Raw genomic sequence first — 133,588 nt, 5'->3', positions numbered from 1 at the left:
CTATTTTGTTGGCGCCGCCCATTGACTGTCAATGCAATGTTCGTGTGAAATTGGGTTTGGGGGTCCGAATTCTGTCGGAAGCAAAAGTGCGCCGCAGTGCTGTCAGAGCCAGTGTGCGGCCGGCCTTACTGTAGACCTCCAGGCTGTTGGTGACCGTTAACTTCAGAACTCCAGAACACAACAGTCTTATCACTTCATCTGTGTACTTAATGTCCAATCTGCTTCCTGTCCCCATTTGTTTACTTGGCATGCCATCTGCATCATCTGCTGTGTCTACACCATTTCCTCATTTGACTCTCTCTCTCTTTCTCTGTCTGCCCCCCCCCCCCTCTCTCTCTTTGCTTTCTTTCTGCTTTCCATCCTTCCTTTTCTCCTTCTCTCTCTCTCTCTCTCTCTCTCTGTCTCTGTATTTGCTTTCTTTCTGTTTTCTATTCTTCCATCCCTCCCCCTCTCTGCAGCTCCATAAACAAGCCGACATGCAGGAAGAGAAGAATCGTATTGAGAGGGTATTGGGGGCCATCTCCGCACCTGACCTCATCCAGAGGGTCTTGACCTTTGCCCTTTCGGTATGCCCTCTCTCTCTCTCTACTTAAGTGTTCATAGTAATTACAGTGACACTGTTATGAGATCAATGAGATATTGACTCTTGTGCATAAAGGCGAGGACTCCAGCTCCGCAAGCAAATTCCACATTTGTGAAGTGAAAGTGCTTCCGTTGTCATTGACAGAGCACACAGGTGCACACACTGCACACAACAAAGTTGCATGTATACCTCACCCCCAATGGCATCCCAAGGGAGCAGTGCGGCGAGACGGTACCATGCTTAGGGTACCTCAGTCATGGAGTAGGATGGGGGAGAGCACTGGTTTATTAGTCGAACTGGCAACCTTTGGCCTACAAGTCTGATGCCTGAACCACTTACCTATGACTGCCCAAAGTCTTCTCCACATCTGATGTAGTTTGGGCCTGAGCAGCACAGCACATTACATTACATTGCACTAAACGTTTATTTTTCTCCTGATTAATCTATCAACAATTTTTTTTGAATAGTCGATTAGTCAAACGATTCATTTTTCAAGTACTTTAGCACTTTAATCTTCAAGGAAATTGGGGAAAAAATTAAGAAAACGTTAAAATTAGGTCCCTGAGCTCACGATGAGCTTTAAATCATGATAGTAGATTATTTACTCCGAGATACAACATCCAATTCATAGGTGCTGGGCAATTTTAGATTTCAATAAAGTAATAAAGCATTAGTAAAGTAAGTAAAAATGCATTGAATGAAATGAAACGATTAGTCGACTATGGAAATTCTTGTCCACTAATTTTTATAGTCGATTAGTCACGATTAGTCGATTAATCGTCTCAGCCCTACATTGCATCACATACAGGGTTCTTTCTAATATCCTAACTAGAGATGCACCGGATCCAAGATGCGGTTCCGGATCCGGCAGGATAATAGGGTTTTTCACAGGATCCGGTTCCAGGATCCAGGATCCGGTAGCCGAGGCTTTTCAGTCAAAATAGTTTGAGCCAACGTAATGAAAAGGGCCCACGTGTGTGAGTAGGCTATGTGTTTCAACCCTTTCGTAGGATCCGGTATCCGGTTCCGGATCCGGCAGGATCTTAAGCAGTGGATCCGGTATCTGGCAGGATCCTAAAAATCAGGATCCGGTGCATCTCTAATCCTAACTCCCATCCTCTGTCTTGCCTGCTTGTGGCCTCACGATTTGCGACTGGGGTGGTGAATGAAGAAACGTCCCCCAAAAGTTGTTGTGGCTCGGCTGACAGCGGGGGGGAATTTTGTTATTTTCTGCAATGGAGGCAGGGCGTCAGCGAAATGAGAGACCACAAGCATAGGTCTAGGACGGGAGTCTGCATATTAGAAAGAAGAACCCACGGAAACTTCCTCTCCAACGCACCTCCCTTCGCCCATCTGGCGATGCATCCATTTGGAGTCTGCATATGAAGTTACATTTCATGATATTTAGCTGACACTTCTATCCAAAGTGACTTGCAGTTACTCACAGGGTATTGGTTACAGTTCCTGAAACAATGTGGGGTCAGGTGCCTTGCTCAAGTGCACTGCAGCCATTGGGTTGAGGTGTAGGGAGAGAGATAAGGGTGGTATTTGAACTTGCAGCCCTCTGATCTTAGTAGTGCCCGTAGTGAGTGAAGTGTGTTGCCAAACATCCTTTATGTTAGTAGAGTAAGATATTAATCAAGCCCGTTCTTTTTTTGGGATCCATATGACACTAGGTGAACGCCCCTTTAGGAGACCATAGGTTGGGATATCTTTAAGTTGAGAATAAATGGAGTTCTCTCAGTGCTGTCAATGGCGGTAGCTCACAACTTATATAAGCTGCCACCAAACGCCACAGAAAGAGAAGAAAGAGGGGAAAACGCCCACTTTGGAGAACGAACTTCCACACTTCTTTGCATTGTGTTGGCGGGGTCTGGGGTATGTTACTCTACTTGAGTGTGCTTGCTGTGGCGGTATTGGTCCTGGGTCGGGTTCTGGAGTGCGTTTCTCGACAGTGTCGTTGCTAAATAAGTTAGCAACTTACTTAGTAAGTTGCCCATTGAAAAATGCTTTGCGACTAAGTTGCTAACTGGTTAGCAACGACACTGTCGAGAAACGGGGTCCTACGCTATGTATGATGTGGTGATGTCTCGCAGGAGGAGGTCCGTCCCCAGGACACGGTGTCGGTGATCGGCGGCGTGGCGGGCAGCAGCAAGCACGGGCGGAAAGCGGCGTGGAAATTCGTGAAGGACAACTGGGAGGAGCTGCACAACCGGTACCAGGGAGGATTCCTCATATCGCGGCTCATCAAGGTGAGCATTAATGCTTGTACACACCCAACAACACTAACATGTGAAGCGCTCAGAAATGGGTAAAACTTTCGTGTACACCTACTGTTGTTCATTCTTATTTATTCATTAATTTATTATTGATGCATTACTCCTCAATGCTAACCCATCTAGATTAATAATTGTAAACGCTTACGAAATCATGCACGCACACACACACACACACACACACACACACACACACACACACACACACACACACACACACACACACACGCCCACGCAAACCTTTTCACATTAGCAAAGACAGTTTGCATTAACACAAATTTTGTGTACCTACATGCGTCCACTTACCTACTGAGTAAGAAGTGGGGACCACCCCTGACCTCCCCACACACACGTGCACATTAACGAACACAACAGGTACCTTGTCCGTTAACACATCGAAGTGGCATGCATGTCACACACGTATGCCACGACATGCACATGCCTTCTTTCTCATGCAGACAACACGTGGATAGCCCAGACTTAGAAATGCACATTGTTGCTATTCGCAGACAACTGCAAATAAATACACACATGTACAGGCAAGCATTGACACAATTATTCACATTCTTGTATTGGCTTGCTTGGTGCTTATTTGCCAGGTCAGTTGATGTTTTCCATATATCCTTATATGGGATCTTTTGCAAAAGCTAGGTTTAGCAGCGTCATAACCTTCCAACACAACCAGCTAAATGGAACACGTGCATGTTCGTGTACACGCTATGCTGCACATTTCTGTGCTTTTGGATTACCATAATTGTATTACTGCATGAGTCAGAACTGAGCTGTTGTAATTGGCAGTCTGGGTCTGCGTCTGGCTCTGGCTGTGTCTGGTGCTCGGGCCCCATGGCTCTCATGGGAAACATAAATGTGTGCTGTTCTGGCTAGCGCTTACTAAGTGAACAGTGAGCAACACTGAATTCAAACTGTAGTTCAAATATCATTTGCTGCAGAATAACAAAGACCTTCTTCGTTAAAGAAAAGGTGGTCGTGTTGTTGTTGTGCTTTTAAAGCCTGTGGGGTTTTTTTCTGAACACACCGGAGACTGCATCTGTTTTTGTTTGGTTGTGTGTAAATGGGTTTTTTTATTATTTGTGTCTTGGTGCAACTGAAAAGTTTCTTTGTTTGTGGCAACATGCTGCTGGTCAAATGTGTTTCGTTGGTTGCTGGGCAGATAATACAGATACTGTGTGCCTAGTCTAGCCTAGTGCCTCTCTTCGTAACTAACCTTGGGTACAGTTTCGTACAAAATTCAGTTTTGATATCCGTAACAAGCAGTTTTTTTTCCTCTTGCAAATCATTTTCAGGAATGACAAACTTTGGGCATTATTGAGTGAGTGAGTAGAAGGCACAACTGATGGAAAAGAATCTGTGTAGCTGTGCATAATGAGGGAAAAACTTGATTTACAACTTACTCCTCTTGCCCTAGCTCATCATGGTATGGTTGCGTTGTGGGAATGTTTGATAAACTTTTTTATTACCGTCCTCCCTCTCCCCTGTGTCTCACTATGGCTGCGTTTTGTGAATTGTTGAAAAAACTTTATATAACGTTTTGCTCCTCCCCCTAGCTCCCAGTGGTATGGATGTGTTGTGCTGTACAAATGTTTCATACATTTGTCGTCTCCCCCCATTCCGTAGCTCACCATGGCGTGGTTGTGTTATGTGAAACTTTTGGTAAATGTTTCATTAATGTTTTTCGCCACCCTAGCACAACCTATGTCTATGGTGAAAGTTTTATTTACATGTTTTCCTTCCCTCTCCCTAAGCTCAGTATTGCAGGGTTGTGTTGTGCTGTATGAATGAATGAATGAACGGACAGATGAATGAACAGATGAATGAACGGACAAATGAACGAATGAATGAATGATTTATTTCTTCGCACACCATTGTTGTGACTTTCAATGTCATGAATATTAATTTTAACAGCATGGAGAAAAGTGTGAAGCTAAGTTGTAAGTGTAAGCTTGTTAGCCAGGGGTATGACGAAACGTTTCATTGACGTCTTTCTCCTTCCTCCCTCTCTTCCTCTTCCTCCCTCTCTCCTGTAGCTCACGGTTGATGGGTTTGCGGTGGACAAAATGGCGGCGGAGGTGAAGGTGAGTGCTTCCGTCTCGTCTCCTCTCCTCCTGCTCCTGCTGTGTGTTTTTAACAGTTTGGGGCTAATGGCTTAATGGACACAAAAAATAGATGTGTGTGTGCGTGTGCGTGCGTGCGCGTGTCATACTGACCTTGAGTAATTGTCCCAATTTTGGTGATGTTTGTAAAGAAAAGTGTGTTTTCTTTGTAATGGTTTTGAATCTGTTGCATTCATGAATATATGAGGAAGATTAGGAAATAAGAAGAAAAAGAAAAATCCACACATCGTGGCTTCCTAGTGTCTTTGTCAGGTGTGCACAACAGGTAGTGCATATAAAGAAATCTGTAAGGGAGGGGCCATCAAACACCAATCGTTACCTGTAAGTTGCTCATAAACAAAAAACATTGATTAAACACTTAGGGGTTTCTTTTGCCTTAAGATATGTAAAAGTTTTTATCTTTTACCTGACGTTTCGACGGTGTTACTTCCATCTTCATCAGCTGTTTTTAAAGCACGTCACTCATCAACATCACAGTGACCCTCTGATGAAGACGGAAGTAACACAGTCGAAACATGTCAGGTAAAAGATAAAAACTTTTACATGTCTTAAGGCAAAATAAACCCCTAAGTGTTTCATTTAAACAGTTAGACATAATGAACTTAATACATATGAAAAAGCATTTATTATTTGCGTTTACACCAGACTTCGGTTTCCCGACGACATCAGCTGATTTTGACCTACAACTGACTTCTTGACTTCTTATGAAGCAGCAGCTAAAAGTCTGTTGGAATTGTCAGTGTGTCGTTATTATACTCACGTGTTTACTACCACTCTGTGTGGCTGATATATGTAGTTGTTGATGGTTAATTAGAAGGGCCCCAGGAAGAATACTCTAGCTGCTGCTAAAAGCAAAAGCGAATCGGGATCTAATAAAAGCAAACAAACGAACATCCGTTATCAGACGTGCAAACATTGTTTGTGTGGGTGAATGGAGCATTCAACAGTATGAAGCATGTAATGAAATGTCTTAATTATTTTTTTTGCGTCTCTTCCAGTGTTTCTTTGAAAGCCACCTTATAGCTCACTCATTATGATTTCTTTAACGAAGCTCACAACATTTTGACCAAACAATGGTCTTTGTCAGGTGCATGCACAATAGGTAGTGGGCAGGTCCATACATAGAAAATGTATACACGGTCCACTCATCCAAAACTAAAGGGGCAGAGCCGGTGACCACAACATACAAGTTATATAGTTGTGTGTTGTAACCTAAAAGGTTCTCAAATAAAATGTATGTAATGCTCGTAAATAGATTAATAAAGATGAAGATGTTGAACTGAAAGTTTCCCATAAATAAAGATAAATACTTCATTATTTGCGTGTTTCCTCCAGAGTTTCTTCGAGAGCCACCACACGCCGTCGGCGGAGCGCACGGTACAGCAGTGCTGCGAGAACATCATGCTCAACGCCAACTGGCTCAAACGCGACGCCGACGACATCCACCAATACCTGCTGCAGCGCAAGGCCCCGCCCGTCTGACCTTTGAACCCCAGGCCTTTGACCCCTCCCCCTTGCCTCTAGTCCCTCCCGCCCTCCCTTATCAGACCCAACCCCAGCAGTTAAAATGGCCTCCTCCTCTAGGCCGGCCCATCACCACTAACACTGGAGGCGAAGCGAACTATATGGAATAATAAAAAAAAAACCATAAACTGGGCGCCATTTTTTTGTAAAACAAAACCAAGCAACCATACACAAGCGACAGACAAGACAAAGAAGACTAAGAAGACGTTAGAAGGAGATGAAATTGTCTTGATAATGATTATTGTGCAACCATTTTTTTTCCTTTTAGTGTGTTTCAAGATTCAAACTTCAACCAACCAAACAAACAAATTTATTCCAGGTTTTTTTTTCTGACAAGGAATGTAGTAAGCCCCATTCTGCCCTTCCGAGATTGAGAGCAAAATTTTTGGATTCTCAAACTGGTTAACAGTGACACACAACACACCCTGTTTGTTTTACACTCACATTATAGATGCTTTGTTTTTGTCATGTAAGTTCTATATTATTTGCACACGAGTTAAGTACAGAGAAAAAAAAATGTGAATTGCTTTCTTTCTTTTGCCTGATTGTTTCTTCTGCCCAAATATTTGAAAAGGCACAGCATTTCTTGAAGGTTGTTTTTGTATGTTTGTTCAGTGTTTGTTTTGTTTTCTGCACAGATGTTTCACACATTTTTGTCATCATCAACAGTCTTTTTTTAAAAGCATATCTTCACACTGAGTGAAGGAGAGATATCAAACAAAGTTGAAGAGCAAAGTGGGCAGAATGGGGCCTTGTTGGCGTGGAAACGGATGGTATCGTGGACTTTTTTTAATGGCAAACGGCACTGATCTTCATGGCTAATAACGGTTAGCTGCAACCGAGCAGAGCTAGCATGGTACTGTATGTTATTGTATGACGCAAAGTGTTGTCATCCCCACCCCCTGACTTGTTTCACCTGTTTTGAACGATGTTGACAAGAAAAAGTTCTAGGTTTATACATGGTTCCTTGTATACGTTAACTCCCTAAGAAAGAAAGAAAAAATATATTATACCACTTCTCCCACTACACGCTATCCTCCACAACCTGTCTAGGGTCCACGCAAGAACTATAGAACAGATGAGAGCAATGGGAAAGGGGGAAAAATAAGAAGCAAACGATGGAAACTACATATCTAAGCATCTATGTCTGACACATTAAACAAACCGAAAAGAAGATTTTTGAGAAAGACAAACCTTTTTATAAAGTATATATTCCGTGATTAATCTTGTGTAAATTGTATGGGAGTGGAAAAAAAAATAGGGAAAAAATGTTGGGCTTCTAGAATTAATTTACATGAGAATCTAGTTGATATTCAGGCCCGGTTTTATGAGCTGTTGGAGTGAAGTGGTGATTTACATTTGATTTACAAACTTGTACTTTTTAAGGCCTTAAAAATTGGTTTAAGGAAAAAAGCAAAGCTTGCAATAACTCTTGACAAGTGGTTAATTGTAGCCTATATTTCCACCAAGTGTTCTGAGCGCCCTGGGGATTCCATTTAGCCTTGTTAATGAATGGATATATCTTGTCTATAGGATTTATTATTTGATGTGGCTTTGAAACCTTAAAAATGATCATCCAAGTCAATCGACAAAGTCTTTCCCAGAAACATTTGTTGTGCTTTTTGTTTAAAAAAAAAGAAAAAAAAAGAATTGCAGTTGGTGTTCATTAAAAGAAAAGAAAAAAGAAAGAAAAAATGTATTAAAACAATGTTAAATTAGTATTGTTGATTTTTATGTGTGAGGTGTGAAAGTGCATGCCTGAAATCAAGTTTTTTCTTTTGATATATAAGTTAACAGTTGCTAATCTGGTTCAATTGTTTGTTTTTTTAAAAACTATCATTCACAATGAAAATGCACCGTTGGAGATTACAGAAGAATTCATTGTAGTAAAAAAATAAAATAAAAATGCTGTATCAAACGTTCATACAATACTTAACAAATATAATACATTTGTAGATATGAAAGAGGTATGATGTAGAATATCGGGAGCTAAATACTGTTTATCTGGTCCGAAGATTGGAGGCTTCAGGGGGTACTGTTGAATTAGCCCAAAGGGATATAACACTGTAAAGTTTAAAAAAAGGATTATTTTTTTGCTTTGGTTTATTTTTTTGTTTGTTTATTTCTTTCTTCTTTTTTTTTGTTTTCACATGTATGCTCTTATTCAAAAAAACTCTGCTGATGTTCTATGCTTTGTGGTAGCGACCCAGAGAGAGTTTGGGGATCTGTCTGATGATCTGATTTGAATATCAAAACTATTCAAACGTAATTTTTGTTTGTGTCATGGAGTCTCTGATTCAGCATGGATGAAACTGGCACTGACTGTTGTCCAAGCGGATATCATAAAAAAAGATGCTGATGCAAAAATGTGAGAAATCTTTCTTTCGGCCACTACTCTTCCAACCAAAGATAGGCCTACTGCAAGAACACCGTCTCATTTTGTCACCATATTCAACTAATCATACAATATACACGGTCAGTGGTTTCGACAACTCCCATTGCAGGGTTGCTCAGCTGTTCATTTTGCCCAAGGCAAGTGTAGTTCGGTGACTGAGTAAATTCTAGATCACTTTAAAAGGAGGTAGAAAAATTACGCCACGCAATTTTCTTTTTTCAGGATATTTCACAAAACCATAACCCAGTGACACAACGGATACACTTGACATGCAGCGTGTCTCAAGTGGCACACTTGTGCACTTAGGGCACCATGTTTCAGTGCTCACACTGAAAATTCAGTGCACTGAAAGTAACCGGATGCTGCCATAACAACTCAAAAATGCAATGTGTGAACGATGGATTCTGTGCACATTTAACGGCCATCATGTTAACGTAATGGAAGAATTGTGAAGTTCGGTTCAGTAGAAAAGTTTTATGAACAGTCTTATTTCTGCACGCAGTGTTGATGAGACCCCAAATTATTCATGTCAAGCCAAACCCATGTGATATAATTAACATTTTGGATAACTGACTGAAAAACGATATTTTGGCAAGCTAATGCTTTGCTTCTAGTCCATCACTTCCAGTAAGGGTACAATGTTATGGCTCATTCTTTTGAAACTCCGCTGTCAGTAGACCCGAGTTTGTTCTCCCGACAACCGTTGTAAATGCATTCTATTGCAACAGTTGGGGACAATACACAAATGAAAATACCAATGTTAAACGAACTCGAAGTACACCGAGCTGCTTCGAGTTTGTGTTTCAGAACCCCGATTTGAGTACCCATTCTATTGCACTTTCCCGAGGAGGTTGGGGTTTCTGACAACCGAGTTTCAAAAGAATCCACCATTAGTGATTCAAACTCTCCCACCACAATACCTACTGAAGACCTCAGTACACTGTGTGCACTATCTATGCACTAAGCGCCAGTGCACTGACACAAGTTTGTGATTTGAGACACTAAAATGGTGGTTGTTGGACCCCTTGGAAATGTAATGAGGTGGCTCAGAGACCCACATTGTCATTGTCACAGCATATGTAACAAAATTACATTTATGCCTCACTCGTGCGAGATGGTGGCCCAACTGGCACCCCAACGGAGCAATGTGACAGCATGGTGCCATGCTGCTCTGGGCACCTCAGTTATGGAAGAGGATAGGGAAGGAGGCACTAGTTATTCCCTCCCAACTGTGTTGAGAATTCAACCGTGGACCCTTTGGCCACAAGCCTGACACCCTAACCTTAATGTGATGATACACAGGGCAACTTTTTAAGCAATGTGTTTGGGCAATGGTCCTATTAGATGTTTTTTTAGACTTTTAGGGAACTTGGATTAGCAGCAGACAACTTTTTTTTTCAACCATTCCATCAGAATATGAATAGCATTGGCCAACCATGATGTTGCCTGGCAACATTGCTCAAAAGTTGCCCCTGTGTGTGTGTCATTACCTTTGGGATTCATATTGGGTACTCATTTGAGACATTTCATTGGTTTACCTACTTTGTGGCTTTATTTGTAAGTAATAATAATAATAATAATAATTGTATTTGTATAGCACTGTGTCATACAAGGCATGTAACTCAAAGTGCTTAATAAATGGGAAAAAACATTGTTAGAGATAGATTTAAAAGGAGAGGTATAGAGGAGAGGCAGAAAAAGCAGGAAGGCAGAGGAAGAAGAGATAGACAGAGAATGTAGAGTCATAAGGTCAACGTAGGTTAGGACCAGGATTCTTAGATGTGTAAGGTCCATAGTGGCTGTGCCTATCATAAGTCATAGATAGTCACACAGAGATTGGGCGCTCAGGTGCGGCCCCTGGTGGCATCAGGGGTGAGGAAAAACTCCCTTTCATAGTTTGTGAGGGGGAAAAAAAGCGCAGTGAGGTCTGAGAAAAAAGACCCCCTGTAGTCAGGAAGAAACCTCAGGCAGAGACCAGCGGCCACCTAGTATAATAAAGTAAATGGCATGCGTTCATCCTAAAGCTCAAAACCACTATTTTTATCATTCAGCTGTCAGGTTTCAATCTGAGTGAAAACTTTCAAGTAGTTAGATTGGAAACTGAGTTTGCTTAAATGCAGGTAAAATTGTTTTCCACACTGAAAAGTCTGTTTTACCGCTTCACATTTACTGAACTTGAGCCAAAGGTGGGGTACAGGTATGGCTTTCATAGCCACATGAAAACTAGGTTTCTACAGAGGTATTTGATAAACATAACAGGGTTTTTATTTTATTTTTTGGCATACCCTTTTTCAACCTGCTGAAGAAACGAAGAAGAAAATTGATACAATGGTCCTTATGAGTAGCCTAGCTTTCCCATTCGTAATGCTCCAGTCAATTCACACGTCTCCTAACCAGGCAACCTTTTTAGTCCCCAGGGTTTGAATTCTAGGTCCCCCAAAGAGGTTTGAATCCGACACCCCCACCCCTTTCCTATAGGCCCGGGATAACTGACCCATTTGCTCCTGCCCTGTCAGTGTTCAGTATTCTGTACAGTAGGCCTTTATGGAAACAGCATGTAGCTTTGCCACGTGTTCACCATGTGCTCACCGATGCTGCACTGTTGGGATTTGCCAGTTCAGATTGATAGGCTACCCAGTAGATTTATTCCTGTGCAGACATTGCCTTATAAGGATAAAGGGAACACTTTCAATGGGATTATTTCATTGGATTTGGGGGATGTTATGTGAAATGGCTCAGTTAATCCACAGACGCTAAGTAAATACAGTAGATAGTTTTGTTTTGTACTTAAATGACCCAAGCTTAGTCCATTAATTCTGTTGTGTGTCTGTCTATTGTGCGAACAACAGTGACAATGGATTGGATAAATACTTTTTTTTTTACCACGGCAATGACAAAAGAACTCTAGGTTCATTTATCGTTAGACACATTCAACACTCAAATAATTTCAAAATGAAATAAAATAGAATAAATAAATAAAAAACCTTGAAGGCTAGCCTAATAGGTCTATGCCACTTTTTTTTAATCAAGGTGTTAGTTCGACGGCAATATAAAGGAAAGGAAAAGGCCTAGTAAATCTTTAAGAACCCCGGTAATTCAGGCAAGTTCAAGATATCATAGCCATTTAAACATATTAATAATAATTTTAAAAATAATCTCATGCAGATCTCTCAACCATGAAGGCTCCTCTCACTACTGAGCAGGCCAGAGGTGTAGTCTACGTAGAACGCAGGTATACGTAGTATAGCCACTTCAACATTTCAGTATACCCACTTAAAATTGATTGATCCATTATTTAGAAAAGGACAAATATACAGTATACCCTTCAAAAAGGTAGACTACACCGCTGGAGCAGGCCCCTGTCTAACACACACTGACTGAAAGGAAACACAGCACAGTGCATAAAAAGAAATTGTCCTAGCAGGCTGCAATGTATCCGCCTGTTCTACTGGGGGTGCTGTTGTTCTTTGATAACGAAGTGGTAGCAGCATTGCACTGACAGCAGCAGAGGGAGCAGCAATACGAAGAGAACACGAAATGCATTTTTCTCCTAAGTAACGAATGATATTTTGCGCTCCTTCAGACAATATGTTCGGGTGAGCTGACATTTCAAAGCGGTATTTAATGTAAAGCTAACTTCATTAATGCTAAGTATTGGAGCGGTAGGTGCCTGTGTGTTTTAACAGTGAAGAAACTTCTCCGTGTTAGCCTAACGTGCTAACCCGCTTTGCCTTGTCAAGACCAGCCAACTTGGCCCATGTTGTTGTTGCTAAGCTAACACTGTCAGTTGGTGTTTGCACCTGTTTTTGTGACACACGCAATGGCAATAGTAAATAATGAGATAAAAACAAAATAACAGTCATAACGGTTAAGTGAATATATAACAGGGAAGTTTACTATTAAACATTTGCCTTAAAATAGTTGTCACAAGCCAGCCCAACAGGTCTGTCAAGCCACTCTTGTATGACGTTTGAATTAATGTTGTTTCATACGATGTAATATAGACTAGTATGAAATGTTAATTATGACTTCACATTCTAGTTTGAACGCGATTGTTTCTCTTAAAGTCGGGGACGCATACACAAATATCCACAGGAACTACATGCGTGTTCTTGGCATGTAACCAACCCTCTTTGACTTTCTGTGCGTATGCGTAATAACCACATGCATCCTCCTTGTGACGCTGAAGGCAGGCAGGGCAGGGGGCTCGTGCTGCGAGTGCTGAATGCTTGACTGTCCAAAGTGAAAAGCTGCTGAAGTATATTTAGCCAGTTTATGTCACCCGTCAGCACGCTGGCCGCCCAAAGGGTGTCCTTTTACTATGTGTAGAGATATCTAACTGTAGATAACGTGAGAGGTAGCCTAGATATATCTCACCTGATTTAAATTCCTGCCAGCCTGGCAGACAGATTCGGACAAACCGAATCTGTGTTGTGGGCCTACTGTCCAGTCATGGAATATCATTGCATTTAGCTAACAATTAAAACATACAGTGTATCCTCGTCTCTTATTGTTTTTGTTTCTTTGGTTTGATTAAACACTACGCTCTAAAGGTTGCAGAATGCTGAGAAGTTTCTCAGTTCGGACATACCTGTATAGGCTACCTGTATAGGCTACCTGTGCAGGCGATTCGACAGACCACAGAGCTGAAGGTGTGTGTGTGTGTGTGTGTGTGTGTGTGTGTGTGTGTGTGTGTGTGTGTGTGTGTGTGTAGGGTCATGGAAATTCTGTGTTAGGGTCAGGGAAAGTCGTGGGAAAATCATGGAATGTTTCATCTCTCGTGGGCAGGACCGTATTAAGCCAATGTGGTGCCCCTGAGCAAATACCTCACACAGGTGCCCCCTATACAATACATATTACTAAAGCTTGTCTCATATTGTACCTCTAAACTGGTGTAAAATGGTTAGTTCCCTTGGATACTAAGCAGCTGGCCTTTATGGATAATTGGGCTATGACCTCGGAGTGGAAACCTGAATAGCAGCCATGTAAAACATCTAACAGCCATGTCCTTCTTTGCCTACTACTATTCAAGGCTGCCGTCGGACGGTAGAGGTGCGGTCGTCTCTCCAAGGTTGTGATCGCTGACGTTACCGGGGCGCAGGCGGGCTGCCTGACGGAATGGCTCCGTCACCACCACGGCGCTGCTGGGGGGGCGTCCTTGTGCTGCCACTGGTGGCGCTGCTGCTCCTGCTCCTGCCCCAGCAGGCCCGAGGCTTCCTGCCCTTCGGCGACGACGACGCCTCCGCGGCCCTGGCGGTGCCAAAGGAGTGGGTGCTGCTGCACGTGGTCCAGGGCCACATCGGCGCGGGCAACTACAGCTACCTGCGGCTGAACCACGACGGCCGCATCATCCTGCACATGCGCAGCCTGAAGGGCGACGCCGACCTGTACGTGTCGGACAAGACGCTGCGGCCCAGCTTCGACACCTACAAGCTGCAGTCGGCCACGTGCGGCCCGGACGTGGTGGTGGTGCCCGGCGAGTTCACCCGGCCCGTGGGCATCGGCATCTACGGGCACCCGTCGCACCAGGAGAGCGAGTTTGAGATGAAGGTGTTCTACGACCAGGCGGCCTTGGCAGACGACCCCTTCCAGAGGGACGCCTACCCCTCGGAGGAAGGGGGACAGTACCCTCACAGAGGAGGGGGAGGTGCAGGAGGAGGAGGAGGAGGGGGAGGAGGAGGTGGCGATGGGGACTATGAGGAAGAGGAGGAGTCCATCTTTTGGACCATCCTCATTGGGATTTTGAAGATCATACTTGAAATTTTGTTCTGAAGCACACACAGGAATGGCAGAACAGCAGAGAGCCAGGCAGGGGTGCTTGTGATGATGTGAGCGAGATTTGTGTTTTGTTTTTTTTGTCACTGACTGACGGCAAACCCGGAGGACATTTTTTGGGGGAAAAAAATAAACTTGCTGATGCCTCAAAGTGAAGTGATTTCTAAAAGCGCTATTTTCAAGCAAGTATTTTTTTGATCAGACAATTGTTTTTGTATGGATCATCGCAAAGTGAACAAGGGGGGTGGGTGTGGGTGCAAAAAAACAAGTCAAAAATCGGGAAGTGAGTTTATCTTTCTGTGGCTTGGCTATACACCTCTAGCTCACAAGTGTAACTTAAAGAGTAGGAGTACTGGCACACTTGTCACCTCGTTCACCGCACGCACACACGCACACACACACACACACACACACTGTAGTGAAAATGCTGCATAGAACTGTCTTGAAATCATGAAACCAACATGCTACTTGGATCTTTATTTTCACTGGATTTACTTCACATCACCATGTGGTAGTACATAGTGTACGTGACATTGTTTACTTAAACCATACATCGTCCACACCATGCTACTTACAATTGTAATTTTTTTTTATTGTTGGCAAAGCCGTTTTACTGCCCATTTTGTTCCATGGTGTTGTTCAGTTTATTCATGTGCGGGGGAAAAAAAATGAGAACCACTACCCTTTTTATAGTTTTGGGGGCTTTTAATTGCCTTTATTTGACAGGATAGTGAAGGTAATGACAGGAAGTGAATGGGCAGAGAGAGATGGGGAAGGGTCGGCAAAAGACCCGGGCCGGGAGAACCACTACCTTAAAGTCCTGCTCTGTGGCGGAAAAGACGGAGGCTGCAAGTCAGGGGTGAGTTTCTCAAAAGGGAAGTTGTTAGCCTGTTAGCAACTTCGGTAGTTGCCAATGGGAAAATGCATTGAAAGCAACGAAGTAGTTAATGTAGTAAGCAACTTTGGTTTCGAGAAACTCACCCCAGTCTATATCCTGCTGTCCTCTCCTGTGGCCTCCACCCTCGTGATAAGAAGCGCGACCTCATAGGGTAGGTGATTGCATCTTGCGAAAACCTTATTCATATCTGCACCTTTTTCCCGGCCTTAGGTCATTCACGTGAATAGAAATAGAACCCCCGCAGTACACTGTCACCTTTTTTTCTTTAACGAGTTTGCAGGTCTGCTTATTGAGAACAACTCCTGTCATTTTTCATTTGCAATCGGGTTGTTGAAGGGGGAAAGCCCCTTGGGGGCCTCCGCACATCGGCTCGGACAAAGTGCAGAACACTGCTCTGCCAAAGTTCAATTCCATTGTTTTCAGGAAAACCCCGCACACCGGCACCGATTATCCATGCTGTGGTGAAGTTGTGTGTGTTGGGGGGGAGACGACATGGCTGTTAGATGTTACATGGACATGGCTGTTATTAGATGTTACATGGCTGCTATTCAGGTTCCCCTGATCAGCTGATCTTAATTAGTATTCAAGACAGGTAGACCAGCTACTTATTGGAGTGACGTGCGGGTATACTAAGGTGCCGTTTCCACGTAGCTGGATATTTTTATATGTGGATATTTTTTTCTCCTGGTTGCATTGGTTTTGCATTGGTTTTGGCCTTCCGTTTCCACGTAACGGATATTTAAAATCCAGGTATAAAAAGCAGGAGAAAAAAAATATCCTGTTAAGGGGGCTTAAACCCATTTGTTACAATGGAGTATTTATTTTTATCCACATGTTGCGTTTACACCTAACCAGGAGAAAAAAATACCTTGCTAAAAAATATCCAGCTACGTGGAAACAGCACCTAAGAAGCTGGTAGTAAACCAGGTAAAGTTAACCTTGTGGTAGAGGTATATCATCTAATAAAAAGCCTGGAGTACTCATTTTCTTAACTAAATGATGTCAGTTACTAAGGCTGCACAATATATCGAAAATGTATTGAAATCGCAATATCAAGAGTGGCCATATGCATATCGCGAAAATTAGTTCATTATCAATATCGGTAAAATGATCTCTAGCTGTATGTCAACAAATTCGTGAGAAGCCCGCCACGACCAAAGCCATGCCCCCCAAACAGACCGACAAATTAGTGACGAGAAAAACACTCGGCTATATTTCTAGATATCGTTTTCGAGGTATTGCATGCTGTTAATCGAGTATCCTTTTTTTTTTCTGATATCGTGCAGCCCTGTCAGGTATTAGCAAGTTAACCACTTCCTGTAGGTTAACTAAGCCTGGTTTATCACTTGACCATGTTCTTAGTTTGACACCAGAGAGAGTTAAGAGAGAGAGGTTCCATTGACCCATTGTTTCCGGGTTCTATTATTGGGGGGGAAATCCCCCTTTAGGCAGACCTAGGCAGACCTGAGGACTGTTCTATTCAATGCTAGGAGCATTATGACACGCCCCTTTAGGCAGACCGGAACCTGGTCACGTTAGGTGCCCATAGAAACCTATTATGTTGGCATATCTCTATACTTAAAGAATCTCTGATGACCCCCCCCCCCCTGCGTTGGAAGGGAGGGGAACTGTGGCAGGGTTTTACTCTCTGGACCTGGAATTGACTCCTCTGCCCGTAGGAAAGGATGACAGGTAGCCTACTAGAATGACTTGTAGACCGGGAGGAGAGAATCACGTGCCAGTCAGTCGGGAGAACTAAACTTTTGTGCCTTTTCATCGCCCAACCATCAACACAACCACCAATCCTCCTACTACAACCTCCAACTCCACTCTCCCCAACCACACCACCCCTACCACTGGCCAAACACCTGGCTCACTCAATCACACAGTGTGTTTGTAAATTGTTTGTAAATATTTCCCAAATAAAGAGAACCACCTATGTTTGCAGTACTGTATTTGTGTGACTGATTATGATGCATGACCTTAGATTCAGTGTTTTCAGTTTTGTGTATTGTAATTGGATAGAATCTATACCGGTATTAATTGCATCACAATTTCAAATCAAAATCTTGTGTGAAATTGATGCATACATGAAAGTGGAAAGCGCAAGGAGACGTTTTTGCGCGCGCGCACACACACACACCCCATATTTATGAAGTTCTGGGGTGGAGATTGGAAAGTGTTTAATGGGAGACATACCTGTAGGCACCTAACAAAAAGCAAATAGATTCCTTAATAGGGAATCGTTGGATGGAGTAAAACGTGGAAAGAGAACTTTTACACACCCCTTTTTTATACTCAAGATAACTTTGATGTTTTTCTATTGCAGTTCAGGAAGTGGAGGGTGGAGACCCGTGTTGAATTCCAGAGAGGCAAAGCAGAGTCTTCATGTCTAGGGCATCTCAGAGTTAGGGTAAGTCAGTGCTTGAGAGATGACGGTTATGACTGTAAAAAGAGAAAATGGTTCTTCAGTTTGTCACTGTGTGGAAACCTGTGGTGACAAATTAGTTCTTGGAAGAACCCCCTGGGTTCTTAACAGAATTGTAAGAGGGTACCCCATGTTCCATAATTCAGTTTCTCAAAAAAAAACATTTGAGTTATTTGGTTCTCAAACAAACCTTGATGTAAACCTAAGGGTTCTTCCAAAAATGAATTTGATATCTATTTTATGGTGTTCGTAGAGCTTCACAGGTTACTCCATAGTGGCAAAGTAGGTTTTCTTTTATAGTACACGTATAGTGAATTTGTGAGATTGAGGCAGAACAGTGAAATAGTAATGTTCCTCATAATAGAATCATGTCAATGAACGGTTGTGTGCTCCATTGAATTCATCAGACTGTAGACCAGAGGGTAGGCAATTAGCGGCTGGGGGGCCAAAACAGGCCTACTATTTATGACATCTGGCCTTCGAGATTACCCTTTTTTAGATATTATTTTTTAAATATATCTTTTAATGAAACTGAAGAAAAAGAATAGAACAGCTTTTCCCCCAGTACAAAAGCACTGCCATGGCCCGCAATGCCATTGTCAGAAAAAAAATATTGGCCTGGGTCCAAACGTAGCCTCTTGCAGATGGGGTCATCAGTGGGCCTATTCACTATTTGCTGAAAATACTTATCATAACAACATTGCTATGACATTACAGAGAGCTTTAAGTAACATATTAAGACATAGCCATTACATTTTTTTGTGACAGTAGGGTTATAGCATAGGCTCTGCGTCTGCACTAAGGGATTAATTGCTAAACCTTGCTGTATACACTTGCTTTCTTGTGAGATGTTCCTGATCGACAGTAGGTAAGTAACGGTAAGTACATTTTGAAAATGAGTCTGGAGGAGTATCCAAAATACCAAGCTCCAAGAATACCATAACCAAAAAAAAACCCAAATATGAACACCAGAGGGCGCAATAACTCTACTGCGAAGCTCAACTGACGTTATGAGGGCATCCACTCCTCAACAGTACAGTGTACAGTAAAAGAAATACGACAAAAAAGTGAGCCGCTCGCAGAAATAAACGTTTATTCACTTGCTTCTAGAACAACAAATAGCAAAATTACCATCAAAACAAATTAAAGTCTTGTCACACCCACAACACAAAATATTCACAGTATATAAAACAACCTTCTGTCAGCAGCTAACCACTCTTCACACGAATGACCACAAAAATATATTTTTGTAGACTTAAAATTATTTATTTTAAAAAAATGCATGGTCCAGTTCAAGTGGCTCTGAAGTAAAACACACTTCCCAGATGGTGATACAAATTCTAATTGTTTTAATAATTAATATTAATTAATGTTATTAATTGGGATCAATAAATCAAGTATATTAACCACAAGGGCAGTAAAAACTTGAAGCTTAAGGCACATCCTTCACATGATATGAACATAGATCATTGCTGGTGTCATAGTCTCTGATCCTTTGAACTTTGTCTTAAAATTTACCTTGCAGGCTTTGGACGTTAAGTCTAGAGCCACGTCTAGAAGTCTCCTGAGGTGCTGATTGCACGTATCCAGATATTTTAAAATGCAGATATATTTTTGTCCATTTACATTTAAACTTGACGTGGATAAAAATTTGTTTTAAAAAATTGTGTTTTAGCCCCCTAAATGGGATATTTTTAAATCCAGATTTTTTAAAAATGCACTTCCTAAAACTATGTGTAAATGCGAGGCCAAAAGTAAGGTTTTTTCAAAAAATATCCATATACGTGTAAACAGCGTCTACAAGTCTAGAGGATTATGCATCTGTTTGAGTCTTTACTGTGTGCAGATCTTTTATTTTTTCATCTTCAACCTGATTAATTATGTTATTGGGATAACGCATCAAGTTTAATGCTGCAAAAAATTTTAATTAATTTTTATTTATTTTTTTAAAGATGTCAGGGATTTAGGGTGTTGCCTGGACACCCGATTCAAGCACTAGACAGTAAAGTAAATCCGCCCACAGAACAGGACAAAATAGGAAATGTCAGTCTATACATACCTTGCAAAAGTACAAAGCAAATTTCAAATGAAATATTTGCATCAAGATGTATTCACAAGTATTTAACAAAAGTATAGAGCTACCTGAGGATACTTTTGTTGTGTCTCTCTTAACGGCCACAATGAGACACAATAAATAACATTTAAAGCCTGGCTCTTGTGCACTTATGCCTCTTTTCCACTGCCGTTTTGCTGGTAGGCCTACAGCGCGACTCGGCCGCCACTTTTTGCTTTTCCAATAGGCACAACACAGCTCAATCGTAAAGCAAAAAGTGTCGGCCGAGTCGCACTGTTTCGAGCTGTAGGCCTACCAGAAAAGCGGCAGTGGAAAAGAGGCATTGGGTGTTTTAGGCAATTGTAGACATTCAGCTGGGCACTTAGAATCTGTATCATATATTTTATATAAATATACGGACATAAACTTTAATTTCTTCATACAAATAACTATTTATGTTTTTTTCCTGATATGGAAGAAATCTCAAATCAGTGCAGTTGTGGCCCTTGGAAGAAAATACAACATGGCATTGTGCAAGGCCACAGAAATTCTTAAAAGACCCCTCTTGGTTTTCCATAGATGCTCACACAAATATTTTCTGTAAAACAGTGTTATTTTGTGTTAAGCTGCTGTGCAGTAGTTTCATCTTGTACCGTTAAGTTCACTTCCATGCGTCCAAACCCTGGGTGCTGTTCGTCACTGTGAAAAGCAAAATGTTTTCCATGAAACATTGATTTTTGTGAGAGCTACTGTGCAGTACCGTAGTTTCAGTTCGTACAGTAAAGGTCACTTCCTAGCCTCCCAACTCTGGATGCTGTTTGTCACGGACGGTGAAACGCCTTGCCTCATCCACTTCACATCATCTCACACAGATGTGGGCGGATGATGCCTCTTGATGTCTCTCTCCTCTCCCCGTCCCTCATTCTCTCCGCCATATCGTTTTCTAACAACCACCTGCCGATGCTATTGATCATCCTGTCCGACCTGTGGCATGCCCTCTTATTCTTCATCATCGTCTTCGTCGTAGTCATCTTTGACTTCTGCTTGTGTCTTGTCCCGTCCGTCTTGACATTCCCTCCGCTCCGAAGCCGAATGAATGAATGCGTGCATCGCAGACATCATCCATCCCCGTGTCATTGCTTGGCTATCCGAGATGTCACTCCGAGCCACCGGGGCCCATGTGGCCGATAAATAGACTTCCCTCCGCCAGCTGAGACAAGTATTTCTGTTGATATGAAAAAGTGAAAGGGAAAAAAAAACATTAGAAAACTGCCGAGATAAAACTGGCTTAATTTTTTTCTCTCATTTCTCTCGAAAACATTTTTTTTTTTTTTGTGATTCACTGTTTTTTATTTATGAACAAATTCCCAAGCTGGGAAAATTATTTTTCAACATCTTGTTTTTAAAGTGTATTCAAAGGTGTTGGCAAACTGATCATGTCAAATGTAAATATAGTTCAGAACTTGACGATTAAATGTGTGCCCCATCCTTCTCCCATTACTGGCTTTGGATCTAATGTAATTAATTAAGGACACAACCTATAAAACTGTGGAATTGTGCAGTGAAATTAAATCTGCAAGTGTAGTTCACCAGGCTGCTCTTGTGAGTCAGGAAGACACACAGACACAGCTCAGGCGTGTTTGGCTTAGTGCAGTGGCTCCCAAACTTTTTCTGTGGGGACCTAAAAATGTTTTGTGACACCCCCAACCCCCCACCACCACACCCCCATATTCTTAGGCATTTTCTATCCATTAATACTGTTAGATTTTCCTATTAATAGTTTGTCTGCTATTGCTAGAAATTCACAGGGAAAGCAAACCTCTATTAACCATACGAGTACATACTGTTACTAATCAATTTATGGCATTGTGTTAGCTCTTAACCTATGGATTCCTCGTCTACGACCCCCCCAGCAGTATTTCTGTGAACCCCCCCCCATGGGTCCCGAGTCCCGACCCCCAATTTGGGAACCACTTGCTTAGTGGTACTAGGGGTGTGCAATATATAAAGATTTAAGATATATCGAGAAGGAGAAACATCTCGAAGTAGATTTTGGCATATCAAATGTATTGAGATAAGTGATAAGATTTTAAAATTCTGAGATTGCCAGAAGCAAATGTTCTTCCTCCGCACTGATCTTGCACCAGAGCGTGCTTATGCCTTCCGTCTGTGGCTCGGTTACCATAGCAATAATAGAAATACCAGAAGAGAATGCTCCAATTCCACTATGCCGTTACTTTGATTTGTCAAATTTCTCGAAGCATATATATAAATGCCAGCGTGTAGTTTTTTGTCTCTTTTAGGGGGAATTGAAAATTTCAAAAGATATTGTATATCGAGGTACAGAAAAAATATATAGAGATATTTTTTTCCTCCATATCGCCCAGCCCTAAGTGGTACATGTACCCCAACCAGGAGAGGCGGTGAGGCTTTGCAAACTACTAAGGAACAAGCTGTTCCCCCAGCCACCACCACACTCCTGTCACCCTCCGCTCCTCCTCTTATGAGTTTGACGGACAGCACAGCTGTATTTGGAATTTGCCTACTTTTTTTCACGAATGCCCCTCTCTCTCCTGCCCCCTCCTCTGCCCCCCTGGGAATGCGATCTGTCAAACGTCAAAGTATCGTCTGCTCCCCCGTGGATCTCAGCTGTGGGGGTACGCGGTGGCGCAGAACCCCCTGTTGCCTTGTTCGTTTGCGAGATGGACACTAATGAGAAACCCACACCCCGGCTAAGACGCGTGGAGGCGGTAGTGGTAGCAGTAGCGGCGGCACAAGTTTGCCCCAATGACTTTGTCATTAATACCTCCAAAGCCAAAAGAGCAACAACATGACTCTCGGCTGCATACCTTTTGCCTGCGTTAGCCTACATGGGCATGACAACACACCTGACAATGGGAAAACAGGCACTTGAACAGAAAACCTTTCTGATAAAACGAAGCACTGCCCAGAAGGTGGTAAACATTTTTTAGCATGTTTTTCACGTTAGTAGGCTAATTTAATATTAATTAATTGAAGCTTATTAGCGACATCCTTTGCATAACCTGAACATAGAACATGATTGCTGGAGTCCTTGCATCTGCATCATTGCGCTTTGCCTTACCATTGACCGCACATGCTTTGCTTTTAAGTCTAGAACCATTAGAAATCTTCTAGAAGTCCAGAAGATTGGACAATTGCTTGAGGGTTTGGTAACACTTAACTTTACGGATAGCTAATAAGGTGGTAATTTCATGTTAATTTCATAGTTATTTCATAGTTATTTCAGGGTAATAACTGTTTGTTTTTAGTAACAACAGCAAAATAACCATACAGTTTCCAGTGCATTGTGGTGACACCCTGATGACTCGCAGCACGATGACACTTTGTTCACACACACACACACACACACACACACACACACACACACACACACACACACACACACACACACACACACACACACACACACACACACACACACACACACACACACACACACTCACAGACACACACACACACACACACAATGCACTGGAAACTGTATGGTTATTTTGCTGTTGTTACTAAAAACAGTTATTATCCTGAAATAACTATGAAATGAACATGAAATTACCACCTTATTAGCGATCCGTAAAGTGAAGTGTTACCGAGGGTTTGCTGTGTGCAGACCTGTTTTCGTCTTCAGCCTTGCTGTCATGCACGCATCCATTAACCTCTGTCACCTCTTGCACTAATGCCCATCCTTCACCGCTAACAGTCCACTTCCGATCACCACAGTCGGGAGAAACGAGTAAAGGATTAAGTATCTGCTTGTGAAGTATTGTAAGGTGCCCTTTGAAATGATTCCCCATCCTCAGTCTATGAGATTACAGGTGAAAGTGGTGAATTTTTACCTTGGTTTGTTCCAGTTATGGTAAATCAGGGAAATTGTTCATTCTGTAGGGCAGTGTTTCCCAACCTTCTTTGTCTTGCTCTATGTCTCTTTCCATATCCTAAGGTTTCTACATTTTTTCAAGTACCTCAGTGCAGTGTGCTCACGTACCCCTTGTGGTACACATACCCTGGTTTGGAAACACTGCTGTAGTCAAAGAGAATTGGCAGGGAATATTCAGTCAGGGGACCGGATAAGGAAACGTATTAAAAAGGTTGCTGATTCACAGTAAGGTCTGGTGACCTTTGAAATTAACTCAATCTCAATATATTCTTTGTGTGAAAAGTTTTTTTTTTTGTTAAATTAATGTAATTTCAGTTCAGTCTGTTCATCATACGGACTCAGGGTATTTGGTTAATTTTGAGAGGAAAATTATGGTAGGGAATTTTAAAAGCATGCAGTTGTCTTTAAATTAATTCCTATGGCCCAACGGTAGGGCACTCGTCTACTATGCGGCCAACCCGGGTTTGATTCCGGCCTGGGTCCTTTGCCCACCCTTCCCTGTCTCTCTCTTACGAACGTTTCCTGTCTCTCTCTCAAACTGTCCTGTCACCAATAAAGTCTAAAAGACCAAAAAAATATCTTTATGATAATAATAATAACTAGAAGCACTCAGAGAGCGCAGACCTCCGCCAAGCAGTGTTAATTATGACAGGAATTTTTAATTTAGTTTTAGTTTTAGTCTCTTGACGAAAATGTAATTTTAGTTTTAGTCACAATTTAGTCATCTAAATCATTTTTGTTTTAGTCTAGTTTTAGTCGACTAAAATTCATACAATTTTAGTCGACGAAATCTAAATTAATTTTAGTCGACTAAAAGAGCCTATTACATTATTTCCTCTTGTCTACACTTCTCTATAAAATTGTCAAACTAAAATACCATTTGGGGAAATCAATGATTAAAATAACATATTGTAGGCTAATAAGAAAATATTGTAAAAAACTGCCAGAGCGTCTTATAAGCCAGTGCGTCCAATGTGTAAAACAATCAAGGCCGCGACACTCATCAATCTCTGTCGATATTTTAGAACGACTTCGGGGGAAAACGGGACTGCACGTTATGAAAAAATAGCCTACTTGTGGGTATACCAGTAATCAAGAGCGTCGCAGGGTACAGTAGGTGCATGCAGGCGTTACAATGGCACGGCACCTGTTGGAAGACGTCTCTCTCTCTCTCTCTCTCTCTCTCTCTCTCTCTCTCTCTCTCTCTCTCTCTCTCTCGTGCGCGTATTGCAAGCTGTTGCATATTATTTGCTTGATGCAAAGTTGTGATGGCACGTGACACGCGCTCTCGTTGACATGGTTGTGTCCATGGTTGCATGCATTCGCAAGACATTATTGCAATAACTCATTTGAAAGCGTGGAAGGGTCGTTCACTTCCTATTTCAGTGTCCTTGACTGAAACAAGTCGCAAAACTCCACACTTCCGAATCCTTTGCGATCGGCACTAAAGTGATTCTTATCAGAAGGCTTTTGCCTACGCATAGACCCTTAAATTAGCCTACAAACATTAGCGAACATTGAAAAAAGATCAAACAACGACCGTCGGGTAGCAGGTTCATGAAAGCGCAGGGAGTAGAGAAGTTCCACAAAAATGCAGAGAAAGATGTTTGCTACTGTGCGACAGCACCACCACCTATTTCATGACTGCTTAAACTTCTTCGTCATGGATAAATGGGCAACAATATTTTTTCCAGCCAGGATTGCACTGAAAAGGAGGCTACTGCTGTTAAAAAAGGGTCACGGCCACTGCCTGTCACTGTGCCTGCTGCGTGTGTGTGTGAGGGAGGGGAGGAGGGAGGAGACGCGAAGCAGATGAGGGTCGCGCTTTGCGAAATAGCAGGCAATTCTTTTCCAATGTTTCAGTGACATATTAACAAAAATGCTTCCTATTGGTTTTCGTCTCGGGTGGTATTGTAGTCACATTTTTATTTTTTTGACGAAAATATTAATCAATATCGTCATATTTTTCGTACAAACGCATGCTGTTTTTTTCGTCATCGTTGTATTGTCGTCAGGGGAAAAACAATCATTACGAATATTTATGACGAAAATATTTCGTCACGAAATTAACACTGCCGCCAAGGAAGCTGCTTACACCTTAAAGGGGCATTCCACCGGTGGCGACATGAATATGTATTGAAAGTGGGTCATATACAGTCCCAGGAAAAAGTTTGTACACCCTTTCAAATTTCTTACATTTCTGTCAAAATTGATCATAAAACATGGTCTGATCTTCCCAGAAATCTCAAGAAGGAACAATCAGAGTCTGCTTTAATTAATTCCACCCAAACATTTACATGTTATCATATTTTTATTGGTCATAAGGCCATAACATTCACAGGAGAGCAGGGCATAAGTAAGTACACCCTTGCATTAAGTAGGTTTTAACCCTCAGTTAGTTGCAATATCATCAACCAGACTTGTCCTGTAGTTGCAGATCAGATTAACAAAACAATCTCTTTGTATCTTGTCTCCCTCTTCTTTAGAGAACTGCCTCTCGTCAGCAAGGTTTGTGGGATGTCTGGAGTGCATAGCTTTCTTGACTTCATGCCATATAATCTTAATTGTTTTTTGACAGGGCTTTGACTGGGCTATTTCAGAATGTGTATTTCATTATTATGAAGCCATTCTAAAGTCAATTTGCTTCTAAAGTATGGGTTGTTGTCACATTTCAGGACCCATACTCTTGTGTGCTTCAACTGTGTGACAGACTTCCTCACGTTTTTTCTGTAAAATATCACAATAAACTTGAGTTCATTGTTCCACTGATAATAGGAAACTGTCAAGGGGCTGAGGCAGCAAGGTAGCCGCATATAATGATGCTCCCGCCACCATACTCAGAAGAGGAGATGTAACCAAGAATCGCTGAAAATGGGATTCATCTAAAATTAATCGGGTTTCTGTCCAAAGAAATATTGCTGCACCTTTGAGGTTTGCGAAAAAGCATTTATATGCTTCATAGAATTACTGCAAAATATTCTGTAGACCAACGTTGAAACCAAAGTTGAATTGTTCAGGGGAACACACAATGTCATGTTTGGAGGAGAACTGGAGAACCGCACCTTCACCAAAACATCATCTCCACCTTTGAGTATGGTGGCGGGAGCATCATTATATGCGGCTACCTTGCTGCCTCAGGCCTTTTTCAGTTTGCTATTATCAGTGGAACAATGGACTCAGAAGTTTATCGAGATATTTTACAGAAAAAAGTGAGGTAGTCTGTCACACAGTTGAAGCACACAAGAGGATGGGTGCTGAAATGTGACAACAACCCATACTTTAGAAGCAAATCGACTTTAGAATGGCTTCATAATAATGAAATACACATTCTGGAATAGCCCAGTCAAAACCCTGACAACCCTGACAAAAAACAATTGAGATTATATGGCACGAAGTCAAGAAAGCTATGCACTCCAGACATCCCACAAACCTTGCTGACGAGAGGCAGTTTTCTAAAGAAGAGGGAGACCAGATACATCCAGATTGTTTTGTTAATCTCATCTGCAACTACAGGAAACATCTGGTTGAGGTTATTGCGACTAATTTAGGGTTAAAACCTATTGAATGCAAGGGTGTACTTACTTATGCCTTGCTGTCCTGTGAATGTTTACATCTTATGACCAATGAAAATATGAAAACTTGTAAATGTTTGGGTTGAATTAGTTAAAGCAGACTCTGGTTGTTCCTTCTTGTGATTTCCGGGAAGATCAGACCATGTTTTATGACCAATTTTGACAGAAAGGTAAGAAATTTCAAAAGGTGTACAAGCTTTTTCCTGGGACTGTATGTAGTAGAATAGTAGCATAAATTTCTAATTTGGTGCCTTCTTGGCCGAGAAAAGCCAGAAAATGACTTTTTAGTGCTTGTGGATTTGTGACAACAATCCCCATAATGCATCGCAATTCTCAAGTTCCACAGGCCACACCCAGGTGCCAGTGACTTACTGGAGCCTCAATGCCAGTGATTTCAAAAGCACTGGCATACTGATCTGTGATAGGTCTGTTAGCACATTAGGTCCAACCCCCTATGGGTGGGGTTGAAAGGGTGGGAAAAAGGCTTGTAGTCTCAACAGAAATCCACCTCTCTTACACTTCCTCCTACAATGATGCAAAATAACGATTTTTACATAATTGTAGGAGGAAGTGTTACAGGTAAGAGGTGAATACAGATTTCTCCTTTCTCAGGGGGAATTGAGAGAGTGTTGCACGGCCATTCAAAAGTATGACTGGGTGTCTAGCAATGGAAAGCCTAATGCAAATGGGTGGAGTGTCCCTTTAAGTCTTTCTGCCTTCTTTTTGTGGAGTCCCCACAATTCAATTTCTGGTCACTAGGGGCGTCTAGATATATAAGCCAGCAATGGTGAATAATCTTTTTAAAAGTCCTGGTTCCGGTTCGTGATCCGGATCACCACCAGAATTTAATCACTTGTTCATTGGGCCATTACTAACAACTCCATAAAGTTTTGTCCAAATCAGTTGATTCGTTTTTGAGTTATCCTGTTAACAGAATCTTTTAAAAAGTCCTGGTTCCGGGTCCTGATCCAGATCACCACCAGAATTTAATCACTTGTTCTTTGGGTCATTATCAACAAATTCACAAAGTTTCCTTGGCGGAGGTAATAATTCCTACACCTACTTATTAGCCTACAGTTTTGCTTGAATCCCAGATAGTTTGTCAAGGTTATGGAAATCATTCTCTCTTTTTTTTTGCTCATCCCACTTTGAGTCTAATTGAATAATTTGAACGTGTTCTCAACCACTTCAGCGCTCTCTGTCCTCCGGGATGGCAGAGGAGAGCCAACCTACAGGGTCACAACTCATCGGGTATTTTGGACTTATTACTTAATGCCACAGATAGTCTACCTTGTCACCATGCCCAGCTAATGTTCTATATCGGTCCGGACATGTTGCCATTATTGTAATGAATTAATCTGGCACCGACGAGAGAAACCCAAATCGCTCTGCTGCTCAGGACTTTCCCCTCGACAGAACAAGCACTTTTAGTTTCATTAGTTGAAGTGTAGTGCAAGGTAAAGCAGGTTTTGAGTTTTGAGTTAACAATCACTTCCAATATTCTGTGTTGTAAACACTGTATAAACTTGACTGTGGAAGTGGAATGGACGGTTGCCAAGTCCTGTGTAATAGCAAGCTACTTCTAAAAGATTTAGCAAAAAGGGTATACTCAAACCATCAATGAAAGTACAGCAAACTCACCTGAAGATTTCTGTAATGGACAGTGCTTCTGCAGTGGGTTGTCTTGGCCACTTCCTCACTGCTGTAGAAGAGCCCACACAATTTACAGTAGAAGGCCGCTCTTGGCACAATAAACTCAACACCTAGAATATAACAAACACCAAAAGACCAAATATTAAAAATTGACATCAAAAAGTTGACATCACGTTTCTTTTTGTCCTGGCAATTTGTTTGAGAAAAGGGAAAACTTACATGTTCAGGAAAGGGACCTGAACGTATTCATTATTCATATATTTATGTAGAAAACATTCTACGCATGCTACATATAATACACATTGCAAGTCGAGACATATCGAACACACACCAGCACACACATGCTGTTCACAGACCAAACTGTGTGAATTTTAATGTGAATGTTTAATGTCAAGTTTAAATTATATATTTTCATCTATCAATGTTGCCTTTGTTAAGCTTACCCAGTGGTATGGTGTGCTCATTTATTGCTTTGTCTTGTTCCCGAGATTGCGAGGGGCTTTCAGCATCTATCCGAAGTGGTGAATGGCCATGTATCGAATTGTCTGAGAAATTAAATTTGTAAACACACTCAAATATAGAGACTATTTGGACAGTTTCAAAATGTTTATGCATTGCTAAAATGAACTACCATGCCATCCCATAACTAAAACATAATAAAAGCTTAATTGTACTATCACCCAATGACCACCCCTTTTCATTAAGCACATATGTTGAGTTTAGAAGTTACTTAGCATCTTTTATCATAAATTACCAGTGACCAACACTCATCTCTACCTCTGATGCGCATCACATAAACTAGTAGACCATTAATGAAATGGAAAAGAAAAAGAGTTGAGTTACAACTTAGTTAGCATATATTCCGATGCTATTTTGTACTATTTAGTAAGAATATGATGTACAATTACTCTCTACTGTAGTACCCTGCTGTCTAACCAATGACCAGTCAAATATAGCACTGACCTTTCCTGCCGTGGCACAGGCCATCCTCCTTTGTCGGCGTGTCCTTGTTGTGTTCACTCTCTGCCGTAGTCACACGCTCTGACCCGTCTGTGTCACTGTCCTTGTCCCGGTTTGCCTCAGATATGGTCTTAGCAGCGTCACTTTCCCCATGGTGATTTGGAAGGCAGTCTGCTGCTACTGCTGCTACTGCTGCTGCTGGCTTTGAAGCATCAGTGTTAGTCCTGTCTGACGCAGGACAAGTCTCCTCTAAGGCAGACTTAAATTCCTGAGTGGGGAAGTTGTCCAAGTCTGAGCACTGAGGCTCCGATGGACCTTTATCCTCCTGGGATTCCTTATCCTTATTAGAAGAAGAAATGGCAACAACAACAACGGTATCCTCTAGGTCTTCCCGAGGAGGAGACTCCTGTTTTTCCTTTTTTTCCTGGCATTCCTGTTTCTCCACTTCGGTCAACACGGCCGTTTTGGGATCAGCTTTGATCTCCTCAGTCACCTCTTTGATTTCTTCCTGCAGTTCCAGGATGTCCGGCTCAATGATGGAGTCCTCTTCCTCCCCAACCTCGTCCACCGTCACCAACTCCTCCATGTTTTTCGGGTACCAGAACTCTCCTTCAGTGTCCTCTCCACTCTCCCAGTCTTCCGCCTAAATGGAAACAAAGTAATGTCAAATCGTTTTTATTTGTATAGCACATTTAAACACTGCACAGTTGACCCCAAAGTGCCCCAAAGTTGACCCCAAAGACATAATAAAAAAGAGAAATATAAAGAAAACAGTTTGGAGTTAAAAAAAAACACGGCCCTGTATTGTCTTGGTTAGTAAATCAAAAGGTCAGTAGAAATTTGATCCTCACATACATTATGACATACAGTAACTCTATAACAATATTGTGCATTTTGTTAAAGTTAAGTAAATTACAACTAATGCAAACTATGCCCTTACTAATGAAGCGGCTCTTACCACACTCTCTTTGTCCTGGTCAGCTTCTGTCGCATCCGTATTCTTTCCCACACTGTGAGGAGAGACTGACCTCTCCTTTGAGGAATCTTCTTGCCCCTGCAAGAGAGTAAAGCTCATTAGCAATATTGTCTTTAAAAAAAAGATAATAACCACATGCTATGTAAGAACACTAATCATTTCTCATTACCAAAAACTCAGAGGCAAAATGTGTAGTAGGCGTGTTATTGCATACATTGCGTACATTGTTGTTGGCATCCTTGTCGTCCTTTTCTGCCGGCGACCTTCTGCTGTGCTTCTTGCTTCTCCCCCTTCCTGGTGACCCCTGCCGCCTGTCCTCTGGGCTTCTGGGAGGTTCCTCAGATATTTCAGATTCCGAGTGTCGGGGTCTGTGGTAGTCCGACGGCTCCCGCCGCTTCGGCTTTGGTTCGTGTCGCGGGTAAGGCAGTCTGGGCGGCTTGTCTGGTTTGTAATTGTGCTCCTTCTTGTAGAAGTTATCCATATCCCTGTAAGAGGAGAACGCAGGGCCCTGCGGGCTCCCACGGCCGTACCAGTCCCGCCCTCCCCGCTCCTCCATTGTCCTGGGACTGATACGGTCCCCGGGTTTCAGGTAGCCTTTTCTGCGGTCAGGCAGGCGTCCGTTGGGCCTGTCGTCCTCACCGTTCCTCCAAAGCTCCTCTTCCCGTTCCCGTTCCCGTTCCCGTTCCCGGTCGTCATCCCGACGTGGATGAGGTGTCCAGTCCCAGGAGGGTCGGCGAGGGCCCATGCCGTTACTCCACTCCGGCCTGCAAGGCGGCCCTCCCTGTGGACTGTGAGTGGAGCTGCATGATGTGAAGCTTGGGCTGTGTGAACGTGGACTGAGGGAACCTCGAATCGGGCTGCGGGACCTTGGTCGCTCTGGCACATACCTGAGGAGGCACTCAGGGTCAGAGATATTGTTGTTTGTATTGTTTGAAAATGTTAAGTTACTCATAATGGTGCATTTGGAGTAAGACAGTCTTGCATTCTTTCTTTCCACTAGTTTCCACTATGTTGGCACATGCTTTTTTACTTATGCACAGACAGAAGCATTGCTCTGTCTCCTTTGGCCAAATATTTCTGTCATCACACCATGCAACAAGCATACCGGTCCAGCTCTTGCATCTCCTCTCTCTCCCTCTGCGAGTGAATATCGTGAATGATGGAATCAACATCCTTCCCGGGTTTCTATACAGGAGAGATACAAGCAACACATAATTTAGAGAACTGTAATTCTTTGTGGCACAATAGGCCCACATTGAAACATTTTAAAATTACCTTGAGTTGTAATTCTTAATAATAAAAAAGGTCCACATAGAAACATTTTCAAATTACATTGAGTTGTAATTCTTTGTAACAAAAAGGCCAACATAGAAACATTTTCAAATTACCTTGTTGTAATTCTTTGTAATGCAAAAAAGGCCAACATACAGTAGGAACATTTTCAAATTACCTTGAGTTGCAATTCTTTGTAGCGCTTTGACATCCGAATCAGGAGCTTCTGGTTGTTGATTGTGGCAGGTTGCAGCTGGTAATACTGGACCATGGCCTGAGCTGCCTCAACGTATGCCATTTCCAGGAAGGCCTGCCAAGAGAGAACACTTTTTACAAGACTACAAAAGACTGGCCAGGGTTTCGGCTTACGCTTGGGGCTATAATGTGAATGAGGCGAACGTGATGGTCCATCTGCCCAGTCCTCACAAAACCTCTAAAATCATCACCGAGTATCACTTTTCATTGCATTTGGTCTTATCAAATAGACATCTGCTTGCGGGAGGTAGACGTTTATGATTAAGACAGATTTTTAAAAAAAATTGTAGACTCGTAATGTAGATCAATTCCAAGACGAGCAGAATCTAATACTTCAAAATGTTGGTACATAAATGGGCTATGAACATCACGTCCAAATTATTTTACTCACTCAGTGCATAGGGTGTGGGTTACATTGATCTGCTGCCCATGTAGTGTTACATATTAGCGCTGAACCAGTGATTTTTAGCTTCATTTTGGTGTTACTTTACTTCACAAACCTGATGGGTGGAACGCATGAGAATGTAATTGGTGACTTTTCCAAATGGGAGGCCCAGGTTGATGACGTCATTCTCTGTGCAGCTTCCCTCAGGTAGGTTGCAGATGTGGACGACGCGACCAGGGAAAGGTTTTCTCTGGGGGAACTGAGAGCAAGAGAGCACCACATGCAAGTCAGTTGGTAGTTCGCGCCAAACAATAATATTCCTGAAGATGCCAACATTCACCCAAACCTGTCACGTGCTCCTATAACTGCACATACAAACATAACATGCATAACATAACAAAAACAGGTGGGGGGGTCTTGTCATTGGTGATAATGACGGTTTACACACGAGGATTTGGAAGCATGACATTTGAACATGCCTGGCTCCATGCCCCCCTTTTGTCTCTAATCCTTTTGGATTGCTAAGTATAGCCAGCCATTGCAATGGCTGTTGACCCCCTTGCAACTATGAAAACCTATACTCTCCCTAGAAAAATAGCAGCCAGCCGTGGAAGGTATGCAGAATCGTTTCATAATCTCCCTACAAGGTTTTTTTTTTAAATGACGCAAATATAGAATATCAAGTGCAGCACCTAAATTTGTTATATAGTTGATGCTTAGTTAGATCGCTCTCTAATGCAAATATAGGCTACAACATGTAAGTTAGTAGCCTCCTGATATTGTCAAGCAGCTATTATCTAAATTGAATATGCTCTTTAAAAATACTTGATCTTGAGCTTTTTTTCTCCAACAAAGTCAGATTCTTTCCTATTTCGGCACTGTTCCGATAGGACATTCGTTGTAGGGACTTAAGGCCGCCCACGATAGAATCTATGCTTGTGATATACAGTATAGCTAGATATCTTTGATGTAGCCCTTAGGGTGGAGCAGAATTAATCACTAGTCGAGAAAAAAAATCTCGCTGACACCCAATCGAACTGCTAGGCGCTTCTGAGCTTCTGTTTGGTTTGGTTTTGGCACCATACCCAGCTTTAATGGGCTCAGATGTTGAGGTGATAATTCTATCAGCGGTGGGTGTCCAGGGTTGACCTCTCTAGTCCCTTCATGAAACTGTACAAGAGATGGTCGGTCTAGTGTAGGCAGCCCAATAAACAGGTCCAGAAATAGAACTTAACAGGCTGTTTATGTCTTTGAATTCAAACACCCACACACAGGGTTTCTGTGATTCTGTGGATTTCCCAAATGCATAATTATGGAGAGTTCAACTGTAAAATGATTGTTTTGGAAGAAAGAGTTTTGGAAAATAAACCTTGAATGACCTGAACTGTTGTTATCAGAGGGCCCAGACAATATAGTCACCTGACATGTGGGGGGCTGTGTAATGGTTAGGGAGTTGGACGGTAGACCACTGGGTTGCAGGTTCAATCCCCTCCTTTACCAATCCCTTCCTCCCTCCTTGACTGAAGTGCCCTAACCCCACATTGCTCCAGGGACTGTGACCAATACCCTGTACCCTGTAATACCCTGTACCCCTGTATCTGTAAGTCAATTTGGATTTTAAAAAAGTCAACTACATGTAATGTACTGTAATAATAATATTAACACTAATTAAATATTTTCATATTTTGACACACAAATGTCAAGGGGGGGAGACATGAAAGAAAACTACCAGCCTGCAATGTGCTGCAGGGATAGATGCAAGGATAAATGATCAAAGATGCTACCATACCTTTTAATGAGGTCAATTAGTGATTGTCAATGGTGTCATTACTTGTGGCAAACTTTGCACGACACATTTTATCTGCGGTTCGCCTGATGGAGTGTGTGAGGTCCGTCCTGTGGTTGTTGTGAATGCCACAGTTGCACCACGATCATGCATCTTGTTCTGCCTGACTAGGTGACCTCTCTTCATTAGTCACTGGGCTCATTAGTCTTCATTTTGTCTGTCAGCAGAAGGTTCTTGACCTCACTCTATCACACCTTAGCTGAGGACTGTATTTACAATTGCAGTTGCCCATTTCAAAACAGCTAATTAGTCAATGTTTGTGATGTGTATTCTGACACATTACAGAGCAGACATAGTCACTGTTGCAATAGTCGTTGGGTTAACAAAACATTAATCAATCTGCATAATTATTTTAAAATAACCAAAGTTGTAACTTGTTTTGACTGTTGTGGACTTTTTCTGGGATATGTCCTTCCACATGTCAGGCAACTTGTCAGAAATGAACCATTTCTGTTTGTTTACTTGGACTGAAGGTCCCATGTCACAAGAGGGTGCTACTGAATCCCACCCCCCTCTCCAACCAAAACCCCTCTCCTGCATTCCCCTGGACACCCCTACCCCCCCCTGCCCCCGATCCTGTTACTCGTCATCCCGAACTGAAACCCTACTCCCATGCCGCCATTCCTCACACACACACACACACACACACACACACACACATACACACACACGCAAACGCTCATACACACAGTGCTCCATGCGAAATATGGTAGAGGTCTCTATCCTCCTCCCGCAGGGCTTCCAGCCCCATTAAAACTAATATCCTTAATGTGTCTGTTTTCATATTTACACTTCAATTCGCCCACACAGCAGCCAATTTAGTTCCCGGGGAGCTGTGAATAAGAGTATTTACTAGTTTTAAAAAAAGAAGCCAGTTTTAGTGAGCCTGCTATCTTGTGATGATATTTGTAAATATTTTATTCATTTATTTTTTGAGAACAGTGTCACCAAAGAACAGCTGGCATAAATGTGGTGTGACATCTACATAGCTGCACAAAACGGTAAAGATTCCGTCAGTGCGACAGGTGGGGGTTTATTGGAGCTAACATTAGTGCATGCATACTACGTCGGAGCCGCTGTGATGAAAGCAGTCGTAAATAAGAGAACTCATAAAAAAGGCTTTTGTTCTAAGTTCTTCAACCTTATAACCTCAGATGGGCCAGAGATGTTCAAACCGTACCATAGGCCTCAACACGCTTCACTTCGTCCCCACAGCTTGCTCCCTTAAAAATGGTTGCCTAGGAACTGTCATCAGTACACAGTGCAGCTGCACACGTGGCCCATAAGAGCAGAGATAAAATGGTGATCTTCGCAGGGAGCTATGCAAACATTGTTTTCACATGACTGCCTTAATCCATGGTGCTTAACGTCCCATACATCACAGATGCCAATATGCCCATATAATCGACAAACATTTTTGGCTCGCTACATCCAAGTCGGGTATTGGTATACCCTTCCGTTTTCGTTTCGTGTCTGAACAGCAACGGTCAAGCCGAAGTCTGACAAATGTCGAAATGCTTACTTGTGTTAACCAACATCGTAAAGTTATACCTTTTCTAAGCTCGTATCAAGCTACCACTCGCAACTCGTGCTTGTGGACATAGAGAGCCATGTTAAGGAGGGGGCCTCAGATCTCCGTCTGTGTCACCCCATTCGCGCATGCTGGGGAGCCGGCTGAAATGTTCCTCAGATTTCCAGTGCTATCCCAGGCCTCGGTGCGGCGCGCTTTTCCTGGTCGGCACTCGCTGTGTGGCTCCTGTTTATATTTCCCTCTTCTGTTCTACTCATTTACTCTTTCTTATTTTATCTCGTTCTAGCCGGTGGGCCGACTCCCCCAAGCCTGCCTTCTTCTTACGCTTTGCGTGGAGGCTGTACTGTATAGGCGCTACAACAGCAGACACCCATCAACAGCTGCTATCCCCCCCCCCTCACGCCCTGCCAAGGTCTGCCCGTCCTCACACATACACACACACACACACACACTACTTGCGTACACACACGGGCGCACGCACCCAGTCGTCCCCAAACAAGCATCAGTGTGCTCTGAAGTTGAAACGAGTGCATTGGTTGTTGACTTTTTGCCTGAGAAGCTAATGAAAGCTAATGGCCATTTGTTCTGTTCCATCACTACACCCCATTTGACAACTGTCTGTCACTTGTCTTTGTCAGTGTGTTTTGACACTGTCCTTAACAACCCACAGGCACACACGTAGGCGTAATGGTTCTTTCATTCACAGAAGTACGCTTCGGTTGATGGAGGAAGCCCTTGTAATTTGATAATGAAGGAAACCTGTTTCGCCACGTCTGTCATGTATAGGCTAAATGATAATTACCAATTCACAGCATGCTTTCCCGGAACATTTTGGGAAACGTTCTATTTGTCCATCGGCAATAGTTTAACAACTACTGTGGTCTGTCCAAAACATTCTAACCTTTAAGTGTCACATTTCTAAAATGATAATAATGATCATAACAATAATATAATGATTAAATCTTGAAATATGTGTAGTCTCCATTTCCTTATGCTGAAATACTTAAAATATAGTAAATGTCAGAACTACTGGGAGAAACAGTAGTTTATTTCGAAGCTTCAGGTAGTTTTCTGGGTGCAGGATTGACCAAATTCCATGAGCTGACTGATATAATTGCCGTTATTTGCTTACAACTGCACATTTCTCCTTTACAAACCCCACAGCAATTTTACAAGTGTTCAAGTCACTGGAGGCTGTCAAGCTCCCTTTAACCCCTCGGTGCGTAATGTCGACCGCCCACAAACCCCCTCCCCCAAACACACACACACCCAGGCGCATGCACAGGCACAAACTCACACACCCACCCTCGGTGATCTCGCCGAAGCATTTGAGGCGGGGTGTCTGAGTGACACCGGTTAAGGACAGACGGTGAAAGCTAAAGCAGCCGTGATCACTAACACCCTACTTGCACAGCACACAATATCTAAAAAACTAAACTAAAAAACACAAAAAAGGGTTAACCACAGACAAGCACACCGTACTCTGACACCATGCCAATACTTTAGCGGCAGTAATTAGTTCACAAACAGGCGTGTAGAGCAGAGCAGAGTGGAGTACAATAGACTCTATTGAATAGAGTTACTTTATTAATCCCAAAGGGAAATGAAGGGGTCACGCAGTTTACACACAATACACATTTTTCACACTGCTAAATTGCAAGACCACACTCATTGCAAGACAGGTCAGGCACATTCACATACACATGCATATATACATTATACTCGGACATTAAAACAGTGTTGCATGCGAGAAAACATGGAAGTGGTGCCTGACCTTCGCCCCAGCCTGGTGTGGAGCAAATCCGACCCCTGACAAAGGAAATGACTTCATGGCAGCAGCTGTCAGTAAGAGGCAAAAGGTAGTTGAATAACGTCTAATAACCACAACAGCCATAATAGTAAGAATAGTAACTTCTCTATGGATAGAACTGACAACATTTTCTTAATGAGAAAAAAACACTTTCAGGGGTATTGTGAAATCAGTGGTCTGGTGTTGGAACCACCTACCACTTTCAATCACTTTATCTTCTGAGAGGTATATTAATGAACAAAAATAAAATGATAAAAATGTGATAAAAAATGACAAAAATAACCAGGAAATGACTGCTGAGACATTGTTTACTAGCTCAGCATGAGCGTCTATAGGGAGCATGACTCAGTTGTTACTACACGCAGCACTATGGCAACATTATTACAACAACAAACAAGTTGTTGACAAATCCCACAGGCTCCTGTTTTATATGAAAAACACCAGAGTACGATATACTCTTAAACTGTTAATATAATGTCCAAAGCAGGTGCTGCTCCGTCCTAACTGACCACCCACTAAAAATAGCTGTTAAGGTCTGTCGTGTAGGTCACTGGTTCAAACAGCATATCGTAAATAAAACTCAACTGTCAAGTTATACAACTCTCCTCTTTTAACAGACACAAAAACATTCAAAGGTAATCAAATAAAAGCGGCCATGATAGCGGTGATGGCACGCTATACGCTAGCCTACCTTGGCCGGCGCTTGAGGAATACGCCATGGTGTTAGCGAGCGCTGCATTCAGACATCCTTCGGACGTCGTTGGATAGTGAGTGGCTCCAGCTGCCGAGCTGAAAGGCGACGGGGGAGACTGGCGTTAGCTGCCAAGCTCTGCTGCCGGAGCAGGGCTGGATATATCTAGTGACAGCGGCTCAAATTCAGGCCATTAATGCAGCCCTGGCTGCCCACAGGGCTAGGATAAGTAAGAGTGTAGTAAAGTGGCAGCCCCGACCAATTCTCCCCTCAGCGAATATTTTATATATATATTTATACCACGCGCACAGTATGAGTTTTAAAAATGTGTTTTAACTTGAGAACCCTTGAGATATTCTTATCTCCAGTGAGCTGTAAAACTAAGAGATGAAAATAAGAGATGCGTAGTTTGTTACCGTATGAAATAGGATACAATAAGAAGTTTGTTAGCGTCTTCACAAGAGGGGAGAAAGGGCCTTTTCTAATACAAAAACTGTCTGTATTGACTTACATGCACCATCTACATACAATTATTGCCAATCTGTCGTCATCGGCTATTCATCTTTAATCATTCACTCCCAGTGTACGGACTAGTTGTTTACACCCAAGCTCCCTTATAACCCCATAACTCACGCGTCAATGTAGAGGGAGCGGTTCTGCAGGTGTAGCTTTCCCTTCACGTGCTGCTCCCAGTCCTGTCAAGCAATATGGTTTACAATCACAAATTCAGTCTCCCAGCGCTCCACCGTCCCAACGAACACAAGACAACATGGTGGTCTAACTCCTGTGCAGTGCACTACTCTCAGACAGTCTCAGTCTCAGACACACATACTCTCTCTCTCTCTCTCTCTCTCTCTCTCTCTCTCTCTCTCTCTCTCTCTCTCTCTCTCTCTCTCTCTCTCTCTCTCTCTCTCTCTCTCTCTCTGTAGTAGAATCTCCTTGGCCAAGCTGGAAGGCAAACAGTGAGTGAGACAACAGTCTCAGGGGTGGGGGGCACAGTGGCTAAAAGGAGACCCCTAAAGCCTTCTGGTCAGACGTGTGAAAACATCACACTTACATCTGTGCTATTCACATACCCCCCAGAGAGAATGACCCATCATTTGTTTGGCTTGGCCTAAATTTACACTCAGACCCCTTTGTAGCCCCTGAAGTTTTACATCAACCTTACAAATCCTCTCATGGTGTTAAATAGTGTGCACAGTGCGTAGCCTACTATAGGAAAGGGACATACAGTACTATGCCATGGCCGTTATTTCAACTTGTGACGTGGGGAGCTAGCTCTTTCACAACATCTCAATGCTGCGCCGCAAGAAAGTTGTAACATGTGCAAGATCTTTGGGCCCCCTTGCATTCCTTTAGCATGACCCACCTTTAGATTGTAGACTTTCTTGTCGCAGATGGTGCATTGGTGTGGCAGCTGTGTCGGTGTGGCACCGTGAAAGTCGTTGAGCTGGTGGGGCTGTAGAGGGGTGGGGCTTCCGATCAGCCTGGCCACGTCCTCCCCACCCTGCAGCTGCTGAGGCGCAGGATACCCCACAAATCCCTGCGTTCCGCCGGAAACCCCGAACCCGGGACCAACGCCGCTGCCGCCACCAGCCGGGCTGCAGAACTTGGGGTCCGCCGTCGGCTCTTCTGGGTTGTAAAGTTCCAATCTGGGACGGAACTGCTGCCCAACAGGTCCAGGCACCCAGCCGGTGCCGCCACCGCCACCACCTCCTCCTGCACCGCTACCGCCGCCAACTCCTCCAGACGACACATCCATTTTCCCGCCATGGGAAAATCCTCCTTGGTGTTTCCAGGACTCCTTTTGACCTGGTCCCTGAAAGGCCTCCAGGGTTTGACCACTGTTTCCATTTCCACTACCCCCAAAACTAGCCATTTGTCCCTGAGACTCAGGAGCAAAGTAATCCCTCTGGTATCCTCCTCCCTGGTTGTTTTTGCCCTGTGTGTTGTATTGCACCTCGTTTCCTTTGTTGGACGGCCCGGATGCTCCTCCCATGTAGCCATACTGAGCTTGGTGGTCTGCGTCCACAGAGAACGTCGGCCCTTTCTTCCCGTACTCCTTCAGTCCAGGTCCCTGGGTTGGGTTTGTCGCAGAGTGGTTGAGCCGTATCCCTCCTCCTCCCCCTCCTCCTCCTCCACCACCTCCTCCCGGATGAGGTTTATGGGGGAACCCTCCGCCCACCAGCGTCCCCAGGGCCCCGGAGTTCGGCGGCGGGAATGCCAGCGTGTTGTTCGGGAAGCCCCCGGCAGTGGCGTGACCGTGACTGTGTCCGGCCTGCGATCCACTCACCATGGCTGCGGAGCCCCGGAGCGGGTTGAACAGCGGCTGGGACATGGCCACATTGGAGAGGACCTGGTTGAGGACCGAGGTGGCGGCGTTGGCGGCCGCGGCGTTGCCTCCCACGGCGGCGCTCTGGGCCAACTTGATGCGCTGCAGTGCGAGCTGGGCCTGGAGCTGGGCGAGCTGGAGGCTGGCGGGACTCAGGAGCAGTGCGTTCTGGGCCACGCCGCTCAGGTGCGCTCCCAGGGGACCAAGGGCCTTCTTGTCGAGGCTATCGGGCACTGTGGCACTGTAATGGATAGAGAGAGAGAGAGGAGAGATGAGACATATTTTTAATCTTTTTTTTCTTCTTTGAAATATATTAACAGTATTTTCAATAGCTTAATATTTATGTCTAGAACATTCCCGCTGTAATGAAGAGACAGAAAGAGAGCGAAAAAATGAGTGTGAAAAAAACCCACTTTGAAATGTGTTGGTTACATGTTGTGGTCAGGGTTGTGGGTTCAGCTTTTTTTCCCTTTCTGTTCGGCAAACACAGTAGTTTAAGAAAACCACTATAGTGCATGCACATAAAGTGCAGATTTACTTTATATTGTCACATATTACCATCCACAAACCCCCAAAGTCAACAGACATATACAGCCGTGGAAAAAATTGAGAGACCACTTCGAAATGTTCTGTTTTCCTGATTTTGCTATGGGTATAGGCTATAGGTATGTGTTTGAGTAAAACAAACATTGTCATTTCATTCTATAAACTACCAACTACATTTCCTCCGAATTTCGAAAGAAAATATTGTCATTTAGATCATTTATTTGCAGAAAATCTCAAAATGGTCAAAATAACACATAAGATGCAATGTTTCCAAATCTCAAAAAAGGCAAAGAAAACAAGATGATATTAACTTTAGAACAATATAATCGTAATGTATTAACTTGGAAAGAGTTCAGAAATCATCATTTGCAACGATGAATTTCACCGATTTCAGCCTTGGTGAAGCACCCTCAGATAATCACCTATTCTCAGCCAAATATCACAGCAGGTGCAAGATACTGTGGATCATAGACCTCTCCAGGTCTCTAGCTAACCATTAGATGACCAGGTGTTGGATTAGATGTGAAATTTGGCCAAGGATTGGTGATGATCTGAGGGTGCTTCAGCAAGGCTGAAATCGGTCAGATTCATCTTTGCAAACGACACGTCTCTGAACCCACATACAAAGTTACCTTGGGCCAACACTTGTTTCCTAATGTTCTGACAACACTCCCGAACACTGAGGACTGTTTTTGAGAAAAGGACAATGCTCCAGCCACTCAGCTTGGCCAATCAAGGTGTGGTTGGAAGACCACCAGATCAATACCCTGACATGGTCAGCCCAAACTCCAGGCCCGAACCCCCTTGAAAACTAATCAATCAATAGGAAGCTGGATAGTCACAAGCCATCAAACCAAGCTCAGCAACTTGAATTATTGCACCAGTCCTGGAATAAAGAAACAGTCCTTAGTGTTCGTAAGTGTTGTCAGAACATTAGGAAACAAATCTTGGCCCAATGTAAATTTGTATGTGGCTTCAGAGAGGCGCCTTTTGCAAAGATAAATCTGACCCATTTCAGCCTTGCTGAAGCACCCTCAGATCATCATCGATCCTTGGACAAATTTCACATCTAATCCAACACCTGGTCATCTAATGGTTAGCTAGAGACCTGGAGAAATTCATCGTTGCAAATGATGATTTCTGAACTCTTCCCAAGTTAATACAGTACTATTGTGTTGTTTGTAAGTTAATATCACCTTGTTTTCTTTGCCTTTTTTGGGATTTGGAAACATTCCATCTCCTGTGTTATTTTAACCATTTGAGATTTTCTGCAAATAAATTATCTAAATGACAATATTTTCTTTTGAAATTCGGAGGAAATGTTGTTGGTAGTTTATAGAATGAAATAACAATGTGTGTTTTACTCAAACCCATACCTATCCAAAGCAAAATCAGAAAAACTGAAAAATTTGATTTGTTTGTCCGACTGATATTGTGCCCTTTAGTGTTGAGTAGCCTATACATTTTTTTAAAAAGTTTGTCCCTACTGTATTTTGCAAATTTACCAAATTAGTAGGATTTGCGAATGGTACATAACCTGGCCCCAAACTGATACTAAATCAGTTCTTGCGACATGATCATGAAAACTGCACTGGAAACTTCACTGAATACTCACCGAAGCTCTCCCTGTTTTTAATGACCTGTGCGTGCTTGAAATGTCTTATCTGAGGGGCACATAAATAAAAACTGAAGTGTGCAGAACTTCTTTTCTATATTTGGACCATTTTTGCTTTAGGTCCAAGACCTGTCCCTAACAGTTGGCCACAATATTTCACCATTTTGTATTTCCGAAGGCTAGGCATTAGCCTGGTACGTTTTCTCCTACAGTAGCTTGGAAACACTTAAACGACCTCCGAGGTGTCGCTTTAGGACAGAAAGCTAATTTGTCATAACCACACCAGGGCCTTTCACACACACAGGTAGGTGGGCGACTGGATACCCTGGCCGCGTTCCCGGCTTGACTAGACTGTTATCTGTTATTCTGGTAAATGTGCTCACATGCACTCTAAATTTAGCGACGCTCCCTATCAATCAAAGTATGCCTGGCACACTGATCTGACCCATGGCAGCGCGGTGTGCTTATCCTGCTAGGCAAGCTGAGAGGGTGGGAGAGGTCGGGACGTGGCAAGGACCCAGACTAACCCCTGGGCTGGGCTGGGTCTGTGCAATGAGTTTCGCACGAAAAAATGAAATTAATATATCGAACATCTGAACAGAACAGTATGTCTTAGTGCTTTGTGCTATCTGTCATCATGTTACAATCATGGTTGTAGTACTGGTTGTTGGGTTTCCTTCTCTTTATTTTTTCTTCAAATTTCTGTTTGTGCAACTGAATATTTTAAAGGATTATCACCTGGGGGTCTGTGACCCACAGGCTTCCAGGGTTGTTGTATGTACTTACAAAACCATTTCCTGGTCATAAATCACATGCTAATGTAAACAAACAACGACAGCAAAACAAACCCAGCAACACGTTTAGTGAGAAACTCTCCTCCTTTGTCTCAGTAATTTATTACAGACAGGAAACTTACAGATTCATGTAGCTGAGAAAATGATGGTTACTTTAATTAATATTAAACACTTAACACCCATATGCGATACTGCCTTCTGCAAACATTCGTACTTGTTTATTGCCTTGTCTGTTGGTCGGTTGGATCATCAGCAGTGCGAGCTACTGCCTTTTTTTCCTGGGAGTTCAACCAGGACAGAAGCCGTTTGAGCATGGGGTGGAGATAGGCCTAGATGTGTGGGGCTGACAAATTGGTTTTCTGTGTGATTCAGGAAAGATTATATTACCCCACAGGAAATCTAATGCTACACATGCACTGAGGAATGGCTCGTAGTCTCAGCCAAGACCATGCATGCGTGTGTGTGTGTGTGTGTGTGTGTGTGTGTGTGTGTGTGTGTGTGTGTGTGTGTGTGTGTGTGTGTGTGTGTGTGTGTGTGTGTGTTTGCATGTGTGCGTGCGTACAGTACATGACTGTCTCTGTGTACATACATGTCTCTGAGGGGAAATGCATGAGTAAACACAGTGACGGTGTGTTATAATGCGAGCAGATGGCGCATAATTGATAAAAGCGTCCAACCGCAAATATATCAGCAACAGTAACTGGAGACTGATGGCTAAAATCAGAGCTGGACTGAGACCAAAAAGGGCCTGGTCGTACCAAAAAACGTCCCGGTATACTATATTATGATATGCTCAGTCCGCTGTCTATGCATTTTTAAGATGGAACGAAAGGCCAGCCTATTCAATTTGTCAGCCGGTCTCGATGGAAAAAAAATGAAAATAAATAAATAACAACAAAAAAACAATAAACCCTAAAGCATTGGCCTCTGAAGACTGACAGTCCACCAGAAAAATGGCCTGTATGCCAGATTACCCCCTGGCAAAAATACCAGGCATTTGCCAATTTCTTCCACCGAAGTTCAACTAGGGTCGAGTTGCAATTATGTTATAAGCCAGAAAAGGGAGAAATCGTGCTACTGTTTCCATTAAAAAAACACTACTAGTCTGTCACACAGAGCAAAACTAGAGTCGTGTTGCAATGAAGTTTCAGTGCAGCACTGGCCAGAAAAGGGAGAAATTCTACCATTACAACTGTCGTCAATAAGCACTATAAGCACTAGTCTGCCACACAAAGCAAAACTAACATCACTGTCCTATTGCACCATCAGATGGTGGTGACGAGAATTATTTTCAGTCGTGTCGTGCAAGACGTATCTGTGTGTAGTTCTCTGCGTGAGACATAGGCCTAGATGAGTGGTGATCAAACTCTATACTCCTCTCTTTCTACGTCACCTGCTTCACGGACTAAAAACAGTTCAACTTTAATACTTTAACTAGTGTGTTGAAAAGTTTATATAGTGGTAATAAAATTGACAAATTGTTACGGTCTTACTTCATCCAGTGTTACTTGGCCACTGGTCATAATGTTTGAATGTCAAACAGAGCAAAATGTTGTTATTATAACTGTATGATAGCGCTAAAAAAGAGCTTACAATAAGCAACTTTAGATGACTACAAAGGGAGACTAAAACCACGATTCCGAAAACTTCAATATGTTTTGCTATTACTCAAAACTAGACTGCTTGTAGTAGTTGTAGTAGTAGTCGTTGTACTTGTAATAGTAGTAGTAGTATGTCACCCATGTTTTGCTAGTGTAATGGAGCGCTGCTCCTTTAAGGGAAGTCTGACGCTGCGGCACACGTCACCACGCCGCTCGTAGAGGCTTATGGGAAGTCTCTTCATAAACACTGCCAGTGGCTAGTATTCGGTAAGCCTGCAAAGTTCCCCTTTGCGCGTTTCATCGCCACCGGCGAATGCTGTGGTTGCTTCTCCCCTCGCCGTCGAGAGGAGTGCGGTGTCCAGTTCAGATCTAGGAGATGTGGACCATTTCTTGTCCTCGTGAGTATGTGGACCATTTCTTGTCGCTGTTTATGTGCTAGCCAGCAGCTAGTGGCTAACTTCGCGTCTGCTGTTCTATAGGTTGTGATTCCAACTTGGCTAGAGTGATCTCTTGCTTCTCCACTGGCAAGGGCTTCGGTGGACAATACCAACGGTTACCTCGCGCTTTTCCCGTCTCCTGCACGCCGGTATGTATTATAGTGGGTTAGCTTGTGCCTTTACCCAGCCCTGACTGTTTGTTTTCGTACCATGGTTGCTAACGACGGCCATTATTATGGTTTCAGCGTGTGGTCGCTACCGGCGCCTCGGCCGGTACCTCTGTATTGGCACTCCGACTGTGAGAATCGCGCATCGGTGCACCCTCATCTCCGGGTAAGGTAACCTCTCGGCAGCAGAATCGTGTGATAGTGGGTGTCCTACTAGCTTGGCTAACGCTCTCCTCCTCCCTCGCAGGTTGTATTCGTGTAGCCGTGGTCAGACACACCACGCGTTTAGGTGCACGAGCGGCGACTTTTAGCCCCGGTGGTGTGGTGCCTCTGGAAGCCGGGAACCCGTATCTCGGCTGCTGCTCCGGCCTCGGGAAATTGGACATTCGTGTGTGTGTGTGTGCGTTGGCGCGCTTAGTTCAGTGTGTGTGTGTGTGTGTGTGTGTGTGTGTGTGTGTGTGTGTGGGCGCTCGGCTCGGTGTGAGCTGGTGTGAGAGCCATTCCACAGTGTGTGTGCGTGTATGTACGTTGGTGCGTGTGAGGTGTGTGGGGGATACCTAGGGGACTGCACTGAGCTGAGCCTCGGGGGGTTGGTTTACCTCATGTTTTGATTTTCGTTTTCTTTCGTTTGCTGTGCCTAATTTCCTTTTTTTTCTTTATTTCATCCAATTATCTAATTTCTTATTTACTTGCATGTGTTAATTGGATTTTGATTTATTTTGCATGGTTTGCTATGATTTCTTGTTGTTTCTGTTTGCCGTGAATTATTTCTGTTTCTTGTGAACTATTTCTTTACTTTTTCTTTTGTTAATCCTGAGGTGTGCCATTCGCCCTATTGTGTTAGCCGTGCCAGCCCCTAGTGGCAAAGTATGACAACCTGAGTGTGGGTTCTAAGGCCCTAGGCCTACCAGGTGTGTTGTCTATTGTGAATTAGTGAACATACTTTGGGGCAGGTATTTACAGATCCGCGGGTGTGGTGGCAAGCACGCCCACCCCCGCACTTTACTGTTAACGTGAACATACTTTGGGGCAGGTGTTTATAGATCCGCGGGTGATTGCGACAGCACACCCACCCCACTGCACTTTACGAATTGTGAGTAATTTTTTATATTTATTACAGAGAGTGAGAAGAATATATTTTTATAACGCAAAACAATAATAAAGATTTGAATTATTAATTGTCACCACTGTCTCTGTCTCCATTGTGCACGAACCTGTGTTTGCCTGGTAATCTATTGTGCGGGTACATTGTGTGTTGGTCCGGGGTATCTGTAACTACCCCTAATTCATTTCCTCCGGGGGCTCCACCCCCGGGGGTGGCGTAGTCGAACTACTTCCTGTAACGGTCTCGCCCACTACATTTTGGCTTATAGTCGGGCAGGATTGGCATAGGAGCAGAGACACTGTTACATTTTTTTAGGTTTTTTGTTTTGTCACTCTTTGTAATAGAAATTTGTCATATGGTCAATGGTTGAATGAGTGTATGTATGTGGTTGGTTGAAAGTGAGAGCACCACTGAATAAGCGCTGTGAGTTTGTGTTTTTCCTGTAGAAGCGGAGCAGCAGCCGAGGTTGGGAGACCGCCCCTCTCTCGAGATTTGGACCAGCCATCCCTGTGAGTTTTTGCATTTTCCAAATTTGTCTGATCGGTTTCCGCAGCATGTCGCGGGACGCACAAGAGGTTAGGGATGAGTTGGCTGAGGTAAGAGCCGAGAATGAGCGCTTAAAGGCCTCCCTCGCCCAGCGGGCCACAAGTACGAGCACAGTAAATGGTAGCGCCCCGGCAGGGCCCGCTACAGAACGTTTGGTCTTTGTCCCAAGGGAAAAGAAGTGCCCATTGTTTAGGGGAAATGGGGGCATAAGTATCGAGGCGTGGAAGGAGGAGGCGGAGGCATGTATGCGGGGGGCGCGCCATTTTTCTGCTGCCGAGAGAGCCTATTTTCTTTACGATCACTTGGATGGCGAGGCACGGGATGAGATCCGCTATAGGCCGAGAGAAGAAGAAAAAGAAAACCCAGAGAAAATTTTTGAAATTTTACAGGAGCTTTACGGTTGCCCACAGTCATACGTGGCCTTGCAGGAGGCGTTCTTTTCGAGAAAACAGCAAGAGGGAGAGACATTGCTAGAGTTTTCAATCGCATTAATGACCCTTATTGATAAGGTTAGACGAAATGCGCCTGAGGGAATTCTTAACGCTGACGTTCTTCTGCGTGATCAGTTTGTGGAGCATGTTAACGAGGGCGCCTTGCGTCGTCACTTGAAGAGTTTCATTCGGACCACGCCGTTAGCCACTTGATCGCGGTGCGTAAGGAAGCCATGCGTTGGGAACGGGAGGGCGCCGCCGAACCGCAGCGGCCGCGTAGCTTTTCCTTGTCTTCACTCGATCGCTCCCTTGGGGTCCCTGGTACCTCTTGCGCCGTAAGCATGGATCCCCGTGGTGGGCCGCCGACCAGATCTGATATGGAGAAGTTGCAGGCCGACATGGCGAAGCTCATGGAAATGGTGCAAAATCAACAGGCTCAGTTGCAGCATTTTTCTCGGGGTGCGGCCACACAGGGGGAGCCACGGAGGCGAGGTCGGTCTCCTCGGGAGGGACCCCTTGTCTGCTGGCGCTGTCGTGCGACAGGCCATATTGCTGCGGATTGTGACGGAGAACGAGTGGTGGGGCCCCCACAAGCACCCTCCGTAGAGGCTCCGGGTTTACGGGAGAATGGGCCCCTCCAACCGAATCAGCCCTCGGGAAACTGACGCCCACCGGACTGAGGAGTCACAGTCCGGGGGGGGCCTCTCTTGGCTCACGTAATGCCCTTGCCCCCGCCAATGCCGCCGAGGCGTTACTTTCTACTGTCCACATCTGCTCGTCGGATGGGCGGGGTTCAGGTCCCCTGTCTCATTGACACTGGGTCTATGGTGTCCACCGTCACTGAAAGTTTCTTTGCTGCCAACTTCGAATCTATGGGGCAGGAGCGGTTACGCTCATGTCACTGGCTGCAGCTCCGAGCGGCCAACGGCCTAGAGATTCCTTACTTGGGCTACTTGGAGCTGAATATTGAGCTTTGCGGGAAGAGTATGCCTAATTGCGGTGTTCTGGTCGTTCGCGACCCCCCAGGGGGCACGGCTTCCGTGGTCCCTGGGGTTCTTGGTATGAATGTTATCGGCAAGTGTTATAAGGAACTTTTTGGGCGGCACGGTCCCACGCTTTTCGATCTCCCATCAGTGTCAACTGCCCCTCGACCGGTGCTGAAAGCGCTGCAACACTGTCATCAGGCTGAAATCCGGCCCAACCCCCGATACCAGCGGCGTGGTGAATGTCCGGGGCCGTGCGCCATGGCGGGTTCCGGGGGGGGACCATGAAGTTGATTCCTGCCACCTGCCCTGAGCAACATTCAGGCTTGGAACCCTCTTTGAGCCGACGGACCGGGGGTTGCCCGGGGGTTGCTGGTGTCCCCTGCCTTGGTGCAGGTGACCCGTGGCTTGGTGCAGATTCCTGTAGTTTTAACGTCGGTTGTACGGACGTCCTGCTGTACCCTCGTACTAGACTCGGACAGGTGAATGCTGTGTCGATCATCAGCTTGCCACGGGACGTGGTGGAGGTCCGTTCCGTGGCCGCCATTACTGACCCTCAGGCGCCTGCCCCGTCGCCTTTGGAGACACAAATCCGCGCAGTGGACTTGTTACCCCTGCCTGCCGAGGAACAGGCTGAGGTCCGGGCCCTGCTTCTGAGGTACTCTTCGTTCTTCTCCGCCCATGAGGGCGACTTGGGTTGCACTTCCCTAATCTCGCACGACATCCCGCTGTTGGATCCGACACCGGTCCGGCAGCGTTACAGGCGCATTGCCCCCTCCGACTACGAGGCCGTAAAAACCCATATCAAACCAGCTCCTCCAGGCGAAGGGTCATCAGAGAAAGCAGTAGTCCATTCGCTTCTCCATTGTTCTAGTCCGGAAGAAGGATGGGAGCTTGCGACTCTGTGTCGACTATCGCCGTTAAATGCCCGAACTCGGAAGGACGCCTTTCCGCTTCCTCGGATCGAGGAGACATTGGACATGTTGGCAGGTGCCCGCTGGTTTTCTACGATGGACTTAGCCAGTGGGTACAACCAAGTCCCCGTGACAGAAGGTGATCGGGCCAAAACGGCATTCTGTACCCCCTTCGGGTTGTTCGAATGGAACAGAATGCCTTTTGGCCTGTGCAATGCACCAGGTACATTTCAACGATTAATGCAACGTATGTTCGGCGACCAACAGTGTCATTCCGTTCTACTGTATCTTGACGACATCGTGATCTTCTCGTCCACCGTGGCGCAACATCTACAGCGCCTGGAGATGGTCTTGACCCGGTTGCAGTCGGGAGGGGCTGAAGGCTAAATTAGGAAGTGCGCGTTCTTTAAGCCGGAGGTTCAGTACTTGGGACATGTGATCTCTCACGGTGTCTCTACCGAGCAAGGTGGAGGCAGTGGTGTCTGTGTCTACCGACCCTAGGCTATGCCAAGGTGGGAGGCAGTGGCCACATGGCGCCGACCTGCCATGTGTCGGAGCTCCGATCGTTCCTAGGCTTTGCCAGCTATTATCGACGATGGTCGTCGAAAGAAGATTCGCAAAGCTCGTGTCGGCGCCGGTACTGCGTACGCGACTTTGCCCATCGATTGGTCGACGCCACCTTGAACGGACTGGGCGCGGTTCCCGTCGGAGGCCTCGGGGCAGCAGTTCTTGATGCATGGTCAGAGGATTGCGAAAGAAGTTTTGAGGAACTCAAGGGCCAGAGGAGTGTGTTACTGATAATAACCCCTTGAGTCAACTCACTACTGGCACGCGGAACTCGGGGCCTTTAGGTCGACGCCGGTGCGGACTGGGCCGCACAGCATTGCAGGTGGACGTTTTGAATAAAGTACCGACCGGGTGGCATCGCCAGTAGAACGTTAAGACGGCCAGCCCATATGAATCAGCCAGACCTATTGAAGCTCGAGTTCAGCGGTCCCTAAAATTGGGCAACAGGTAGCGGCTCAGGGAGATTTCGCACGAAGCCTCTCAGCCAGAAGAAGTGTGTCGTTGTACACTGTTAATAACGCTTTGCCGGTTTCACCTCACTACTTCCAAGCGACCGGGGCGCAACCGGCCGAACACCGGGGTGGGCATCACCGCTTGCATCATTTGGTTTTTGAATTAAAGTACCGCTCGGGTAAATCTAACCCGGTAATTCTGGCCTTCTGGACGCGCGTCGGGCCTACTCGTGAGGAACCGGGAAGTGTCACCCTTGGCTGATCCTGTTGCGGCAGTGGAAACGGTCGCGAAAAACGGCTCAGGGAGATGGAGAGTGCTACACCTTCTCAGTCAGTGTCTCGTGATGAGTGTTCCTCCACGCTTGCCGGTTCTGCCGCACTCTGCAAGCAGAGGACCCCGGTGGTCAGCTGCAACCCGAGCACCGCTGTCCCGGGGGGAGCATCACGCCTCTCAGTTGGTTGTTTCGGTGCTGCCCTCCCACCCTTTGCCGTTTGTGGGTGTGCAAGAAGCAGACTGTTGCCAAAGTTCCAAAGGGGCCTCCTCTGCTGCCGCGCATATGGGCCACCTACAGGCAACTCGGCCCTCGTGAGGAAAGTGGAAAGCTGTCTGTCACCCTGGTTTGGAGCCCACCTGTTGCGGCAGTGGAAACGGTTTGTGGAGAACGATGAGTCCTTTACCGGAGACTACAGTGGCCGTGATCAGTCCTCCAGCGGGGTTTTTCCAGCTGCCCGTCCTCCAATCAGCATGCGACCAGCGGTCGACACCATGGCGCTCTTTGAATTTCTACCGGGTTGGCACCCGCCATCAGTTTGCGGGTGCTTTGCGGGCTGTGTGAAAAGTGACCCCGTAGTGCCAACGAGTCCAAAGGGCCAAGCGTGAGCGATTTGCCGCGCACTCTAGGTGCCAACCTCCTGCTACCCTACGGCCTCGGAAGCCGCGACTGGCAAGCTTGCCTGCCGATTTCACGTTTTTGGAGCCCAACGTCGGGGGGGGTGGGAGATCGCACGGACGTCTTCGGCCAAGAGCCACAGCTATTCCATCGCCGTCCCACCCGGGACGGGAGGCCTCGACGGTCGCCCATGGTCGAGTGTGGATTAATCTACGGTTCGGAATTCCTGGATCGGCTCCACTCCGACCAGGGGCGCTGTTTCGAGGGGCACCCTGATGGTCAGCTTTTGCGGCTGTACGGGGTCCAGAAGTCACGGGTGAACCACCGTATCAGCTGTTTAGAAGTGGGAACGGCCAACCTCGGCTGCGAGCGAAATAACCGCATCCAAGACCCCTGCGTACCCTAACCCTCTCGGAAGCGCGACTGGAACCCCTTCGGGGAGGTAACCGTTTTATACACCCCGCATCAAGCGACAGGGAATCGCCACACTTCCTTATGTTCGGCCAAGAGCCACAGCTACCCGTAGAGCTCTGGGGCCGAGTTTCGGCCACCGGTCCATGGTCGAGTGTGCGGCCGACAGGAGCATCAGGCCCGGCTTCAAGTCAGCATTTGATGGGGCTCGGGAGCGTTTGCGCAGCGCGAAGACCAGATATCCTTCGGGTGAAGATGCTGTTTTAGAAGTAGGCACATGTACGCAACCTGCGAGGTCGAGGACGAAAACCAGCACCCCAGGTGGCACCTCAGGAGGAAGCGTGGACTGGGCGTACCCCTTCGGAGACCGGAGCCGTGTACACGATCCCCCCGTCAACGATCCAACGGAAGCTGCGCAGCATGCTGAAAGGAGCCGGAGCCCCCTGCCGCCGGGACTACACTGGGCCATCGGCACCGGCTACCCCTGTGGGGCGACTTCAGGGGAGCTATCGAGCGAAAGAAGATGGAATCCTTCTTGGGGAGCAGGTGGGCGATGCTGGCGGAAAGCAACCAGCCATGCACCCCAGGGTGGCACCTCAGGAGGAAACGAAGGGCAGCGTCTGACCGCCTTCGCAGGCTTCCCTCGTAGCAGTTCGGGCCTCAGTCTCGGTCGTGGCACTAGCAAGCGAGGGCCCCCGTAGTACTTTCCGGTCTAACGCGGACAACACTCTAATCGCGTTTCATCGGCTGCCCTGAAGGGGTGGCAAACTTTGATGGAATTTTGGATCTGGGAGTGGGGGGAGAAACCTGCACGTCGGGCCGACGATTCAACATGTGGGGGGTATATTGTCCTCGCGCTGCTCCTTTAAGGGTGTCTGCGGCACACGTCACCCAGCTAACTGTAGAGGCTATATGGGAATCTCTTCATAAACACTGCTAGAGTGGCTATATTCGGTAAGCCTGGCAAGTTCCCCTTGGTGGACCAATACCAACGTTACTTCTCCCCTCGCCGTCTTTTCCCGTCTCCTGCACGCCGTATTATAGTGGTTGTGTGTACCCAGCCCTTGATGTGTTTTGGTCGGGGTTGCTAACGACGGCCATTATATTTCAGCGTGTGGTCGCTGTTTATAGGTTGTGATTCCAACTTGGCTAAGTGGTGCACCCTTTCATGGGGTTTAACCTTCGCGGCAACACCAACGGTTACCTCGCGCTTTTCCCTCCTCCTCCCTCGCAGGTTGTATTATCGTGTGGCCGTGTCCAACACACCACGCGTTTAGGTGCACGAGCTAACGATGGTATGTATTTTAGCCCAGGGTGTGGTGTCAGCTCTGGAAGCCGGGAACCCGTTTTCGGTACCTCGGAAATTGGACATTCGACTGTGTGTGTGTTGCTTGGCGCTAACTTCAGTCGGTGTGTGTTCTGTGTGTGTTGGTGTCCACTAGCTGGTGGAGCTCTCTCCTCTCCAGCAGGTTGTATTGAGTGGACAACACACCACCGTTGTGTGATGCACGTTTGGGTGTACCTAGTGGGTTAGGCACTGAGCTGAGCCGGGTTGTTTTCGTCATGGTTGCTGATTTATCGTTCTTTTGTGGTGCTGTGCCTTTTTTTGGTGTGTGCATTCGCCAATTATCTAATTTCGGCTGCTGCTCCGTGTAATTCGGGAAATTGCATGGGCCTATATTTCTTGTTGTGTGTGTGCGTTGGCGCGCTTGAAGTTCTTACTTTTTCTGTGTGTGTGTGTGTGTGCCTGTATTGTGTTAGCCGTCCAGCTCGGCAAAGTATGACAACCTGAGTGTGTGAGGCCTAATGCCCTAGGCCTACCAGGTGTGGTTTTGTCTACGTTGTGAATGCGTGTGAGGTGTGTGGGGGCATACCTACAGATCCCGGTGTGGTGCACTGAGCTGGACCCCGCACTTTACTGTTAACGTGAACATACTTTGGGGCAGGTGTTTTTTATAGATCGTTTTCTTACGTTTGCTGACAGCACACCCACCTTTATTTCACTGCACAATTATCTAATTTTTATTTACTTGCATGTGTTAATTGGATTTTGATTTATTTTGCAGGCCTGATTTCTTGTTGTTTCTGTTTGCCTTATTATGTGAACTATTTCTTTACTTTTTCTTTTGTTAATCCTGAGCCATTCGCCCTATTGTGAGCCGTGCCAGCCCCTTAGTGGCAAAGTATGACATATAGTGTGGGTTCTAAGGCCCTAGGCTACCAGGTGTGTTGTCTATTGTGAATTAGTGAACATACTTTGGGGCAGGGATTTTACAGATCCGCGGGTGTGGTGGCAGCACGCCCACCCCCGCACTTTACTGTTAACGTGAATTATTAATTGTCACCATTGCGACGCACACCACCCACTGCACTTTCTGTCTCCATGTGCAAACCTGTGAATTATTCATTGCCTGGTAATCTATTGTGCGGGTACATTGTGTGTTGGTCCGGGGTATCTGTAACTACCCCTAATTCATTTCCTCCGGGGGCTCCACCCCCGGGGGTGGCGTAGTCGAACTACTTCCTGTAACGGTCTCGCCCACTACACTAGCCTAGTAAACTTGACAAACCTGCCTTGTTGCCTGTGAAGTTGGTCTGCCCCTCGGCCAAATGCGGGTAAAACCCGTCTCTGGCTGGTAATAGTTTGAGTCTCAATTGCCTCAATTTGTTTTAATTCTTGCATATGGCGTGTCACAGTAGAGTATTGATCATCCGTGGGAAATTAAGGAAATTAAGTTGCCCATATTGTTTTGTTTGCCACTTTTTTATGCGGTAAATTGGTGTATTTAAATTCAAGAAATTGCATAATTAGACACCGATCTTTTGGCTGTAGCACTTGCATTAACACATGGTAAAGAATAAAACTGACAACAAAACTATGAGGTAGTGGAAAGACTAACTGGCTACTAGAGACCTGGGATAACTACTAGTCACAGTGGCCAAAGAGCAAACAGTTAATGTCGTCAAGTCATGTTTACAAGGCAGGTGACATGTACCCCCCAAACATGTTTTGTAAGATCTCAGGATTTGTGCGTGAAGTCAGTCTAGCCTTTGGTAATACAGTAGATAGGGAAAATAACTATACTTTAATTCATTTCTGGCCCAGATAGCTATAGCTCTGTGTCAAGCCAGAGAAGCTGCTCTGTGTCTACTTGAATTTCCGTACAAGCAAATATTTCTTTTGGGTGTATTAATAGAAGTGAATACAACAACACTTGCGACACCTTGGCTGCCCTACTACGGCGCTTGCAGCTCGTATAGCATTGTGTCATCTGGTCAGAATAAAAAAGGGTCACTCACACCCACCACACTAGTGACGTGCAGTACATGTGCTCTGTGCCCCCCAACAGTGATGACTCACACATTCAGAAATATAAGGCCGCCTAATAGCCTGGTATAGGCTGACCAAACCACTAGGGATGCACCGATACCGATACCGATACTGGTATCGGTATCGGCACCCGATACTGCTCATTATACTCGTACTCGTACTCGTCAAACACTTGCCGATACCAGCTACGAGTACTACTATTACTCAAAACAATGCAAAATCGTGTCATGTTCTGTGGACTTGAAAGCAGCATGGAAAAAAATGCCACCTCATACATTTACTAACATTTAAATGGACAATAAAAATATCACAGGTGGAAAAAAACAAGGCCATGCATTTATTTTCATTGTATTTTGGTGGTAAAAGGTATCGGTACTCGGTATCGGCAAGTACACACATTAATGTACTCATACTTGTATCGGTTTTCAAAAAAGTGGTATCGGTGCATCCCTACAAACCACTATGGAGGTTAACTCCCCACGGCAGCAGAAGCAGCTGAGCTGGACTGTGCTGGACAACCCCAAATAAATCTCCAAAACAATACCCTATGGCAGGGGTCCGTAATAACCTTTTTGCTATGGGTAATATTTTCAGGAGTTTATTTCTAGAATTCATGTTAGAGATTCACAAATGTTACATTTTTCACAAATACTTTAGCCTAGAAATCTAGACGCCCCTAGCGACCGCAAATTGAATTTGCTCCTTTTTGCTGTACGGGTCTGGCTGCGCTAGGCTACAAATACTTACTACCACCATCAAATTTTAAGAATTCGTTATGACTGGAGAAATTGCACTTTGCAGACATGAAAAGGTGGATATTCTCCATGTCCGCCATTTTGAATCTCCAGAAATAGACATTATTAGCTGCTCCCCTTATCTGTGTTCGAGAGAGGCCATACTTCCCAATCCACAATTAAAACAGTATACGCACTAAAATAATTAATGTAAGGGGTTAATTATAATGCCTCTTGCTGAAGACATTAATCAATAACTTCAGGACTTTTAAAAGTCTGTTTTAATTTGGCTTAAATATAGTGTTCACAAGTATAATTTGTCAACCTCAATGCAGACAAAATTCCGTTAGAGGGTACCCAGGTTAAGAACCAACGCCCTATGGGCGAGCATTTAAGGAGTCGAACTTCTAGCCCAAAGGTTGCAGGCTTCTAGTACCACTAGGTGTATGAGGGGTGAGGGAAGTGAATAAAGTCGGACTCTCCCCCATCTTCCTCCCTGACTGATGTCTGCCAAGGGACTTTCCCAGTGGGACTCTCACTCTCAAATTGATCTTCCAGATGTAAACAAATTAATTTGGTTGTGTGCTATAGTGCTATATAATGTGTTGGTCATGATTACACCGTTTAGGGGATATGGGTGGGGAGAAACATGGCCCTAGGCCAGGCTTCAGAATTCACCAGGGCTGGCCAGGGATTAAAAAAAAAACGTGTCAGGCATTTTCAGCGGAGACTATTCCTCCAAGCATCCAGAGAGACAATGAAGCATATGAAAACATTTAGGCTAAGTAATGTAATATGAACCATGTTGACTTCAACCGCCAAAATGCTTCATTTATATCTCACTGTCTTGGAGAGGCCTCTGTAGTGGCATGAGGACTGATACCATTGAGGGGTAGGCCAGGCCAAATATCACAAACAGTCCTGCGGGCAAATGCCCTGCATGCAATATTTCCAGTCAAGCCACGGAATTTACCCATGCTTTTCTCACTCTTAAAGTGCACCTGAATGCCCCTCATACCGTACTGTACTGTGCTGTACTTTACGTTTGAGACTCGCTCCCTTGTGTGTGGAGATGTCGGCGAAAACATGTTCTAATGGCCACGGTCACGGGTCATTACATGTGTATAATTACATTAACATGTAATCCCATATGCCCATGTCCTGCGTGCAGTCCGGTGGTATTTGCCATATAAACCTGTGAGTGGTGGGGCGTGTTGGGGTGGGGGTGTAGGTGATATCTGCTAGCTAGACAGTTGCTGGAGCTTAGCCCTGGTCATGCCAACTGTAAATTCACATTTAGTAAGCTACTGTAAATGTTCAAGTGCATGGTCAAGAGTTCAGAGACACGCACTAGTAAATGCCTGATGGCAACCACATCCGTTAGCAATGTCCTCACGTATGTAGGCTATGCTTATGTGGACAGCTGTGCTTCAGCATCAATATTGCACCTTAATATTGTAACGACCTGTAGTCTAATGTAAAAATCTTGTTGTGTTTGTGTGTATTGACAAAGTGCTCTTGTGTAATGTGTTTTTCCTGTGTCGTGATCCCTGTCTCCTATATTGCACATATTGGGTTCATTGTGGGGTTGGAGGAGTAGCTGGGGTGGAGAGTTTTGGTGTTAGAATGTTGTGGGGTTCGAGTGTTCTGGGCGCCAAGAGTTGTAGGCTACTGAATGGCCGCAATGTTTTCGGCTCCGGACGTTTGACGAGGGATAGTAAACATCCCTGAGGATTTACCATCTCGACTTCTGAGTAGCCAGCTGGTAACTTTGTAATATCGATTTAATACCAAACTCCAATGTTCAATGTCCAAGCCAATATCAAGCAAACTAACCCCCTAACCTGTCAGTAAAGAAACATTTCCATGTTTAGTGTTGTCATTAACAACAAAAATAACTTTTTAAAAAGTGCTAAAACTGAGCACAAGCTACTCATCCCTAACCTTGTCAAATTGCCTAAGTTAAAATGACATACAGTAGGCATGCATAGATAGGGACAAGGTGGTGCTAAAGCACCTGCCCCTTTGCCCTACTCGACAAAAAATGCCTTTTTAAAAATTATTTTACATTTAAATTATAAATATACTGTGGTCCATGTTGACATAATAATCTACAATTGCTTCACGATCAAATGCAAGTTACAATAATGCCCTTGCCCTATGCAATACATGTAGATAGCCTCTATAAGCTATAGTAAGGCCATCAGAAGTTCCACATGCCAACACCCCCCCCCCCTTCAGAACCTGCCCCCCATATGTCTGTGTAAAATGACATAGCCCAGGCCTACCTAAATGACGAAAATGGCTCAATTATTCCCCATCTGTTGGCCCCATGTTGCCAGGGCAAAGAAGTGACAATACATAAGTAGAAAGGAAAAATAATCTGGTGCCACACAGATGTCTGTTCTTTGTTATTTAATTGTCACGCCCTGATGTAGACCCGGTGTGGTTGAAACCGCTTGGTGTTTTTAGATATGTACCCCATTTTAAAATGAAAGGTTTTTAAATTGAAAAATACATACTACTCCTTGTTGTCTCTATGCAACAGTCGTCTGAAGTAGGCCCAACAGCCACCAAGTTTTGATGAATACGCTTTTCATGTAATTCTAAAGCAAAAAAAAAAAAAACTCTAATGCAGATCAAGTTGTTGTGTGGACATGGAGGTTGGACCTATTGCACAGAAAGTAACAAATAGGGATACTTTAACAATAATAATATGATAATGAACACCTAAAAATGTTACATCGTGGACATTCAAGGTGGCGTATGACGGTAAATAAATATTGACTACAACTGCTATATGAAGAGCTTTGTTGCAAAATGATGTACCAGTATATCCATTTTGGGACTTTTTTGGGAAATTGACATTTTGGTATTGGGCATTGCATTGGAAAATACATTTTATATAGTTTTAAATTTTGAATTTGAATGTCAAGAAATCCCACGGAAATGAAAGCACTTCTGAACAGTCATTTCCAATATAAGACGCAAAAGTCAAAAATGGTGGACATGACGTTTTGCAACTACACTCTTGTGATACTAATGTGATAATCTCCAGCAGGTGTTTTAGACCTACTGTATGGATGGGGCAGTGTTTCTCAAACTTTTTTAGACTGAGGACCACTTTGTCCCCCCAAAACATTATTCAGGGACCACCTGTCAACTGAATTGACAGTCGTCTGGTGCTAATTTTGACATTAGTAATTTCAATGCCGTAATTTCACTTACTTTTTATTCACATTTTACAAGCCTGTCTTATTGTAGTGAAAATGAGGCTTCAGCTATGTGCAGTTTTGTAATTATGTTACAAATATAGCTTGTCTTAGAAAAAAAAAAATCCCCTCGCGAACCACCTGAGCTCTATCGCGGACCACTAGTGGTCCCCGGACCACACTTTGAGAATCACTGGTATAGGGCCTATGATCATCTACAGTGGCCAAAGCCTCATTACCCCCTCCTAGAAATATGTAGGCCTATACCAGGGTGTCCTAATGTACACTTGATCAAAACAGTTTGTGCTTTTGCAAACAGGACCTGCATGAAGGAGAGTCCTTGCAGATGGTACCAGTAGCAATTATTGACTAAGAATGTCTTTTGCTTGCTGTAAGTATAGGACCTATGTATTTTAAGTAAAAATAGCACAATTCAAATTTAGAGTGCATTTATTTAAACACACATTCACGCGTGCACACACACATTCACGCGTGCACACACACACGCACACACACACACACACACACACACACACACACACACACACACACACACACACACACACACACACACACACACACACACACACACACACACACACACACACAGCAATCTATAGCACTGCTGATAATTAGCCTACATAACCTGTAAATTAATCTAAAAAAAAACAACAACTGTGAACAAAATTATAATTTAAAAAAAATGTGAGTCATGACGTAAAGAAAAAAAGCCAAAGTGCTCAATAAAATGTGAGGTTCTTGCCATTATTTGACACTTCACGCTGATGAACCATTCCATATCAACCACAGGTCTGCAGTAACAACTAACAACCACAATCACATAATCAGAGAAATATGATTTGACTGTTGAGGGGGCCAAGTAAAAAAAAAGGCAATAAGTAGGCTATCATATCCTGATACCAACTTCAAACATCACCCATTGTGCTATTCATAGGCACACAAAAACACACACACACACACACACACACACACACACACACACACACACACACACACACACACACACACACACACACACACACACACACACACACACACACACACACAAACACCTCAACATACTGCATCTTGACACCTTTTAGAGAAATTATTATATCGCGACACAAATAAATGGTGTAAATGTGGCGACTTGCATCATGCTGTTTGTGTAACACTGTCAAATGCCCCCTGGCTGTAAATATGGAACATGTGTGTGGACCTGTGCAGTGGCGTACAGCAGATATGGTCTTGGGGCGGGACAGCTCTCCAAATAGTACATCAGACGCTGGATTTCTAATTTAAAGGTTGGAAGAGCCAATCATTCTCGTCAATAAAAGCGAGTTAATTATAGAATATGGCTATAATAAACTAAAAATAGGTATAATCACTCGCGCAGCATTTAAGTGCAGTGTAAAATGTGATGTGTTCATTAAGAATTTGGAAGAAATTACCGGCGTTATGATTGAATGGGTAAAAACATGGTTTGGGTAGATTGTTCAACACCTCAATTAACCATTGTCAGGCGATCCAACAGATATGTATGACAAGTATTTTTTTTTCTTCAACCCATTGCCTAAAATCACAGGCAAATCATCGCCGAGATTTGAAGCCGCCTGGTGGCCCATTACCATTACAGTTTAAAATACAATTTTAAATATTGACATGTAGGGCCTAAGCTATGTCAACGGTTCTCTTTCAACTTTGGTATTAAGAAAACTGAAACACCCAGTGGCGCGTCTTCATCCCTCACAAGCAGCCTTCTTTAACACGAGAGGCTGATCATAATATCCATGTTTGCATTCGCCAGGAAAAAAGCAATTTGTCTACCACATCATCGGCATTCACGCGGTGGCATATCCGCATGACAAAATGTTGCACGCCTGAAAATTCCTCCATTTGTTCTGTATGCGTTTCACTCAGTCAAATGAGTGTTGACTGAATTACAAATGGGCATAGGGTCGGTAGTTACAGCAACGCGCAGCTGCCTGCGCGAAGGGACAGAACTTCGAGTTGGCGTTGGCGGAGATTAAGCCGGTTTTATCGGAGGACCAAGCACAAAACACAATTTTGCTATTTAACACATTTTCTTATAGCCTAACTTTATTTTATCGTTGTGAAAATATTTTGTATAATCTCGATAGTTCTAAAAGTGCATAGGCAACCCGGAGCCCATAGTGGTAGGCCTAGTTAAAATAGCCAAGTTACAGTGACATAAGAAATGCATTTCTGCTTCCATTGTTCAACAAAATTCTTAAAATAGCCCAAAGATTCAAATAGAGCAAATACATTTGGCGAGGGTTCTGTTATAAACTTGGCACATAGACTTCACACACACACGGTCAGTAGTCTGCCGTGACAATCACGGTTAAAACTGATTTTGTAGCCTACAGCAAGTAAATCATTCCCATGTCTGAGAGTATCAGCAGAGGCCAAACATAGACATGTTCTATGTGACTGGCAAAATAAATGCATATGAAAACCGACTGCTCGCGCACCCGGTGTCAGTGCAGCACGCGCAGTTGTGTGAAAACTCTCCTGCCGACTATTTTCGCATGGGAACACTTTGGGCTCGCAACGACGGCAGTTCCCTCCGAGGGCGGTCAAAAAGTAGCTCTTCCTCCACCCACCAGCAGCAGCAATCACCAGTTCCACACCGCGTTAACGACAGGAAATAACACATTGATGCCATGGCGGCGACGAGCGCGCATGTTACCCCAAACATGCGCAACTGCGAGCGCGTTTTGGGTCCTGCAGTCCCGAACCGGCGCACAGTGCACACACCAACAGGCTTACTCCACTGAGAGCATCAGTCTATTAAAAACAACCAGCGCAAATCTAACATCTCCCATGCAGTTGAGAGAAAAAAAGAACACCACCGACCTGCTCTGGTAAAGGCGCGCCGACCTTATAGAGCTGCTGCCCAATCTGGGTCAATTCCTGAGCGTTTGTGGGTGCGTCACCTGCCCCGCTTGAAACTGGCAAGGTGCGAGGTTTTAGTGGAGACACTCGGCGCTCCAGCTACCGTGTGAGTGCACACGTGTGTGCTGTTGCTGAGCGTTACCGTTCACTGTCAGATGGGTAGGAGCGGCGGCGTGATGAGATGTGACAAGTGGTTTGGGCTACACCGGCATCGGGCACGGGCGAACAAGCGGCAGCGTTTCACAAAACAAGCATCTTTTCTCTGTGGGCAACGTGCCTAGACGTCTATACGCCAAATCATGTCCTCACCTCCGCCGCGTTATAAGGCAGCTGGGCTATTCAGATTTACTGCTACAATCCATTATTGTAGGCTATCTACTATTCAAACATGTGCCATATTGTTTTATAGTGGAGAGATTATTAAGCACATGAACAGTGCAACACATTGCTAACAGACAGAGGCTTAATGGGTTCCAGAATGATTCTGTTGGACGGAGGTATATTTCAATGTTGATGTACCACTGGGCCAAAACAAATGAAATGCTTCGACACACAGTAATGCCAGGACAAAATGTGACCTGTTTACTACGTGCGCTTTTGCACATAGTCCACTTGGGACCATTATTTTTTTCTGAGCACAATTTGAACTGGCTTTTGAGAGTCCTAACAACACATTTAATCGTTCAGAGATAGCCTTAATACTGATATCTTTTAAATAATACTGAAATTGAGTTTCCAAATACCACATGATGTCTTTATACCAGCCTCGAACTAGTACTGCACTCTACCAGCCTTTGAACTTTGACATCAAGAAAACTAAACTCGTCTGAACGTGTTAACGACCAGAATAAATCTGCACCACATAGCCCTTTTGTTATCTGCCCTGAAAGTGGATGTACGGGTCAAGCTATATAGCTGACAAATCGTAAATGTGATATGTTTCTGACACCATCATCCCGAGTGCCTCTCTCTCCCTCTCTCCCGCCCGTAGCCTACCCTTTCATTCTGACATGCTGCCCACCCGCGCCTGACCAAAGCGATAAAAATAATTTGACCAACCACATTTTTAATTTCGCAACGGCTATTACATTAATTAATTTCTAATACATTATACATCAAATCCACGAACATACAATGACACCCAGATGGAACAGACATTGGACTGTATACTTTACTTTTCAGGCCTCAATTTGTTGGTGGTGTCAGTGGTTAAAAAAGGAAAATAAAGGACAAGTACAGTGAAACCCGTGCGTAAACCTTTAGTTCAGCAGTTAATAGGCTGTATATTACGAAACGGCTCCAAGCACAAGTCATGACAAATGAACATATGATTCAATGATGGCACAGAGTTGCATTATTTACATGAAATAACCAAGTGGTGAGATTTGATATGGTTATTTTTTTCGCCTCGAAATAGACGTCAACAAACAATTGTAGGCCTAGCCTACATTGTGTACATTCTCATTCAAAAGCTTATAAAATCCCTTTAACAACAAGCCTCGGTGTCTCTACATTAGCCCATCGACAGTCCACATGGTGTACTCACCAGAACAAGAAGTCCTCGTCCATGTTTACTGCCTCTATATGTTGCCCATTAGACTACTATAAATTCAAACTTTATCGCTGAGAGACGAGGATGTGCGTAGCACACAAATACTTTGGTAAGTGTGGAGTCCATATGAAAGGTGAGGGTAGTGGGGCAACTGGAGACGCGCGATCATGCTGCCAGCACAGTCTCCTAACTATCGCTTTCATAAGCCCACTTGTACACTTTATTGTAGGCCTAGGCCTACCCATAAAATTTCTGTTTTCACCACTTCGGTCAAAATGAACCCAGTGTCATAGAATATGGCTCCACGCCAAACAAAAAGGCGAGGGAGCCAAACAAGCTGTTTGTTCACTCTCCCAGTGAGCTATGTGCCTTGTAAATTCGTGTAATGACCACATGCAGGAAAATATCAGCAACAGCGGGCTTGTTTCCTATTCTTTAATTTTGTTTATTAATTCTTAATATTCGATATGTTAATTAATATGCGATATGTTAAATATTAATTATTAATATTTGATGTGTTTTCCCCCATCGTAGCCTACTGTTTTACAGCACAAAGAATACAGTCAGGTCTCTATGGGCACTTCATTTTTATTCCTGAGCCGCGCGTCGGGTCGAGGCTGCACTGCGCGGCACTTCATCATTTCCTCACTAGATGGGGGCGTTTCGCCGATTTGGACCAAACCCCGTCAGAGTGTTCCTCTCCTACTTGTCCCATCAAAATGATGAAGTTGCTTTCCAGAACGAGTCAACTCTAAATTCGAGATAATAATAGATGATGATCCTTGGTCTTATTCCCAGATGTTGTGTTGGATTTGCCATTTTATTCACTGCGCGTAAAAATGACTACCAATGTGTAAATGGCTTTAACATGAAGACGCCCGGATAATTGAAAACCCCCACTTGTCGCATTCAGAGACAGCATTTGCTCGGCTGTAACTCACGAAAAACCGCCAGCGTCTCTGACATTTGCAACGTAACACTCTTCTCCCCAATGCAGCAACAGGGCCCTCTGTGCCTCTGGCGCCCATAAACTAAACCTCTTTTGCCGAAGAGCATGAGCATCTGATTCCCAGCGAGGTGCCATAGCGACAGATTTACAGTCGTTCCATCTGTTGGCATGCAGCTGGGCCCGGAGAACAACCAGCATTTCAGAGTCTCTCGGACCCATTTTTAGGCACAAGCGCGAACGCAACCCGCCAGCGCCGAGCGGGCGAACCTTTAAACCACCCTCACAAGGGCAGAGGTCCCCGCTGTGCTCGCAACTACTATGTAAGGATCACCCAGCCCTACCGGTTGGACACCCCGCGGGGCGTATATTACATTGGGCAAATACCTTGGATTTAGGTCGTATAATTTCAGCGCCGCACTTCAGGAGCAAAGAACAGCAAACAAGCAACAAGTAAACTAGCCATCATGGCACGGGTATCTCTATACTACTTACACCGTTGACAAAAAAAAGCAGAATAGAATATAGCCCCCAAGGAGATACCGTTTCTGATCCATTTTTAAGAGTAGGTGTCAAAGTTAGACAAAGTAACCTTCATCTATTAACATGTGCGTAATGACGCGTCAATAGCAGGTTTTGCGTCCTCACTGCCACTGTTCTTCAAACAATCCACAAGATGGAGCTCCGTTTCAACACTACGGAGGCGCATCTTTCAAACAACGAAGTTGAGCCACTGGGCGGCATGAGACCACACGGTTTTTATCACACCAGTTCCATCACACACAAACGTTTTTATGATTGCTGCAGTATGTCCACGTATCATAACACGCACGCACGCACGCACGCACACACACACACACACACACACACACACACACACACACACACACACACACACACACACACACACACTTAAATACTTTTTATTTGGATATCAAAGACAGCATTACACATCCAAAGACTGCTTGAAGCAAATATCGTAGCAGCCAGTAAGGACTCATAGGAATAAAGAATCATATAGTCCTATGCCACAGTCTGTCCAACAAAGGTTAGGCTACTTCAAAGAAACTTGTCTTGATTGTTTACTTATTGAACCTGGGATTGACACTTATGCCACACACACACACACACACACACACACACACACACACACACACACACACACACACACACACACACACACACACACACACACACACACACACACACACACACACACACACACACACACCTTGCCTTTCAATCTTTTGCCTGCACTTAAATCTGCCATGATGGAAAGCCTCAGCATCATCTTGCCTGGCATAGCACTTCTTCAAGCAGCCTTACACAGTTCTAACGCTGCATGTGATATACAGTGTGTCTCGACTCTAAGCCACAACTTTGGCCCCGCTCGATGCCCAGGGCTGTATTAACGCAGAGGCTAGTTATGGCTGCAGCCTAGGGGGCCCCCTGATTGGCCAAAGGTCAAAAAACTTCAGACAAAGATGCGATTTTGAAACATTAACCCATTGTGTCCTGGAGACACATATACAAGGTTTTCAGAATTTTGAGATTTTAGCTGTTTTATTAACTATGTGAGTATGTTAGAGCTGAATGAACACATTACAATGCAAGGGGACGGTCTTGGCTTTTAAATGTAACTCATTTCATGTTTGTATGTGTCTCAGAGACTGAGATATTTAGGATTTAATAGGAAGAGGGCACCCTTTCCCAAAAAGGGCTTAGGACAAAATGGGTTAATCTACCATGTTGAGTACATGTCCTGTCAATACTCCTCTCCACAGTTGACAGACATGTTATCCTTGATTCCTTGCTGGCAATTATGATACCATGTAATTTTGTGGCAAAATTTGCCTTTCAGGGGCGGGGGTCCCACAGCAACCTGTAGCCTAGGGGCCCCGGGGCATCTTAATCCGGCCCCACTTGATGCCCCATCAATACCCTGTTGCAGTGCCCTGCAGGTCCCTAGGGGAAGGGGTGTGAAGTGAACACGGCCATGGCAGAGACTCAAGAATCCCCCCCACCCACGCCCCCCTCCCTCGAGACGTTTTTAAAAGCTATTAATTTATGAAGGCAGTGAGTCCCCCGTTTGTGGGATTTTATTAAGTGATATGACGGCTAGAGGACGCGTGTGTGGTGAGGAGGTGACAGAAAGCGTTATGGCTGCCGCTTATCCCTCCTTGCGCAGCTGCGGATACGTTTAAACGCAAACAGGCCGCCCGTCACACACACACACACACACACACACACCAGTGTTTCCCATACATTGAGGAAACTATGGCGCACCGCCATAGTTTAAATTTGGCCGCCATAGTTTCCGAAAATGTTAAAAAAAAAAAAAAAAAAAAAAAAATTTTTTTTTTCTTTTTTTACGATTTCCGTGTTTGTTAAAAGCGATTTCAATTACGATTTCCTTCGCATTTTCCTCCTGGAGTAAATACATCCTACAGAGAAAACCAAGTGCTTGACAGTTGGGGACAGTTGGGATGAGTTTACTAACACTCCCCAGGCTTTGTTTTACAGTTGTAATGGGTTAGGTGACAGGCCTTCATTGACAAGGCAGATGAGACATCGGGCTGCATATAGAAATTAATGTGTAATGAATGTGAATATGGACATAAATGTGTAATATGTTGTTCAGCCCTTTTAATGGGAGGAATTTTGAAAAACTGGCCCTGTGAACAGCACCCCTCATGTAGAATGTGTACGCCTATGTGTGTGTGGGGAAAAGGCATAGCCTACCCTCTTAGACCCTTTACAGCAATCTTAAATTCTTATCTCTGCTCCTATTTTGTTGTATTATTTTTTTCATTACATAGACCCCTGCATGTGTATTATGTAGCCTTATTTCTCAAAATATAAATGGCTGAAATGTAGGCGTAGGCCTATAGTTTCTCCATGCGCCAATGTCATACTGTACTCATTGTTTTGCCATTTGGCATTTACACTGCGTGAACCCCCCCCCCCCCAAAAAAAAGGCCTGTGAAAAGACCCCCCCCCCCCCCCCCAAAAAAAAATCCCGCCTGCCCCCATAGTTTCAAAAATTTCTGTGGGAAACACTGCACACACACACACACACACACACACACACCACTTAGTACCCATCCGCCACTCGTCGATGCCTCCCGTCAAATGCAGCAGCTCTGCACCCCAAACAAACAAACAAGGGCATAAACTTTCACCACCCTTTAAGCTCACACTCTCGCTCGGTCACCCGGGTCACTCGGTGTGTGATGACCACCTACATACTGTAAAGCACTGGACAGCGTCCCACTGCTGACGCAAGGAAAACACACGAGGACACATGCATACTGTACGTACGGGGGGTTGAGGAGGATCAATCGTGAACCTCAGGGCCCAGCCCCACATAGCTATGTATGTAATTACACATTGCGCAGTCTGTCTGTCTGTCTGTCTCATTTTGCCCATGCCGATGCCAGGAAAAAAACAGCACCGAATGTTGTCTGATTTTTAATTGGTGGATTTAATTAATCTCTCTGTGCCTCTCTGCCCCACACTGCGATGTGACGAGGCATTGCACAGTCTTATCTCAAGGCGTCCAAGTCGACGCTGGAAAACAACACAAAATAAAACACATTTTAATCGATGGATCATCCACACCTCGCGAATGGGTGCGGAAATGTGGTTTTGTTGATGCATGTTGTGCTGACAAGGGCTAAGAAAAGCAACACAATTACCTGAAACCTGCTGACAAGTCGGTGTCAAACTGAAGAGTGAGGCCAGGGACCAGGTGAGGAGGAGAGAGAGAGATAGAGATAGAGAGAGAGAGTGTGGTAGGGGAGGATGGAGGGGGTGCGCTCAAGAAATTTGGCTCCTGCACAAAATACACAGTATCATGCTCTCCCCCCTCCCTCCCTCCCCTCCCCTCCCCCTTTTCTCCCCCCCCCCCCCCCACACCCCTTACATCGGTCAGGAAGATTAAGCTGGGTGGTCTAGTGGAGCTAGTGTGCATGGTTGTGTTTTTTTTTTTTTGGGGGGGGGGCACATTCAGTGAAAAACAGTTTAGTATGATGCTTTAATTGGATTTAATATTCATTCTCATTGAGAGAACTTGTGTAACAACCTCCATCAACCCATAATAAGACAACTAAACAATAGAGTCAAGTGATGGTAATATAGTTTAAGTTTAGTTTAATTTAAGTTTAGTTTAAGTTTCATGAAGTCATGATCCAAAGCAAATAACTCTTATCACTCTTTCTCAAATGTTGAGAAAAAAACAAATTCACTCAAAATTTCACTCAAAAAGTTACGCTTCAAGCTATATTTCTATTGTATGAAAATCACTCTTAAAATGTAACTCATATAGAGCATGTCAATATGTTTTTGCTAGTGCTAGTATGTTTGTGCACACATACATTCATGAATGTGTGTTCAGTTATTCGAGTGACACACAGTGATGCTACCCTCCACCACCACACATACACACACACACACTCACACACACACACACACACACACACACACACACACACACACACACACACACACACACACACACACACACACACACACACACACACACACACACACAGAGAGCTATTCCCCACTCCACTGCATATAGTTACTCCCCTCCAAAGCAAGCGAAGCATTTTACCATCTGTCAGCACGGTCAGCCTGTGAATGCCACTCACACCCTTGTCACTGCCCATCGGCCACTGTACCACTCTCAACCAATCAGATCACTGCACTGCACAGCAACGCAGCCCCATCAGCCTATCAGAGACAAATTCCCATCCACCTGCTGTGCCCCCTTCGGCTCAGTCCACAGATGGAAAACTATGCGTCGGGGGGTGTGAGGTGACTGCGTCACTGTGTTACCAAACCCCAACCCACTCCCAGTGTTGCCAGATTGGGCTGTTTCCAGCCCAATTGGGCTGCTTAGGATGGCTGTGTGTGGGTAAAAATGGCATTTAGCAGAAAAACCCGCCCAATTTCTGCCATAGAAATCAATAGAATCGGGCGGGATTTTGTGATTCTAGGCGAGTTTTGAACATTTTTTGGGCTGGAAATCATCAGCCTCATCTGGCAACCCTGCCCACTCCCAACCCGATCCCGACTCTCCCAACTGCCGTCAGGAGATGCTTGTCCTCCTTGAAAGTGATAGCCTTTTGAGAGATTGCTGAATTGCCATGCCCCATGCAAGAGGAAACTTGCTTATGTAGTTTAATAAAATAGAAAAATATAAACAAACAAAATTAAAATGGTTGCAAACAAAAACAAATGTGAAAGAATAGATGCAGTGCAAATAAACCGTTTGAATATTGGGATGGTACTGTATATGATACAAAGCATGCTGACGTCTTACAGAAACTCTCTCACTGCCTAGATAGTGCGCTTCCACAAAACAGACTGTACAATGGCGCTAACCACTTTCCACATAATTATTGTTCCATCCAATTTCCACACAATTATTTATTGTGGGAGTTCAGATTCTCATTGTAATGAATTGCCTTTTGACAAAAACCCAGCCTTGAGAGCCTCGAGCAGTATAGTATATCAGGGTTTTTTTTTCTTGTCTGCGCTGTGTGGACGATGTGTTGTGCCCAGGGCCGCTGACAGCGTTGGCCAGGCCCAGGGTAAAGTCATCTGAAAGCCACTTCCCCCAATACCTACTATGGAATGAGGACCCAATTCTGCCCCTCCGCCCCTTTACCCGGGCCTGGGACAACTGACCTGATTGCCCCCAACCCCCCCTCCCTGTCGGCTTCCCCCATCCATCTGTTCACCCCCTGCTGTTGGTCCAGCTGTTTCAGGCAAGCCACTGTGGTTCAGGGTGTCCACCCCCCTCACCCATCAATATAGTGGTAACAATCACAAAAACCCTCTCTGAGAATGGTCAACATTTTGACAAGGCCCTCAATCCGGATGTCGAGCTAAATAGGCTGGGTGTTTGTTGCTCCTCTTTTTTTCTCGTCCAAAACCCGAAGAAAGTTAGACAAATTGAATTGACGCGAGTCTGGGAAACAGGCATGGGAAAATGCTTGAGAATACTTAAGACCCCGGCCAAGGCGCTTAATTGTGTCTTTTAATAGGATTTCCACATTGACAGATACGATGTGGGCCGCTCCGCAAGCCCCGAAACATATGTTTCCATATGTTCCCTCAGCCTCTTAACGAGGCACCGAGCCAGTGAAAATCATCATTTAGTTAAGAAACGGACAGAAAATCCTGACGACAACTCAGGGACTTCCGAAACAGCTGCGAAAGGGGCCAGATTTCCTTCATCTCATAGCAAGAGGCTCAGTTCTGGGTCAACGCCAGTCTTTGATGCATTAATTGTCGAGTCCTGAAAAACAAACTGGAGCGACACTGGAAATTGGTCGCTGTTGTGGGGGGACCGTTGTGTATCGTAGTTCAAGCTGGGTGGTACAATGTAACAATTCGTGAGCTCAGAATTATAAGGTTCTATCTCTGTTTAGGGCAGTTCTGAGATATTGAGCATCAAAGTTTTTTCATCCCAGCTGTTTTGTGAGATGGAACCTTTTTTATTTTATTAATAACAATGTGAAATAATAGTTTTTTTTACAAAAATAACACCACACATGCATTAATAAACATGTAATGGGTCAGATTGTGTCAAAATCTCAATTTCGACTTAAAATGGAGATAGAACCTTATATTTCTCAGCTCACGAATTGTAAGGTTCCCAAGAGGAAAAGAGGATTGTGGAATAAAGTCCCCCTGATGAATCCTGAGAGTTCTCTGAAGAGCCTATGAGTTCTAGAAGGTTCTTCCACAGTGGCAACTGAAGGGTTTGTCAAAGGAACTTTGGGTTACCAGGTTCTCTGAGGAACCAAGAAAACGTAAGGATTCTTCCGAGACAAAGTTGTTACCAGTGACAGAACAATTGCACAAAGGGTCCTAGGGCCAAACACTGATGGGGCCCCCCCCAAACAACCTGCCAAGATCATAACTGGGCCACCACCACCAATAGGGGAGAGCCATGGACCCAGGGGCAAATGCCCCTCTGCTTGCCCCACCTATACGCAGCTCCGGCCATGGTTGTGTCACATACAGTTAGGTTCCTCTCTAAGAACTTTCAGGATCCCCAAAGAACCTTTAAGGGTTCCTCCACTATAGCAACCCAAACTTTCTTTGGGGAACTTTTTACTTTTACGGGTGTACAGTAGTGGGTAAATATGCGGGCCAACCATAAGCAGTGTGTGTAGGGGGACTGTTCCTGTTTGTTATTATTACTTCCATTCGTCTGCGTCTACAACAGTATGTGGGGCACCGATTCCCCTCTTTATTCTTTTTCTATGCATAGGTCTACTGTATGTGGCGACGGTTCCTGTCTTTATTATGAGGAGCATCTGGCTTGCTGTAGGTAGGGCCCCTGCTGATATTGGGCCAATTAGTCAGTACAGTGTACAGTACAGAAAACAAACAGGAAATCAGAGTGCTTTAGGGTGTTTTCCCCTTGGTGCTCATCATTGTAGGGACTTTTTTTTGGTTACAAAAAAGTACAAACATTTTAGCCTTGAGTGCCTTGGATTTCCTCTACCCTGAACACTATACAGTACACTTTTATAGTGCGTGCCGTACGAGTAGGCAGTCATTAACGAGAAATGCACCCCTGCTTTCTTTATGACTGAAACAGCTCCTGTCCAAACATGCTTGCTGTTGTCAGGACTTCAGGCTGGGCTACATTCTATTAACTAGATCCAAGGATGTCTGGAGTCCTCAACTTATTTTTTTTAAAATGTTTTTTATTTTGGTGCATAAAGTGACTGATGTTTCGACGCACATTCAGTGTCTGAGAAAGACACGTGCATTCAAACAGAACTTTTTAAAAGTAGGCCTAGTGCTCCTGTCATCCCTGATTCTAGTTGATGAGAAGTAGCCCAGCCTTTAAGGGCTTCCGCACATCGGCTCCGACAAAGTGCTGAGCACTGCTCAGCTAAAATTTGATTCCATTGTTTTCAATAGAACCACGCACACTGGCGCCGATGTCCGCGGACATTCGCCGATGTCGGATAGCAATTAGAGACAAGTTCTATTTTGTCGGCGCCACCCATTGACTATCAATGCAATGTTCGTGTGAAATTGGGTTTGGGGGTCCGAATTCTGTCGGAAGCAAAAGTGCGCCGCAGTGCTGTCGGAGCCAGTGTGCGGCCGGCCTAATGCTGGTTCGGTATTCCTAGACCGTGGCTAAATTGGGCACTCGAATGCTACACTGGCGACCCGGGTTCGATTCCGGCCAGAGGTCTTTTGCCAAGCCCTCCAGCTCTCTCTCTCCCCTCTAATTTTCTGTCGCTCCTCACTGTCTCTGTCATAATAAAGGCATAAAAAGCCCCCCCAAAAATATATATTTTTTATATATAAATGTGATAAATAAATAAATAAATCCTGGTTCTGGGCCATTTGCCATCCCTACCCCGTCTCTCTCTCCACATTCGCCTCCTGTCACTCTTCGCGGTCCTATCTGAAATAAAGGCAAAAAAGCCCATAAAAAGTACATTAAAAAAAGAATGTAAACAGACATCCTTCTTCCATGGTTGCTGTTGTGTTTATGTGGCTGTGTATCTTCGTCCAGCCAGTATCCATCTTGTCCTTGTCCTGCGCTAACCAGTGTGGACAAAGGGCAAAGTCAACTTTGCTACATTTCTGCTTAGACACAAAATAATGATGACATAGCCATGGCCTGCTTGCTGTTAAGTTGCTGTAGCACAATGAACTGATTGTTGGATGAAAAGACTCATTCTGAGAAGCTTTCTGGGAAAAATAACTGGATTCCTGGATTGGTGTGTGAACGATTCATTCTAATTCCAGATTTTTACAACATGACAAAATATTTGCACTCTGAACGTTTTTGGCTTTGAACTCACAATGGAAAGGGTCTGTCTGGAAATTGATGTTCAGAATGGATTTCCATGTGCAAAAGTCGAAAAACAGATTTTGAGTTTTAATAAAAACAAGTTGGTTTTATAGTCACATCCAGACAAATCGGTTCACTGATGCACACCATGTCAGAAAAGGACATGCTGTATGCTTAATTGAACATGCAGGTAAGGTAAATGGGGAATACAAAATAAATAAAACTGTCACTCGTATTATTATTATCATTATCATTATTTTTGTCATATTATTACTATAAGAAATACATTATTATAATCTTCACCACATAGATTAGATATAATACAACAGCATGATGACACCTGGGTCTGAATCTTTCTGTAGCCACACACCCCTCACACACACGCACACGCACACACACACACACACACAACCACATACACACTCAGACAAGCATGCAGACTTAAAGCGCCACACACGGAGTAGAGTAGGAAGTAAGTTGGCAGCAGACGGGGCTGTAACTGATTAGCCAAGCGGGTCCTATTTTGGCCATTTGCTTAATGCAGGGGCCCGGCTTCAGCTGCTGGCCCTACGGAACTCCGCCTTCCTTCACCCCAGGGGGCTGATCGATTAGTCTGGACTGGAGGCTAATTGACGGAAGAGTCTCCGGTGGCTCACTTGCTCGTTTGGTCGTTCGCTCGCTCGCAATGGTGCTGAGGTCATGCACATGACGATGAGCAGGGAAGCTGACAAGGGGGGACGAAGGGGTCAGCTGTCCCAGGCCCAGGGAGATGGGGGCCCATATTTGGGCGCTCATTACATTCAATGTATTGGTTGGGGGGCCCTTTCAGACTACTTTTTTCCTGGGCCCAGCCAAAGCTGTCAGCGGCCCTGACGATGAGGTCACCCTTGTAGTCGCCCCTCTCCCCTCGAGAGGCTGAGCAAAGCAGCACACGCAAGACTAGATGTCGTGTCTTCCACCCGTGGTGCTCCCCACGCCCCTCTTTAAAAAAAAAACCTTGTTGCCACATCTGACTTCTCCATCCACTCCCTGTCTCTCTCTCTCTCTCTCTCTCTCTCTCTCTCTCTCTCTCTCTCTCTCTCTCTCTCTCTTTCTCTCTCCCATTTGGGTTTGTAGTTGTTGGTAGGGACGGGAGCAATTAACATGCCAGTGCACCATGGAGCGGCGTTGGCACTCTTCCCTGATAGCCGCGATGGCCTCAAGGTGATAGCGGAGGCCAGAAATAGCTCCCTCCCTCTCTCCCTCCCTCCTTCCGTCCCTCCCTCCCCAGCCCCATCGCCCCAGACACAGTGATACGTTAAGAGACCAACCCAACCCAACCCCCTTAGGACGGGGGACAACCATGTGCTCGACTCTCCACCACAGGGCTGGAATGGGACCCAAACGCAGCCTGGGCATGTTTTGGCATAGACCAGCCCCTCACTGTCCAGTCCAGTGTCTTTATCAAAGATGGACCAGTGGGCCTCCCCATTTAAATTGAGGGTCGGTTTCTAAAGAAAAAAATAAAATGAAAAACAAACAAAACACAACAGCATTGGCCCTTGGGGGCTGTCGGCCCACCGGGAGAATGCCCTGTATGCCAGATTACCAGTCCAGCTCTGACTCTCCAGGTCAAAGCCTCACTGCACTGCAGCACACACACCACACCACACGCCGCAACACACTGCATCATCACACTTTACAGACACCCCCTCAGAGTCAGACCCTGCCCACACAGACACCACCAGCCCAATGTATCAATCATCCCTATCATTAGCCACTGATATTTATGGACTGATAATGTTTGCCACAAAGCCAACTGCCTGCTTCGATGCTAATCTTAATGACTTAAAAATAAAAACAGAGAGGGGACAAGGTGGTGGTAGTGATGATGGGGGTGTGGGGGGTGGGTCGCTTGGAACCCCGGGGCAAACTGTGAGTGTGAGCAGTGAGAGTTTGTCAACACTCTATTTGTCCGCCGCTCTTTTTCTTCTCCACCAAATAAACAAAGATCTGTGCCAGCGGTTGACGGACGGACTGACTGTGCGCCTTCCTCTTCAGCTAAACGAGGCGCCCGGAGAGAGACAAGAAATCATTCTGCTTGCCTCCTGGCAGCAGGTTCCGACTGCGCGTCCCCACCACCACCAAACTTGTCAAAAGGTCAAGTGGGCCACCTTTGGATGGATAATGTCCTCTGACTAAGTGCTATGGCTGACGCAGTTTCTAAAGTTGTTGAACGGGGGGGTACGCATCATCAACCATCTGCTTGGTCATGGTTAACCCATTGATGCCTGATGTTGCGTTGGGCAACATTGACCCTGGCGTCTGGAGCTGCATTACGCAACATTTAGGCTCATGAGATGTGAGAGAACTTTATTCAAAATCTGTTTGTTTGAGATGAATGAACACATTCGAATGAAAGATGAGGGTCTTAGCGATTAAATGCAACTTGATGCATATTTTTATGTGCTTCAGAAGCTGACGTATTTAGGTTTTTATAGGCTGAGGGCAGCTTTTCTTAAAAAGGGCTCAGGCATTCAGCACCATTTTTTTGCAGGTGCCTTAGGCGTCAATGGGTTAAGGTAGTATTATGCAAGGTGCCTCTGTAGGAGAGCATGACTCATCAAGCTAGCCCACCCCCCAAACCCCCGGCCTTCGGAGATGTACCCACTGTACCTACTCCTTATCTCATCTCGCCTGCACTCCCAAACAAAGTTGTCATGTGACACACAGTGTTCCAGTGTGGCAAGTGCCACTGCCATTTCCAGCCCCAATGCTCTACATTGTAAAGGTTTTAACAGCACGGATCAAAACATTCGCACCTTCCCACGTACTGCCGCATAGAATCATGAAGAGAACAGTGGGCAGTGCACTCCTCACTAGTGTCAGCATGACATGCCGCACGGCCACACTCACGCTATTGTGGAATAACCTTTAAGTTATATTCATAGTTGACATTTAAACCACCTTGCCTTTCCGCTACAAAGGAATTGTCACTCGCCTTCGCATGACAGCAACAACTACCCTCTGAGAAATCCCTCTGAGCACGTTTGCCAACACCATGCACACGGCAAGAAGATCTAGTGCACTTCCAGAGGACATCCCTGATATCCGTGGTAATCAATAAAAGCATTGCCAATTGTTTGGAGCCATTGACCTCAGACCTAGAGCTTTTTTTTCTCCGCCGCAGGAATGCCATTGGATTCAGTCGGCGAGATAATGGACTCACAGGGGTCTGCTGTTGACAGCCGACTTTTGCTAACAAATTAAAAATGTGTCCCCGAGGAGAAATTATGGACGAGGAAGACACAACAGATGCAGGCCCGAGAGGTGTCTTCCCAAAATTGTCTCCCCTTCCCTCCCCGCCGATCTCCACCTCCTGTTAAAGCCAGAAATCCACTCTAAAGCACGAACCGAGTTCCTCTCTGCCCACCGTAGCCTAACCCCCTTTGCACACAAATCCAATGCAGTAGGTGCTGCCAGCCCCATTTTTGTAATGCGTGCAAGTGTGCGATGGCTGCATCTGGTTTGTGTATATTTCTCAGGAGCCGGGATTTAGGTCGGCCCAGACAGGAAGGGCCCTGTGGGGTGCGGGATTTAGCGCAGCGCGGCGGCGTAAGCCCCTCGCCTCACCGGTAACAGCATCTCGTGCTGCGCTAAGAGCCCCTAGCTGCAAGGTTTAGGTTTCAACTCAGCTAGTCCGAACAGCCGTTGGATGATAGAATAATGATGATGGTGGTCAGTCACTCTCTGGTTCCAGTCCCCAGTGTTGCTGGATCAGCCAAATGCACAGACTAGACTAGAGGCTTGTCTTGTAGCACTTAAGTGATTTTTTTTTTCTTCAGGGGATTGGTTTATAGAAATGCATATTTCGTTTCGGATTTAGGATTGATATCTCTTTTCACATGCTGTTTTAATATTTACGTGTGCTTTATCTATCTATCATTATCTATTTAGTTGCCATTAATGTAATTTTGAGGTCACGATGCCCCAAAAACACTGTCTTCAAAAGCATTCACATAAAAGTTTAAGTATTCTCATAAAAGTTATCCCAAAACAAACAAACAAAAAACGACAACATATTTTTGGGTTCTTTTTTCTATAATATTACACAGGCGCCATAAAACAGTAGACAAAGGCATATGGGCTTAGTGCACCAGGCTGTCTGTATCAACTCACTGGCTACAACATGTAAAACCCAACAGCTGGGCAGTCCTGGTAGAAACATGCCTAGGAATGACTGAGCAGCCTGATGAAGTGATCTTCGCCCAAGGCATAAATCTTGACATCTTACAGTGTGATTAACCCCCGTGCTAGAGTTTAACTAGCATAACAATTTAATATCCCGGTGGTAGCCCATATCAAAAAGGAAAGATTGAGGCTGGTACTGGATTGTTCTTTATCACTGGTAACAATGGACTTGTTAATAACAGTGTTGCTAGTGTGAGTAAGAAAAATATGGCACACTATAGCACATATTTTTTTTTAAACTGTTTTTTTTTACTTTGTTGCCATGGTAAATAAAAACAAAAACAATAAATTATACCCTGTCAATGTGTTTAGATTTAGGATTTATATCTCTTTTCACGTGCTGTTTTTTATGTGTGTTCGTTTAGCTGTCATTAACTTTCAGGTTGTTATTGTCATTATTTAGTCATCATTATCTATTTAGTTGCCATTAAGGTAACAGGTGTCACAGGTTATTGTAGACATACTGCCAGTATCCCAAACAATTGTATTTAAATGCTGTATCGTTCTTATTATTCTTGACCTGGAATAAAAGTACACAAAGTCTGCATCTGTTGAAACCCTCACAGCATGCCCCTTTACATTTGAGCATGCCTGTTGCCCTTTAAACAAAAACATTCAGTGTAAAAGAATATGAAGAGAAACTAGCTGTGAGTTGACCGCCTTTCCACGTGCTGACACTCATGGATTAGGGAATATTATTTTGGTCATTCGGGCCTGGGCTTATTTATTTAACGTGCTGCACAGTAGCTGCAGGCCACAGAGTGTCTTGGCACAGATCGAAAGGTGACCTGTTTTCAACTGTCAACAACTCAACAAAATGTCTGCTGGCCCCTCACGTGAAACCCCCAGCCGATTGGTCCAGAGGCGGTCACGTGACCAGGCCTGAGGAAGGGTAGGAAGGGGGGAAGGAGGGGGGCAGCTGGTGCCGAATATCAAACATGACTGTCCATTAACATCAGTGCAGGGGGTATCTAAAATTACAAATGGTTGAGTTGTAAAGTTATACATTAACCCTCCCCCTCCACTCCCCAACAACCCACTATGCCATCCAGACCACCCCCTTCCCCACGCACCCAACTAGCTGTGCTGTGCCCACCGTCAATCCAGGGGAACACCTGCCAGTCTGAGCATCCCAGGTTGCCCAGCGGGCGATGGCTCGCCCCTGACCCAATAAATTAAACACCAAGCACCTGGCACAGGCTGGCACAGCCAGGACCGGTGGACTGAGATAGACACCACACCAGTATTCCTCCTAAAGCGTATCTTTTTCATGCCGGGTGAAAAAAACACCCGCGTGGTGTCCCAGTGATTTCAGGGTAAAGCAGAGTCATATTCACCGAACGGATGTCAATCCCTAACTCCTATACACCCGACAGGTTACAGTTACAGATGGCAGCCAATGCCGATGGGTCCTATGGAAGTGTGAATTTAAGACCCTGTGTATCATAGGCAGCATATAAGTAAATTATCCAGGGTAGATAGATGCAGACACGATGAGCAAATAGATCAGAAACGGAAACCATTGAAGCTAAGTGGCAGTCAGTATAACCAAAAAAAAAGGTAGTAATTTCATGTTCAACAAGAGGTCGGGAATAGCTGTTGATAATGAACATTGCTATAAATCTACTGTACTACATAACTGAGAGGAATAAGGTACCAGTTGAGGACATAATATCCTACAATATGCGTATCGCTGCGTTGCAGTGCAATACAATCTTGTGCAAGTCTTCGCCATCATTCCAAAAAGGTCCAACATATAAGAATCTAATATGTACTGGGCCATGTAATGCTTTCAGTAAAATTGATGATTTGTAATGAGGACTGCCATAAATTTCACTGAAATGTCTTCACTCTGGATAACCGATCTCCCTGTGCGAATAGGAAAACCATGTACATGTGCAGTGGACCAAATGTGAACAGGAGGAGAACCATGTATGTAGGGTGTAGGCGAATACTTCTCTCTCATACAGTCTCTTTTTTTTTAAAGATTTTTTTTATTTGTTACGACTTACAGTGCCCTCCATAATTATTGGCACCCCTGGTTGAGATGTGTTTTTTAGCTTCCAATTATTTTATTTTTTTTCTAAATAATATGGGACCTTAATGGAAAAAAGAGAAAAATCCAACCTTCAATACAAGTGCATTTATTCAGTGGGGAAAAAATCCCACATAAAGAAATAATTATTTGACATCAAATAATGTGTGTCACAATTATTAGCACCCCTGGTGTTAATATTTTGTACAACCCCCTTTTGCCAACAAAACAGCACCTAATCTTCTCATATAATGTTTCACAAGATGGGAAAAGACAGAAAGAGGGATCTTCAGCCATTCCTCTTTGCAGAATCTCTCTAAATCATCCAGAGACCTGGGTCCTCTCCTCGGTACTCTCCTCTTCAGCTCACCCCACAGGTTCTCAATGGGGTTGAGGTCAGGGGACTGAGATGGCCATGGGAGGAGCTTGATTTTGTGTCTGGTGAACCATTTCTGTGTAGATTTGGCCATATGTTTAGGGTCATTGTCTTGCTGAAAGACCCAGTGACGACCCAGCTTCAGCTTTCGGGCAGAGGGCAACAGATTTTGATTTAAAATGTCCTGGTATTTCAAAGCATTCATGATGCCATGCACCCTAACAAGGTTCCCAGGGCCTTTGGAAGCGAAACAGCCCCACAGCATCACTGACCCACCCCCATACTTCACAGTGGGTATGAGGTGCTTTTCAGCATCCGCATCTTCCGTGGTACGCCAGACCCACTTAGAGTGTTTGTTGCCAAAAAGCTCAATCTTGGTCTCATCTGACCAAAGCACACGGTCCCAGTTGAAGCCCCAATACCGCTTGGCGAACTCCAGACGCTTGCGTTTATGATTGTGAGTGAGGAAAGGTTTTCTCCGTGCATGCCTCCCAAACAGCTTGTTGGCGTGTAGACAGCGCCTGATGGTTGATTTGGAGACTTTGTGACCCCAGGATGCTACCATTTGTTGTAATTCTGTAACAGTGAGCTTTGGAGATCTTTTGATTTCTCTTACCATCCTCCTCACTGTGCGTGGTGGCAAAATAAACTTGGGTCCTCGTCCAGGCTTGTTTACCACTGTTCCAGTTGTTTTGAACTTCTTAATTATTCCTCTCACAGTGGATATGGGCAGCTGCAGTTGAGTGGCAATCTTCTTGTAGCCTCTGCCTGACCTGTGAAGGTCGACGCACATCTGCCTCACTTGTATGCTGTGTTCCTTTGTATTTCCCATGTTTAAGAGTGGATAAGAGAAATGGCCTCGGTGTCACGTCATATTTATACCCCAGGGAAACAGGAAGTGATGAATTACTAATTAAATGTTCCTACATACTCTGGTAAACTTTGTAAACTACTGTAGAAATGACAGAAATGCTTCAATTATATTTATTTCCTGGGAATTGTTAAGGGTGCCAATAATTGTGGAACAGGTGATTTAATGAAAAATAATTATTTTTCAGTCAGGGATTTTTTTATTTTCTTAAAATTCATTTGAGTTGAAGGCTACATTTTCCTACAATTTTCAGTGTGACAGTATTCTTCTGCAATAAACACTGCATTTATTTTAAGGCTTTTAACACATCTCAACCAGGGGTGCCAATAATTATGGAGGGCACTGTAATTGCCAGGACAGTTTGAGAGGTGGACAGGAAGCGAATGGGGAGAGAGATGGGAAGGGGTCGGCAAATGACCCAGGCCAGGAATCGAACCCGGGTCGACCGCATGGCAGACGAGTGCCCTACAGTCTCATACAGTCCTTCAGTCGAACTACAGCAATAAAACATCCAGTAATACACAAAGAAATCAGCACATGCTTCACTTTACAACCACCCATTATCATCTTCCTCTCTCCCTCCCAGATCTACTGTACAGTACCTCAGCCTGTGACACAGCACCTAGCATGCTAGTCAGACAGATAGCCCCCCATCCCCAGTGGAGTGGCAGGTCGATTGGTCTGCTGACAGGGTTGGGGTCTGTTGTGGAGCGATAGAGCGGCTGGGGCAGGCCTGGATTAAGATAGTCTGGGGCCCCTTGGCTACAGGTCGCTGTGACACCCCCCGCCCCCTGAAGGCAAATTTCACGACAAAAAATTATATAGACAGTATCATAATTAGGAATTAAGGATAACTTGTCCACCAACTGCATTCAGGACAACAGATGAATTTTTCAACATTGCATCTTGTCGCAATTCCGCAATTTTTCACTTGCAGCCAACCTGAGGCCTCCCTAGCAGGTGGGGGCCCCCTTGGCTACAGCCATATCTAGCCTGTGCGTTAATCCGGCCCAGGCGGGGGGTTGGAGTGTGGGGGGGGGGGGGGGGGGGGTGTCTGTTCCCCTCTCCAATGATGATCCTCCTCTCTGCTTTCACTCGTTTTCAGATGCGAGCTGGAGGAACGCCAAGCGCTTGGCTTGGGCACTCTGCACTCGCTCGCTCTGTGTGATCACATCCGCGTGACCTCACGGCCGGACGAAAAGGGATACTGTCAGGCCAGGGCCAGGGCCAGAGCAGAGCAGAGCGGAACAGGGCCTGGGCCAGGTGTTCCACATTACAAAGCAGCAGGCATGGCGGTTTGTCACCAGTCACCAGAAGGCACATCGGCCTGGCCCTTGGTACAGCGCTAAATGAACACGCGCTGACATTCACGAGTCAAGGGTGAGCCACACCATGTACCGCAGCCGTGCACTGCACTGGCGGCGCTCCTTAGTGCTTTCACACCGTCACCAGTGTTGCCAGATTGGGCTGTTTCCCGCCCAATTGGGCTGCTTAGGATGGCCGTGTGCGGGTAAAAATGGCATTTAGCAGAAAAACCCGCCCAATTTTTGCCATAGAAATCAATAGAATTGGGATTTTGTGCTTCTAGGCGGGTTTTGAGCATTTTTTGGGCTGGAAATCATTATCCTCATCTGGCAACCCTGACCGTCACCAAGCCTGCATGCAGTATGCAGGGGGAGACCTGTAGCCTCTTACTGCAGATGGGCCCGTCGATGAGCCTATTCACTCCTTGCTGAAAACACTCGACTACATCATAACAATATTGCTATGACAAGTCTTAGGTAACCAATTAAGACTTGTTCATTACCATTTTGGTGGCAATAAGGTTACAAAACAGAGACTCTGCACTAAAGGATTAAAGAGAATAATATGTGGACTCCTGGTGGTGATGCTGTGGCTCAATGAGCTGAGGCACTCATTAAAGGGACAATGTGCAGGAAATGGTCAAAAATGGTACTGCAACTATGCTGCTCATTGAAACTGGGTTGGCTATCGCCAAATTTGATATTTACATGAAAGTTTACTTAATAATAAACAAATATTTTCTAGTATGGTCCAAGTAGAGTCATTTTTGCAGCTAAAAATGGCTATTTTTGGAAATTCAAAATGGCGGACCATCGAGAAGATCTCTCTTTTCATGTATGAAAAATGCAATTTTTCCAGTCATAATGAATACTTAGAATTTGATGGTGGTGGTAAGTATTCATGAAAAATGCAACATTAGTGAATGGGCAGAATGGATTCTGGAAATAGACAACTAAAAATCTCACACAGTGTCCCTTTAAACCAGGGATCTGGGTTTGATTAGGACACAGGGCCATTTCCCGTTCCTTCCCCATCTGTCTCTCCTACTGGTTTCCTGTCATCTTCTCACACTGTCTGTGACCAAACAAAAAAAAGAAAAAAACAATTTGGGCCCCCACCTCAACCATATCACACTCCTCTGTAGGCCTCTGGTAAAGGTCCCTTGGGCCCCTTGAAACGTCCTGATCTGCCTCTTAGCATCACCCCTGCCTGCAGAGGCGATGCTTGCATCTGTTCTTTAGGGGTGCTCAGGCCCTCAGTGCTGACATTGGTTCCTGACATGAACGAGAAGTGTTGAGATTTTCTTCAATTTTAAAGAAGAGCCAGCCTAATGAAGTACTATCAACAAGAAATGTACATTTTCCCCACTAAATCTGACCTACTGATAGTGTTCATTTAATGCATTATTTTATAAGGGTGCTGAGGCAGGGACTGCCCGGCTGATTCACAATGGTGCCGCAGCACCACTAAAAACACCCTAAACTCGCCCCTGCCTGCATGCATTCTTACATTACATTCAGCCTAGAAATGTAGACGCCCCCAGGTGTAACTCACCGTCGAAAATGTCGAGTGACTGTGCACATGCCTCGCAAGTGACGCGTGATTTCCTTTTTGTTGCGTGCATGGAGGTCTATTAGACACTACAACAGGGGCCAATTAAGTTTGGACCTGGGCCAATTTTTCTTCTGACAATGGCATAGCAATGTCAATGAATACATTGAAGCTGAGTAAGTTCATGGCAAGATTCTTGCAGCAAGAATATCGTACATGTCAAGGGGTTTGCTGAGTTAGTTAGAGGTAGAATAATATGTAATATATCAAGGCTTTTGTCAACATGGCATTAGGGACCGTATGACTTACTGTCAAAACATTGTTAATGTATTGCTTCGGTCATTATATAAATGTGGAAAAGTTGCTTTCCCCCCCTTTACTTTGTAATGCTGCCATGGTCACAGCTTGACACAGCTGTTGGCCTTTCCTGTGTTAAATCCATCAATTGTCATTTAAAACCCGAGTGTGTTTGCACCCGTAGGGTTTCGCAATATATTGGTTATATTACTTTATGACCAGAAGAGCTATTTGGTTACCAAAAAAAATGCACTGTAAAGGCGTACAGTACTCTGTCTTTTGAGACGTACAGGGACGGATCATGACTCCATGGGCCCCTGGGCCAGACAACAAGAAAGGGCCCCCTCCAGATGTTAGAGACCCTATATTGTTGGGCATTCAGGTGTTCTTCACCTGAAAATATGTGAAAATAGAGTTGTTAAAAGTGTGATTTTACACAACATGAGAATGGAAATTTAGAGGATTGGGCTTCAGGGCCCTCTGGACTCTTGGGCCCCTGGGCCTGGGCCCGGTAGGCCCTTGCAGTAATCCATCCTTGGAGACGTACCATTGTATTCGGCGGACAAGGCTGCTATTCTGTTCACATTTGGCTCAGTGTTGCCATGCTACGGCTGGTCTCTCCACATGGGCACAAACCCACTTCCTCACTTTAAGCCAGCCGTTCCCAAACTGGGGGTTGGGACCCCTGCGAGGGTCGCAGAGGTACTGAAGGGGGGGGGGGGGCAAAGGAAAAAACAGACATTGCATAAAAACAGGAAATCCACAGGTGAACAGCTACCAGCTAATCAGGGTTGCCAGATGAAACTGATGATGAATGAGCTGATGATGATGAAAAATGCTCAAAACCTGCGTGGAAGCACTACTTCTTGCCCAATTTGAATTCTATTGATTTTTACGGCCCTAAATTTGCAACAGCAAAAAAATCCCCGGCCCCTTTTTGCCCATTTTTACCTGCAGACAGCCTTCCTAAGCAGTCCAATTGGACTGGAAAACAGCCCAATCTGGCAACACTGCAGCTAATAGATGTATTTGCTGTCCTGTGGATTTCTAGCAAGGCCATTTTTTTGTCCATTTGTCTCGCTAGATTTTCCATTAATAGTTTGTCCACTAATATTGCTAGAAATCCATTGCGAGGCTATGAAGACTATGGCGGGTAAGGGGGGATTCATACTTGTCGTGAGTGGCGCTAGTCTCCTTCATACGAAGTATGAATAGTCTGTCGCAAGTGATGACGTCATTAATGGTTCTCGCGCCACTCGCGACAAAGTGCGCACGTGAAGTATGCAGAGCCCTTAAGGGTGGTCGTGAAAATATTCTTAAGTCCAAAAGGGGGTCCCCGCTACAAAAGTTTGGGAACCACCGCTTTGAGCGATTTAGTCTTTCATCCCAGGGCGTTTTACCGATTGGACTACATTCGACACACTGAAATGCACCATGAATAACGCACTCAGCAAGGTGCCTATTTTCACACAGCTCTGTAGTGTCTCGCTCCGTCTGTCCGTCCGTCCGTCCATCGACCCGGACTCTCTTTTTTCTTCGGGGGGCCTGCTGGCGTTTGTGTCTGTGACCCATGAGGGCCCTTCGACTGCTCCATATTATCTGAGCCGCATACCACAGGCCTCTGTGGGCAGCCTGCAACCACTTGTCAAAACACCAGGACTTAGCACATCAGACACTTACGAGCTCGCACTGGAGACTAGCTAGACCCTTTATTAGAGAACCCCTTAACCTCTGTGTCCCTTTCGAAATGCAAGGAAGGGCGCCCGGACGCTTAAACGAATGCTTATCCCCGGACACATGAAATTTCTTAATTTGAATGGCAAGCATAACAACAGTCCTCTCTCCCCCCCTGTCTGTTAGTCACGGTTCAGGGTCATCCATTATTACGCTCACACCCAGTGGTCTAAAAGGGGGGTTTCATATAATACTGATTAGATGATTATCACCATCCATGTTTAGTACCCCCTCCGTCTGAGGTCTTACTCACATCCACAGAGCAGCTTCTTGCCCTACGACAGAGTAGTGCAGGGGTCCCCAAACTAAGGCCCGGGGGCCGGATGCGGCCCGCCATGCCCCTTTGACCGGCCCTCCATCTCTCTGCACCTCACCATTTACACTGACCCAAAGAAGCAATCCTCATAGAAAAAAATAATAATAAAACATTGTATATATTCTATCACTCATAAACTGTCATTCACTCATATCAGTGACTCATTTTTCTAACCTTTCCTTGCTATTTTTACATGTGAAGTACTCACTTCTTTTGCAAATCACTTGTAATGATGAACTATTTTGTGCTAGAAATTATGGCTATAACAGGCAGCAGCCTAGCATACAGCCCACATTGATCCCGGCCCCTGATCACAGTCAGGAGCGATAATGTGGCCCCCAGAGAAAAAAGTTTGGGGACCCCTGGAGTAGAGCCACATGTATACGTATCAGTCCCATGCAGCAGGCCAATGGCAAGTGGGCTAAAGATAGTAGACAGATGCCCTGTGGTCAGTGTTGCCAGATTGGGCGGTTACCCGCCCAATTGGGCTACTTGGGATGGCCGTCTGCAGGTAAAAATTGAAAAATTTGGCCATTTGGCGTTTTTTTCTGCAGTTTTGTGCCCATAGAAATCAATGCAATTTGTTGAAATTGGGCAGAATTTAGCGCATTTAGGTGGTTTTTGAGAACCTTTTGGGCAGGATTTGATCAGACACATCTGGCAACATTGCCTGTGGTTTCCAAACACATACCAGAGAAGAGTCTGGACACAGACCATATGGAATACAGCGTTTTTTCATTTCCTGAAGGTTCTCTTGGATTTTTTTTCCCTCTTTTGGCCATTGCTGAGTCTTTTTTAAAATCCACGTTATTGTTCCTCTTAGCATGAAGCAGATGTAGCCGATTGTACGGTAGGCAGGCCAGCCGTACAGATTGATAGGACGCTAGGCGCTAGGAGGAGGAGGGGGTTTTCTTTTTTAAACTTTTACGACTTTTCCTGAGGTCTGTCCATCTGTTTTGGTTGTGTGCATGTTGTCGTGACAGAAAGCCACATTAACAGTGGGATTAACACCGTGCTCCCACACGCGCTCATTATTGGGTACATGCTGAGAGGCCAATATATCTCCTCTCACGCGCAGGGCCAGGCCAGGCCTGGCTGTTGCTACCGGCACTCAACCACTTGTTGGTGGTTTGTCAGCTCTTTCCGACACATACAAAGCCAACGGAGACTGATGATATGCACACACATCACACAGGGCCGGCTGACAGCAGACACAATCATCTGAAAGGAACACGCTCTCAATACATAAAAGACAATGGGGCACCTAAGTCACGCCCTCTACTTCCTGGTTCATGGGGCAGGGGGAGTCAAAAAATAATTACTGGGCTTGAAAATGAGTGATTTCTGGATTTGTGGTGCATAGGTGGAGATCCAAGGTTTGGATTGGTGTCAAGGAAACACTCATTTTCAAGCCCAGTCATTATTTTTTGACTCCCCCTGCCCCATGAACCAGGAAGTAGAGGGCGTGACTTAGGTGCCCCATAGGTTCCCAATTTTGGCTGCCACCCCTTCCTCTAGGCCCAGGACAACTGACCCAACTAAACTCAGACATACATGCCACTGTTTTCTACCTGCAACAGTGGGTCATTCACTACGTTTACATAATGTTTCTAATTCTGAATTAATAATTCAGAATTAAATAGTTCCATCGAGTTTACTTTGATCTTTCATTTAATTCTGAATTAAGAAGTGTTTACATGGCACTTTCAAAGTGGAATTAAGCTTTATTCCGAATTAAATAGAGTTAATTCCGAATTAAATGTCTCATGTAAACGTAGCCATTTACACTTGATTCATTTAAAAAATGGAACCCAGAAACTCAATTCTCTATGACTGTGGGTTGCTAGTGTCAGGTCACATTAGATCTATTGGTAACACTTCACTTGACATGTTCCTGCATATTCATAGCAGGTGTTATAAAGCCTGCACAAAGCGGCCATGATTGTTTTCATCATGACCCATTCATACCAAACCTGTCATGAACCTAGCGGACAGAAGGACAGCCACTTGTCAAAATAAAAGTTAAACAAAGCAGCATTGCAGATTTTGTATAGCCTGGAAAACCAGCGCCAACAGCTGGACGGCAAAATGTTTTGCCTGCCTCCAATCCATTTAGGCTGGTTTATCAGGCAAGGTTTTGTACTGAACCCTAAATGATTACTGATTTTGAAAAGTAGATGTCCTTTTGACTTTCATGTCTTTGAAAGGTTTGGTATGAATTCATTACGAAACAGTCATAAATCCTTCATGCAAAGTGTATAACAGCTGCTATGAAGGGGTTATGTAGCGACACGTCAAGTAAACTGTTACCGATCTTTTAGCTACGGTGGGCTACTCTTATTTCTCTAATGACACAATGACACCTATACATCACATCACTAATAATGAAAATACATTTTATTTGAAGCACCTCTCTGGATACTCAAGGCCACTGTGCAGGGATTCAAATAATAGCGAAGACAAACCAGGCACAAACCAGAAACCACCACCAAGTAAATAACATTTCTCAGTGAATCCGTTACTATGTGCTTCTTGCTTCTTCTCTAACCAGACCTGTTGTCAGCCAAGGTAGGCTACTCCTATTTCCCTGATGACACACACTATGACACACACTGGCTGTCCGCACGCATCAGTAGCACTAGATGCCCTCTCTCACACCTCTGGTGACAGTGTCCGCTAGCAGCCAAAAGTGTTGCCCCGGTGTCATTGGCCTTTGACTCCACAGTGTCACTATCCCAATCTGCTCCCTCCATCTCCTCTCACCTCAGCCCCCTTCGATACAATCTTAAGAATGCAAATGGGCATTCTGCCACCATCGAGCTGCCACGGTAGAGGGTTCAACACGCACTAATGCACGCACATACACACACACACACACACATACCATGCACTCGCACACACACACACACACACACACACACACACACACACACACACACACACACACACACACACACACACACACACACACACACACACACACACACAAACACATGCGCACACAGTAGGAGCTGCGGCTGGTTGAAGCATTAGTGCGTCACATTAGCGAGCTGCCTTGGACCACCATCTTCCGTGTTGGTTTCAATTTGACTTTTTCGAATGATATTCCACCCACCGCTACCTCTCCATCCCCAACCTAAGCGCCCCCCCCCCCCCCCCCCCCCCCCCCCCCCCCTCTTGACCACTCCACTATCCAACCCCCACCCCCACCCCAAGGCCCATGCAGATGAAAGCAGGGGATGGATGCCTTTTGAGTGACCACACGTGCCTCAAACACTCCCCTGGTTCAGCTGTTCATGTCTGATGGTAAGGGAAGGGGGTGGGGGTGGGGGTGGGGGTGGGGGGGCAGCCGGATGGCACGAACAGTGCCCCAAAAGCTTTTAGACCCCGGGGGTTTAACCCTGCTGCGGCCACGAGAGAAATCCCACGCCACGGCGCTGCCATGCACAATGCGCATTCGGAACATTCCTCACATTGGGGGTGGTGAGTGGGGGTCTGCCCCGCGTCGCACACGTCAGCACGGCCATCCGTGCGGCAATTACTGAAACTGTCCCAAGTTGCTTATAGTTGACCTTCGTGCTTTTGTGTGCGGTTCAGAATACCCTGCGCGGCTTGATAACCTGATACTGCATGTATACCGGTCCGGGCAGTTGTTTGGTCGTTTGGTCTCTTGGCTAGTAGTAGCACGGCCCATCTCGATAAATCAGAGTTATGACTGGTGATACACGTGGCGAATTTGAGTTTCGAGGAGTGCTGCCGTATCAAGATTAATCACCTTGCGGTGAGGATGCGTCACCCTAAGTGTTATCCTGTTTGCAAAAGAATAACGTCTTCCCCTTATAAAGTTCCTCTTGCTGTTGTATCTCACACTCCCAGGTGTACTTTCTGACAACACATAAGTACATATTCATAACTAGTGTAATCGCGCTAAGTGATATTGCATTTGCAAAAGAGTGTCTTCTCACATAAACAGGTGTTTTCTTCACAAAACGCACACAAACACGCGCACACACAAACACACACACGCACATGTACATACACATTTTTTAAGTAGTGTAATGGCATGGTAGCATGATGAGCTGTCAGTCACAATTCAGACTGCACAGTCAGTTCAAACTCCCTTCTTCTTTCCTTTCTTCAACATACACACAGATATACATATTTTCACACAAATCATGTTAAGTGATATCCTATCTGTGAATGAATGATTTCTTGCCATCATACATTTCCTCTTTCTCAGACTCAGTCTTTCTCAGACTTTCTCAGACACAGTCAGTTAGTACTCAACTTCACGGTTTGTCTCTTTTCCTTTCTCTCCCGCTCTTCAATGTACACACCCTTCTTTTCACACAAATCATGTGAAAGTGATATCCTATCTGTGAAAGAATGACTTCTTGCCATCAGACATTTCCGCTTTCACTTTTTTCCCCTGTCTCTCACACAGAGGCTTTCTCTTTCACATTTCACACAAATAATGTATATTGACACAACATAGTGATAATCTGAAAAGAGTTTCCCTTTCTTTCCCTTTCTCTCTCTCTCTCTCTCTCTCTCTCTCCCTCGCTCTCTCTCTCCCTCTCTCTCTCTCTCTCTCTCATATAACACACACACACACACACACACACACACACACACACACACACACACACACACACACACACACACACACACACACACACACACAGTCATAAATAATCCGACGGCAGGACACTGCATGATAAAATGGCAGTCAGAGGACAGACATATGGCTCACACCTGGGGCAGAGACACCTCGATTCTTTTAAATACCAGCCCCTGTGTACCTCGTGCATTTAACAGTCAAATAAAGAGGCAAAAATAAATTTATATGATGCCAGCGTAGCCATTGTGCTGCCAGATCCCTGCCAGTTCCTCACAGTTGGACCATTAATTTTAGAGACTGTTTACTCAGACATTTACAGTGCGTCTGCTTGTCCTTGTATATTTTAAGTGCAAGAATGTATGTATGCCTGTTTGCACGTCCATATACGCCGTCCTCATCACACCCCATGAGCGAATCCACCTGATATTGCAGTCAGCGTGCAATAAAGTGCAGCATCCTCAAGGACAGTTAAAAGTCAGGAGAGCGGAAAGCCATCCAGACATCCAGACACCGTAAAAAGTTCAGGTGTCCTTGGAGAGACCGAGGAGTGCGGAGGTTTAAAAAAAAAAAAATGTTTAGGGATTACAAATATGAAAACTTACAGATCGTAGACGAATGCTAGCGCTAGGCACCCACATACTTGTCCCGCGACCAGGAAAGTGCCACAACTTTACACCTCTTTCATCACACTTGCATGACAACGTAAGGCAATAGCTTTGCAAAGGCTGAGCTTCAGCAATGTGCTGGCAACATCCCGAGGCCGATGCACATGGCGGGAAAAAAATGAAAATCAGATGTTTCGCATGCCTCTGATCTTAACGACTCTTAGAACTGTTTCCAGTCAAATCCACACATCTACCTAACTTGGCTTGGCACCTGTGATCTATGGGTCGCACGTTGGTCATGTTATCAGTTCCATTCATTTGGTTCCATACTTTTTACTCGAGGTTAAAGGAATAGTAAAAGCAGGGTTTTGAAATTCACATACCAGGAGATTAGACACCTGGGAGTATGTGGATTTAACTGTTATAAACTGCACCCCAGTGACTTTGCAGCTAGACAGAGAATATGTTGTGGATAGCAGACACTGTAGTCTGCTTTCCAAGAAGTAGCAAACCATCATAAACAGGTGCTGATAGTATGGTTCTGATCATCTGATTCCAATTGTCCACATTGCAGTCTCTGTTGTTGTCATTGTGGTCAGCTGTATGATTCCACAGTTGTATGTTCCCTCAAGATGTTTCAAATTTCAATGATTTTTCCCCAAAAACGTTTCTTTAATGACAGATTATCAGTATGCATGGTTTTGGTCTGGGCACAGCTCATCATTCTTTTGTTTTGAAACAAAATTTGGAAAGCGTGAGGTCTGTCAGTCTACGCTTCCCCCATGCCCTCCCATCATAGGCAGATGTCAAAAATCCTGTTCAGATGTAAAAATCCTGCCTCAGTTTCTTTCTAACAGGTGACTTCACTGATTAACTGGTGTACCTGTTATGAGTACCCATTGGGATCAGCTGATTCAGAGCTGACTGGATCAAGTTTGTGGCAGAATTGTTACTTTATGAACCTGGGATTGACACCTCTGGTCATAGCTACATACTGTACGCTCCTGTCACTAGTAACATCTTGGACTGCCTTGCTAGCGCCTGCTGCTTGGCTGCTTGCTGTGATGTTGGGCCCAGCAGCATTGGCTAGTTAAGACCTGTGTGCACACCAATTCAAACAGCATTGCAGAGCAGTTTTGCAATTTCGCTTAGTTGGATCGTAAGCAACAGCCAACATCAATCAGCACACTTCAGTGTCGGTGTGCGGTGGTATTGAAAACAATGGGATTGAACATTGGTTAAAAAAAAAAGCAACTGTGTGGGAGAAAAAATTATCCAAAAGGCATTCATTGCATTGTTTTTTCCCAAGGCCCTGCCGTGGCTCTAACGATGTTGACCCGGGTTCGATTCCAGCCCAGGTCCTTTACCAATCCTTTCCAATCTCTCTTTCCCACTCCTGTCACTCTCTCACTGCCCTATCATAAAAAAAACGTTGTGTCTCTCTCTCCAACTCCTGTCACTATCTCACTGTCCTATTATAAACCATAAATTAAGAAAACTGTTGTGCCCAACACAGTCACAATACAGTGAGCAAGTGAGCATTTTGGATCCAGTCTGCATGGTGGTGCTTTTCTGTTCCAAAGATGAAAGAGGGATCAGACTTGATTCAATTTGTCTCCGGCTGAATACACACTAGCGAGGGGACAGGCTGGGGCACAGCCGGACATGTTGGATCCAATAAAAACACCCCTTTGAGCCCCCATAATTATTAATAATAACATAAATAGTGTCCTCAGAAGTACCCCATGCAGTCAAGACTGGAACCACGGGCCTTGTAAACATGGTCCTACTACACCGTCTGCCCTTCGGGTGACGCCTTTGAGGACATGTACATGACGTGTTAAAATCCTAACACCTGTAAGATAGAGCACTTTGACATCAAAAGATCTCAACAATGTCGTAAATCAGCCCGACGGCGGACAACAGCATCTGATCTATAAAATGTAACATTAGCAGCAGCCGTACTGTAGGCCCGCTACATGGGCAACAAGACAGGAAGAGCGGCCATCTTTGTTTTTATAAAGGGAGTTTGGAGACTGTAGATGGAATAACACAAACAGCGACTTGAAATAGCCCTCTCTACATATGTACTCACTCCACCGTGGCATGTGCTCGTTTGACTTATGAATTTACACAGGTATCCAAATGAGCTTGTAAACTCGGTCGAGTGAGCAAAGTTAGACTGCAAGGCGAGTAATATAGCCTCGGAGAATGCCACCGAGCATGGAAGCCTTGCCTCTTTGCGAGAGAGGTTTCACGCTGGGCTGTGTTCACTCAAGCTCCCCCCTTGGCCCTGCCCGTCATTTAATACAGTACGAACTAGGCCCAGTTGCTGGGACGAGTTAGCATATAGCATTGCACAGCATTGCGAAGGGTAGCCGTAGTTTTTGCTCTAAACTTACCATGGCCTTACTAAGTATGTCTTTTGGCAAATAAGGCAATTTGTGTCGAATGGGGGTGTGAATTAGCTACGCTACAAATAGATCTTAGTTGATAAGCCAGCGGTGAAGTGCATTTAGCCCTTGTGGTATTTATCAGGGACATTTTTGTGTTGGTGAGCTTGCTGGACAGTTTTATTGCAATGAGTCCTCACACAAAACCCCGGCATGTCCGTGTTTAAGTCTTCTTGTAAAAATGTCCTCTGTAAAAAAAAAATTCTAAAAAAGCTATGAATTTCACACACATTGCAGTATATCTCTGTGACCAGGCTCTGAAGAAGACACGTTAGCCCATCACAAGTAGAGGCTTTTTTCATGTAACCTACCAGTGTATCTTGGAAATCCTTTACAAAACTTATACTGCAGTAAGCAACACTAATGTTGACTGAATCTCTAAATGTCTCTGTGACCTGATGGCTTTATGGTCTATTGTAATTTGTGGTATTTTTTTGTTTGTTTTTAATGTACAAACATCACCCCATATTCTCTATGAGGTGGTACAGCAAAGTGAGGATTTTGAGCATAGTAAACAAGAGAGTACTGAAATTTTCGCAACTGACGGGAAATTAACAACCAAACAAGGTGCTCCTGACAGCCACCACCTCCAACCTCCACCAGCCCAACCTCTCAGCCCCCAACTGGTTTAAAAGTGTTTGAACAGGCTGATTTATGCCCAGGCTGTTGGACATCAGCCCATCACAAATCAATCCTGCTGAAAGCACCCACACTGCTGCACGCCCGCTTTCACACTGTAAGCCAGCGAGGCAGAGAGGTGGAGGCAGAGAGAGAGAGAGCGAGTGCCGCTAAGCTATGGTGCGAGAAGCCACACATCAGCCTGAATACACAAACACTCTCTCTCTCTCTCTCTCTCTCTCTCTCTCTCTCTCTCTCTCTCTCTCTCTCTCTCTCTCTCTCTCACTCTCTCTCTCTCTCTCTCTCTCTCTCTCTCTCTCTCTCTCTCTCTCTCTCTCTCTCTCTCTCTCTCTCTCTCTCACACACACACACACACACACGCACACGCACACAGGTGGTGTTGTGCAGTGTTACAGACAGAGACAGACAGACAGAGAGAAGGTCCGTGTGCCAGAGACGCGCTCTCACTCACACACAAGGGGCCCAAATGGTATGCCAAGATCAAAGGCTCAGAATTGCTCTTGTCCCCACTTATACAGATGACGGTGATTCATTAATTGGTTAATGGAACGTATTAGGCGGACATCGGTCATGGAGGGCGATAGACACGGGGGTATATTATGTGAGGAGGACACACGTACGACACGAAAACATGTCTTACATTTACTTCATGCCTGTTTCTTACATCTCTCCTATTACATCGCTTTAATTAGGCCACCTAATGTAAAGTGGAATCTGTCTGTTACTGCTTGCAGGGGGTATTATATTTGACTATGAATAGATTATGCATCATTGCAGCCGTTAAAAAAGACAAGCAGGTTTTAAAAATTAAAAAAAAACACTCAGCATAGTTGTAATTACAAGGGGTGTGCTGTTCTCCCCCAATCAAGACCCAGTGACGCCCAAAACTAAAACACAAATAGTAGGGTTGGGTTACGCTCAATATGTACACTGTAAAACATTGCAGCCAGTTAAACGTGAAAAAGTAAATTGCCTGGCTGCCATGAGTTTGTAAATTAACTCAACTTGAGAAAGACGTGCATGTCAGTATCCCACATATAAGGCTTACTGTTTTGATTCATTTGAGGGTAAAGTGTTCACTACAGTATTCTCTCTATGATGCATGTGTGCAGGCAGACATTGATGTGCACATTTCTGGCTTCTTTTCGAATACTCCCCTATATCATGATTTCTCAGAAACGGATATGTTGTCTTGTCAAGGGATGCTTCATTTGCGACAGAAGTGTTAGCATGCGTAAATTCTAAGCGTACATTTGAGAGTTCGGAGTACTGAACATGCATACACTGTGCATGTCGTCATTCATGTTATGTGGCAGTACCATCCGCAAAAGGTGATGCCTGTACTTACAGCCACAGCATTTCAAGAAAATGTACCGTGGGAGGACTTTTAAAATTCAATTTACAACTAGTTTGTGAATGAATCAGACCTTTGAAAGTTTCAAGAACCTGACACGAAAAAGCATACAACTATCCTCAATGGATAGAATTGTATTTGTAGGCTATGTAATCACCGTTCTATACCTCTGGTGGAAGCAAATTGTTTCCAAAAATGGCGCAGTCATTTATTTCACTTTTCTCACGTCACTTTGTCTCATTTCATAAAAATCTGGTGAACACCTTATTCATATCTTGTGCTGTACTCCCATTATACAAAACACATGAAGTTAGCGATTCGTTTCACAGTAATCAGCAATATTCAACACCTCTGCTCCATCCGTGTAATATTAGCTTAATTGCTATTTAAAAAGTAAGGCAGCTCGCACAGGGGAAAACAACACTATCGAGGGACGGACGGATAGCCTATGTTCCAAGGTCACCCTCGCTTAGCCTTGCCTGGCTTAGACACACTGCAACAAGAGACTGCACTCCAGCATATGTGTGTGTGTGTGTGTGTGTGTGTGTGTGTGTGTGTGTGTGTGTGTGTGTGTGTGTGTGTGTGTGTGTGTGTGTGTGTGTGTGTGTGTGTGTGTGTGTGTGTGTGTGTGTGTGTGTGTGTGTATGTGTAAAACCCGTAATGGTCTTTCACAGGCGCCCCTGTAGTTCCACAAAGCATACAGAGTTGTAATATCCATGCTCAGAAACAACGTTAAGAATCAGGGCAATATAACCACAATGGGTCTATTTTTTTTTTCCGTTGATTCAATGTCACAATTTCACTGAGCACATTATGAATATACATTGCATAGCTTAGTTACGCTCCCTTAAAACAGTCATACAGTATAGCGCAAGGGACTATTTAAGTTGGTTCTAAGTAGGCTATATATTTTTTCTTTAGTGTTTACACCAACAAAGAGGTTCCCCTTTAAGTAAGCACACCCACAGCCAGGGGTGTATATTAACTTAAATAATAAAAATAACAGCATTTACCAGCCTCCAAAAATATGGTAAAATTCACCAGACACACAATGTCGGATATTATTATTCTGTGTCCAAAATCTACCAGGCAGCTTTTGATTTTGCCAGTATTTGGCTGATATGCATTTAGAAGAGTTACACTGCACTCATGATTAACAATTGAACAAAAAATGTCCTCAAATCCTGTTCTTTTACTTGCCAAGGTTTCAGTCAGAAATCCTCCTCAGATACAAGTATTTGGCTGTAGTTATTTCGTGACAGCCACACTCAAAATATAAACTTTTACGAGCCACCAAAAAATAATAATTCACCAGACACTTCGTCGTGAATTACCAGTCTGTGACCAAGATTTCTCAATCTCAAAATGTTTCTAGATTTCACCAGCATTTGGCTGGTAAAAGGTGCCAATTTTCACCCTTGACATCCACACACACAAATACTCCCGAACACCAAAATCTTATCTACCTGTGACGAGGCATGTCGTTCTCTTGAGGTTTGGGCCACGAAAGAAACTTCAGCGGACTCAAGCGGCCGAAGCTGAATGCAGGTATAGGAGATTTGCTGAAGAACTGCTGGCCTATGGGGGACAGTGTCTGTGGCAACACTCAACACACTCCCCCGCCTCAACACACACACACGCACACACACACACACACACACACACACACACACACACACACACACACACACACACACACACACACACACACACACACACACACACACACACACACACACACACACCGAAGGTTCGTAGGCGACTTCCAACTTCCCCTTGTGTGTGACAGGTTTGCGGGGTGATATAGAGACAGCAGCTGGGTGGAACCAAGTAAGAGATGTAGAGTGGAGAGGAAAAGGAGAATCAGAGATGCACAGAATGTAGTGTGTTTGTCCATTTGTCCATGGCTGTGTGTGTATCTCTCTCTCTCTCTCGCCCTGACACACACACACAAGCACACACACACACGCACACGCAATTTGTTTATATGTTGGCCTATGTTCACGTGTGTATACTGTACACAGGGAAAAGGAAAAGGAAAGAAGAAGAATGAGCTGACGAAAAACGAACCTCACTTGATACCCCTTAAAATATCGGCACGGCACTCTCGCTAATTCCCCTGACCCTCGAACAGTTTAAAACAAATCAGTCACACGCGACACAATGGAGGCAGTGCACCCAGCACACCACCACACTCTCCTGTCCCATGGCACTCCAAGGACAATTTACCCTGCAACTCATCATACAGCAAATCCCCTTCCTTTCAGCACTATACATGTATAGACACACACACACACACACACACACACACACACACACACACACACACACACACACACACACACACACACACACACACAGCACACACAGCACACACAGCACACACACACACACACAGACGCACAGCACTGAGGACAATTTCTTCACCGATTTATCATACAGCAAATCCCTCTTCAGCACACGCACACACGCACGCACGCACACACACAGGACAATTTCTTCACTGATTCATCATAGAGGAACCCCCATCAACACACACACAAAAGCATGCACACATGCAAGCCTGTAAACATTACCATTCACTTGCTTTCACACACACACACAAACCCACATACATTGTAGTGCATGCAGCACATTGATGTAATGCAGATTATGATTAAAAGGTTTGTCATTGATCTATTTTTTTAATATATATATTTTGACTTGTCGAGATTGTTAATAGTCACATGTCTGTGTATGAATACAAGCACAAGGTCCCGAAAAGATTCATTTATGTGTTTCCAACAACATTTTACTCATTCCAACCAATAGTCTCAGTATAGAAGCCAACATCTTGCCTCTTTAAAACAGAAACTACAAATGTAACGAAACTAAACTAAACTGAAACTAAAATCAGAATTATTTATCAGAATTAAACTACACGTTTCAACTTGTCAACAATAGTATACATTAAAACCAGAATTTGTCAGCTACACACATCGTTAATACACTTCTTGTGCGATATGTCATTTTCCTTCCTTATAGTAGCAGTACACTAATAATCAAATTAGCACATTGATGCAAAACACCTTCCTACTTTCTACATTTCCAACAGTGACACTTGCCATATATTTTCTGGAAAAAAACACAGTCACCACCACCATCACATATCGTCTCATTAACTTACTTAGACATTTATCTCCGTATTTTACAAGACCATTTAAACAACAACGCCTTGTTCATTCACCGACTGCTACTGCTTCACTGTGTGGGGGCCGCCAATAAAACTCTGTGGGCCACGGTAACCGAAATAAATCACCCAAAGCGCTGCCCTGGAAAAAATGCGGGAGAAACAGAAGCCCGTCGAGATTAGAGCCCCCTGTACTGTGCAAACCGACCCACAACACCTGCGAGAGTAGCCATATGCCGTAAATCTGTGGAGCAAATCTCTGGTACATTTTTTTTTTGGCTTCAGTTTCAAGTCAACAAAACTCTTAACTGAATCTCCACTGGAGAAATTTTGGAGGGTTATGATGAAGTAACTTCAAGGGCAAATGCTTGCAGTTGTTTTTCTGGTTTTAAAATAGAATCACGCTAGGGAACCATAAAAGGGTCCTCCCCCCTCTTACCTTTCACTTTCCTACAAATTGTCAGTCAAAGCCTGAAGACTTACTTAGTGCAACCAAGTACCCGGAAGATTGATCTTTTTCACATGTGCTGACCCCATGCAGTAAAAAGTAAAGCTTAAAGACCATGTAGGCATATACGGTATAAGCTGTGTAATGCATGGTTTACAGGCAGTGCAATGCATGGACTGTGTTTTTCCCATGGGAAAATGTATGTTTAACATGTGCCATTTTTCTCAAGTAACATGGTCAGTGCCAAACTAAAATAGGACAAATTAAATCAACCAGAATCGATCGATGCAGAATTCTGTATTAGTGTTTTTAAAATGTATTGTTTTAAAAGTTGATGCTTCACTTCTCACGGTGCTAACAAGAAAACAAAACACATCTAGGCTTCTTCTTGGCACGTAGCCTAATATAAAATGGACGTGTCAAAAGAGAGGAATGGCCCCCATACAGTATGTTTACAACCTGCTATTCCCTTGTGTAAAGTACCATATGGGGTCTAGTTTGTTTCTGTTCAATTCTAACCACTGCACTTCCTTGAAGTGTCAGTCACAGAGGGGTGTAGTAATTTCCAGTGAATGGATAAGCAGTACATTTGTGAAGGACAAATAAATGGTACACTAGTTAAACACTTTTCTATATACTGTACGACTAAACCAAAACAAAGATTAACACCTAAACTCCAACAACCAAAAGCAATTGGCTCAAGATAGTGTTCTGTTTGTTTTTAAGGCCTGTTTTAGGATACTTGTATTGCCATTTAGAACAAAGCAGTGATTTTATGCCGATTGCCATTGCTCTATTCATTGACACAGAGTATTGGTATCCTCTTACTGTAGATGCGCCTGTCGACAGCTCTAGTCACTCAACTACATCAAAACAACATTGCTATGCCAACGCAGAGAGGCTTAAATAACCGACTGAGACTTGGTTGTTTCCATTTTGGTGACAAAAAGGTTATAACAGAGGGGTCAAGCAAAGATGCTCACACACCAGGGGCGAGTTTCTCAAAAGAGAAGTTGTTAGCCTGTTAGCAACTTCGGTAGTTGCCAATGGGAAAATGCATTGAAAACAACAAAGTAGCTAATGTAGTAAGCAACTTTGGTTTTGAGAAATTCACCCCAGAGGTATTTTCTTTGCTCTATCGTCACAGGATTCTACTAAAGAGGCAGGAAAAGCAATACCACAATAGCATACAATAGGCCTACCGTACATTTAGCCTATAGCCTTCAAGTTGTGTTTAACTCTGTATGAGACGGCTGTCATGAATCAGTTGTTACCAGAATGGCGATGACCAATCATAATGTTTACTAAAGGCCCTAAGCACTGTCATAGTGATGTAGTGTTATGGTAGTGAAGCTTTTTCAGTGACTATTACAGGATTCCATTGTTGGAACGGCGTACGTTAAGAGGCTGCAGTACCTTCACTCTTTCCGAAATGACCGTTAAATAATGACATAAAAAAACGCGACAGAACGTTACATAAAGCTGTTTTTGTCCACACAGGGTTCACTCAAGGAAACGAAGGCAGTGAGGGAAAACCATTTTCCTGCACTGGAAAAACTATTAGTCTCTCACAAAACCAAGGTGCTTGTGTGTGTGTGTGTGTGTGTGTGTGTGTGTGTGTGTGTGTGTGTGTGTGTGTGTGTGTGTGTGTGTGTGTGTGTGTGTGTGTGTGTGTGTGTGTGTGTGTGTGTGTGTGTGTGTGTGTGTGTGTGTGTCTGTGTGTGTGTGTGTGTGTGTGTGTGTGTCTGTGTGTGTCTGTGTGTGTGTGTGTGTGTGTGCGCATGTGTGTGTGTAAACAACTCGGGGTAAAGGAGGACGCACACCACACACAGAAGGAACAAGGAACACTGGCGGTGGTGTGGGAACAAGGTTTTCTTGTACACACGTCTGAGGACCATTATAATTGTGTGTAAACTATTTACCGGAGAGGGACAGACTTATGAGGCTGGGAGCCAACCAGGGAGGACATGTGGAGCTCTTTTCCAAATTGAGATATATCCATTTTATAGAATGTTGGGAAATTGACATTTTTGTATTGGGCATTCCATTGAAATGCATTGCAAAATGCATTTTTATAGAGGTTTTAAAGTATGTTCTCAAAACATTTGAATGGCAAGAATTCACACATATAGGACCTCGTAACTGTCAATTCCAATATTAAAATGCAAAAAGTCAAAAATGGTGGATATAGCGTTTTGGAAAAGAGCTCTTCACATGTGGAATACCTCTGTCCCACCACTGTCATGTCAGGGGGGGGGGCTCAGCAGTGGTGTAGTCTACTTTTTTATGGTGGGTATACTGTTTAGCCTATTTGAGAATTTTTTGAAGTGGGTATGCTGTATATATTTCTGCTATTCAAAACAATGGATCAATAAATTTTAAGTGGGTATACTGAAACCCCTGAAATTTAGAAGTGGGTATACTCTGTATACCCGCGTTCTACGTAGGCTACACCACTGGGGCTCAGCTGAAAAAACACATCTGGCAGAAACGCTATTCCTACTGTCAAAATCCATTCATCTTTCCCCCCTTTTTCTCTGCCTTCTGTTTTTTTTTGAGAATGTTACTTTTCTTTCTTCCTTCGTGTAATAATCCGTAACGTCTGGAGCGATGCCGCCAGCCGCTTCAAATATTTTCATGAATCCCCTCCCTCAAATCGGAACCTGCTGCGTTAAGTTATGATATACCGTGCATGCATGAACACAACGTCACTCTCGCCTGCTTCTAAGTCCTGTATCCACACACACAAAAGAGTTAATGAGTTTCTGGCATATAGGCCTACTGTAGATTCCACCGGGGAGAAAGCCGCATGGTGATGTTTTTGTTTTTACAGCCCACCCCCCTCTACAATGACAATTTTTTTTATTTTTTTTCCAAAAAAGTTTCGCCTTACCTCTGATAGTGGTCCAGCGAGACTTTTGCCCCAGCGTGTCCTCCTGCGTGGCCTTTCATGTTATTCTGTCCGTTCCTGAGTTGCTCCATGTCCGCACGCCAAACAAAAAATCAGCCGCTTCTTTATCCAAACCCCTCTGTTGCTTTACAACAGCGAGGAAAAACAACAGAGAGAAAAAGAGAGGGAAAAAAAATAAAACAAGTGTCTTGCACCCTCCGAGGCAGTAGAACCACTCTCCACCAACAAAAAGGCAGTCCTTCTCCTTTTAAAAAAAGCAAATAAATAACAAAATTAAAAAATAAACCCACAAAAGTGTAAAAAGAAATGCAGCTGGTCAGTGTCACTACGCCAAAGCCCAGCTGGAGAATAATAAAAGGATCTTGAAAAGAAGTTTGTCTTTCTCACCCCCCTCTAAAAATCTCTCTCTATCTCTCTCTATCTCTCTCTCTCTCTCTCTCTCTCTGTTGTCCTGCTCTCACTCCTCTTCCTTTCTCTCAGTCTGACCCACTCTCTAGCTCTTTCTCTCTCTGCCTCTCTCCCTCTGCTGTCTGCGGGCTCTGTGTGATAAGCCGTCCCAGTAAAGGCCACGCGCTCGCAGGCTAAACTCAGCGGCAGCAGCCTGCTCTCCGTGACGGACAGCAGCAATGGCATTTGTCCCCTCGCTGGGATCCCTCCCTTCCCCTTCCCCTTCCCCTAGGCGCACTCCCCTATACTCCTACCGTACCAAACACCCCCCACCCCCCCCTCTCTCTCTCCGTCCTGTTCAAAGCAGAGGAAAAAAGTTTTCATCAGGCTGTTACGGGGGGAAGGGAAGGGACGCGGGGGCCTATATACAACAGGGAGGAAATGACTGGCAGACAGTTGCGTTGAAAGGCACTGGGGAGAGACCCAAGAAACAGGGCTCACAAATGGGACAGCCAGAGAAGGGGTCAGAGGGGAGATCCAAGGGTGACTATGGTGTACACTGTACACCCCACCACCTAATGAAAAATCAGTTGTCGTTGCACACAGAATTTCAAAGTTTCGGCTTACCCCTTCATCAAGGTCATCTCACACACAAAAAAGTATTGCATCATGAAGTTGTCAGTGTGCAACGACAATCTTTTTTTCCCCCATCAATTTGACTATCTGATCACAGCCGGTGTGCATTTTCTAACACTAAAGAAAGAATACACCCCACCACCACCACCACCTCTATACCCAACTCCCTCTCCCAAGTCTGTCCATACCAGTCAACGTTTACATCAGAGAAGGTGAAAAGGCACCTAGAACCTAGAGAATCTTTGGTTACACTTGCTGTCCATGCTACATTTATTAGGTCACACAGTAGACTATGTAAGATGTATTATTATGTAATTGCGCTGTACCTTAGGGCTAGGTTTAGAGGTAAGGACGTACAGTGTAAGTACATGATAATACATTTCTTAATTCCTTCCTTTCTTGTTACATTTCTATTCCTTGTTGTCAGAGAGAACTTGTGACTTGCTCCTCCAAAAAAGTTGGTTGGCTGCCACCATGGGCAGTCATGGGTGAGCGGTTAGGGCGTCAGACTTGCATACCAGAGGTTGCCGGTTCGACTCCCGACCCGCCAGGTTGGTGGGGGGAGTAATCAACCAGTGCTCTCCCCCATCCTCCTCCATGACTGTGGTACCCTGAGCATGGCTTCCCACCGCACTGCTCCCCATGGGGCGCCACTGAGGGCTGCCCCCTTGCACGGGTGAGGCATAAATGCAATTTCGTTGTGTGCAGTGTGCAGTGTTCACTTGTGTGCTGTGGAGTGCTGTGTCACAATGACAATGGGAGTTGGAGTTTCCCAATGGGCTTTCACTTTTCACTGCCACCAACACCACCACCTCTACCACCGTCTCGTCTCATACTGTATCTCTAACCTCTCACCTTATCAGTCAGAATCCAACAGTTTGCTTCTAAATCTCCCTGACGAAGACCACGACCACCATCCACTACCCATTTCTGTCTCTCTCCAACTGCCCTTTTGACCAGGACTCTGGCAGAAGAGATGCTCAGTCTCAACGGGGCAATCCTGGCTAAATAAACATTCGAAGAAAAAAAATCTTCCCCCAAAGTTTCTTTGTGTCGTAGCCTCTTACTGCAGATGGGCCCATCGAAGGGCCTATTCACTCTCCTCAACTACATCATAACAACATTGCTATGACAATGCAGAGAGTCGTAGGTAACCAATAAAGAATTGGTCATTACCATTTTGGTGACAATAAGGTTTGAGTATATGGGTTTTACTACTTATTAGTATTTAAGATTTCAGATCCAGGTCAGCATTTGCATATAATCTCCTTCCCTAAACAAATACAACTTACCTCTGAATTGCAGTTGCTGAAGTGGATCTGAAGTCTTAAATATTAAAGGGGTATGCCACTATTTTCGGGCTTAATACAGTTAAAATCGTAAGCTGGGGTTTATAAAGGTGGTAAAGTGTCTTACTTTTCATGTGAAGCGCTGTCTTGCTTTAAGACAAGTTAAAAGAGGGAGCATGTCGCTAAGCTAGTGTAAGTCAATGGATCCATGTAAAACCCAGATACTTTACTATCAGGTTATAAGAGAGGCTCCAAAGCAAAGAAAGCTCCCGCACACTGTTCACATTTGCATGGTATGCAACGTTTCGGTCTACTGACCTTCTTCAAGCAATTCAAACACTATAAGAGAGGCTCTGCAACGTATTTGTCTTTCCTTACTGTCTGACGACTTATCTGAACGGATAAACCCCTCTAACCTCCATCTTCATCCCTCATCCTTCGTCCCTTCTTCCTTTTCTCTCTCTCTCTCTCTCTCTCTCTCTCTCTCTCTCTCTCTCTCTCTCTCTCTCTCTCAACATTCTTGACATCTACGTCTGATATTCTGATACTCGCTTTCTCTCTTCAATTTTGCTTCTATTTATCTCATGACTTTTCCTCTTTTTTACTTCTTTCGGTTACACTTAACTTGACGCCGGCGTCATATGTATGACATAACAGTGTTATAATAGAGTCATGAACGAGTCATAAACATAATAACAATGTCATAAACGTTTTATGGCCATGAAAAGTTGACATTGTTAGGCCTGTCTTTGCCATAATCAAATTTCACTTAAAGACAAAGTCATACAATGTTTATGACATTGACATAATGTTTATGACACATGCATGACTGCATTATGACAATATTATGATACCGTTATGTCATCCGTATGACGCCGGTAAAGTGTTACCCTTCTTTCTCACTGCATCTCTGCTTTTGTTTTTTCCTCAGTTCCCTCGATCTTCCCTGTGTGCATGCGTGTGTGTTTGTGTGCAGAGTGTGTGTGTGTGTGTGTGTGTGTGTGTGTGTGTGTGTGTGTGTGTGTGTGTGTGTGAGCGCGCCCGTGTGTGTGTGCGTGCGCGTGCTAGGGTGCATCAAACGCCCCAACTTTTGCAAAATTGTTCCTTTGTAGTAGCCTCTTACTGCAGCATGGGTCGCCGGCGACCCTATTCACTTGCTGAAAATGCCTAACTACTTCATAACAACATTGCTATGACATTACAGAGAGCCATAGTGCTGCGCTAAGGGGTTAACATAACACCCTTGTAAAATCTTAGCGATTTTGGTTGATGTTAAAGGGTGGCAAAATATGCTTGACATTTTGAATGGCAGTGGATGGGCGAATTTAGCCAAATCCTTGAAAAGTGTGTTTTTACACTATTTTGGTCAAAACTAGTAAAGAGAATCATTTGGAAGAATCCTCCAGTTCCCCTTCCACTTTCCCAGATTTGAAATTCCCTGTGTGTGTTTTTTAGAGCCTTCCTTCAGCAAAGTTTTAGCCCCTATTCGCTAAGGGCGGAATTCTCCCGTCTCCACTTAAGTCGGTTTTACGCACGCATTTTTTACGCGGTCTTATCTTGCGCGTATTCTCCCCTCTGGAACGTCGCCACACCCCTCGCGCTTAACTCAGAAAAACAGCGCGTAGCCCAACATAGGCGTGATATATGCTAAATGGGGGGATGAGTCTCTGCCAAGTTCATCAGTTGTGGCTACAAAGAAACTATGGAGCATGGATTTTCTGATCAATCATGTGAAAACCTCGGCAGTCCATTGAGATCCAATACTGAACTTTAACTTTGAATTTAAAACCACGTGCCAAAAGTCCTCTTGCAAAAGCGTTCCAAAACCTAACCTCCTCCTTTTCACAAACACAAGGCAAGTATTGGAGGTGGGATAATGAGATGGAAACGCGATGTGTCCCTTTGGCGGGAACTCAGCTGAGCGTTTTGGTGCGCAACAGGTTGATTGAAATAATAAACATGATTAAACGTTTTGTTAAAACTGGAGTTTGGCGTGTTGCCTGGACAATTCCGGAAATCAAAAAGTGATTTAAAATGCTGATCATTCCCACAGTTAAACAAACACATAGTAGGCCTATTTGCTGACTTTTAAAAGTGTTTCTCCGCTTCTCTGTACAGTAACTAAACTAATTGGAAATATGTGGATCTCAGCTGTCCGTCAGCATATTACACTTAGGCTACATGCATGCTGAAGAATGAACAAGGAAATCGATCGTCATGAAAAAAACGGAGACTTTATATTCTGTCGCAGACATGGGAATTAATTGGACATGGGCATGCAATGCCAAGCCAGGACTTAAACGCGCAGCTGATGGGGTGTAATCGAGACCAGAAGCGAAATGCCAAAGACATGCTCTGATATGTAGGCCTACCTTTTACGTTTAGCTGTAATGACATTCAGGAAATATTTTTTGCCTTACAAAAACAGATAGGACAACCTGTAGCCTACCTCAGTATGTGGTGGTTTTGTATGTCGGGCATCAGTTCAGAAAGTTTAATAGGTTACATGCACATATGCACGAGTTCCAATAAATCACAAAAGTGGAGGAGTTGAAATAAAAACCCTTTACTTAACGTCGTGGCTACAACATAGTAAAAATGGTGAAGGTTGTTTTTGAATAGGCATACTTTAGGTGGCTGTGAGGACGACTGGAACAACGGTCTTTAGTCTGACGTGCCTTGTCAATTTAGCCTACTTGTGCGCATGGTGCAACCTGCAACGAGGTGTTTTTGGTTTTGGTTACCGTCCAGAGACAACATGATGATCCTCATACTGATTAATTAATTACCTACTTTTGTTTGTAAGTTCATCGATATGAGAACATGCTCTGAGCAGCTGGTCATATTTTTTCACAATTAATGTAGGATGAAATGTGGAACTGTGAATGAATTACGATTTGGACTCACGCTGACGGTAAGGAACATCAACAAAGCATACCGTGTAACATGTTCAAAATGCGAGCCAAGCGAGCATCAAATGCAATATTACATTTTACCTCATAGTGGCGCTCGACCTTACGACAGCCCTTTGATGCGCGTAAAGGCAAACACGCTTAAGTGGACGGGAGAATCCGTTTAGGATTGATTAACATGGGGAACTCCCTGATTTTGGCCTGGCCCCACCCAAAGTGCGCAAGTGATGAAATCGCGCGTAAGCCCCGTTTACTCACGGGCTTGAGTAAGCTCGGAGGCGCTGTTGCGCGCTTTTTTTGACTTAAGCGGGTGGGAGAATTCCGCCCTAACATTTTAGCCATGATCGAACACCCATCTATCCATTCTCTAGCCATTTGTTGGGATTTTGATGTCCTGGGGAAGTGGAGAAGAAACTGGAGCTTTCTTCCAAATGACTGCCCTTACTATTTTTGATCGAAACAGTCTCAAAATATACTTTGCACAGATTTAGCTGAATATGCCCATTCACTACCATTCAAAATTTCAAGCCTATTGCGCCACCCTTTAACATCAATCAAATTTTCCAGAAATTTTCAAGGGAGTTAGGATAGTGCAAAGGAACAATACTGCAAGAGCAGAGTGGGATATTCCAAAGTTTTCATTTTCGAGGGGCGTTTGATGCACCCTAGCGCACGCGTTTGTGTGTGTCTGCACAGTAAATGTTGCAGTGTCAATTCAACACTTACAGAGTTAATTTAAGTCCAAATGATGTCAAATCAACTCTCTAAGTGTTAAATGAGCACTGCAGAATTTACTGTGTCTGTGTGTGTGTATACAGTAGAGTGTCATTACCCACTTGCTTTAGGTGTTGAACCCATTCAGCAGCTGGAGCACTAAAAGTGCAACTCCTGAGTCCCGGGTGTGTGACATTACTCACATTTAGTGGCGGCTGTTTGTCGGCAGGCGGGAGCCATTGCCTAACATACAAACTCACACAAACACACACACACGCACACGCACACACACACACACACACACACACACACACACACACACACACACACACACACACACACACACACACACACACACACACACACACACAGCTGTCTGCTCTGGGACACACACACACACCTGTGGAGCCGAAGCCAGAAGCCTCTGCATCATAAATCAGTACTGTTGTGTAGTGTACCGCAGTGTATGTGTGTATGAGTGTGTGTGTGTGTGTGTGTGTGTGTGTGTGTGTGTGTGTGTGTGTGTGTGTGTGTGTGTGTGTGTGTGTGTGTGTGTGTGTGTGTGTGTGTGTGTGTGTGTGTGTGTTTGTGTTTGTGTGTGTGTGAGTGAAAGTGTTAAAAGGCGAGCTACAGGGGAGCTCATTTACCCTGAAGGTGTCGTATAGGAGGAGGATGAGGAGAAGGTCTTTGATTGGTTGCATGGGTACGGGCAGGAGTGGAACTACAGGGAGGGCAAGCGGGGCATTTGCCCCTGGGCCCAGGGCCCACCTATATTGGTGTTGTGGGACCTACTGTGACCATGGCAGGTTGTATGGGTGGCCCTATCAGTGTCTTGCCTTGGGGCCCTCTATGGAATTGTTCCGGCAGGGTGTGCGTATGGGTAGGGGGTAAAATACCATCCTGGTGTGGTGTGGTGTGTAAGGGGTAGTGTGATGAAGCGGTCTGCACACTGTGTATTAACTCCAAACATACAACAGAGGGATCTTCCTCAGGCACGTGTGGTGTGTAAGGCCCATATAGTGGGTAGTCTGTAGTCGGCACCGTGCCGACTGTTGCAGCCCCCTCTCATGCTGGACAGGGAAGCCAACAGGGGAGGGGGGGCAAATGGGTCAGTTGTCCCAGGTCCAGGGAAAGGGGGGTCAGGTCCTCATGATATTGTATTGTACTGATTGGGAGTCCCTTTTAGTACATGGCTTTGTACTGGGGCTGGGCAGTAAGTTGTAGCCGTGGCCCTAGTGCTGTGTATTGCGCAGTGTGTTGTTGTATTTAACAGTGTGGAAATCATTGGCAGTGGCTTTGCTTTAAAGAGCAGCCAAATGTTTACCACAGCGGTGCGATTTATAAATATTCCTAATCCTTGCTCACTGGCAGTTTTATGATGTCGGCCAGACATGATCCGTCATCCCCCCTCCTTTGAAACATTCACTGTGTTGCTCGTGGTGCAGTGCAGGCGTTCTTTCCCATATGGTCAATGGTTAAGAAAAAAATAGTGATATTCAAACAACTCCAATCTGCTTTAGTTTTTTCTTTTCTTTACCGAGTGCATAGAAATATCACGACCACATAAGGAAACCATACAATATTTATGATTGTAAAGGTCGTTTTTTTTTGTCGGTTTTGATTTCTGTCTTGGCATTTCAGGAAACCTACAGATTTTAACCTCTTGTCATTTCGGATATACTGCATGTATGTATGTATGTATGTATGTATGTATGTATGTATGTATGTATGTATGTATGTATGTATGCTATCGGTATAAAGTAGAGTAAGAAAGTCTGGTATGTTTGTGGTATGTATGCTGGTATGTACTGTATGTGGAATGTAGCCTATGTTTCTGGTATGTATGTTGGTGTGTTCTAAAACGGCAATGTTTTTTTTTTATGTTTTAAAGCAATATTACATGTTTTTTTCTAGATTCAAATAATCTGTCCAAAGATCTCTAGAGAACGAAATTGACAGAATTCAAAAGTGCCTTTCACGGTAAAAGCAGTTCCCCTCCCAACCTGTAGAGAGGCAGAAGATTTAAAAACGACTCAGTGTTTCTTTAATGAAAAATATAACTTTGTTCGTTCTCCGATTTGCAAATACTGAAAACTCCGTAAGCTGTAACAGATACGAACTTTGACTGTCATTACAGATATATTACATGCCTGTACCTTTGACAGATATATGTTACCAGTATCGGGTAAATAATGTAAGGCAATATCTAGCGCATGTGCACCAGAATGCGGGTGGTGGGGGGCGGGGAAGACACCCTTTGGCCCTTGGGGGCTAAAACATAAACATCTCTGTCCAAACCGAGGCAACTGATGCTGTCTATTTTAATCAGGGAACTTAGCACCATGTCTTTTGCTTGATGTATGACAATGGCCAAAGTGGGTGGCGTAGCTCTGGAAAATATATCTTGGGTTTCGCCATGCACCAATGAATTGTCAAAATGCAAACTAGTGCCCGGGTCTCGCTGCAGGCTGTCAGGCACTGGCCCAAACTCACTACATCTACATGTAATGTATGTGTCCTCTCTGCCCATGACTAATGGAAAAGATCACCAAACCCAGTTCCTTGTTGACAAGCACAACTGTGCCCTCGACTTTTTCAACGTCAATGTACACTCACTCACTCTCTCTTTCTCTCTGCCCCCCCCCTCACTCTCTCTCTTTCAACTGTGCCCTGCAGCTAGTTATTTGGTTGCTCTCTCTCTCTCTCTCTCTCTCTCTCTCTCTCTCTGTCTCTCTCTTTCTATAGACTGCCATTGTATCTTGCATGCACATAGTCTACTGTGCACAACTATCCTATAAGTGTTAAGCCACACACTTTACTGAGGGAAACTCGCATAAAAGCCCCACAGACAGCATAAAGCCTCCTCCACCACCACTACCCTCCTCTAAAAGCCAGACAACACCCAACCATCATCACCACCACCCCCTTCAAAAGATAGATACCCACCTCCACCATCACCACCACCCCTTCAATAGACAGACAAGACTTTAGTAATCTCTGGCTGAGTGAGCTACATGTATATTTTTGGTTCATGAGGGAAGAGATGACAGTTCAAAGCCAAATATCTGAACTTATCTACCGTACCACCTCTCTGTTCAACACACACGCACGCACGCACGCGCTTACACACACACGTGCGCGCGCGCACACACACACACACACACACACACACACACACACACACACACACACACACACACACACACACACACACACAAACGGGAGGTTTAAAGGGAATAGCTGATCTTTGTTGTGTTTTCGTTCTCGGCCCCTTTCAGATCTTCTCTCTTCCATTATATTATCCACAATTGCAACCAACTCTCTTGATTTCCACAAGCTTCACTGCACTACAAACTTCACTGCACTTGAACTAAAATTTTAAAAAGTTGTAAGGTTACTCCCTTTGGGTAGCCTAGCCTAAACTAGATAATCCAGCCTAGTGGCAGAAAATATTTTTGCATGTCAAGTCAAGGGCTTTTATTTGTCACAGCTCTGCAAATCAATAAATAAAAATCCATGAAAACATAGCAACACATGCCAAATAAGTATATACACGTACACTAAAGAAAGATTTTGCTGTCTTTCAGACGTAAAGATGACCCTAAAGCACGACATGTTGAAAAAAAGCAAGACATGTTAAAAGACAATTCTAGCCTACTAATAAATTAGTTAAAAATAGCCTGAGCATAACAACAGAATAAATAAATACACACAAATAAAAGGAGGAAGATGAGTTCTCCAGCTGACACGTCAAAAGCTACAGTAAAAAAAGGTTTAGCAGTCTAACTGCAGGTGGATAAAGTCTCGTCTTCAGTCTGTCTGTTCACACATGGAGGTCGCGCAGTCGTCAAGAGATTGGTGAGCTGGTCTAGCCTTGCACCATCAGAAATGAACCTAAAGGGAACAAACCCTGTGCTCCAATCGCAATGCTATGTTTATCAAGGTGTTTTTCCTAAATATGAATAGCCAGTCCATAGGGAGGCCTTTGCCAGCCCACAGCTGAACTGCACTTTATCATGGCGTTAAACCAAACTGTATCATGCAATTAAACTGAATTTTACCATACAGTTTGTTTATTCATTTATTTTGGGGGGGGGGGTGGGGGTGGGGGGGGTGTTCAACTTTATTTAGACAGGACATTGAAGGGTGGTACAGCAAAGCTAACTAAGCCACGGCTGGGCCAATCTTGCTGTAAACACTGAACCTTACCATGCAGTTCCACTGAACTGTGGCACACGGTTAAACTGAGCCGTACAAGGTGATGGGTTGAATGCTAACTGCTGGTTTCACAGCGTCACCGGTTCGGTGCCACCATACCTGTCAACTTTGAGCTCCCAAAATCCAGGAAAATTCCCATATTTTAAGCCAAAATCCGGGAAATTTTCTAAAGGCCAAATTTTGACAGTCAACGGGATGACAGAGACAGATTGGACGGTGCCTTCCACTCTGCTTTTCACAACAGCGCGCGTGCAAAGACAGATCCTGTCTAAAATCCCTCAGCACACCTTTTACAGCATGGAGAAACAATGCAATGAAAACAAAACAATGAAATGAACGCAATGCGTTTCTTCTTGTTGTTTTGTCGCACAAGTTGTCTGTTCGTGCTGTGACGTCATGAGAGGCTGACCATCTCTAAGCGGGACATTTCAAATCAGTGCAAGGACACAAGTTTAAAATAAAGGAAGTATTTTAATGTTATGCCAGGAGTTTAAACAGAAAAGGTATCTGAAGTTCAACTTAAATGTTCAAAAGAGGATTCATCTTGCAATATCAAACTCAAACAATGTCTCTGGCTCTTCAATAACAAACGTAGGAGCAGGCTTTTCTTTCAGTCCAACATCTTCTCAAAGCACAAACATAAACTTCTTACTTTCAGTCCAGTCAAACATCCATATGCAATCCAGTAGCAGGAAACGTAATCCACAGTCAATAATCCATTGAACATTTCCATAGGCCAAAGTCACTAGACGGAATCCACAGGTAAGTATCCAGTGAGCTCCACACGGCAGAGCCCACTCGGGCCAGAGTGCAAGAGGCAGAGTGCATGTGTCTCCCCCAAGCTCCCCATTCCACTGAGAGTTTCTAGCTCACAAAAGCCACCTAGCTCATTAGGCCCTTATCAGCCTCAGGTGTGGGGCTGTGCTGTGTTGGAGCTGCAGTTCACAAGTCCACCACCAGATGGAGCCAGAGTTGCTCATAGCTGGAGCCACTTCTGTGGAACATAGCGCCCTTCAAGGATGCAGCCTCTCGGGACGTCACAGATCCTCCCCCTCGGACTCGACGTCCCCGTCGGGCTGGAGGTCACGAAGAGGGCATCTCTCCGGGACAGGGCATCCGCGTTGCCATGGCTTCTGCCAGCCCTGTGAACAACAGAGAAATTAAATGCTTGCAAGCTTAAAAACCATCTGGTAACCCTGCTGTTTGTCTCCTTGTTCCTGGCCATCCACTGCAGAGGGGCGTGGTCCGAGACCACCGTGAAGCGGCGGCCCAGGAGGTAATACCGAAGGGACTCCAGGCAAAATCTGTTCCCATAAGTCCCATCACTCGGCGGCCATCTTGGCTACGCCTCAAACTGACTATTTGAGATTAGTCAGTGATGGGGTATATAAGAATGAATGGGGGAAATAATGTTGTGTGACAGTGGGACAACACAGCGATACACAACTCATATGGTTGGAATCACAATGAAAAACTGGGCTTATTGGCAGTCTTAGAATGACCGAAACATGAAAGTAACACTTTAAAACAGCGTTTTTCTTTATGCTATTTTTGATCTGCGCATGCGCCACATTCCACGACAACGTTCTGTTTTGCGGCAGGTGGGAGCAAGTTGCGTGGACTTCACCTCTTCCGGCCGGCTGTCAAACGGGCATCCATTCTCCGGTCATCGTACAGAAAAGACACTGGATTTATTTTCTGATAGCCAAAGCAGTAAGCACAATGGTCGTCCCTGCTCATCAGTAATAAAAAAAATAGGCTATTGAATAAATTAATGATGTAGGCTAGCCTGCCTCAAAATTGGTGTTTGAAACTGTGATATGTTGTTGCCTAAACTGATAATAGCTATGATCAACGGTGAAAAATATAAGAAAAAAAAAGCTAAACTGATCAAAGTTGAATGTCTTGCAGACTTGCTCCCGTTTTGCTTTTTCTTACTTATTTGTTTTCAACCATAAGAAAAACCACAACGGGTGTGCACATGTATGCACACGGCCGTTTTTGTTTCCGTGATTATATCTGTCCCTTTGTCTTGCACCTGCATTTTGGATGGGCGCAGAAAGGTGATTAATGGTCGAGTTGCGCTCTCTGCCCAAGTCACAATGAAGTTTCCACGGACGGCAAACAAACCACATGGCCGCCAACAAACAAACCGATTAGGTACGAGCAGTCGTAAAGGTTTACGTTTGCACTTGCGTCGAGACGATTGGATAAGTGACAGCGCAGCTCAGCAAGCAATTGGCTCTCGTTACCGGACAGGTGGGAGTGACGCCGGCAAACGCCATGTTCGCGTAGCCAAATGCTCTCGTTCATTCCTATGGAAGGTTTCATGAGTGATTCGTCTCGTATAAGACCGTCTCTGCTCCAGGGCCCAGGTGATGGCGAGACACTCCTTCTCAACCGTGGAATAGTTCTTCTCTCTTGGAAGCAGTTTTCTGCTCAGATATAGGACAGGATGTTCCTCACCTTCATGTACTTGGGCGAGTACAGCTCCCAGACCCACCTCCGAAGCATCAGTCTGAACAACGAACTCCCTCTGGAAATCTGGTGCCACCAGAACTGGACTGGAACAGAGGGCCTGCTTCAGGTTGATGAAGGCGGTCTCTGCAGCGGGGTTCCATTTCACCATTCTGGAGTGTCGCTTGGTTGTTAGATCTGTCAGAGGTGCAGCAATGGAGGCAAAATTTGCAATGAAACGGCGGTAATAGCCGGCTAGTCCCAGAAAAGACCTCACCTGCTTCTTTGTGAGAGGCCGTGGCCAATCCCGTATGGCCTGCAGCTTCGCTTGCTGTGGCTTGACCAGTCCTCGGCCAACAGTGTAGCCCAGGTAATTCGTTTCGCTGAAGGCCAGCCTGCATTTTTTTGGATTTGCTGTGAGACCTGCATCTCTAAGGGAATCAAGCACAGCTTGTACACGGGGTAAATGACTTTCCCAGTCTGGGCTTTGAATCACAACGTCATCTAAAAATGCAGCCGCATACCTTTTGTGGGGAGCAAGGACCCGGTCCATCAAGCGCTGGAACGTGGCCGGTGCCCCGTGCAGACCAAACGGGAGCCGTGTGTATTGGTAGAGCCCTTCTGGTGTGGCAAACGCGGTCTTCTCCTTCGATGCGGGGGACAGGGGCACCTGCCAGTAACCTTTTGTGAGGTCCAGAGTGGTGAGGAAGCGAGCATGTCCTAGTGAGTCTACCAGGTCATCAACACGGGGCATGGGATATGAATCAAATTCTGAAACCTCATTCAACTTGCGATAATCGTTGCAGAATCGTACTGACCCGTCTGGTTTGGGGACCAGGACGATGGGGCTTGCCCAGGCACTTTTGGAGTTTTCAATGACTCCCAGCTCTAGCATCTTTTCCACCTCCTGCTCGATGGCCACCCTGCGTGCTTCCGGCACCCGGTATGGACGCTGAGTCACTGTGCGGCCAGGCACGGTCCGGATCTCGTGTTGGACCACCTCTGTGTGTCCCGGGAGTGAGGAGAAGACATCTCTGTTGCGGTCCACTAGCTCTAGTGTTCTCTGCCGCTGATGTGGGGACAGACCTGGTCCCACTTGAACCTCTTCTCTGGCGGGTGCTTTGGACTCTGTTTGGGGCAGACAACAGAATAACGCCTCCCTGGCGTGCCATTGTTTCAAGAGGTTAACGTGATAAATTTGCTCTGTTTTTCTTTTATCAGGCTGTCTCACCTTATAATTTACCTCTCCTACTCGCTCGATGACCTCATACGGTCCTTGCCAGCTTGCCAGGAACTTACACTCGACAGTCGGGACTAGGACGAGCACTCTGTCCCCTGGCTTGAACTCTCTTGGTTGGGTAGGTCGATTGTAGGAGGCCTGCTGTTGCCGTTGAGCAGTTTCCATGTGTTCCCGAACTATCGGGTAAATGGCCCTCATTCTGTCCTTCATGGCGCCGATATGTTCGATTAGGGTCCTCTGCCTGCAGGGTTGCTCTTCCCAAGCCTCCTTCGCAATGTCCAGTAGTCCTCTGGGTCTGTAAGACAACAAAAGTTCAAAAGGCGAGAAGCCAGTAGAAGATTGGGGTACCTCTCTCACGGCGAACAGCAGGTATGGCAGCAGCTGGTCCCAGTTCCGCCCGTCCTCTTCAATTGCTTTCCTCAGCATTGACTTCAGAGTCTTGTTAAAACGTTCAACCAACCCGTCTGTCTGGGGATGGTAGACAGAGGTTCTCAGCTGCTTGATCCTCAAAAGGGCACACAGCTCCTTCATTACCTTAGACATGAATGGGGTACCTTGGTCAGTCAATATTTCCTTTGGGATACCCAGACTGGTGGAAAGGAGGAACAGCTCCTTGGCAATCTGCCTGGAGGTGGCTTTCCGTAGGGGAATGGCCTCAGGGTACCGGGTAGCATAGTCAAGGATTACTAGAATGTACTGATGGCCCCTGGAGCTTTTTGGCAAAGGGCCAACTATATCTAGCCCGATTCTCTCAAAGGGGGTTTCAATGATCGGCAAGGGGATGAGCGGGTTACGGTAAGAGGGCTTGGGTGCCCTCTTCTGGCATTCTGGGCAACTACGGCAATAATTCTCTATCTGCTTGTGCACTCCAGGCCAGAAAAACCGCTGCAAGATCCTTTCTGTGGTCTTCTCTACACCCAGGTGGGCCCCTAGTGGATGCGTGTGTGCAAGATTGAGCACAGTTTTTCGGTGGGGCTGTGGCACAAGGAGTTGTTCGTACACTCTGTCATTCTCTTTCACGACCTGATACAATAGACCCCGTATAACTGCAAAATGGGGGTATGTGGGACTTGCTCTATCCCCTAACACTACACCCTCTAGCACCTGCACATTTCTTAGGGCATTTGCAAATGTGGGCTCTTGCAATTGAGCAGTACCATACTGGCCTGTGAGATTGGGGAGCTCCTCAATGGCCGGGGCGTCTTCCTCGGAGTTTGGAGAACTTTCCGGAGCTGCATTCTCTTCTTCCGTGTCCGGGCCACTGTCTGTGTCGGCCTGGGGGCCTGTCATTCCTGCGAGTGCAAAAGCAGGGATGAGTGGTTGTGAGGGTTGCATTGGTGTGTTTGTAGGATGAGTCTTACCTCTCCGACTGCGGGGTACTCTAGCTGGCCTCTGCTGTGTCTCCCTAAACAGCAGGTCGAAGGAGGGGCAGTCTCGCCCAATCAGAACAGGAACAGGGAGAGACTCAACCACCCCTGCCCTAGTGTGTATTATCCCCCTGGTGGTTGTCACCTTGAGTTCAGTGGTGGGATAATCCTTGGTGTCTCCATGGACGCATGAGATCGGAAGGACTTTGTCAGTGGAGAGACACGAGGGATCCACTAGGTCCTTATGCACCAAGGTTACCCGACTTCCGGAGTCCAACAACGCCTCTACGTCATGGCAATTGACCGTTACAGGGCAGGTGGGGGGTCGATCTGGGGGCCCATCTGCGACCCCAACGAGTGATGCGAATAGCTGGGTGGAGGGGGAGCTGGAGGAGCCAGCAGTGGGCATGGGCTCGTCTAGGATTTTTTGGCACTGCCACAACATGTGTCCTATCTCCCCACAGCGGTAGCATTCTCTGGTTTCACTATCCCGAGACATTCTAACCAGACCTGACTGTCTTCTGGCCCCCAATGGAGCATAGCTAGGTGCTGCTGCAGATGGACTGGTAACCTTCGTGGTTTTTGGACGCACCCCCACTGTCTGCTGCGGGGTTGTCGTCCTGGGGTCTCTCTTGGTCGCACGGAGCATTTCTGTTGTGGCCTGGTATTTCTCCACAGCTTCAATGGTAACTGCAGCTGTGGTTAAGGCCTGTTGGCTAATGAACCGTTTAGCCTCATATGGCAGGGCTCGGAGGAAGTGATCTACCACAATGGTCTCCACCACTGCAGCAGCTGTGTTTTTCTCCGGTTCCAGCCATTTTCTTGCAATTCTGGAAAGTTCGTGCATCTGTGCACGGGGAGCTTGGTCCACTTGGAAGGTCCAGCCATGGAAGCGCTGGGCCATGCCAAACTTGGTAAGCCCATGCCTGCTGAATATCTCCAACTTCAGAGCATCATAGTCCGTAATTTTGTCAGGGGGTAGGTCTCGCACGGAATTCAATGCTTCCCCCGTTAAAAATGGGGCTAGCAGTCCAACCCATTGGGCTTTCGGCCATCCTTCCCTAGTGGCTGTTGCTTCGAAGGCATACAAGTAGGCCTCAACATCATCGGTGGCCCCCATCTTGGAAATAAAATTACTCGCTTTGATTGGGTTGGCGCTCCTAGCAGCCATCTTCTTTTGCAACTGCAGCTCCTCTGCCTTCAGTTGGTTAGCTTTCCTTTGTTCCTCCAATAACGCTGCACTCGCATGTATTTGGGCCTGTTGGCCTGAAATAAGGGCCTTCAAAATTTCCTCCATTTTGTTATGTGGAGGGACTATGGCCAACTGGGAAAACTGAGTAATTACATTTTCAGTGTCCTCTTCATACATGCACTATTGCTGATTGAAATGCCCGCGTCCTCCACCATATGTGACGTCATGAGAGGCTGACCATCTCTAAGCGGGACATTTCAAATCAGTGCAAGGACACAAGTTTAAAATAAAGGAAGTATTTTAATGTTATGCCAGGAGTTTAAACAGAAAAGGTATCTGAAGTTCAACTTAAATGTTCAAAAGAGGATTCATCTTGCAATATCAAACTCAAACAATGTCTCTGGCTCTTCAATAACAAACGTAGGAGCAGGCTTTTCTTTCAGTCCAACATCTTCTCAAAGCACAAACATAAACTTCTTACTTTCAGTCCAGTCAAACATCCATATGCAATCCAGTAGCAGGAAACGTAATCCACAGTCAATAATCCATTGAACATTTCCATAGGCCAAAGTCACTAGACGGAATCCACAGGTAAGTATCCAGTGAGCTCCACACGGCAGAGCCCACTCGGGCCAGAGTGCAAGAGGCAGAGTGCATGTGTCTCCCCCAAGCTCCCCATTCCACTGAGAGTTTCTAGCTCACAAAAGCCACCTAGCTCATTAGGCCCTTATCAGCCTCAGGTGTGGGGCTGTGCTGTGTTGGAGCTGCAGTTCACAAGTCCACCACCAGATGGAGCCAGAGTTGCTCATAGCTGGAGCCACTTCCGTGGAACATAGCGCCCTTCAAGGATGCAGCCTCTCGGGACGTCACAGTGCAAAACTTCGTGCTGGTACAAGTTGTGGTTAGGTTAATCGCATGATTCGCTGTTCCGAGGCTGTTTTATGTGTTGCATGAACTGACGGTTTCTGAGGGAAAGAGTGGGCGCACAAGCGCTACGGAGCTCGAGGTTGACAGCTCGTATTTTCAAGGAACTTCAATTCTTGGTGGTATCTGGCATACCGTCTTCTGGCAGGTAGCTTGATAAGCAAGACCCTCGTCTCTCTCTTCAAGAGGGGGTGTGGCTCGTCGGACAGGGCCGTGGGTAGCTTAAATAGCCTACTGGACCGACTGTGTTTTTTGATAATGTGAAAAATCCGGGATATTTCCGGGAAAAAAAATCAAATCGGGAAGAAATCAGGAAATTAGTCAAAATTAGGGAGTTTCCCGGGAAATTAGGGATGGTTGACAGGTATGGGTGCCACGCTGTATGTTTCATGTTATAGGTTATCTTGCACAGCTATACGCTTTGGGCAGATTTCCCAACCTTTCCTCTCAGAAAATCCCACTAGTAATGATGAAAACAGCTGGGAATGCCCTGCCCACGAGAGAGAGAGAGAGAGAGAGAGAGAGAGAGAGAGAGAGAGAGAGAGAGAGAGAGAGAGAGAGAGAGCTAGAGAGCTCAGGAGTGAAAGGAGGTGTTTCCCAGATGGGGGCCAGTGTTTACCCTGAGCTGGATTTGAGGGTGGCATGTGCTAAGTCATTGACCAAGGCCAGGAATAATGATTAGAAAAACCCACCTACAGTAGTGTGGTATTGTTGGGGGAGCAGCACACACACTATCTCTCTCTCTGTCTCTCTAGCAACAGCAAAGGAATAATGATTTGAAAATGTGAGAATGTGAGGCTTCATCTCTCTCTCTCTCTGTCTCTCCCTCTCTCTATCCCTCTCTCTCTCTCTCTCTCTCTCCCTCTCCCTCTCTCTCTCTCTCTCTCTCTCTCTCTCTCTCTCTCTCTCTCGCTGTTGATAGGCAGGCTGGGTCGGAGCATCAGCTGTGAAAGTGAGTATTGCTGGGCTGCAGCCAGCCAACAAGGGCAGGCAGGGTGGAGCGATGGAAGGCCGGCCTCACGAAATACACAAGTACACACACACACGCGCACACACACACACACACACACACACACACACACACACACACACACACACACACACACACACACACAATAACTCACCCACAACCCCACCGCTGAAGGCTGAAGTGCATCGTGAAGTCGAACAGCGGCAAAATGAAATAAACGTCATGTGATGTGACGTTGTTGGTCTTTGCCCTTCAATAAAATCTTTTTTAAAAGTCTTCATGACAAGGTTTACAGGGAAGTTAAGTTGATAAATGGGATGATACATAGCACATGGGGAAATCAGGGGAAAGGTGTTAGCTTAATTTACATTACAGACAAATAAAATGGTAATTATGAGATGTGCGAGAGCGACTGGGATAGAGGATTAAGAGTCAGTTCCATGTCTACAGTATGTAATGGGAATGGGCCGGTTGCCGCCTGCTGAACAGACCGTGTAGTGCAGCCTCCACTGTACAGTAGGCCTGTGTGCAGGGCTGGATTAACACATAGGCTAGGACAGGGTTTCCCAAACTTTTCTCCCTGCGCACCCCCTTGTAGATTTCAATGTGGTTCGCGCANCCCCTGGGCGAATATTTTGGCGTGCTGATGGCCACGCAGTATGGATTCACTGCTCATTCACTGCACATTATGCACAGTCGTTTTGGGAAATCCTCTTTTCCAAGTTAAACTACACTTTAGATGGACCCTTTCAGCATACAATTCACCATACAATAAAAAACTACTTAATGTTCATTAATGCCGGATAAAAACTCACATATCCACCATTGCTGTATTCAGCTCGCGCACCCCCTTATGGCGGGCTGCGCACCCCCAGGGGTGCACGCACCCCAGTTTGGGAAACCCTGGGCTAGGATATGGCTGCAGCCTACTACAGGCCCCCACCTGCCAGGGGGCCCCCTGATTGGTCAAAAGTTAAAAATGGCAGAACAAGATGCAATATTGCAAAAAATGCATCTGTCTTGTAGACATGTTATCCCTTAATTCCTAGCTTGTAATTATGACACTGTCAATGTAAATTTCTCAGGATATTTGCCTTCCGGGGGGGCCCCACAGCAACCTGTAGCCTAGGGGACACAGGTCATGGTAATCTGGCCCTGCCTGTGTGTATCCCATGGGGATGACATTAGCGATTACACTATGGATTTAGACCACAGGTGCATGAAGCCAAAGTAGAAGTGCTCCCCACATATGGGCTCTCTCCCTGTGCCATACATACAATCTTGACTGTCCCATAAGCAATAAAGACTCAAAAAGCCCCTTTAAAAAAAGGAGAAGTGTTCTACCGTAAGTGTATTGACCTCATTAGGTACAATGGAATAACTGGTGTATAAACTATGCAAGATCATTCTACTGGTGTTCTAATTACTCCAGTAAACACCCGTAAGAGTATTATTTTCCACTTTTAATTCAGTTAATTCAGGTAAATTGGGCCACTTCGGGCCATTCGCTTATATGCAAAAAAAAAAATCTGATCTAGACTTCAAGACTTGGTTCTGTCTACACAGAAGATAAGGAGAAACAGGCCCAGGATCTCAAACCTTAAGGAGAAAGGGATTGGATCTGTTCCCTCATGAGAGCTTTGCAACATTCCACCGTTATTTTGTTACAGTTATTAAGATACAAATATTTACACAGATACATGGCAGGCCAACAAAGACAATTTAGGATTTAATTTGAGAGAAGTTGTCAATGTAAGACCCAGGCAATTGCTTTTGTATCATTTTTTTCTCTCTCTCACCCACACACACCCACACCCACCCACACACCCACACCCACACACACACACACACACACACACACACACACACACACACACACACACACACACACACACCCACACCCACCCACACACACACACACACACACACACACACACACACAGAGTATGCTACCTGAAATTGTTTTGCTGTCCTTCAGAAGGTTTGGCCGTCTTTTCCCCAGATTTTTGTCCCACTCATCTGTGACCAATAACTACACTATTTATAGTTGGAAGGAAATAAACTGTCCTCAAGTTCAACAGCTGCTAACATTGCATTCTTTACTGGTCTGTGTTCTTTGACTTGGCATGCTTTGCTGTTGAGTGTGCTCCTTGAAATTTTGCATGCTCTGCTCTTCTGTGGTGGTTGCACATGGCTCACATAAACGGAAGGAAGTATTGAAACCATCACATTTCTTTTGAGCCGCACCACTGCTCCACTAAGGAATAATTCATTTCAAAGGGCTGCTTTTGTAGTTGGTATGCATGTGAGCAACATTTTCGACTGCAAAAATGAAAAGGGATGCCTGCGAGTAGTAACTGTTTTATGCAGGCATTTTTTTCTTAACCTTTTTCTTACCTTTTTTCTCTCAAGTATAGATGACTTTAGCTTGTAGACAGCTTCCAAAAGTACATTTAAGGTCTGTAACAGAAGACCATTGCTTGTTTCTTTTTTTTACCTATATTTGTTAATTTAGGTTTATGTACATTTCACTTGTTTTGATGAAGGAATGCAACTCAAAACCGTGAATTGTTTTATTTTATTACAGGACATTATACATTAAATAACCACACCTGAACTGTAAATTACCGTTTGTGTTGGTCTCGAGGGGGAAAAAAACAACAACAAAGGCACACATAGATATAAAATAGAACTGAAATAGAATAAAATAGAAAAAACAAATACATAAAAAATAGGTTCATTGAAGCATGCTAGCCTGTTGTTAAACCGGAATATTGACATTAAAAATAGTCCAAAGGAATCATCCGAGATCCGCTTTTCAAAACACCACACCATCAGCCAAGGAAAATCGTGGTCGGCGGCAGGGAGGAAAGCTTCCAAACAGGGCCGGCGCTAGGCCATAGGCAGACAAGGTTATCGCCCTAGGGCGCCAAATTTGTTGGGGGCACCCGAAAGCCCCACGGAATTAGAACATCAAGCGAAGTAAAATATTTACACTTTACATCAACAATGATTTTTCAAGTGCATTCGGTATATTTAGTAGGTACACGAAAAGGAAAAAGGGGGTGTTCGCCTAGGGCAGTGTTTCCCAACCTTTTTTGTCTTGTGTACCCCCAAGCCTTTTCGTTGCGCCATGAGTACCCCCTAAGTCAAGTTCTATACCGCTTTCTCTATCCCAATGTAACTGAGTATTTGATAAAATTACATGTTTCCAAGTACCCCCTGCAGTGTGCTCGTGTACCCCTAATGGTACACGTACCCCTGGTTGGGAAACACTGGCCTAGAGCACCAAATTGACTAGAACCGGCGCTGCTTCTAAGTACACAAACCCAGATGATAGGGCAGGACAGAACCCTTTACTGGCACACCGCTGCCAAAGGCAGAAGGACACGCACGGCGGTAAGGAGAGACTAATCGAGGATTGACTCTGTTGCGCAAACAAAATGACAAACGCGTGACTCATTAAGACAAGTAAGTTTGTTTTTGCAGACGACACAATTACACAATGACCCTGAGCATGGCTTTGTGGTTCAGGGGGATTTGGTGTCAGTGTGGGTTTTGTGTGTGTGTGTGTGTGTGTGTGTGTGTGTGTGTGTGTGTGTGTGTGTGTGTGTGTGTGTGTGTGTGTGTGTGTGTGTGTGTGTGTGTACATGCGTGTGGTATGAATGTGTGCGTGTGGTATGTGTGTGTGCGTGTGTGTTTGTGGAGAGTCCCACGGTACCAGGGTGACAAAGACATGACTTTGGGGGGTTGATTGAATCGTGACCCTCGTGCTGTTGATGGGGCTGAGGCATGGGGGTGGGGGGGTTGTTGTGTTGCCCACTGTGGCCATGACTTTTAGGGGCCGAATGAATGGGAGCAGCAGGTCGGAGCCGGCTGCGGAGACACTGGTCTGAGGCAATGGACGGGTCAGGCAGGCAGGCAGGTGGGTAGGTAGGTGTGTGTGTGTGTGTGCGTGCATGTGTATAGTGTGGGGGTTGCTGCGTCGTGGCCGTGACTTTACAAGAGCAGGTCCGGAGTCGGAGCCGCTGGTCTGGGGCGTCGGGCGGGTCGGGGCGAGCGGTCGGACGGGTGAGTGTGTGGTTGGGTGGGTTGGTGGGTGCGTCTAGCTGCGGCTGCCTGTTTCAGCTGGGATTTGGAACATGTGTGACCCCATAAAGCGGGCTTAAAAAAGGAATGGCCAGCGAGTCGCCACTCACAACAACAGGTTGTAAATTCCTTTTTTTCTCTTTCTTCTCTCTCTCTCTCTCTCTCTCTCTCTCTTCTCTCTCTCCTCTACCGATCTCGCATTCCCTCTCTCTCTCTCTCTCTCTCTCTCTCTCTCTCTCCTCCCGCATTCCCTCTCTCTCTCTCTCTCTCTCTCTCTCTCTCTCTCTCTCTCCTCTTGCATTCCCTCCCTCTCTCTCTCTCTCTCTTGTAAAGTCATGTTTTCTTTCTCTCTCTCCTAAATCAGTCTCCTATTCTCTCTCTCTCTCCTCACAGGGCCAACAGTTGCGATGCAGTAAGAGCTTTTCTTTAACAAGTCAGGCCTAAAATTACACAATGATCGCATGCAGATGAGTCCCCTATTATGTCCTACTAGAGGCTGCAGTTGGGAGGCAGAACAGAGGAGAGGCATCTGAAGAATCAACTGTGACTTTTACAGACTCTTATACACCGTATTTCCTTTATCTTTACTAGGGTAAAAACACATTGAGGCAGTTGCCTCTTTTTCAAGTGGGCTCTAGCCAAAAGAGCAGCAAAAACGCAAAACGCACTCCATAGGACTCACAGTACAGACAGAAACAAACAAGTCACAAAGACAACATATCCACAGACAGCAAAGCATAAGTATTTATTTCAAAGGCGAATTTATTGTTGTTGTCATTATTATTATTATTATTAATATTATTATTATTATTATGATTATTATTATCAAAGCACGCCAATTTTATGTTGTGTTTATTATTTTGTGTCATGTGTTGAGCATCTCTGAAGGTAGTAGATCTATTGCGTCTTATATTTTGGGGCTAATGCAAAAATATTTTCATATTTGTTTTTTTGGTCACATTTCAGACTTCAACAAATCAATGAATAAACAATGCTTATCATCACTGCAAATTAATTCTGTGATGAAATAAACAAGTATGAGTTATATAGAATATACATTTGAAGCGAAACTTAATGTAGCTTAAACTTTAACATGTGAAGTTACAAATTAATTTAGTTGTATGTACAAACATACACACAGTATAATTCTTCAAGACACATGACTTGTGTCGTTACATGGTAGTGTGTGAGTAAATTTGCATTTTATCTGTATGCACAGTTGGGGTGCATGCTTTTGGGTAACAGCTGTGTGTGTGTGTGTGTGTGTGTGTGTGTGTGTGTGTGTGTGTGTGTGTGTGTGTGTGTGTGTGTGTGTGTGTGTGTGTGTGTGTGTGTGTGTGTGTGTGTGTGTGTGTGTGTGTTATCACAGTGCGAGCCAGTGTTTCTCACATGATGGCTGCCAAATGGCCTCCAAATACCTATCTGACAGCACATATAATAATGCCACTCTTACACAGCCAACATGTAAATGCTGGAGGAAAGACACAAAATAAGGTTGTATATAAGGTTTCTTGGCTATAACACCCCTCTTACCCAGTCCCTTACTTAGCCAGCATGTCAACATGGGGAAAATACCGGCCGCCAATAAAGTCGTACAGATTTCGGGTGGAAGATTTCGGGCTGAAATGACACTCGACCCCGGTTCTGCTTAGCCAACAAGTAAATGTGGCGCCTACACCCCTGCTCCACACTCAGCCAATGGCAAGAAAATACCGCAAATAAGATCGTATATAAGGTTTCTGGCTATAATGTAACTTATGGAGGCAGCACCACTTAACCAACAAGTAAAGTTGGAGAAAATAGCGCAAATAAGGTTGTAGTTGTAGATCTCTGGCCATAACATCATACCCAGCTCTTTTTAGACAACATGTCACTGATGCAGAAACAAAGCAAATAATATTCTGGAGGGTATGGTTTGGTTCCATGTGTCGTCTCAATGTTCAGACAGCCAGAATGCCTACCTTACCCAACATGCCAATGAGGAAAAAAAAATACCCCATAAGGCCCTATGCACGAAACACCTAAAATGTAAAAGTGAGAATATTGGGGGTTTTTTTTAGCGTCGCGTCTTGTCATATACCATACATGAACCATTTGAGTTTACAAACATGAAAATGCCGTTAAAAAGATGTATTATTAGCCCATATTTAAAACAACCACCACTATATTTGCAACATCATCACTCCTTGGCCATTCATACATTTATTTCTGTGTGAAGTGAAGATGGTAGAGAGTAGAGTAGAGTGTCATTTATTGATCCTGAGGGAAATTGAGGTGTGCAGTAGCATACATAGAAAAAATAGAATACACAAGACATTATATTAAGAGAAAAAACAGGAATTATTAAAAATCTCAGTTTGTTTGAGATTAATGAACACATTCGAATGAAAAATGAGGGTCTTAGCATTTAAATGCAACTTAGTGCACATTTTTATGTGCTTCAAAAGCTGAGATGTTTAGATTTTTATAGGCTGAGGGCAGCTTTTCTTAAAAAGGGCTCAGGCATTCAGCACCCTTTTTTGCAGGTGCCTTAGGCGTCAATGGGTTATCAATGCTACTGCTGCTGTACTCCATTCATTTGTCTGCAGAAAAAGTCATTTAGGGAGCCCAAAAGTGGGGATACAAATGCACCACTGCATCTCCATTTCCAGCACCTATGCTGCCTGACCAACTGAAGCTCACATGCCAAATTTCTATTTTTAAGGGTTTACGGGTTTGGTTCAGTGTTATTTCAGACAGAGACCATTTGGGTTAATAAAACATAAACATGGCATGGCATAACATGGTACCTCCTAATGGCCAACTCCTTAGTTGAGAAGTAAGAGAAGGTCGTACCATGCATTGACTTTCTTTTACACCATGTACCATGCATTGACTTTCTTTTACACCATGTACCATGCATTGACTTTCTTTTATTTCGCCGTTCTGCCTTCCTCACTAATAATAGGCCTACATTACAACTTCGTCATTGCCATTCCTGTAACTTCTAACATGGAGCATGTCTTACAACACATTTTAACCAACACGAACATGACATTAACAAAGATGACGCTATTCGCACGTCTTCAAATCTTGCCCATTTGCATAACATTCTTGTCCATCTCATATTTTATTTTTGTATTTTACGTATTTTCCCTTCAGTGTGTTCCTTCAGATAATAGCCATTTGGGGTCAACGAGCGTGACCTGACACAGCATGACAAGTGACGACTCCATGGCTGGCCACACACTTACTGGACAATGCTCATCTATAAAAGACTGTGCACTTCGTAGGGAAGCTAAAATCTCAGTATACTTTGTATACTGACAATAAAAGCTTTCTATTCTATTCTATTCTATTCTATTCTTTCTATTAACATCCCTGTCCGGCACAACCTCATATACCTCATAGTTAACAGAACATGCAGTAATACATTACGACTTGGTCATTGCCATTCTGGTAACAAACTCATCACAGGGGTCGTGTCTTAAAGGTGCACTGTGTGGGATTGTGGCCAGAGTAGGTATTGCAACTATACTGCTCATTGAAACTGCGTTGCCCATTACCAAATTTGATCTTCTCATGCATATTTACTAAGGTATAAAATAAGTCGCTTGCATGGCCGTAACTACTATTGAGGACACAGAGGTCATGTCCTCTGTGTTTTTTTTTCAGTAATGTAAAATGTATCTGATGAAAATTGATATATGATCAACAATGATAAATGCAGTCTGTATACGACACCCCCATTTATCCTCAAGGCAGTGATTAATGAAAACAAACTTAATAAGAGTTTGACTGAAGTATTTGAAGTATTCTAAATGTACAGTATACAGTACAGCACGCAGTATTTGACCTCAGTATTTGAATATGTCTGGTTACGGCCCTACTTGCTGGTATGGCTAAAGTACTGTAAGTTTAACTTAATACCCATGTGTCATAACCTAAATCTTAACCATTGCGTTTCATCACATACTATCTGAAAGCTGAGCTTTACGTGTAAAATAGTCAACTAACCCTTTAACGAACCATGAAAATGACATGACACGACAGCATGGCACCTTTTTGTAACTCCTTGGTTGGCCGTTCGCACACAACGATCCATGTGCAATCCAACCTCACGTGTCGAATTTCTTTTACTTTTTAAAGGGATCACATGCTTGGTTCAGTGTGTTATGAAATGTAAACCAGTCAAATAATCACCACTTTTGTAACTGTTGACTCCTTGGTTGACCATTGGCTGTCACACCCAGGGAAGCTGACAGGGGCGACAAAGGGGTCAGTTGTCCCGGGCCCAGGGACCGAGGGGGGCCACAATTGGGTTTTCATTACATTGTATGTATTGCCTAGAGCAGTCTTTCTCAACCTTTTTTTAGGCGAGGCACCCTTTCAATTCATGAGAAATGTCAAGACACCCCAAACTAACAAGCTGTAACATGGCATTGCATCCAATACCACACAAGCTTAGAAAAGTAACACATTTGCAGACGTCACACAACCTACGTTTGAAGTTGCAGCAGAGGCGGTTTAAATGCAGAATGATAGCCTATTAGAGTAATTAGAATAGAGAATCTTTGGTTGCAGCTTACTGAGGCGACTTAAATTTACTTTATTGTGCGTAAATGGCAGACGAAAGATTCCGCTGACTAAGCATTCATTTATTCATTTACACAATTTATCTAATAGTCACGTTTCCACGGCACCCCTGAGGGGGGCCTACGGTTGAGAAACACTGGCCTACAGGACCCTTTCAGATGACTTTGTCCTGGGCCTGGCAAAAGCTTGTCAGCGGCCCTGGCTGTCACACCCCACCTGGCATTCCCGCTGTTAACAGAGCGTGTAGCTATGTCCTCTTAGTGAGGTTTACGTGCTGGGCTCCCCGTTATGGGCCCGAGTGGCTGTGGACGACAGGGAGGTGTGGGGGCCATGTTGGACGACCCCATTCACACTCACACAATAGCACACAAGCCCCCATATTTGTGTGTGTGTGTGTACTGTGTAGTATGAGTGTGTGTGTGTGTTTGTGTACACTGTGTGTGTGATCACTGTGTGTGTGTGTGTGTGTGTGTGTGTGTGTGTGTGTGTGTGTGTGTGTGTGTGTGTGTGTGTGTGTGTGTGTGTGTGTGTGTGTGTGTGTGTGTGTAATATGAAGTATGGATATCTCTCTCTCTCTCTCTCTCTCTCTCTCTCTCTCTCCCTCTCTCTCGATAATTATTCAAACAAACAAGCAAACAAAGTAATGCTTGCAATTGTACGGCTAATGATATTAGGAAAAAAATCTCTCTCTCTCTCTCTCTCTCTCTCTCTCTCTCTCGCCTGCCTACTCCAGAAAGGTGACTCCGGACGCCGGGCTGATGGGAGCGCAACTGTTCCCTCCAAACGGACAGCTCCTCGTGAAACTGACAAGTTTATTGGGCTGGCCTGGCGTGGCCTGCAGTTAAACATCGCCAGAAGAGGTCGAGGGAAAGAGCAAGGATGTGGTATACTGGTATAGTATGCGTGTTATATGTGTGTGTGTGTGTGTGTGTGATTGGGCGTGTACAGCTTTGTACATGTTCTGTGTGTGTGTGTGTGTGTGTGTGTGTGTGTGTGTGTGTGTGTGTGTGTGTGTGTGTGTGTGTGTGTGTGTGTGTGTGTGTGTGTGTGTGTGTGTGTGTGTGTGTATTGTGTGCGTGTGCGTGTGCACTGTGAGAATGTTTCTGTGCGTATGTGTGTGTATCTGTGCATGCGTGTGTGTATCTGTGCATGCAGACACACAGACACAGACACAGACACAGACACAGACACACACACCAGAGAGCCAGAGACAGAGAGACCACCACCACTGCTGCAGCAGCAGGGCAACAGAGGAGCCCTGTGTTCAGCAGATTTCGACGTGGGTCTCTCTGACTCTCGGCCGCCCGGAGGAAGCCGGAGCGGAGCAGAGCAGAGCAGAGCAGCAGGCACCTGTTGGACGACAAATTAACTTGTATGCGGAACGAGCGCTAAGAGGCGGACAGATTTATGCTCGGTTTATCGAGCCGCACCGGGCCTGATTACGGTCGGCTATCAACTGATGATAACACGCTGAGATACACCAGGGTTGCCAGATCTTGTGAGAGGTGTAAGTGACTGGCGTCTGGCGCCCTCCTGAAAACGAGCCCGAAAGAAGCGGCCGAAGAAAAGAAAATAGAGTATATGAAATTAAAAATAAAATATATATTTTAAAAAATGCAGGGTGGGTCGTCAGTTGCGTGCCTTGTCATAGAAGACTCCCTGCTGTTTGTGAGCGTCTGTGTGGTAGCTAAAATCCACGTAAGTGACCGACTCAGACACATTACAAAGTTACAAACATCCAAACACATTCAAATCACAGACAGAGCAGAAGCAAACATCAAGCACAACCCTGAAGTCCAAAAAAACACAACTCGCGACTGTAAAAAAAAAAAAATCCCAAAGTGAGTGCTCAAAGAAAAAGAAGCCCAAAGTCGCTTATAGTAATCAGAATTGGCAACCCTTGGTTGAGACACCCAACAGCTCTCACTTGTCCTCGCTCACCCCATATGGACTGAACTGGGGGGGATGAGATAGGGATATTATAGGGATTTGGTGGGAGGTGTTTGTGAGTGTCAGAATATGATATTAAGCAGAATACGAGTGTGTGTTTCTGTGTGTGTGTGTTATCAACTGATGATAACACGCTGAGAGACTACAGCTTGCTTGCCGGACTGGGGGGTGCCCTGGGATAGGGTTATTATTATTATTATTAGGGGGTGTTAAAATACGATATTCTGTGGATTACATATTTATGTGTGTGTGCAGTTGGAGGTCTCACAAAAAGGGGGGTTGTCTGTGCGCTGTTGGTGGTCCCAGAAAAGATGTACTGTATAGATGAAGTGTGTGCTTGGGGGGAGTTTTCAAAACAAGACGGATAGCAGTGTGTGTGTGTGTGTGTGTGTGTGTGTGTGTGTGTGTGTGTGTGTGTGTGTGTGTGTGTGTGTGTGTGTGTGTGTGTGTGTGTGTGTGTGTGTCTGTGTCTGTGTCTGTGTCTGTGTGTCTGTGTCTGTGTGTCTGTGTCTGTGTGTGCTGCAATGCAGTTTGGTGATTTGTTGACAAACATACTTCGACAGGTTTTAGTAACGCAGCGTAAATAACTGAGGAGACATGGACACCATTGAGCGAAGCTAAACTAGATTAGGGATTATCCCTCTATTGCATGAACAACCTTTTAATCATCATATATTTTTTAATGTGTTTTTTAGACTTGAAAGTGGTTAAATAATACAAATTTAAACAAAAATTAAAAAAAAAATGTTGGGGGTAGTTGGTAATTTGTTGCCATATGGCAACAACGCGGGTTGGATGAACATGCTGAAATCAATTTTCTTTCAAAAACATGATCTTATTGAAGGAAATTGTAAACAATTGTAACATTATAATGTTACAATGTGCAATATAGTTTATTTGAAGTAAAATACATTTAGTTTTATTCATATTTTAATAGGAATAACTCACTGTACGCACGTTGTTGCCATATGGCAACAAATTCATTTTCGCCTTTTACAGAGAAAGTATAACTTTATATTTGGATTAAATGATGAAAATTTTAAATGTACTCATCCTAGATTGATGTTGAATTTTATTATGATGAAAAGATGTCTTGAAGTTTGAAAACTAACTATGTAAAGATTCCCACTTTGACGTGACCTTCATAGTGTGGCGCATCCACTGTGCAGCATGTTGACAACAACTCGTGAAATCGTGTTTTGGACCCTACAGTGTAACACATTTTCCCTTGGCTGCACGTGTGTGTTGGTAATGCACAAAATAAATTATCTATTTCTGCCAGATATTTCCAAAATTGTGGCACTGCAACCATGTGGATTCGAACCTGCGTGGCTTCTGTTTTCCCATTGGGAGAGTAGCATCCAACTGCAGTGTGCAGGGAGGGGGCAGGTCTGAATGACATCTCCCTCCTCCCCCCTGAGCACATCGATCCCCCTTGTCATCCAGCGCTAAACTTCCAAACGGGAAGAAAAAGAGCTCTGGAAGTCATTGCACCGTG

General features: G+C 44.8%; 4 protein-coding genes across 7 annotated transcripts in view; 2 read left to right on the top strand and 2 right to left on the bottom strand.

Moving 5' to 3' along the window:
- The window catches only part of npepps (aminopeptidase puromycin sensitive), a 73,529-nt gene extending 64,647 nt beyond the window's left edge, over positions 1-8,882 (top strand). Inside the window, exons 20-23 of the mRNA XM_063198731.1 lie at positions 459-566; positions 2,680-2,835; positions 4,905-4,952; positions 6,327-8,882. Coding sequence (XP_063054801.1) covers positions 459-566; positions 2,680-2,835; positions 4,905-4,952; positions 6,327-6,473 — 459 coding nt within the window. The 3' untranslated portion in view covers positions 6,474-8,882. The remainder of the gene's footprint in view (positions 1-458; positions 567-2,679; positions 2,836-4,904; positions 4,953-6,326) is intronic.
- Positions 8,883-12,359: 3,477 nt separating this feature from the next.
- On the top strand, positions 12,360-17,530 carry c1h6orf120 (chromosome 1 C6orf120 homolog). The gene is made up of 3 exons (XM_063198716.1): positions 12,360-12,506; positions 13,943-16,217; positions 16,493-17,530. The coding sequence occupies exon 2, from the start codon at positions 14,029-14,031 to the stop codon at positions 14,680-14,682; it is 654 nt and encodes a 217-aa protein (XP_063054786.1). The 5' UTR covers positions 12,360-12,506; positions 13,943-14,028; the 3' UTR covers positions 14,683-16,217; positions 16,493-17,530.
- Positions 17,531-19,087: 1,557 nt separating this feature from the next.
- rbm20 (RNA binding motif protein 20) lies at positions 19,088-103,779 on the bottom strand. Of its 4 annotated transcripts, none has more exons than XM_063198676.1 (14): positions 103,153-103,779; positions 40,301-41,504; positions 39,565-39,626; positions 38,932-39,029; positions 38,205-38,269; positions 33,169-33,312; positions 32,592-32,723; positions 32,247-32,326; positions 31,356-32,028; positions 31,124-31,219; positions 30,169-30,808; positions 29,649-29,750; positions 29,194-29,315; positions 19,088-21,289 (listed from the first exon to the last, which is right to left on the bottom strand). In XM_063198676.1, the coding sequence occupies exons 1-14, from the start codon at positions 103,239-103,241 to the stop codon at positions 21,221-21,223; spliced, it is 3,576 nt and encodes a 1,191-aa protein (XP_063054746.1). In that variant the 5' UTR covers positions 103,242-103,779; the 3' UTR covers positions 19,088-21,220. The 4 variants fall into 4 exon arrangements, with proteins under 4 accessions (XP_063054746.1, XP_063054755.1, XP_063054773.1 ...); XM_063198685.1 differs by having other exon boundaries at positions 31,365-32,028; XM_063198703.1 differs by lacking the exon at positions 103,153-103,779 and adding an exon at positions 98,109-98,303.
- Positions 103,780-114,302: 10,523 nt separating this feature from the next.
- Positions 114,303-119,510, bottom strand: LOC134445176 (uncharacterized). The gene is made up of 3 exons (XM_063194263.1): positions 118,385-119,510; positions 115,681-118,315; positions 114,303-114,468 (listed from the first exon to the last, which is right to left on the bottom strand). Exons 1-3 carry the CDS (start codon positions 119,508-119,510, stop codon positions 114,303-114,305), a joined length of 3,927 nt encoding a protein of 1,308 aa, XP_063050333.1.
- Positions 119,511-133,588: the final 14,078 nt, after the last annotated feature.

This window comes from Engraulis encrasicolus, chromosome 1, assembly GCF_034702125.1.
Source record: "Engraulis encrasicolus isolate BLACKSEA-1 chromosome 1, IST_EnEncr_1.0, whole genome shotgun sequence".
Classification (NCBI taxonomy): Eukaryota; Metazoa; Chordata; class Actinopteri; order Clupeiformes; family Engraulidae; genus Engraulis; species Engraulis encrasicolus.
The sequence above is the reverse complement of the archived record's forward strand: the minus strand, read 5'-3'. Positions and strand labels throughout refer to the sequence as shown.

What these genes read in the sequence shown, in the direction of transcription:
- c1h6orf120 (XM_063198716.1), top strand. Translation starts at nt 14,029, where the DNA reads ATGGCTCCGTCACCACCACGGCGCTGCTGGGGGGGCGTCCTTGTGCTG.
- rbm20 (XM_063198676.1), bottom strand. Translation starts at nt 103,241, where the DNA reads ATGGAGCAACTCAGGAACGGACAGAATAACATGAAAGGCCACGCAGGA. An exon ending in GAGATGCAAGAGCTGGACCG is followed by an intron (nt 32,029 to 32,246) that starts GTATGCTTGTTG and finishes GTGCCTCCTCAG; the next exon opens with GTATGTGCCAGAGCGACCAA. An exon ending in CCTGTGCCACGGCAGGAAAG is followed by an intron (nt 29,751 to 30,168) that starts GTCAGTGCTATA and finishes TTAATTTCTCAG; the next exon opens with ACAATTCGATACATGGCCAT.
- LOC134445176 (XM_063194263.1), bottom strand. Translation starts at nt 119,510, where the DNA reads ATGGGGGCCACCGATGATGTTGAGGCCTACTTGTATGCCTTCGAAGCA. An exon ending in AGTACCCCGCAGTCGGAGAG is followed by an intron (nt 118,316 to 118,384) that starts GTAAGACTCATC and finishes TTGCACTCGCAG; the next exon opens with GAATGACAGGCCCCCAGGCC. An exon ending in TGGGCCCTGGAGCAGAGACG is followed by an intron (nt 114,469 to 115,680) that starts GTCTTATACGAG and finishes TGTTGTTCACAG; the next exon opens with GGCTGGCAGAAGCCATGGCA.